At 43.6% G+C, this 142397-nt stretch overlaps 5 protein-coding genes, 2 non-coding genes and 2 pseudogenes across 10 annotated transcripts; 7 read left to right on the forward strand and 2 right to left on the reverse strand.

The window, feature by feature from the left end:
• Positions 1–2891: 2891 nt before the first annotated feature.
• Positions 2892–12448, forward strand: PRDX3 (peroxiredoxin 3). Its single transcript, XM_061190265.1, has 7 exons — positions 2892–2972; positions 4363–4498; positions 6360–6501; positions 7467–7602; positions 8436–8539; positions 10662–10827; positions 11469–12448. The coding sequence occupies exons 1-7, from the start codon at positions 2937–2939 to the stop codon at positions 11520–11522; spliced, it is 774 nt and encodes a 257-aa protein (XP_061046248.1). The 5' UTR covers positions 2892–2936; the 3' UTR covers positions 11523–12448.
• A 2283-nt stretch (positions 12449–14731) lies between these two features.
• SFXN4 (sideroflexin 4) lies at positions 14732–33476 on the forward strand. Of its 2 annotated transcripts, XM_061190137.1 has the most exons (14): positions 14732–14858; positions 16228–16293; positions 18161–18235; positions 19137–19163; positions 19247–19301; positions 19865–19890; positions 20816–20869; positions 20954–21010; positions 21143–21208; positions 21874–21952; positions 22931–23046; positions 30010–30095; positions 31858–31975; positions 33073–33476. In XM_061190137.1, exons 1-14 carry the CDS (start codon positions 14820–14822, stop codon positions 33148–33150), a joined length of 942 nt encoding a protein of 313 aa, XP_061046120.1. In that variant the 5' UTR covers positions 14732–14819; the 3' UTR covers positions 33151–33476. The 2 variants fall into 2 exon arrangements, with proteins under 2 accessions (XP_061046120.1, XP_061046034.1); XM_061190051.1 differs by lacking the exon at positions 14732–14858 and having other exon boundaries at positions 15977–16293.
• A 1931-nt stretch (positions 33477–35407) lies between these two features.
• DENND10 (DENN domain containing 10) lies at positions 35408–53763 on the reverse strand. Of its 2 annotated transcripts, XM_061189847.1 has the most exons (9): positions 53666–53763; positions 51396–51592; positions 49983–50062; positions 46886–47034; positions 45449–45560; positions 43735–43835; positions 40373–40480; positions 38388–38482; positions 35408–36925 (listed from the first exon to the last, which is right to left on the reverse strand). In XM_061189847.1, the coding sequence occupies exons 1-9, from the start codon at positions 53718–53720 to the stop codon at positions 36749–36751; spliced, it is 1074 nt and encodes a 357-aa protein (XP_061045830.1). In that variant the 5' UTR covers positions 53721–53763; the 3' UTR covers positions 35408–36748. The 2 variants fall into 2 exon arrangements, with proteins under 2 accessions (XP_061045830.1, XP_061045908.1); XM_061189925.1 differs by lacking the exons at positions 49983–50062; positions 53666–53763 and having other exon boundaries at positions 51396–51464.
• Positions 53764–61808: 8045 nt separating this feature from the next.
• On the forward strand, positions 61809–62517 carry LOC133090946 (10 kDa heat shock protein, mitochondrial-like; annotated as a pseudogene).
• Positions 62518–72326: 9809 nt separating this feature from the next.
• On the forward strand, positions 72327–103996 carry EIF3A (eukaryotic translation initiation factor 3 subunit A). 2 transcript variants are annotated; one of them, XM_061190393.1, is made up of 22 exons: positions 72327–72519; positions 78353–78543; positions 78702–78838; positions 79232–79395; positions 80733–80932; positions 82092–82300; positions 84125–84296; positions 87837–87941; positions 88308–88406; positions 89699–89815; positions 90070–90255; positions 90880–91227; positions 91669–91773; positions 91865–91978; positions 93178–93300; positions 93837–93990; positions 94559–94743; positions 97137–97225; positions 97779–98494; positions 100899–101124; positions 101838–102019; positions 102894–103996. In XM_061190393.1, exons 1-22 carry the CDS (start codon positions 72471–72473, stop codon positions 103121–103123), a joined length of 4101 nt encoding a protein of 1366 aa, XP_061046376.1. In that variant the 5' UTR covers positions 72327–72470; the 3' UTR covers positions 103124–103996. The 2 variants fall into 2 exon arrangements, with proteins under 2 accessions (XP_061046376.1, XP_061046461.1); XM_061190478.1 differs by lacking the exons at positions 100899–101124; positions 101838–102019; positions 102894–103996 and adding an exon at positions 99981–100062.
• Positions 88039–88164, forward strand: LOC133079308 (small nucleolar RNA SNORA19). The gene has a single exon (XR_009698152.1). It is a non-coding gene; the product is annotated as a small nucleolar RNA SNORA19 (small nucleolar RNA).
• On the forward strand, positions 89230–89359 carry LOC133079299 (small nucleolar RNA SNORA19). The gene has a single exon (XR_009698149.1). It is a non-coding gene; the product is annotated as a small nucleolar RNA SNORA19 (small nucleolar RNA).
• A 554-nt stretch (positions 103997–104550) lies between the features above and the next one.
• Positions 104551–105683, forward strand: LOC133093020 (voltage-dependent anion-selective channel protein 2-like; annotated as a pseudogene).
• Positions 105684–108887: 3204 nt separating this feature from the next.
• On the reverse strand, positions 108888–109808 carry NANOS1 (nanos C2HC-type zinc finger 1). Its single transcript, XM_061192764.1, has one exon. It carries the CDS (start codon positions 109806–109808, stop codon positions 108939–108941), a length of 870 nt encoding a protein of 289 aa, XP_061048747.1. The 3' UTR covers positions 108888–108938.
• Positions 109809–142397: the final 32589 nt, after the last annotated feature.

The raw sequence follows: 142397 nt of genomic DNA on the forward strand, positions 1-142397 counted from the left end.
CAGTGTTGAGACTGCATCTTCCCTGAACCCAGGGGCCGTCGTCAATGGGAAAAGAAGGGGAAAAAAATGAATGCTTTTTGCCGTGGAAAGAGGAAGAACACAGCAAAACCCAGAGTAATGTTTGCCATCTCTAATTGTAGCCCTAGTTACCAGAATATTAACTTGTGGTTCCAGGGAGGTATTTTCCTAATCATCATAAAAAGTAGCATATATCTTTTCATTTGCCTTTCCCTCGACTAGTTCCAAAAATTCTTCTCCCAAACTCAAAAGCGAGAATTTCAGTTATTTTCTACCCTTTTGGTAATGAGGACAAGTTCAGTTTGTCTTTTTCCTTCAGGGGAACAATCTGTGTCCTTGTTGTGACAGCTAGAGAAAACTGAATAAAGAGATGTCTTTTGCAGAATGAATGTGGAAAGAACGTTTTGGCCACCATGTCAGCCACTGCTTATTCATTCATTTGACAAATTTTTCTGAGCAGTTGCTATGAACCGGGCACTAGCCTAGCCATGGGGACCACAGAGCTGAGTAAGACATGAGCTCTACCCTCATGAAGTTCACAGTATGGTTAAGATCTAGAGAAGACTATAGAATATTCCAATGTGATGTGGCAAGAGCAATGAGAATGAGAAAAACGTGAGAAATGAGAATGAGAAAAGCTTTCTAGGGACCTGCAAGGTTTCTCTAACCCAGACCCATGGGGGAGGTAGTCAGGGAAGGCTTAGCAGAACAGTGCTCAAATACCAATACTAATTAAGATTATCTTTTCTTGGAATGAACAAGTGGAGGACTCTGCTTATCCTCCCAGGGGAAGTCCTTGGCTGTAGCCTGAGATTTAGCTGAAGGCCACTCACTTTGCAATTCTGAACAGGCTTGAAAGGCTCTAGTATGAAATTCCTTCTGGGCCTCTGGGCCTGAGATTCTAGGTTATTTCATTCCTTTTACAACAAGGGAGATAAGCTTTAGACAGAGATCAGCAGACCAATGTGTCCAATGAAGAGTTCTCAGTTCTAATTGTCCCCTCGCCAATGAATCCCTGTGTGACTTGAGGCAAGCTGTTGAACCACAGGCAATTGCTTCAGCTTTCTGTTTAGAAAAGAAGTGATAAGCAGTGAAACGTCCTCTCCAATGGCCAAAAGATCTGGGAATTGGGCTGCTGTCTTGGGCCTGTAAGCAGATAAGGTGGGGGGTCCCTGGAGAAAGAGAACCAGGCATGGCTTTCTTGACCTAAGAGAAGCCATTTTTGGCCTAAGCTATTTTGTGATCTAAGCCTGGCCACAGAACTTGCCCTTGAACAGGTCTCAGTAATTAATGATCTAAAGGGAACAGAAGAATGCAGAAACAAATTACTTTATCAGGCAAGAGAAGAAACTATAGCAAAGATAATACATCAGTTGTAAAGACTTCCAGATCTGTTTCAATGTTTAAGATTGGCCTGAAGCGTTCAACCACCAGATCAACTGGAACCTAAAGCTTGGACTTGGGGACTTCCCTGGTGGCGCAGTGGTTAAGGATCCACCTGCCAATGCAGGAGACACAGGTTTGATCCTTGGTCGGGGAAGATCCCACATGCTGCAGAGCAACTAAGGCCATGTGCCTCAACTACTGAGCCTGCGCTCTAGAGCCCGCGAGCCACAACTACTGAGCCCGTGTGCCACAACTACTGAAGCCCACATGCTTAGAGCCCATGCTCCGCAACAAGAGAAGCCACTGCAATGAGAAGCCTGTGCACCGCAATGAAGAGTAGCCCCTGCTCGCCTCAACTAGAGAAAAGCCCGCGTGCAGCAACGAAGACCCAACACAGCCAAAAATAAATATAAAAAATAAATTAATTAATAAATAAATTAAAAAAAAAAAAGCTTGGACTCTTTCTACCACCCAAGCCCCTTCATGAATATGCATGTACCCTTAGCTTAAAATTTCCCCAGTTTTCCTGTTTGAGGAGATACTGCTTTGGGAAAGATTCCTGGTGTTCTCCTTACTTGCTGCAAGTAATAAATCCTTCCTCCTCCGGATCTTTGCTTGGGTTGTGTCTTTTGGCTCCACACTCACCAAGAGGAGAACTTGGTTTTTCAGGTAACAGGCCTGGTGTTTGAAAAATACTCACTTAGAATCTACATTTTGTCACACTTACTGTAGGGCCGCTGTGTGTTTTTTATCATGTTTGATGAATTTGCTTCAAAGTACCATGCTCACCACTGAGAACTTGGCTTTACTAACCAACAGAAAACAAATTTTAGATATGTCCTAATTCTCCCAATTTTGGCAAAAGAAGCCAAAAAGCCCATGCATCATCCTAAAGGTTTTGAGGACAACACAAACCTTGATGTGTCTGACCCATTCATCTTACTAACGGACTAAAATTGCATTAATAATTTTTTTTTTTTTTGACCACGCCGTGCAGCGTGCTAGATGTTAGTTCTCCAACCAGGGATCACAACCTGCGCCCCTTGCATTGGGAGCTCAGAGTCTTAAACGCTGGACCTCCAGGGAATTCCCTGCATTAATAATTAATTCCATTTCATCCAGAAGCCACAAGGCTACACCTCTGGCTGAAATAGGAAAGGGATTCTTTTACAGAAACAGTAATCCACAGGTTCACAAAAAGTAGCAAATATGGAAATATCTATCTTCCCACCTGTATTAGAACTTTTTAGGTTGGGGCGACAAATAGAAATAAAGTGTCGCTTTCCCAAGCATGCAGCTACTGAGAAGCTTTAACAGGAATTAGCCCCGTATGAATCTGGGTCAAGGGACCCGACCACAGGGACGTTTACACGCGGAGGATCCCCAGAGGCTAGGAGGATGCAGCTCTTCCCTGCCGCGGCTCCGGCCGGGCCCCGCCTCCGCCTACCTAGACCCCGCCCCTGGTTCCGCCCCCTGTAGACCCCGCCTCCTCTGCTTCTCCGTCTGCCCCGTGGGTGCTGTGCACCCTGAAGATGGCGGCCGTGGCGGGAAGGTTGCTCCGGACTTCGGTGAGTGGCTGGCGGCGGGGCACAGGCGCGGAGACACTGTGGTGGCTCCGAGAACGTGCTTCCCAGTTGGGATCCCGCTCCCCTGCGGCCTTGGGGCCTTTCACCCTTCTTGGAGGATATCGGAGGGTGACGGACCAGAGGCCTCCTCCTCTACGGAAGGCTCCCTGCGCCTGCGCAGAGCCGCCCTTCCCCCACCCCCACCCCTCTTGTGGTCCCCTGCCCAAATCCCTTTCGCTCCAGGTCGTGGGTCCCCGGTCCCCTCTCCACCTAAGCATCTGGCTCTCGATGCAGGCGACCTGGCCCCTGGTCCCGGTTCTGTAACCGACTCTGTGACCTTGGACAAGTGACTTCTTTCCGAACCTCAGTTAACTTTCCTCACCTTAACATAGAAAGAATGATGTTTCCGTGAGCAGCCACTTAAATGCTGGATGAAAACCAAAATGCCAAAGTAACCAAAGTGCTTACGTGCAAAAGGCGCTTTTCTCCTCCCCGCCCAGGGCGGTCCCTGCCGTTTTCTCCAGGCAAAGCCTAGTACCCTCTTGCTACCCGCCCTCGCTTTCTCGTGGTGGGGTTCAGCGCAGGCTCTTTCTTCTTCCTGAGTCATGCTGGACTCTGAAATTGAGCAAACGTTTCCCTTGAGCCCTGTCCAAACTTTCCCAGAGGCTGAACTTTGCTCTACTTGTTTGCTTCTCTGTGGAGCTGGAAGGCCCTTGTCTTTTCTAGGGACAACCTTGACCGTAGTAGAGCATGCTCAGCAGATCTGCTGGTAAAGGGCTTAATACACAGGGCCTGGCCAAGTTGCCCGGTTTCTGAGTCCTCTGGGTTGCTCTTAAAAGCATGGAGTCTTTATGTTCTTATAATTCTCCTCTGCCTTGCAGTGTTTTTTTTTTTTTCCCATTCATTAATTTATATATATTTTTAAATAAAAATTATATATTTGAGGTGTGCATCATGATTTGATATACGTAATGAAATGATTAGTACAAACCAATTGACATATCTCTTCACATAGTTACTTTTTTGTGTGTGATGAGTACACCTGAAATCTACTCTTAACATATTGCTAGCTTCAATGCAGTATCATTAAGTATAGTCAATATGCTTGTACATTAGATTTCAAGACTTATCCTACATAACTGCAACTTTGTACCCTTTGACCAGCATCTCCCTTTCCTCCTCCCCAACCCCCTTTACAATCTTGAAGGATAAGGAAGCAGAAGGGAATTTTAAGAACATGGAGACTCAATCCATGCTCTTAGAGTTTGGAGTTTGGTATTTTTGTTCACAGGAATAAGGACAGCCGAGGCCACTACTGGCCTGATGCCCTCTTAGCAGGGATTCAGCCACCATTCTGGGAATACTTCCTAATTTAAAGTGTTTCTCTTTTTAGCTTGTCCGACACGTGAGTGCCATTCCTTGGGGCATTTCTGCCTCTACAGCCCTTAGGCCTGCTGCTTCTCGAAGAACGTGCTTGACAAATGCATTGTGGTCTGGTTCTGCTCAAGCAAAATTCGCCTTTAGCACCAGTAAGTGTTGTTATGCTTTGGTTTGAACCAGAAAATGGCAACATTTGTCATCTCTGAACAGGGGCTCTGAACCCTGGCGGTATATTAGACTCACGGGGGGAGCTTTTTTTTTTTTTTTTTTTTAATTTATTTTTATTTATTTATTTTTATTTTATGGCTGTGTTGGGTCTTCGTTTCTGTGCGAGGGCTTTCTCTAGTTGTGGCAAGTGGGGGCCGCTCTTCATCGCTGTGCGCAGGCCTCTCACTATCGTGGCCTCTCTTGTTGCGGAGCACAGGCTCCAGACGCGCAGGCTCAGTAATTGTGGCTCACGGGCCTAGTTGCTCCACGGCATGTGGGATCTTCCCAGACCAGGGCTCGAACCCGTGTCCCCTGCATTGGCAGGCAGATTCTCAACCACTGCGCCACCAGGGAAGCCCCTACCGGGGGAGCTTTTGCAAACATACCACTGCCCCAATCCCACCCCAAACAAAATGAGTCAATCTCTGGGGTGAGACCAGAACATCAGTATTTTTTAAAAGCTCACCAGGTGATTCTGATGTGCAGCCAAGGGTTGAGAATCACTGAGGCAATCTGCCCTTGTGTCACCTTTCCTTGTTGGTTCCAGAGGTTTTAATCCCCGGTGTTGAGGAACTTGGAAGGGGGGTGAGAACACTCAGAGGCCTCTGGGCCTGCTGTGTGTGAAGGGGTGTGAGCTGACTGGGGACTGACAGTGCAGCTCCTGTAAAGGCTTTTGGATTCAAACTTGTGGGCTGGCTCCACTTGGCCGTGTTAGGCCGGTCTAATGGACTGCTCCATGATCTGAGTGATGCACAGCTATTTCTTGAGATTTACACTCCATTCTCTAGAATATGAGGTTTGCTAAGTACAGCCTCAGATATTTGAAAATGCCTCCTTTAGATCTGTCGCATCTTTTAAAAAGAGTGTATTTAACATGTAATGGTTTGGGGGGATATACTTGAGCAAACCCTTTGTGGGTGAAATGTTCTAAAAAAGTTTACAGTTTTACTTCCTCGGAGCTTTAAGAAATTTCTGGTAGCGATTTGATGCCACAGGTTGAAAACTGTCCTTGTCACCTGTCCCAAACGCCCCTCCCAGCAGCTCCTCCTGTTTCTGAAGCCAGGCATCTTGACACTTGGCCTCCTTTGTCCCGCCTTCCCAGGTAGAAGCACGTCCTCTCCAATTCTGACACAGCTCTTACATCCTTTCCTTTCTTTCTGTTCCTTCTGCCGTACCCTTTCCCTCCACACCTCTCACTTAGATGCTTGCAGTCACCTCCTAACATCAGGCGCCCCCCTCCCTGCTCCTCTTACTCTCCCCTGCAGACTGATCTTCCTAAGAACAGCTGACGCATCATCCATCTCCTACGCGAAAGCCTCCAGTGATTCCTGTATCTCTTCTTTTAAGAACAGATTCATTGGCCTGATATATAAGGGCCCTTGCAGCATGGCCTTCACCAACCTTGCTTTGTCTCCCACACGTCTTCCCTCCATGCACACCTGCTCTCTAGATCAAGCTCTGCCACGGGCTGTTCCCCACACCTGCCCTGTTCTTTCTTTTGTGCCATTAGCCCTGGTCTTGGCAAAATCCGAACCATACTTAGAATCCACCTCCAGGCTCATGTTGTCCTTAATTCTATGTTCATTCCATCCCTGCTGTCTCCTGTCTTTTTAGTTTCCACAGCACTTTGAATATGTGTACAGTCTAGAACTATGAAAAGAGAAAAAATTACCTAAGATGTACAATTGAACTGAACTTTTAATTATACTATTAATTAATTACTGTGAGAGGATTAAATGAAATCAAATAAGTGCTTGGCTTAACAAATGAACTCTATATGTGTGTGTTATGTTTTGTTTTCAGGTTCCTCATGCCATGCCCCTGCCGTCACCCAGCATGCGCCCTATTTTAAGGGTACAGCTGTTGTCAATGGAGAGTTCAAAGAAATAAGCCTTGATGACTTTAAGGGGAAATATTTAGTGTTCTTCTTCTATCCTTTGGATTTGTAAGTGTATTTTCTGTGATGCTTTAATGTCATTCTGGGAGCAAGCAGAGATCCCTGCCTCCCCGCTGGCATTGCCTGTCTCTAGTTACTCTTGTCAAGGGGAGGGTTGCTGCTGACCCTTTATCACTGATGGCCTTGTTGATACAGTTTGCATCTGTAGCTAATTTACAAGTGATAAATATAGGGGGTGGAGTGGCATTCCTTTTAATGGGGCAGGGGTTTAATATGGCTCTGTTTTATGTATGTACTCTGGAGTAGTAGTTCCTATAAGCCAGTTTGTGAGGAATTTTTCACTGGTTCGGGGGAAAATGAGAAAAGTAAGGATAAAATGAAATTTCTCCTGAAGCTACTTTATTTAGATAAAATTTTGTCTTTATTCTTGGAATATGCCTCCCCTACCCCCATGTTTTTAATATGATTCTTAAATAGAAAGGTGATAAATCTTTTTTTTTTTTTTAAACTGGAGTATCATTGTGACCAGGAGTCCAGTGAGGATGGTTAACCATTTTGCCTTTCTCACCTTTAAGCAAATTGAACTAGTTTTTTTTTTTTAATTAATCATTTATTTATTTATTTTATTTTTGGCCGCGTTGGATCTTCATTGCTGCGTGCGGGCTTTCTCTGGTTGCGGCGAGCGGGCTTCTTACTGCGGTGGCTTCTCTTGTTGTGGAGCAGGGGCTCTAGGCTCGCGGGCTTCAGTAGTTGCAGCACGCAGACTCAGTAGTTGTGGCTCGTGGGCTCTAGAGCGCAGGCTCAGTAGTTGTGGCGCATGGGCTTAGTTGCTCTGTGGCGTGTGGGATCTTCCTGGCCCAGGGCTCGAACCCGTGTCCCCTGCGTTGGCAGGCGGATTCTTAACCACTGTGCCACCAGGGAAGTCCCTGAACTAGTTTTTAGACACCTATTGTTCAGATTTTAAACCCTTGTTTTTCAATTCTCTGATGAGAATTTCTACCCTTTTTCCCTAGCACCTTTGTGTGTCCTACAGAAATTATTGCTTTCAGTGACAAAGCCAATGAATTTCACGACGTGAACTGTGAAGTCGTTGCAGTGTCAGTGGATTCCCACTTCACCCACCTGGCCTGGATAAACACACCAAGGAAGGTATACACATCATTCACGCTGTGTCTGCACTTGATCTTAAAAACTCAAATGATCCCATTAAAGACCAACGTAGAAGTTGTTAAAGCATGACTAGTCTGAAATGGGCTATTTGTCAGGCCTAACCTACTGGCAAATTCTGTTAAACTCTACCCATATCTCCTTTAACATTGCATGTATTTATTCCCCACTACACTTGTATTTTCCAGAGTGCAAACAGTAACAGAGAACAGACTCTGCAGGGCAGGGGAGCAGCTGGGGTCCATTGCCTCCCCTCTCACCTGTACCCTGTAGATCCCCGGGACCCTGCGAGCCATGTGGGACAGTGATTACGTTTTCTGATTTCACTGCTCTGCACGATCAGTATTCTTGCCTAGAAACTTGCTTGGGAGAATCAAAATTTCTAGCTATGCTGCTGGACTATCAATATCAAATTATTCAAAGTATTCTTTTTTTTTAAACTGTTCCATTTTTATGCTTCAGAAATTAATCTTCAACCAAAAGGATACTGTAAGAATTAGAAAAAGAAAGGTCTGTACTATCAGCTGGGTTTAAATCCTGCCTCTGCCCCTTTCTAGCTGTGATCTGGAGCAAGTTACTTAACCTTTGTGTGTCTCAGTTTCCTCACCTGTACAGTGGTGGTGATGATAGTAGCTACTCCAGGATGCTTGGAGGAGGAAGTGAGACAACAGAAAGAGCTTAGAGCAGCGCTCGGCCCATTGTTGGTGCTCAGTTACTGCTGTCCGTTGCCACTGTCGGTCAGACATCGTGTTGCCTGGCTGAGGATGCTGTGGGAGCCACAGTATAACAACCAGCCCTGTTTGCATTTTTATTAGAATGGCGGTTTGGGCCACATGCACATCACACTCTTGTCAGATTTGACCAAACAGATTTCCCGAGACTACGGTGTGCTGTTAGAAGGTCCCGGCCTTGCACTACGGTAAGATCCGTTTCTTATGAACTTAAAATTGGTTTTCATGTTTAGCATCATCCTACTTCATAGGGGATTTATAGACACCTTGGTAGGGAATTTTTAGAACCCCAAATCCTTAATTTGTCTTTTAATAAGCACTGATGGATGCCTCCTGCAAGGGTTGGCAGTCTTTCAGAAATGGCTGAGACATGTGTGCCCCCTGCGTCACCCTGGGCCTGTTTCTGAAGAAGGATATCATGTCTTGATGGTCACACTGCTCCACTCTCCCTGCCTGTCTGGGAGCCACTCCTGGCGCTGAAGCCATCAGACTGTTTGGAGATGGGGGGGGGGGGGCAGCAAGGGTAGGAGTCAGTTTTCTGGAATGGTTAGGATCTTGTACAAGCACTGGAACCAGACCGGAGTTTGAATTTATTTAAACTCAGCTACTTAATAGCTGTATGACTTTGAGCAAGATATTTAACCTCTTTGAGTCCCATTTTTCCTGTAACTAAAATGAGAATGTACCTCCCAGGTTGGTTGTGAGGATTAAATAAGGTGAGGCAGCTACAGAGTTTTTGGCACAGGTTCTAGTACCTGTCCCAGCCTGTCAACCTTGCTGGGAGGGATGAGAATTTAGGCCTTAGAACTGGCGTCTTGATGGCTGCTGAATGAAGGAGGGATTGGGCAAAACTTTACCTCCAGGAAGGAAGCGAGAACCCCACTTTGATGTGCCTCACAGTTTTGCTGGGGGCTGGCTTGAACCCGCTCACCTGCCTGCTCTTGTAGCTGACGTCTGGCCTGCTTGGGTTACACCTGAAATTTTAGCTCCGGGAGCCACCTTGGAGCTTGGGCCTTTTTGACTCCAAGGGGATTACAGTCTTCCTTTAATAAACTAAAGCCTAGCTTTGACAGAGTTGGCAAGGGAAGGAGAAGAATGCTGGCATTTTCCTCCCAGGATCCCCTCCCCTGTAGAGTCGTGCTAATTTTGCAGTTACCTCCCTACTGGTTTCTCTATTAGGATTGACATAGGGAGAGGGGTCGAGTCTGACTTGTAAGATAAGGCTTTCTTTCTGGAGTCTGTGGGCCCTGATCATCCTAGCCCTGTGTCTGCATCTAAATGGTGGACTCCACCTTGGCTGCACCCTGCAGGAGCATGCACCAGGACCCCTTAGCCTCAAAGCCTAGACCCCCAAAGGCCAGGCCCAGGGAGGGAGAACCACCTTTTTATCTTCTGAGTTTTCTCTAACTTGCATTTTTCCTGAGTGATTAACACTTGGAATGCCACACCCTTTTAAAGATGGACTGTTAAAAACCTAGGAGTTTTATGACATCTGCATATGTCATAGTAACACCAACACTCATATGAAAGATGAGCACAGACCCCAGGGTGGGTCACCTCATTACATTGCTGCCAAGTGATGAAGAGTGATGGGCTTGGACAATCTGATAATAAAAATAATAACTATAAGTGACTGAAACACATCAAATATATTTAAATCGATGATTTGAAGAGTTCCAGGGAACCAATTCATTATTTTGAAAACTATTAATAATGGAATAGTACTAAGCACTCATTCTGTCTTTCCTGTACAAACTGTACCTCAGTGTAACCAAAATAAATAAAAGTGATGGGCTTGGTTTTTCCTTTAGATTTCTGCTCTGCATAGCCTCAAGGCCAGTAAATTTTCCCATGGGATTTTTTCCCCCCTCTACGCAAGAATTCACTCATTTCATAAGTACTTACTGAATACAGATAAAATACATCTCTGTCCCTTCCCAGTTGCCTATGGTTCCTTGCCAAGATTTGATGCAGCAGCCCAAAGAATGCTTACTACATCACTAATAAGAAGTCTTTGCTCTCTGTAGTTCAGTGACTTACAGATTCTGTAACATATGAGTCACATTTGTAAATGTGACCATACTGCCTGTTTTCCATGGTGGCCTTGTCCAGTCCTGTCTTTGTTAAAGCATCTGTCATCAATAAGAGATGATAAGCTGTTTGTACAGCAAGGAAAACCCCATTTTTAAGCATATGATAGAGTTTAATAAATGCTCTATCAAGGATAATTAAAGACAAAAAGGGGTAGAAGTTAGAGTCTTTCTAGCTCTGGTAATGTTGAAATACTGATGATGATAAATTCTGATGCAGAGGTCTCTTCATAATTGACCCCAACGGAGTCATCAAGCATTTGAGCGTCAATGATCTCCCAGTGGGCCGAAGCGTGGAAGAGACCCTCCGCTTGGTGAAGGCATTCCAGTTTGTAGAAACCCATGGAGAAGTCTGCCCAGCCAACTGGACACCAGATTCTCCTACAGTAGGTTTCTTTTCCAAAAGCAATGGGACCCCAGCAGAGGGTCCCAGGTCCTCACTGCCTCAAGGGCTGCTGGCCTGGAATATCCACGAAAGAAGCCCACCCTTGGGGCAAGGGTGTAGATAGTGTGCAAATGGGTAAAGCTGGTGCAGGTGAGGGTGGGACCAGGCACCAGGCAGGCTGTTAATGTAAGTTTCATCCAGGTATTTTAAAGGAAACAGACCAATCTTTAAAAAGTTAAAGAACTTTATTTAAATTATTTATTTATTTATTTATTTATTTATGGCTGTGTTGGGTCTTCGTTTCTGTGCGAGGGCTTTCTCTAGTTGCAGCAAGTGGGGGCCACTCTTCATCGCGGTGCGCGGGCCTCTCATTATCGCGGCCTCTCTTGTTGCGGAGCACAGGCTCCAGACGCGCAGGCTCAGTAGTTGTGGCTCACGGGCCTAGTTGCTCCGCGGCATGTGGGATCTTCCCAGACCAGGGCTCGAACCCGTGTCCCCTGCATTGGCAGGCAGATTCTCAACCACTGTGCCACCAGGGAAGCCCCAAAAAGTTAAAGAACTTTAGATTAAAAATTGAGGGCTTTCAACTCACTTTTGAGATCATAAAGTCACTTACCCAGTGAAATGTTTTTGTATTTTCAGATCAAGCCCCATCCGACTGCTTCCAAAGAATACTTTGAGAAGGTAAATCAGTAGACCATCCCATGTGCACCTGCAGCTTCCCACGCCAGAAAAGAACCACAGCTGGAACTCACTTTTAGCATTTCAAAGATTATTATTTATAGAAGGCAAGAAAACAATTATGCTTGTATTCGTAAATATTACTCTAAATGTTTTGTTTTTGTAACATTGGCCAAGGCTTTTAAAATGTGGTTAGTTACTAACGTAAGGAGTTCTTTATTGGCAGTGTATGGATGGATGGCTAGTTGCTATAGAATGTGCAGTTCCCCTATTTCTTGGATCATGTCTTCAAAGGGAAGAGGAAACAACTCTTCTTTATCAGCCTTACTTGAACCTTTGTGTACACCAGAGTAGTATGACAGGCATCAAAAGCTTCTGATCAAGGGTCCTGAAATTTTCTTCTTGAGTTTCTTTGTATTAAACTGAATTTTCTTTTAAGATTATGGTTTTAAGTTGTTAGCATCAATGGTCTAATTTAACACTTGCAGGACTTCCCTGGTGGTCCAGTGGTTAAGACTCTGTGCTTCCAGTGCAGGGTGCGCGGGTTCGATCCCTGGTCAGGGAACCAAGATCCCACATACCATGCAGTGCGGCCAGGAAAAAAAAAAAAAAACACTTGCAATGAATGTGTATGTGATTGAAGCAGATGTGAATCATGTTTTTTAAAAAACCACTGACAGTGGCCAAGTGACTTAACTGATCATGTATGTTCCCCAGTCCTGAGATTTATACTTTATATAGTTATTTTACTTATTTTGTTAGCTGACTTAGTGCCTACATACATTTCTAATATTGATTGAGCATAATTATAAAGGATAATTATTGAATCCAGGGATTGCATTTTGAATTTGAATCATTCATGCATTTGAATCATTGTAATTATTTTCTTTCCTGAAGTGTTCGATGTAAAAAATATAATAAAAAATAAACATTTAAAAATACTTGCATTTTTAACACCATTAATTTATTGGTTCAGCTTATGTTGTGGGACTCTAGTTTTCCTTCTCTGATTATATCAACAAACATTTATTGAACATTTAACTCAGTGGCTACAAAGATGAATAAGACGCTGGCTCCACTTCCAAGGAACTCAGTTTAGGGGGCAAAAGAAATATGGAAGCATTTATTAATTTTAATAAATCCTGGAGTTCCTACCATATGCTAGGTACTATTTTGGAGGCAAGAGAGTGAACAAAAAAGACACACCCCTTCCTTTATGCACTTAAATTCTAGAGGGAGTAAACATAATAAAAATACATAGGGGGACTTCCCTGGCGGTCCAGTGGTTAAGACTCCATGCTTCCACTGTAGAGGGCCCGGGTTCAGTCCCTGGTGGGGGAACTAAGATCCCACATGTCTTGTGGCATGGCCAAAAAAAAAAAAATACATAGGATGTTTGAAAGGACAATAAAGTGGAGCAAGGGACTAGAGCAGAGTGTTGCAGGTGTGTTCTAAAAGGGTTTCAGGGAGTCAGTCTTTCCAGGTCTGTTTTCTCATCTGTAAAATGACTGTAATTGTACCTGTCTTAGGGTTTTGATGATCAAATGAGATAAAACATGTAGGTGAGGGAATAAGGAGGATAAGAAGGTTCTAGGCAAAGGGCATGGCAGGTGCAAAGGCCCTGAGGCAAGGGTGGACTTGGGGTGGGTGAAGAATTGAAGGGCCATGTGACCAGAGCTGTGAAGGAGAAGCATGGTAATGAGCCCAGAGTGCTTTATGGGCAAGCTAAGGACTTTGGATTCTATTCTGAGACGGGAAATGTCAGGAATGTGTTTGAGAAGAGTTACATCAAATTGTTCTAAGAGGATCACTCTGGGTCCTTTGTTAAGGCTAGACAGTCCAGAGAGGGAAGCAGGTCAGGTGGGCTGGATCTGTGACATACTTGCAGGTAGAGCCAGCAGGATAATACAGGTGTGCTAAACTGTGGTACAATAGATACATTCCTGGGGCATAGAACACTGGGGAACAGTGAGGCGGGGGCACCTTACCCAGCTATGGGCATCAAGGAAGTCTTCCTGGAGGACGAGATGAAGTCTTGAAGGCTATGGAAAAGTGAGCCAAGTGAGCTGAGCAAAAGTGGGAGCTGAGAGGCCACATGGGCCTCTAATAAGCTGGTTTCATGTTCCCAGAGGGGAAGGCAAAGCAAGGGAGGGCAAAGGTCAGCTGCCTGTAAGTGGCCCAGACTAAGCCAGCACTGTTAGGGCTTTTACATGTTTTATCTCATTGGATCCACAACAAAAACAAAATAGGTACAATTACTGTCATCATTTTACAGATGAGAAGGTAGATTTGGAGATATTGATTTGACCAGGGTCACACAACCAAGTAATGGATGGTGCTGGGTCCCCAACCCAGGACTCCTGAGGAGCCCCCTGAACACCCTAAACATCCACACGTCTTCCACAAACACGCATAACCCCCACCCACCCCAGTGCTGGGGAACGGTGTGGAAGGCGGAAGGAAGGCACGTTTTTCTCTGCAAATGGTCCCTACCTGATCTGGTATCCAACAGAAGGAGCTGGATTTGCCCCGGCGCTGGGGAAAAACCCTTGGGCAGAGAGAGAGAGAGAGTGCACTGACATCAGGGCCAGCTTCACGGGCTGGCGGCAGGGCCCGACACTTAACTTAGAGGGGCCCCGGGGCTTGGTTTAATGCTCTGATGTCGACTTTTGAAAATTCGCAGTCTTTTTTAAATAAGGGGCGCCACGTTTTCATTTTTCACTGGGCCACGCAAATTATGTAGCGAGTCCTGACTACCCCTGATCCCATGTACGCTGGACTTTAGGTGCAATTGAAGGGATTTTCGAGGGTGATATCCAAAAGCCTGTGCTGGGCGGGGGTTGGACGCTGCAGGAGCGCAGGGCGAGGCTGTGGAAGGCGCCACACGCCACCTGATCCGGTCTTCGCGGTAGGTACCATAGGTACCTGGGGGTTCCATAGGTGACGCCTCTAGGCCTGGAGGCGACCAGGCTACCCGAAAGGGCGGAGCAAGGGTGGGAGGCCTTGACCTGTGGGAGAGGTGGGCTCACAGCAACAGCGGGCGCGCGGGGCCCGGGGCGCTGGCGCGTGGTAACACCGAGCAGCGGGCGTGCTGGGACTCGGGCGCCGGAACGGCGGGCGCGCGGCCCCGGGAGCGGGGATAGGGGACGCGCGCGCCCGGGGCGGGGCTCGCCGCCCGGCTCCTCCTCCGCGCCGGGTCAGGCGGCCTCGGCCTTTCCCGGCAGCTCCTCGTAGGTCTCAGGAAGAGGAGCAGCAGGAGGAAGAAGCGCGGGGGCCGGGCGGCTCCTAGGGTGCAGCGGCGCCGCAGCCCGCATGGAGCCCAACGTGCGTTTCTGGATCACCGAACGCCAAGTACGGCCCGGGCCTGGCGCGTCTGGGGACGGGGAGGGCGTGGGCCGCGCGGCGTGGAGTCGCAGCTGGCCGCAGTGACCTTGGGCAGGCCACGTGGTCGCAGCACCCGCCTTCCCATCTCAGACCCCGGGAGGGGACGAAGGAAACCCAAGCTTGCCGGATGCCGACGGCCATGGGAGTTACCGTGCGTGGCCTCTGCCCCAGGCCTCGCTAGCGAGGGTCGCACAGTATCCCCCTGCAGATCGCACGAACTGAGGAGTCACTCCCCACCACTCAGGGGTCTGCCTTCCGCTGCCTAAGCTGTTGCTGAGCATCAGGTTGGAGAGGAACAGGTCCTCCGAGGAGGCCCCAGCTTCCCCGAGTCTGTAGGCTCAGCCACCGGACAGTGAGACTCGGGGCTGCGGGAAGCCGCCATGGCCGGAAAGTAACCTGGGCCCCGTCTCAGAGTGCGGCTGGGCGGCGCTGTCCAGTAGGGACAGGATGGGAGCCGCATAGGTAATTCCAGATTTTCTAGTAGCCACATTAAAAAACGTGGCTTTTAAAATTTAAATTTTAATACTATATTGCATTTAGCCCAAAAGATATAAATATTAGCATTTCAACATGTAGTCGATATAGAAAATTATGAATGAGATATTTTACATCCTTTTCTGTAGGAAGTCTTCGAAATCCCGTGTATGTTTTTACACGTACAGCACACTCAATTTGGCCTGGCTACATGTGGCTAATTGGACAGCACAGTTCTAGAGTGTTCTCTTTCAGCCTTTACCTAAAGTAGAGCCTAGCCTGGTTCTCTTAGGTGGGGATGTTGAGGAAGGACAGGGTACTCCAGGTGTCCTGGCAGAGCCAGGCCTCAAAGCTGAAACCACTGCAAAATTTGGGGACTTTTGGGAGCAAACCGTGCCTGCTTTCTCCATATGTGAACTGCCTTTATTGAGCCTTCACTGGGGTGTCTTTATGTCTAACTCTTTATGACTAGAGTTAAGCCTTATAACCACCGCAGGAGGGTGAAGAAACAGATTCTGAGACCTTTCTACGTAGTGCTTCAAGGTCATATGTGGGGTGTCAACATAGGCCCATTTGACCCCAAAGTCTGGGCTTTTAACCCTCAAGAGCACTTTGATATTGGCGTGGTTAAGAGCACAGGCCATTGGGTCATTTCCTGGTTGGGTTTCCTTGAATCCATTCATGAGTCCTTGGAAGCCTCAGTTTCCTCACCTGTAAGATGGGGATGTTGTGAGGATTCCAGGAGATGCTGCAAGAGGAAGGCCCTATTAGGTTCTCAAAAATAATGTTAACTGTTACTATTACCGTGTATCTTGGTTTTTCTGCTGCCGTTAACCTCTCTGGTGCTCTTGCCCCTCTTAAGTCTTTTATTCAAAGATTTCTTCAGTGGACAGAATTATTGGATCCTACAAATTTGGTCGTTTCAATTGTAAGTATTTTCTTGTTTTCAGAGATAGTGAATTTCACATTTTATTCTGAAACGTGAAGACTGTGTCCCTTTTGAAAGCAGTTGAGATAACAGAATCCATATATATTATGTTTTTATTCCTTGCGAATAAGCTTGTTGGATTGGAAGGGTGGTACATAAAAGCAGACATCTATTTAACAGGTAGTAACAAAGGGGATCCAAACAAACCTCCCTGGTAATGGAGGACAGACTGGCAAAGCTAGTTGGCAGACCTTGACCTAGGGTTCTAAGGGCAAGGTATAGCAAGGAATTGGGGGAGGTTGTTTAGAGAAGGCAGGGAGGGAGGGAGGGCCAGGGAGGAAATGTCAGGAAGAGCGGACTGTAAGCGAAATGGGGGATGGGGAGCCAGGTGGGCCAGGTCACCCAGTTACTAGGGTTTTTTTTTTTTTTTCTGCCGCGCTGCGCAGCATGTGGGGTCTTAGTTCCCTGACCAGGGATCGAACCCGTGTCCCCTGCAGTGGAAGCACGGAGTCTTATCCACTGGACTGCCACGGAAGTCCTACTGGGGCTTTTATTTTAATTCAGGTGAACCAGGCACTTCTTGAAGGTCCTTGTGTGTCATTCAGACGAGGGGGGTTTGTACCTAGCCATGTGGTGAGTAACCAGAAGGGACCAGACTGTGAGCATTTCAGGGGATGGATGGCTCAGCGGTCCAAGTGAAAGATGAGAGTTTGAACCAGGTGTGGCTGAGGGATGAAGAGGAGGAGAGACCGTGTCACCAGCAATGACCCTCAGGGCCAGATCCACAGGGATGCTCCTGTCCTTGTGCTCAAGTGTTCCGTATAGTCTTGTTTATAATAGAGAAAAACAAGAAACAAGCTGAATGCCCATCAGTAGGGAAATAGAGAAATATAATGTAGTATATTCATGCAGTGGAATACCGATTAGCTGTTAAAAATGATGATCTGGTGATCAACCTATGATATGAAGTGGAAACATACGATATGTGTGATGTTAAATGGAAAAACATGGTATCCATGATGTCAAGAAAGCAAGATGCATATAGTACAGCATTTATGCAAATTACAACATAAAAAATCAAAAATACATATTTGTTTTATGGATACATGTATTCATGTATGTACAGACATAAACAATGGACTGGAAGTTTATACCTTGAATTCATAATAGTGGTTACCTCTGATAGAATGGGGAGGAAATTGAGACTGGGGGTGATGGATCTTTTGGGGGAAAAAATTAGAAACAAATATAACTGAATGTTCACAGTTGTTAATTCTGGGTGAGGGGATTGTGTGTAATCATTTTTAAAATTTCCTTATTTAATTTTTTTTCTCAGATTAAGTAAAAAAGAAGAGAGAAAATAAGACTAAACTGATTAGATGTGGGTATGAGAGAGAGAGAAGGGACTTCCAGGTTTCTGACCTGTGTAGCCAGGAGGATGGTGACAGTCGGAGAGGAACCAGTGGAGGGGATGGGGCAGGTGGCAGCAGCAGTGGGGTAAGCCGCTGGAGCTGTCTAAGAAGCAGGGTGGGGGACTTCCCTGGTGGTCCAGTGGTTAAGACTCGGAGCTTCCAATGCAGGGGGTGCGGGTTCAGTCCCTGGTTGGGGAACTAAGATCCCACGTGCCGCGAGGTGTGGCCAAAAAATAAATAAATAAAAATTTTTAAAAAAAAGAAGCAGCTGGGTGGTCTGAATCTGAATGACACACAGGACTATCTAATGGAAGGAAACTCAGGGGGTACAGAGCCTTAGCTACACGTTGCTTTAAAATTAAAATCAGGTGTGAGTGAACATGTGCTTCTTAAAACTGTGGATAAATCTGAACAATGTTGAGATCATTGCTTGATTTCCTTATCTCTGATTATAGGAAAAAATAGAAAAATCAAGGCAGCTATTGTTAACACATGAAGATGCATCCAGAAGTGACTTGGAGGACAAAAGGGTATGGCTCTTGTTCCCAGGTGTGCCTGGCTCAAGGCTGAGTGGAGTTGCCTTTAGGTGATTTTACTTGTATGGTGTGAAATCAGGTGGGATTTTGCCATTGTAAACACTGCCCAGTTGGGTTAGCTTTTTAAATGTAGGTAGGATTCCTTCTCGTAAACCAGATTAATATTAGTTACTAGTGTTAGGAGCTGGTATTAAGAAGAAAAGGCATAGGGTTCCTCCTGTGCAACAGATATTTGCAGTTGCAATATCTGTTGCGAGGATTCTCTGTAGCTGATTCCTGGAGCCCCATGGCAAATTCCAGAACGCAGGCAGGCCTCCGGAGTCAGAAGCTACTTCCTACTAGAGGCAGCGAGATTACAGTCCTGCCCAAAGACTCAAACCAAGTGTTTGTTATCTACCTTGCAGTGTACGGGGCTTTCCGGAGGCCGCAGACATCAGTCCCTCGAGGCAGCCTGCGGAAAGCTCACACATTTAACTTGGTTTTTCTAAGAACTTGTTGGGGCCTCTGAGCTCACAGCCTGGCTCTGTTACAAGTGACTTGGCTAATGGCATGGTCTGCACACAGGCCACTCTGCTCTGAGCCAGGGGAGGCTGGCTGCATTCGGGGACTCACCTGAGGGACGAGTTAGGTGTTGGCCTGCCCTAGGTTAGAGACTTGGGGCTTTTTAATGTTTTGGTCATTTTCATGTGGATCTTCTCTTTGCTTCCTGTCAGTTCATTCGTTTGATTCATTTGATTCACTTGTTTTGATTTGTTCGGTCCGTGTGGTAGAGAACAGTTTGCCCTCCAGTCTCTGAAAGGTGGAGCAAAGGTGGCACCAGAAATGAGACTGTAGAGGAGATATTCTGGCTGCTAAGCCACCTTTAAAAGCTATTGTTTGGTTTTTCTCTTTTTAGGTACAAGAAGCTTGGAAGAGAAGTCTCGTAAGTTTCAGCCCCGTCCTAATTTTTAGCCTAAGATAACAAAACCACACATCGGACTCACCTTTGTGTTTACCCTTCTGAAGTCAACAGTGCATCCTGACAATAGCAAGCTGATCCCTGGTCCTTTTCGACCTGCAGGTGAGTTGATTCTAATTTTCAGAGTGGTTTGTAACCTTTAGAAAACCTTGCCTCCCTCTAGTCAAGTGGTTGGTCCCCCTGGCAACCAGCCCCCTTCCTTAGGTGCTTTCCCAAGGTCACTGCATTGACATTATCTCAGGTGTGGTTGAAAGGGGCTTGTTATGAAGAATAAGAGACACTCCTTTCACCTTCATCGCCCTTCTCACTTAGGACATTTCAAGGGTTTTAGGCTATGTGCCAGGAACAGAGAGGAAGAGCAAGTATACATGTCTTATTATAAGTCACAGTGTCACAGATGTATTGAATTCATGTGGAAGGGTGAACAAGGACTTGGAACAAGTGACCACTTACCGTCAGCGAGCAGGAGCCTGGTCAGATCTAACTCTGCTGTGCTGATTTAAAGTTCTGCCGCATGCACAGCTATTATTTTTATTAGGAACAAAAAAGCATGTGTAAAAAGTACCCTTTGACGTCCGTGCCTTCATTCGGCCCGAGAAGAGGTTTTTGGGTGGCTGGTTTTCCACCCGCTCTGCTGTCACTGACCCTCTTGTCTTCTTTGCCAGCTCTCCTGCCTTTCACGGCGCCCATGGTGAGTAAGCTGCCGCTCACCGCTCTGAAGCTGGGGGTTTAGGAAGATGTCCACCCATCTCCTAAGCTCAGTGGCTGGTGTCCTCCAGCTCTGGACCTCTGTCCCGTGACTGCCTGATAGATGGTTAGGACCCTGCACCTCCGACCCTTGTCCACTCCCCACCCCACTCCCACGTATCCCCCCCAGGCACCAGGGCCTCTTGAGGGTCTACAGTGTCATAAGGTAATCCTTTCTTTGAACACCTAGCGTGTGCAAAGCACTACGGAGCAGATTGATGAGTTAAGATGTGCTCCCTGGCACAAGCCCATGTCACTGGCTGTCACCTTCTCTCCGCAAGCCCTCCCCTTCATTCAGGCCCTCCCCTGGAAACTGGAATCGCCCCCAGCGAGGCCGTCCACCTTGGCTGTCATGAGGTGCTCTCACCAAGTGACAGCACCCCTCTGCCCCTGTAGGTGCTGCTTCTTAGCTGCCCTGCTCAATTGCCTGGAGATGGGGACCACTGTGAGGCACCCAGGGGCTCTCAGTGCCCGTGGGTGCCCATCCAACATCACCTGTCCACTGCCCACTAGCCCCCTGCATCTCACCTTCCTCTGCTTTCCCTGCTCCTGGGGTCTCAGGTCTGCATCTCCCTGGGGAAGTTCTTTGCTCCACAAGCCCTCCCTACCCCCAGACACTCACAACTCTGCTTTCTTTTCTTTTTTGTTTATTTTTTTAATTGGAGTATAGTTGATTTACAATGTTTCAGGTTTACAGCAAAGCGATTCAGTTATACATATATATCTATTCTTTTTTCAGATTCTTTTCCATTGTAGGTTATTACAGGATATTGAATCTAGTTCCCTGTGCTACACAGTAGGTCCTTGTTGTTTATCTGTTTATTTTATAATATATATAGTAGTCTGTATCTGCTTTATTTTCTTTACAGGTATTTCTGTCAACGCTGCCAGTAAAAAGTCTAAAGTCCATGATTTTACCTCAGGTAGCAACTCTTTCTATTTCATAATTACTGAATTTTTTGTGCTTGAAACCAAAATGTGACATGTTAGCCTCTGTCTTCCTGCAGGTTTCCTTCTACACCTACAGTACAGTCTTCAACATTGTCAATGGAAATGCAAGTTATGTGAGTATTATGAGGCCCAGAGGGTATGCAATTTCATATTGCTTCTTTTGGTGATTTTGTGTGTTTGTTTTAATTATCTTTCCTGGGTAAAACTCTGGTATTTGCTAAATATGAACTTTTGTTTTTCCCTAGGATCGTCGCCCCCATGAGAGTATATTACTAGGAGCAGGAGTGATTGCTTCTTCTACCTTTTTTGGAGTATGTATTTTAAAAATCTGCCAAATCTTTTTTATTCCTCAGAATGAAAATTTTACCTTCTAATTTAATTTAGAAAGTGTGATTAAGACATAAAGAAGAAAATAAAAGTCATCTGTAATCCTATCACCCCAAAATTGTGTGATTATTTTCCACGTTTCTAGGCATGGACTCAGTACAGTTATCTTTAAAAACAAATTAATTCAGGGGACTTCCTTGGCGGTCCAGTGGTTAAGACTCTGTGCTTCCACTGCAGGAGCTGTGGGTTCGATTCCTGGTCAGGAAACTAAGATCCCACATGCAGCGTGGCATGGCCAAAGGAAAAAAAAAAAATTTATTCATGTTTATAAATATGTTACACAAATTGTGTATTGCTTTAGATGTCAGGACACTAATGGGAGAAAATTTAGATTTCAGAGTCCGGTAAGCCTGGGTTCACATCTTGGCTCAAATTCTTAATGGCTTAGTGACTCTGGACAAGTTCTTTAGCCTCTCTTAGGTCTCCAAGAGTTCCTCTGATGATCAGGGAGAACACGTCAGTGTTGTAGGAATTAAAACAAGAAATACACGGAGAGCACTTGCAGGGGTCTGACCTGTAACAGGAAGTAAGTTGACACTAGCTCTCTGCTGGTCCCATGCAGTAATGATTTTTCTCTCTTATTTTCTAGTTATTCCCTCGTTTGCTCCAAGTAAGATTTTCACTGAATAGCATTTTGAGCAGAAACGTCATTCCTGTCGTCATTCTCGGTAAGCAGGGAGCCTCCCTCCATCTTCAGGGATACCCAAGTCCCTGTGGCTGATGAGGGCCGCTGTTTGCATCTTGCCGGTGCCCCCAGGCCCAAATTAGGTCTTTGGTTTGAGAGGTGACACTTTTCTCTGTAGATACCCCTTTAGTTGTCCAAGGGTGAACACAAACCTGGAAACACAAATTACATTTGGAAGACTCTGTACAAGCCCTGTCCATGTATTATTTCATTTAATCTTGACAACAGCTTAGGGGTAGGTAATATTATTATTCCCATTTACAGATGAGGAGACTGAGTCAAGGGGAGGTTAGGGAACTTTTCTGGGGTTTCACAGGGAGAAAGTGGTGGTCTAGGGGATTCCAACCCAGTGGTCTGACTCCAAGGGAGTGACAGAGATATTAACCAACTGTTTTAAGTTCGCCAGCCTGCAAGTTCACTAGTTCATGCTCCACATTTGGGTTTGGGAATCATAGCAGCTTGAAGAGTTAGCAGAATTATGTCAGTGGTAAACTTTGGGAAATTATGTTACGGAAACTTGGTCAAACCAGCTTCGTAGGGACTTCCCCGGTGGTCCAGTGGTTAAGACTGCGCTTCCACTGCAGGGGGCACAGGTTCGATCCCTGGTCAGGGAACTAAGATCCCACCTTCCACGTGGCACAGCCAAAGAAACATAAAAAAAAAAACAAAAAAAAACAGCTTTAGCAAAGCAGGTAGGCGTATTTCAAGGACCCCAGGGTTTCTCCAGGAATCCTGTCAGGGGTGTCAGAACCTGGTGCTGGTTTGTGGTCAGGATCCAAGACTGAGAGCCCAGCAGTTCTGACCCTACCCCACAGCCCAGAGGAGAGCTTGGTTGGCCAAGTACCACCCGAGGATCAGGAAGTGCAACCATCAAAGAAACAGGCGTGACACTGGAAAAGATGTTGCATTATTGGACCGACACTTATCTCTCTGTTGTGTGTTTTCTTCTTTACATCCACAGCCCAACTCAGTGGACTGAATGTGGTTGCATCGAGAAGTTTGGAGCCCCTGCGAGGGATTGAGGTCATGGACAAGGAAGGCAGTGTCATAGGCTATTCCAGAAAAGCTGGGACAAAGGTAGGGGGACGCACGAGATGGAGCTGTAAGCTGCTTGCCTTTTGGGCAAAGAATTGAATTGCCTGTTTGAGAGCTGGTAACAAATTCATGTCTCCCTTCAACCTTTTCTTATCTGTCTTTTCTTATGATGCTGAGAGAGAGAGTTTACATTTTGTACCCTGATGTTTATTTTTTAAATTAAAAAAATTTTTTAATCTGTTCTCTTCAGTAAGATCTTTTTCTTTTTATAAATTTATTTATTTTATTTATTTTTTATTTTTGGCTGCATTGGGTCTTCGTTGCTGCGCGCGGACTTTCTCTAGTTGTGGTGAGCGGGGGCTGCTCTTCTCTGTGGTGCGCAGGCTTCTCATTGCGGTGGCTTCTCTTGTTGTGGAGCACGGGCTCTATGTGCGTGGGCTTCAGTAGCTGTGGCACGAGGGCTCAGTAGTTGTGGCTCGCAGGCTCTAGAGCTCAGGCTCAGTAGTTGTGGCGTACAGGCTTAGTTGCTCCGCGGCATGTGGGATCTTCCCGGACCAGGGCTCAAACCCGTGTCCCCTGCATTGGCAGGCGGATTCTTAACCACTGCGCCACCAGGGAAGCCCCACCCTGATGTTTAAAAGGTGATGCATTAGTCTGGGTTCTCCAGAGAAACAGAACCAATAGGATATCTGCCTATCTATCACTTATCTATATATATAGTAAGACATTTATTTTAAATAATTGGCTTGTGCAGTTTTTGCACTGGGAATGTGTAGGGCAGGCCTGAAAGCTGGAAAGTCAGGAGCTGATGCTGCGGTCTTGAGGCAGAATTTCTTCTTTGGGAAACCTCAGATTTTGCTCTGAAGGCTTTCCAACTGATTGGATGAGGTCCATCCACCCTATGGAGGGTAATCAATCTCCTTTACCTAAAGTCAACTGATTGTAGATGTTAATCACATCTACAAAACACCCCCACAGCAACACCTCGGTTGTGTTTGATTAAATACCTGGGAACTACATCCCAGCCAAACTGACCCCTAAGATGGGTCACAGATGGACGTCCGCCAAACGTTTGGCCCCTGTCTGAAGGTGAGATCTTGTCCTCCAAGCTCAGCATCTGCCCTCCCAGCCTGCTCTGTACTCGGGAAAGTCAGTGGACACTGTCTCTGGGTTTAAGAGAAGCCCTCCGTGTCCACCTCCCCGTGGATTTTCTTAGAGTCTTCATCTTTAAGGACCAGTCTGCTGTCAAGAATGGCCTGAGGAAATCCAATGCTCTGACCTAAAACTCCTCTAAAAGACCTCCATTTCTAAGACTTCTTATTGTTAAATAGTTTATTCTTTTGCTCAGTCCAACACAGTAGCTTCTGTCTGCATTCAGCTCAAAGAACCTGCAGTAGTCTATGGTTTCATTTTGGGTATAGACTTAAAAAAAAAAAATACCTTTCAGGAAGTGAGATCTTTTTTGATCTCTGTGAAGTGACTTTAGCTAAAGAACTGCAACATGAGGCAGTTGCTCACAAAGCAAAGAGAGTAGCTGGGCTTCTCACAGTGTCTGCATTCAAGGGGGCTCCCTGAGCCAGCTTGACCTCCTTCTGCCCAGAATGCTGGTGGGAGAGGCGGTCAGATAAGATGGCCTCTCAGTCGATCGGTAAATACATCATTATTTGGCTCATGAAACATGTTACTCTAAATCCTGTCACCGATTTACAAAGCTGAATTGTAAACCACTGGATACGTGCTACAGTATTCCCACCAGCCCATCTAATAGCAGGTCTGGAAATAGTGGCCGCCTTTCTAAATGAATTACAACAGGGACATCATAATTGCAAGTAACAGGAGAGAAACTGCTGCCAGAAATAAAATACCTTGTTTTGGAAATGAAGGTTCTATGTTTAAGAATCCACCCTAAAGGGTCCACCAGAGGGCAGACAGCAGAAGCAAGAAGAACTACAGTTCTGCAGCCTGTGGAAGGAAAACCACATTCACAGAAAGACAAAATGAAAAGGCAGAGGACTTGGTACCAGATGAAGGAGCAACATAAAACCAAAGAAAAACAACTAAATGAAGTGGAGATAGGCAACCTTCCAGAAAATGAATTCAGAATAATGATAATGAAGATGATCCAGGACCTCAGAAAAAGAATGGAGGCAAAGATCGAGAAGATGCAAGAAATGTTTAACAGAGACCTAGAAGAATTAAAGAACAAACACCTAGAAGAATTAGAGAACAAACAAGCAGAGATGAACAATACAATTACTGAAATGAAAAATACACTAGAAGGAATCAATAGCAGAATAACTGAGGCAGAAGAACGGATAAGTGACCTGGAAGACAGAATGGTGGAATTCACTGCTGCGGAACAGAATAAAGAAAAAAGAATGAAAAGAAATGAAGACACCCTAAGAGACCTCTGGGACAACATTAAATGCAACAACATTCGCATCATAGGGGTCCCAGAAGGAGAACAGAGAGAGAGAGGACCCGAGAAAATATTTGAAGAGATTATAGTTGAAAACTTCCCTAACATGGCAAAGGAAATAGCCACCCAAGTCCAGGAAGTGCAGAGTCCCATAAAGGATAAACCCAAGGAGAAACACGCCGAGACACATAGTAATCAAATTGGCAAAAATTAAAGACAAAGAAAAATTATTGAAAGCAGCAATGGAAAAACAACAAACATACAAGGGAACTCCCATAAGGTTAACAGCTGATTTCTCAGCAGAAACTCTACAAGCCAGAAAGGAGTGGCATGATATACTTAAAGTGATGAAAGGGAAGAACCTACAATCAAGATTACTGTAACCAGCAAGGATCTCATTCAGATTCAATGGAGACATCAAAAGCTTTACAGACAAGCAAAAGCTAAGAGAATTCAGCACCAACAAACCAGCTCTACAACAAATGCTAAAGGAACTTCTCTAAGTGGGAAACACAAGAGAAGAAAAGGACCTACAAAAACAAACCCAAAACAATTAAGAATATGGTCATAGGAACATACATATCGATAATTACCTTAAACGTGAATGGATTAAATGCTCCAACCAAAAGACACAGGCTTGCTGAATGGATACAAAAACAAGACCCATCTATATGCTGTCTACAAGAGACCCACTTCAGACCTAGGGACACATACAGACTGAAAGTGAGGGGATGGAAAAAGATATTCCATGCAAATGGAAATCAAAAGAAAGCTGGAGTAGCAGTACTCATATAAGATAAAATAGACTTTAAAATAAAGAATGTTACAAGAGACAAGGAAGGACACTACATAATGATCAAGGGATCAATCCAAGAAGAAGATATAACAATTATATATGCACCCAACATAGGAGCACCTCAATACATAAGGCAACTGCTAACAGCTATAAAAGAGGAAATCGACAGTAACACAATAATAGTGGGGGACTTTAACACCTCACTTACACCAATGGACAGATCATTCAGACAGAAAATTAATGAGGAAACACAAGCTTTAAATGACACAATAGACCAGATAGATTTAATTGATATTTATAGGACATTCCATCCAAAAACAGCAGATTACATTTTCTTCTCAAGTGCACATGGAACATTCTCCAGGATAGATCACATCTTGGGTCACAAATCAAGCCTAGGTAAATTTAAGAAAATTGAAATTATATCAAGCATCTTTTCCGGCCACAATGCTATGAGATTAGAAATCAGTTACAGGCTACAAACAACAAATGCTGGAGAGGGTGTGGAGAAAAGGGAACCCTCTTGCACTGTTGGTGGGAATGTAAATTGATACAGCCACTATGGAGAACAGTATGGAGGTTCCTTAAAAAACTAAAAATAAAATTACCATATGATCCAGCAATCCCACTATTGGGCATATACCCAGAGAAAACCATAATTCAAAAAGACACATGCACCCCAGTGTTCATTGCAGCACTGTTTACAATAGCCAGGACATGGAAGCAACCTAAATGCCCATCAAGAGACAAATGGATAAAGAAGATGTGGTACATATATGCAATGGAATATTACTCAGCCATAAAAAGGAATGAAATTGGGTCATTTGTAGAGACGTGGATGGACTTGGAGACAGTCATACAGAGTAAGCCAGAAAGAGAAAAACAAATATTGTATGTTAACACATATATGTGGAATCTAGAAAAATGGTACAGATGAACCGGTTTGCAGGGCAGAAATAGAGACACAGATGTAGAGCACAAACGTATGGACACCAAGGGGGAAAGTGGTGGTGGTGGGATGAATTGGGAGATTGGGATTGACATGTATACACTAATATGTATAAAATAGATAACTAATAAGAACCTGCTATATAAAAAAATAAATAAAATAAAATTCAAAACAAAAAAAGAATCACCCTAAAGAGACATCTTTAAACAGCTTTATTGAGGAGGAATTTACATAGTATAAAATTCATTGTAAGAGTACAGTTTCATGAATTTTAGTAAATTCAAACAGTTGTGCAACCATCACCACAGTCCAATTTTAGAACATTTTCATCACCCTAAAAATTTTTCATGTGCCCATGTACAGTCACTCCCCCTCCCACCCCCAACCCCAGGAAAACACTGATCTGCTTTAAATTTTATTTATTTATTTATTTTTGGCCGCGTTGGGTCTTCGTTGCTGCACGCGGGCTTTCTCTAGTTGCGGCGAGCGGGGGCTACTCTTTGTTGCAGTGCGTGGGCTTCTCATTGCAGTGGCTTCTCTTGTTGCGGAGCACGGGCTCTAGGCACGCGGGCTTCAGTAGTTGTGGCTCACGGGCTCAGTAGTTGTGGCTCACAGGCTCTAGAGTGCAGGCTCAGTAGTTGTGGCTCACGGGCTTTAGAGTGCAGGCTCAGTAGTTGTGGCGCACGGGCTTAGTTGCTCCATGGCATGTGGGATCTTCCCAGGCCAGGGCTCGAACCTGTGTCCCCTGCATTGGCAGGCGGATTCTTAACCACTGTGCCACCAGGGAAGTCCCCTGATCTGATTTCTATTGTCATAGTTTTACCTTTTCTAGAAGTTTCATACAAGTGAATCATACAATATTTTTGTGTCTGGATTCTTTGCCTTTTGAGGTCCGTCCAACTTTTAAGGCATCAGTAGTGTGTGGCTTTTTATTGCTGAGCCGTGTTCCATTGTATGGCTGTACCACGTTTTGCTTGTCCACTCCCCAGGCAATAGGTATTTGGATTGTGTCCAGTTTTTGGCTATTACATGTGATGCCGCTCTGACCATTTATGTACGACTCTTCGTGTGGATGTATGTTTGCATTTCTCTTCAACTCAAATTTAAGTGCAGGGCATGGGTATTGTTGTGAACTGTTCACAGAGCTGGAGAGAAGAGTGACAGCAAATGTTTAATCCACAAGTTGTTCCTCAGCACCTCCTCCCTGCTGGGCGCTGTGCTGGGCTCTGGAGACCCACACCCTCACCAGTCAGCATCCCTCCTCTCCAGGGGCTGGGGGCGGGGAGGCAGCTTCGGGCCCTGCTACCCACTTATGTAGCCCAGCTCATTGAGACAAACTTCCTTTTTTGCATGAAGGCCAATTTAGGGTAAAAGAAAGGCTTGATGGTCTGCTCTTTTTTAAATGTTTATCTTTCTCTTAAGAATAAAGTGTCTGCGACCGTGCGTAAGCATTCTTTTATCACTTCCCTGTCACCGAAAGTTTTATTTTCTTTGGCTAAAATTTCCGAAACTGTGTAACCAGCAATATCTGATTGTAATAGGGCACCTTTGATCAGATTTCAGGAGCCTAGTCTGTGCTGTTTTCCTTGGCCTGGCCTTCTCAGCTACTCAGTTGCAAGCTGTCACGCGTCTTGCAGTGTCTCCTCATGACCGGTGTCTGGTTTGGAATGTCTTCTCTTCCACACGAGACAGATGGAGTGAGGCTGGCCTCGCCTCACTGACGTCGAAACACAGCATGCTCAGCAGCCACTTTTCTCCTCCTGGAGTCGAACAACTTTATCTTGTATTCCTGAAAGTTTATTTTAAAAGCCACCCTTCTTTACGCCCTCTGTCCTCGTGGGGGAAGGACATTCCCGCAGAGGATCGGATGAGCTGAGCATTAATTAGTGTCCTAAGCAGAGAACAGGCGCGCTGGGTACAGCAGAGGAGCCCAGACAGCGGGCTGTAGCCCCAGGGTCACAGGGTCATGGGGTCATGGGAGGACAGAAGTGCACAGAACAGAGTTCAGGGGAGGGGACGGTGGGGAGAGTGCCTATCCATCTTGCGCTGAGCGGTGTTGTGTGTGGAGCTGTGTCTTATCCAGGGCTTGGGTTCTGAAGTTCACACGCAGGTGTCATCTATAGTCAAAAATTTCCCTTGAAAGTCTCTGACATTGCTCTTGAGTACGCATGATTTTGTGCATACAACCCATACAGTCAATCATATGTTTAAATGTTCAATAGAGAGAGTAACGTATATTCTAGAAAAGATGACAACATGGTAGGAAATATACCTACGTGTTTACACAAAATAAAATTTTATAGCACGTTGTTAATTACACAAGCAAAAGATGGGTGCATACAGGAAGACATATTCATGTTACATGTGGGTGTGATGCCACACCAGTGCACTCGGAGCCGGGCTTCCTCCACTGGAAGAGGTGGGAATAACTGGGGGGGCCTGTTCGGGAGAGGAAGGCCAGTGGCAGAGTCCTGGTCTGGAAGGGTCCTCAGTGGCAAGTCCAGCACTTCCATTAAACGGACTGCCACCTGCTTCTAAGTAGGGATTTGCCTGTAAGCTGCCTTTGCTTGTGCTTGGTATTTTAGTTGGGGTGGTTGGTGGGAGTGATGGAGACCACTGTGGAGTCAGGGAGGTAAATCCCGTCTCCGGTTCCTCTGGCACCAACCCCAGGCATCCTCTGTATGTGTACACGTCAGGCGCTGCCTTCACCTCTTTGCACGTGCATTGTTTTTCTAAGAGAGAAGGGAGAGCTGCTGTTTGCCGGCCTCTGTCATGAGTTGCGAGATGCCTGGAAACTGTCTCACTCCACGTGCTGAGCTGCTTGCTTTCCATTTCCACTAGGCCATTAAAGACACAGCAACATCCAGAGTTGTGCTGTTTGGGACCTCAGCTTTTATCCCTGAAGTCTTCTCATACTTTTTTAAAAGGTAAGAGGTACGCTCATCTCCCTGGGTAGGAATAAACATTTTAACAATCAAAATTGTATAAAACTTGTCAAATACTGAACCTGGTTGGAGGGGTGGGAATAAGTTGCTTCAGGAATCTTCCTTCTAAACACGCTTCATCACAGTTAAGACAGTAGGATTGATTTAGGGCAGATGTGCAAATCCCGATGTGCACATTCCAACAAACCTGGAATCTCGCCCAGGCCCTGTCCTCAGTTACGTCTCCTCCTTGGGCATGTCCCGGCACCTGCTGAGGCTCGATTCCTCGCTTCTAGAATGATGAGTGTGGATGATTTGCGGGTTCTCCCAGCTCTGATATGCTATGAATATTGCTCAAGCCTCTTTTTCCCCCTTCATTCCAAGCATGTGTTAAATTAGCTTAAGTGGCCCAGAATCGGTAGACCGCCATCCCTTTTGAGAAGCGAGACATGGCCTGTTAGGAGGAGAGCCTGGGATCAGCCAGTATGAGAGGCCCCACTTGCAGTGAGTAGCTTAGGGCAGAAGGGAGATGGGTTGGTTTAGATATTGGGTACGGTTGGGGTACGTTGCCTGTGGCAGCTGATCAGAAGCTCTGGTGCGGGACGGTCCTCTCTTCTCCTTCGTGGGTGTTGTCTTCCTTCTCTCCCACCACACACTGGCTTCTTCATGTTGAGGGACGTGACTGAAGCCACCTCCCGGCTCATATCCTCGCAGTGTCCTGATGAGAGAGAAAAACACAGCAAACCCTGGGGGTTTGGGGGCAGGGAATGTCTTCCACTCAGTTCACAAACTCCCAAGGAAGGATTCTATTGGCCCAAGAGGGGTCACCTGCCTGGTGCTGAACCAGTCTGCTCTGTCCAGGTGGTGAGCTAGGAAGTCCCTGCTAGGACCACACGAGGAACACATTTCAGAAAGTAGCAGTGTCCTGGGCAGAGCCAACTGTTACTTCCCGTGGTCGATCCAGCTAGGTGGGTGTGGGGACTTCTGTTGGGTCAGGGTCTTCCTGAACCTCTCTGGCTGGCCTCAGAGTGGGGGCTTCTGGAAAAGCTGGGGTCCTGCGGTTCGTCCCCTGAGGCCTGCACAATGGCACCCGCTGCCTGGTGAGGAGAGATGGTCCTCATTTCCCAGTGGGCCTTGGGTGCCTGGAAGGACCTCATGTCATCCCACAGCCATGATGGTGTCCAAGCTGGAGTGACCACCGTGGCTCTTCCGACTCAACCCTTTCATTTTGCATCTGAAAAAACTCAAGGCTCAGAAGGGGAAAGTGACTTGCCCAAGAGCACACAGTCTGTCAGTGGCCGAGCCCCAGCAGGACCCCAGGACCCCAGGTCTCTGACTCCCAGGCTGGGCTTCTTGCACCTTCTTCCCACACTCTCAAAGGTCATGGTCAGAATGTCACATCCGTGTCAGTGTAGCCCAGGGGAGAGCACAGGCTCTAGAATCTGACCTCTCACTTTTAAGAATTTGGAGATTTTTGACAAGGGACTTACACGGTCTGTGGCTGCAGCCTCTTGTTCGTGTGAAGGGGATGATGATAACACAAACCTCGTAGGGTCATGGGAGGATCTAATGAGCAAATGCGTGTGAAGTGCTTGACCCGGGCCTGACGTGTAGTGAGCGCTCTGTGGGTGCAGCTGCTAGTATCGCCTGTTTGTGGGGCAAGTGGGAACCAAGTCCGGGCCTGCAGCTGCTGGCGAGACAATTGGACACCATTCGAGCAGAGGGCCGGCCTCTAAAAAAAGCCCTGGTACCTTGTCTCTTACAGGACCCAGTTTTTCCTGCAGTGTCCATGGTCACTGTGGACCCTAAAGCTTTCTTGTACTATCCTTGTCATGGGACTGATGGTGCCAGTTTCTTTTAGTGTATTCCCACAGATTGGACGGGTAAGTGTCCCCCTTCAACTTCCTCTAAAAATCTTTGTATAACTCTTTCTTCCCCTCGTTATCAGAGTGAAATAAATTATTCTCCGAAAAAAATCTGCGAAATTTACAAAAGTATACAACAAAGTAACATTATTTATGCATAATCCCATCTCCCAGGTCACTTGTACAGTTTTGGATTCTGTTTTTCTTAACTGTATATCTGAAGCATTTTTCTGGGACGTTAAAAAGAAACCTTTGAGATATTTGAAATACTTCATAATATACTATAGAGACACCCCACCCAATGGAACTTCCCGCAGTGATGGAAATGTTTTATATCTTTGTTGTCCAACGTGTGTAGCCGCTATCACACGCGGCTGTTGAGCACTTGAAACGTGGCTAGTGTGACTGAAGAACTGAATTTTAATCTAGTTTAATTTAATCTTACGTGCTCACATGCAGCTAGTGGCTGCTGTTCTATAGACCAAGGTGTATTATGACCTGTGGTGCGTCGGACTGCCTGCACTCAGATTCCCAGCTCTTCCATGACCCTGGTCGATCTGCTTAAACGCTCTGAGGCTTAGTTTCTATTAAAGACAGATGATGATCATAGTACCTCTGCAAAGGCTTGCTGCTGGTATCAAGGACATTATTGATGTAGTAGATATCGATTTCTAGCATTTCTTGGCTGAACATTTCAAATGCTTGTTGCTGTCACCCCCCTGTCCCCAAACCCCACCAAGCAAGTCTTGGCATTTGCTGGACTTTTAAAATACCTTGTTGGTCCAAGGTGGGCATGACGTAGCTGAATGGTGGTCCTGTCCTGCCTAGGGTGGTTTGCAGAGAGAGCCCAAGGCTAAGAGGGATTCTGCCAGGCCCCTGCCCAGGGCACCTCCTTGGACATTACATGGGCCACAGCATTTGTTTATATTTGAAATTTTCCATAAGAAAGTTTTTAAGAAGTTAGGTTAATGTTTTTTTGTTATAGATTAGACATCACTGAAAAGGTTATGTGAAATAGATGCTTTCTGAAATTGTGTTGTTTTTTTTTTAAACTTGGCTTCTAAGGCAAGAAAACGTCTTAATGTGAATATTAAGAATTTAACTTTGTGTTTTAGATACAGTGCAGTGAGCTTGAAAAGGAAATTCAATCTGCAACAGAAGAAACAGAACTCTTCTATAACAGAGGGGTGTAGGGGTGAGTTTTAGGTGAATTTGTTTGGTACCTGCATGAAAACCTTCCTCCAAGGTTTCAGTTTGGACAACCCTGCCAGAAGTGTCCTGGAACCCCCAGAGGTGTCTGCACCAACAGGATGGCTTCCGATTACGCATGCCAAGACTGTTTTGAGGCTGATCGTGCCTAGGGTTAAACAAGCTTGGGTGGAAGGAGAGAAACGGGGGCTGTCCTGTCTAACCCACCACACGGGGTTGCTGAGGGGATGCATGTGTGATATAAGATTCAGTTTTCTATTCGTCAGCCTGTGAAAGGATACTGTGAACTAATAAACTTTTCTAAAGTTGAGTATTGGAAGACAAAGGAGAAAGGTCCACCAATGCCCATGTGCCCAAGGCACAGGCATTAAACTGATGGCCCATCTCGAGGTGTATACGTGGGGAGCCAGTGAAGGCCTCCAACCCCCAAAGCAATCCTGTTTCCCTTCTCAGCTTACTCCTGTTTGACAGCTGCTTAAAATCTTTGCCAGCTGCTGCCCAGCTCCTCCTTTCTCCTCACTGGCAGGTGACCCTGTCTCCTCCTCCACTGTGAAAACCAAGGCTATTGGCCTCCTGGCACCAAACCTGCTGACCTCCCTCCATACACGCCCAGCCTCCCCTCCGTGCAAAGTCAGCTGTGCCCTGGGCTTGAGCCCGACCCTTCCTGTTTCTTCAGGGCCTTTGCTCCGCAGCCTCCACTGCCCCTCTGGCTCCAGCCTCCCCCCTCTGTTCCTTCTCAGTAGCATTTCAACTGCTTGAGTCACCTGCCTCATGAAAAAAGCAAAACCCCCCCTTTGTAGCCAGACTTTTTCAAAGAGTTTTCTACCCTCACTGTTTCCACCCCGCCCTCCACTGCTGAGACTGCTGTCATCCGTGCCCCCCCAGATGCTGGTCATACTGCCACTGCCCCCTGTGCAGGCCTGTCGTGGGGCTTGCTCTCCCCTGCCCAACAGGCCCACGTCCAGCGGCCCCCTGCGCTTTGCCATCTGGATGTCCACTTGAGACCATCTTTTCCTCCCAACCTCAGGAAATGGCACCACCGCGTACCAGTTTCGTCAGGCAGGATCACTGGCCTCAGCCTTACTCCCCCATCGCCCTACCCCATTCAGCACCATTGCGCTGAGTCTGTTAAGTCTCTAGAACTCACCCCTCCGCGTCCACTGCCCAGCCCAACAGCATATCCCCTGCTGGTGTCGCTCGTCAGTCCATCTCCAGCCAGCTCTTCTAAACCACACCTGCTTAAAAGCCTTAAATGGCTTCCCAGTACATCAGGATCAAGTCCAAATTCCTCGCCGTGGCAGGCAGGAGCCTTTACCTTATTCATCTCTTGCCACTCCCTCTCCTCACTCTGGACTGACATCCAGTTCCTCAGATGTGCTGTGGTCTCTCTTCTCTGGCCTTCCCACCAGCTGTTACCTCTGTTCTGAGCTAACTCCTCCCTGTGCTTCAGGTCTGACTTGGACGTCAATCACTCTTCTCCAGGAAGCCTTCCAGGATTCACAGTACTGAACTAGCTGCCCTTCCATTGTGCTCCCATAGCGCTCGTATCATGCCTAGCACTTGCCACACCGCAAGCAATCCCGTTTGCTGAACCTATGTGCCCACAGACTGTGCACCTTGACAGCAGGAACTGTTGTCTTGGGCATCAAGGAAGCCCCAGGATACGCAGTCCACGGTGTAGAGTAGGTACCCAAACATATGCGTACTGGATGGAGGGCTGTTTCCAACACACCCTGCCCCAGGTCATCTAAGAATGCACCTGTGGCTTTCCGTTTTTCCCTAGGCCACAATGATGGTTATCTCCAAATTGGGTAAAAGATGGTTCACAACAGCCTAAAAGGACAAAATCAGTTAACGTGATCTATCAGTCAGCTCCATGTAGCCACAGGCTTATACTAAACAAACTTAACAAAATGTGCAACGGCTCCAAGTGGAGGTTCAGCCACTGACTGACAGATACATGAGTAGTAATGTGAGAGCCTCTTTTCAGAGAAGGCACATGGACCTTACAGTCAGCTCCAGGAAGTGGGGGGTGGAGGAGGGCCGGGCAGAGAGAAGGGCTGAGCCAGTGGTGGAAGGAGCCAGACTGCCTCACTTTCAAATCGGTCTTTGGATAATTGGTTTGAAGTTGACAAAAAAGGGTTTTTTCTTTGTTTGGGGTGGGGAGAATTAGAGAAAGAGGGCACAATTTTTCATATGCCTAAAACTGTTGAGTATCAAAATATTTCATTTTATTTCTGTATCATAAATTTGTCATTTTAACAACTTTGACCATTAGCTAATAGAGTAATACAAAAAAACGAGGGCAAAAAAGATGTTAGTATTCATTCTCATAAAGTGCAGATTTAATTTTCAATTGTTTGCCTCAGTAAACATCATCTCATTTCAAATCCTCCCCTGCCCCCACCCAAGGAGGGGCTATTTTTAAAATTTTTTCCTTAACAAATGTCTAACACCAGGAATAAATGAAAGATCCAATAAAGACAAGCTTTTTTGCAAACATTTTTCTGGGTAAGATTTCTAAGGGCAACAGTACTGAGTGAAAAATAACCTTTCATAATTAATATGAATACATATAAGAAGAAGAACATAATTTAGACCCCATGCTTATTTTGCAATTTTTAGGTCTCCAATTATGAAAAAGTTACCTAACTAAACAAAGAACGGTTACCTTCATATGTGGCCACATTATTTTTACTGATGTTGTTTGAAGACATTCTCTGGTTTTGGCCTTTACAAGAAGTTAATTCTCACACTCTCTCACCAATTACATAAGGCTGCTGTTTCAGCCATAGAGATGACATTTATATTCCAAATGGGCTTTCTTCTTTTACTCTACTACATAAGGACTGGCATCTTTTTCAAAAGAATATTGCTAGCAACTGGGTTAATTAAAGAGTACTAATGGCTTAAGTTTGCCAAATGCTTACCTCTGCAACAGTATAAATATGGATTATTAAGTTGTCTACTCAAGTATAAAATCTATGCAGAACCCTCATACTATAGGCAAAATGTTCAAAGGCTAAGGGAAAAAAATTTCTTTTACAAGAAACTGCAACTGCAGGGTCTTTTGAATGATCTTCTAGATGGTTCTGCAGAAAACTTAGTAGTTTGGCTCAGAAAGTAGAGTTCCTCATGAGGAACTAAAGTTCTTCCTAGAAGAATACAAAGCAAAATTTCAGGCAGCTTTCTGAAAATAAACCATTAGTTTGTGGTTACACACTGAGACAAACTGGAACTTATAATAACGAAGCCTTTTGGATTTGCTGTGATTTGCAGGAGAACTTGACAGAGCTGTTCTGCTCTTACTCCAGGACATCAGGCTGTTTTATAATGTTATATATATAGGTGGTTACAGCACTTTGTAAACATTGAGAGTAGGCATGAAATTAATCAGATAGGAGGAAATCGGAAGTGTTTTCATATGTGTTTCAGTGCTTTTTCAGGTCAAATTGCAATGCTTTCAAATAAATCATTAAAAATATAACATTTTCTTTGTTATTTCCAGTATTTTACACAGTTAATGGATAATCATGGTGCTAGGGCTTTAGATCAGTTATCAGTGATACATTCTGTCCCACATCAGATTTTCAGCATTTGTTCCGCGGCTGCTAGATGGTAGAGGAAGTTTTCTGTTGCTGGTGGAAATCGTCTTTGCTTTAGTGCCTCATAATTGAGCACTCGCTTTTCTCCATCATCCGAAACTTCTGAAAATGGAGCCAGGTTGGTGAAGATTTCTTTTGTTTTTAGGGAAATATCCTTTAATAGAACAGGAAAATACACAATATTGTTAGTATCAAAAAATTTGAGTTCTCCAGAATTCTTCCTGCTATTCTTAAGTTTATCAGACTTTTATAAATTATAAAAAATGAAACATTTAAAACAACAAAAAACACATGTCATGGTTAATTTTGAGCAGCGGTGACGGTGGGGTCGGTGGGGGTGGTTTAACCATTTTTAAAGTGTGCAACTCAGTGGCGTTTTAAGTGCATTCACAGTATTGTGCAACCGTCGCCACTATCCATTCCCAGAACTTCTTCATCATCCCAAACCAAAACTCCGTACCCATTAAAAAGTAACTCCCCACTGGCCTCTCCCCAGCCCTTGGCCATCACCACTGTGCTTTCTGACTCTATGAATTTGTCTATTCTAGGTACTGCATATGAATGGAATCACGATATTTGTCCTTTTGTGACTGGCTTATTTCACTTAACATGTTTTCAAGGTTCATACATGTGGTAGCATGTCAGAACGTCATTCTAAGGCTGAGTAATATTCCACCACATGTATATACTACATTTTGTTCATCCATTCATCCGCTGATGGACATCTGGGTTGTCTTCACCTTCTGGCCATTGTGAATAATGCTGCTGTGGGACATGGGTGCACAAATATCTATTTGAGTTCCTGCTTGCAGTTTTTGATATATACCCAGAAGTAGAATTACCAAATCTATGTTAATGCTACGTGTAACTTTTTGAGGAACTGCTATTGTCTTTAGAACAAATCTCTCCCCAAAGTCCCCTCCTGCCTGGGATGAGTGACCCAGCACCTGCCGCAAGGGCTTTATTCCCCTTCACTGACTGACATTCCCCTCGGGTGGCTGAGGATTCAGCAGAGCTCGCATTAAAGTCATGTCTTTCTCCTGGTTTGCTGACATCATTAACTTATTCAAATATTTTGAACCCGTACAACGTGGCAGGCACTCTCATCATACATTACACTGAGTCATCTGTGTATCACTTTTAGTCCATGAAAAACACAGTAATACAAAACTCAAATTTACACATTTCACCAACATTGTTTTCCCTCTAATGTTGACAGGGCAATGGGTGGGCAATGACCATCTGTCCGGTAAGTCAGTCTCAGTGTTTGGGTTCTCAGGACAAAACCTGCCCACTCCTCCCGGCCACAGCACTGAAGAGAAAGGACAGTGCTGCTGGCGGGTCCCCGCCAAACCCTATGGCCCCTCTCACCACTTGGCAATCACATCTTTCACTATAAACGCTTGGCTTTGGCACCAACGCCCTCTGTCCGTCTCTCCCTGGAGCCTGGTAACTGATTGGCTCATCTTCGCCAGGGCCATCCTGCAGACCTCATCTCAGCAGCTGCCCACCGGCCTCTCCAGTCACTTCACTCTGTGCCCGTGAACAGCAGATAACCAGCCGCTGCCCAGCGATGCCGTTTCGAGACTCAGTCAGTGGGAAGATTAAGGCATTACCTGTATAACCTGACTGTCTGATTTCTCTGGATCTTCTGCCGACTGGACAATTAACTGACCGATTTCTTTATGTAGTTTGCCCATTGTCATGGCCTCTGGTGAGATCAAGAAGAATATGTTGTGTGAATATTTAGATGTTTACACAATGAAAAGTAATCATCTATCTGAAAACTTGAACGATCACACAGAGGGAATTTTCAAAAAGCAACTGACAACCCCCCCATTTCCATCTTATTACTACACACAAATATGGTGACACAATAGGAGGTAAGGCATGATCATGATTTATATACTTCATGTCCAAAATAAAAATACACCACCACCAAACCAAAATTCTGATAAGAATTTTTATTTTTCTTTCTAGACAAAACCTAATGAAATCTGACTGCCTATAGGTTGTGACTGTAAGCCAACAGCCTGACTTTCCTGTCCAGGTCTTCACAGTTGAGAATTCACGTTTATCTTTCTGGCAGGGATGTTGTGAAAGCAGCACTTCCTGTCAGTTCTGCAGAAGCAGCTCAACATTCACTGTAAAGTCCCTTAGAAACGAGCTAAGGCAACAACCCAAGTTACATTAATTATATACACTGCTATTTTCTGCAGCCAGAAGGTTAACAGAAATTTCTGTTGATACTCTGAGGGACAAACTCCACTGGAATGAGCCGTTTTATAGACTCAGAGCAGCAGAGGGCAGCAGGGAGTTGCCACGCCTTCCGGTCCCAACGCTTCAGCAGTTTCAGTGGCCCTGGCCACAGCTCGTTTTCTATCACTCTGGCTTTACAAAAGGCAATATCCCCTAAAGACCTGATACTATATTTTGAATTTTCCACCATGAATATTTATTATATTTGTAATTTCAAAGCGAAAACAAGTTCTGGTTCTATTAATTTGAGGTTGCTAGATAAAACCTCACATAATCAGAACCTAGCTAACAAAAGTCCCTAATTGGCTGGCATTCAGCTGCTCCCACTTTTAGGAGAAAGATAAATGACACTACAAAAGCTGTTATCTGTAATTCCTCTCTAAAACCAATACCTCATAGTGTCCTAGGCTCAAAACGTATTTAACCCAATCTTTTCTACTTTATGCAGCTGTAATTTAGGATAATTTACAGTTGCCAGAGATGACCCTATGACACTAGAACACCCTTTCTTGGTCATTGGCCCCAATAATACTCTCATTCCCTGGTGCTTACTGAGACATCCTTCAAAAAGATTTTCCACACGGGAGTCATATTCAACCCTCGTGTAGTGACAAATGTCTGCCCACTCTTTGATACTCCTTCCTTATAAGGTGGAGTCTAATTCTTCTCCCTTAATGACTTGCTTTAACAAATAGAATATGGAGGAAGTGATCATGTATGACTTCCTAGACTAGGTCACAGAAGGCACTGTGGTCCCCCCCTCTCTTGAATTACTCACTGTTGGGGAGACCAGCAGATGCGTGGTGAGAACACTCAAGCTGCGCTATGGAAAGGCCCATGTGGTGAGGCCTCCTGTCAACAGCCATGTGAGTTAGCTTGGAAATGGATTCTCTAGCCCCAGTTGAGCCTTCATTTGACTGCAGCCCTGGCAATATCTTGATTAAAACCTCATGAGAGACCCTGAATCAGAACCTCCTAGCTAAGTCACTCATAAATTCCTGCCCACCAAAACTGTGAGGTAAGTATTTGCTATTTTAAATCACTAAGTTTGGAAGTAATCTCTTATGCAGCAACAGATAACAAATACACCTTGTTTGAATATGAAAGTGAAGAAACAAGATAAACAGACCATTTATCTTATTAACATATACCATACAGCGTAAGCACTCAGATGTATCCCTAAAAGGGTTAGGTCTATTAAAATGAATGCTGTGTTCTAGAAACAGAAAAATCCCTCCAGCACAACAGGTGAAGCAGGCCTTCAAAAGGGAGAATCAGCCTAAAAAATACAACTGCTTGGCTTACATCTTGTGTCAACAACAGAACAGAACAGAGAACTAACCTTTTGCAAGCGGGGCAATGGTAATCTCACTATCTGCCAGATTCACAAACACATCATACAGGTCTGATCTATTGCTCACCTCCAAGTCTACAAATCCAGCGACGTAACCTGCATTACAGAGAGGACCAATGTTACTAGAGTAGGAAGAAATCACATTGTGAACATACCAAAAAAGGAGTGAGTCTAAAAGCTCATCAGCTGCTTTTCTTCTCTGCTTTATTTATCCAGGGCATTTTAGCTATATCCCGTGGCATTTATTAAGATGACATTTTTGCCAATTGCCTGAAGAAACTCAAGCAACTCAAAATGTTCCAAAACTAGGTTTCAGTGTCAAGGAGGAAGGCTGAAGCAAAGCATATGCTTTTCAGTCACTGCTATTTGGGTCAAGAATGACAGGGGAGGCAGCCGGCAGCAAGGATTCTCTTGACCACTGTCCCCCCTAGGTCTCTGTCAACAGGAAAGTCATAGCCAAACACTCGGGTTCCTCAGGGATAGCATGGTGGAAACAGCAATGTCTTCACCAATTTCAGATCTGATACAATAAATGCTAAAGGAATCAGTGCAACTCAAGAATTAGCAGACTTTTGGAATTGGTGTTAAGACAATGGTTCCCAGACTTTGGATTTCACAGAGCAGTACGATTAAAAAAAAAAAAAAATTTTTTTTTTTTTTTGAGGACCAATTTTACTTCACCAAGTGACAACATTTAACAAACAACAGTAGTGGACTTTCCTGGTGGCTCAGTGGTTAAGACTCTACCTGCCAACGCAGGGAACACAGGTTCAAGCCCTAGTCCAGGAAAATCCCACATGCCGCGGAGCAACTAAGCCCGTGAGCCACAACTACTAAGCCCGCATGCCACAACTACTGAAGCCAGCACGCCTAGAGCCTGTGCTCTGCAACAAGATAAGCCACCGCAATGAGAAGCCCGCACACCGCAACGAAGAGTAGCCCCCGCTCGCTGCGACTAGAGAAAGCCCGCACGCAGCAACGAAGACCCAACGCAGCCAAAAATAAATAATAAATAAATAAATAAATTTATATATTAAAAAAAAAACAGCAGCAGCAACAAAATCAAAAACCTGGGGTCTTCCCTGGTGGCGCAATGGTTAGGAATCCGCCTGCCAATGCAGGGGACACGGGTTCGAGCCCCGGTCTGGGAAGATCCCACATGCCGCGGAGTGGCTAGGCCCGTGAGCCACAACTACTGAGCCTGCGCGTCTGGAGCCTGTGCTCCGCAACGGGAGAGGCCGCGATAGTGAGAGGCCCGCGCACCGCGATGAAGAGCGGCCCCCGTTCGCCGCATCTGGAGAAAGCCCTTGCACAGAAACGAAGACCCAACACAGCCAAAAATAAATAAATAAATAAATAAATTTTTAAAAAACCTGGAGCTCAAGATGGCGGCGGTGGGCCGTGTGCAGAGAGACTGCGCCCCGCACTGCCACCTGGAGCGTGAGCTCTGCAGGCAACTCGCGACAGCTCTGCTGTCCCACCCACAAAACAAGATCCCTGTATAACAGCCCCGACCACGGTTGGCGGGGGAGAGCGTGGATGCACCAGCTGCGACTTCTCCCTTCTTTGATCAAAGGGTGAAGCTTTCCTTTGCTTCCGAAACAAAAACTCATTCTATTGGCTTGAATGACACTGGGCAGAAGGACCCTTGCTGGGGACGGACTCCAGAGGCGGGGAGGAAGCTGAAAATGGCCGAAGCCAATTTGGATCTTCACAGAAGATATCTGTAGTCTCCTGCAGTTAGAGGTGGTGACCGGGCTGCTCCTCCCTTGATTTGCAACTGTTCGAATCTGGCCTTTGGAACTCAGGTTAGGTCATGGAGGCTGGAGTCTTGTCTACAAAAAATGGGGGACAAAAAGGCCTCTGTGCCTGGGAGGCCCATAGGGCCCCGCTCAGTTTCAATTTCTTCTTGCCAATTGGATCATAAAGTCATTGAGGAAAAGCGTCTTGTCTTATATAATGCGGCAACTTGCCAAGACCTCAGCATATACTAGGTGCTTAACAAATGTTTATTGCATGATGACTCGCTTCCTTGACTAATACACACCATAATTCTTCCATCATTTGGGAAATAAAGGGGCTGTAATATTGTGATATAATAAGAAATGTATATTTGGTTATCCAGGCTCCTGGCCAGAGCTCCTACAACACATGTAATTTCCTAAGTGATAAGAGTTAAAGGAGCACCTTTTGTTATAATACCTGGATTTTGTCCCCAGTTCCTGAAATAGTTCCAGAGTGTTAAAGGGTAAAGGAGGGTCTTTTATTATTTATAACAAGCCCCCTTTCAACCACACCAGAGTTTATGTTAATGAAGTGACAAAAAAAGCCCCTAAGAATGGGGGGGTGCTGGTGCTTCCCTGGTGGTGCCATGGTTAAGGATCCGCCTGCCAATGCAGGGGACACGGGTTCTATCCCTGGTCTGGGAAGATCCCACATGCCGCGGAGCAACTAAGCCTGTGCGCCACAATTACTGAGCCTGCGCCTAGAGCCCGTGCTCCGCAACAAGCGAAGCCACCGCAGTGAGAAGCCCGCGCACCACAACGAAGAGCAGCCCCTGCTCGCCGCAACCAGAGAAAGCCCGTGCGCAGCAACAAAGACCCAACGCAGCCATAAATCAATCAATCAATCAATCAATGAAATGAAGTGAAATGATACTGCAGATTCCTGGAGAGGGGACACTATTCTATAAGTGTTCCTGAGCCAAGTTGCTATCCAAATGGAAAAAAATGGAACCAGATCCCAAACCCACACCCTACAAAAAATAGTAATTCCAGGTAGATTAAAGACTTAAATGGGGATGAAAAAACTTTAAAAATTTTTAGTAGAATATATAGGAGAATACCTTTCTACTGTTGGGATAGAACTTTTCTTAAACAAAATATAAAAAATAAAATCATAAAAGCCTAAAAAATCCCAACACATTAAAATTAAGATTTCTAGGGACTTCCCTGGTGGTCCAGTGGTTAAGAATCCGCCTTCCAATGCAGGGGATGTGGGTTCGATCCCTGGTCGGGTAACGAAGATCCCATAAGCCATGAGGCACGGCCAAAAAAAAAAACAAGAGGGTAACTTTTATGTGATGTGTATTTTACCACAATTTTTTTTTTTGTACTTTATAATTTTTATTGGAGTATAGTTCATTTAGAATGTTGTGTTGGTTTCAGGTGCACCATTTTTTTTTTTTAATTAAAAAAACTTTTTAAGGGAAAAAACTGGTTGCATTTACCCAAAAAAATAAATGATCAGTATGCCCCTTAGGAATGCACTTAAAAAAAAAAAAAAAATCCCCCAAAACAAACAACCCTGGTAAAGCTGAGCTTCTCATCCCCTGGGAGCCTGCTGTCTACCTGGGCACATCTGCAGGGCTTCCAGCTCATCGGCGTCCAGGTGCACGTAGGAGTGAAGTATGGTCCAGTCCTGTCGATGCCACACCAGGGCAGGCAGAGTCCTGGAGTCAAGGTGAGAACACAGATGGCTGCCAGCCCACACCTGAGACTCAGCCCATCCTCTTCCCTCTTCTTCTGGGGGAGGAAACTGGCTACCAGATGCAGAGGGAGAACAAACCCTAAACATGCCAACACCTCCTCCAGGCTTCAAAGTAAAGTAATGCAATATTTTAAACACCGACTGTTGGGTCAGATTGGCTACAAAAAGCTCAAGGTAAAGTTTCAAAAGATCTCCATGGTGGCAAGGAAGGATGCTTCTAAAGTGTTCCTCCCAATGCCCGCTCTGCAGACTGCCATGGAGGGAGTCTGAGGGTAAAATCCAAAGTGGGCCCTGCAAGCAAGAAATTTTTTTGAAGTCTCGCATTTCATATTTAAAATTCCAGCCAAACTTGCAAACTACTTTGTGTTTGTTTTTATACAAAAGTAAGTTTTCTTAAAGAAACTTCCAATAAAACAGCTACTTCATTCAGGAAGAAGTATGTGCCGAATTTATCTGTGGTTTTGTGAACCCCCTGGTGGCCTGCTACATATCTCAGAAGCGGTGGACACTCCAGTTTCAGAAGCATAAATGGAGAGGAAAAGGGTAATTGGGTGGAAAAATACAGGGTTTGGGAGTCAGAGCCGGGTAAAAACTCTGGTCCTGTTACCTAAGATCTAAGGCAATCACAGTCATAATAACAATGATCGTCTCTAGAGTGCACACTATGGACACGGTACATGCCGAGCACGTTACACAAATTATTTCCAATCCTGAAACCAAGCTTACGAGGCAGGTATTATCATCTTCATTTTACAGGTAAAGAAACTGAGGCGTAGAAACATTACGTACACTTTATGTGGTCACAAGGCTAAGAAGTTGCCTCCCAGGACTTTAACCCAGGTCCTTCTGACTAGCAAGTTTTTCTTCTTCTCAATATCTAACCCTTAGCCTCCATCTTCTCATCTATAAACAGGGCAGTAACACTTCCTCCCAGGGTTCTTGTCATGAGTAAATTTAATAATTTAAGGTGACTTATACAATGCCTGGCATACAGTAAACAGCATAAATACTAGCTCCCCTGCTTTTATAGAAGAATCTAAGAACAAGTTAGATTTGGCAAAGAAAACAAAACAAACTATATTTATTATATAAATAATACAGTCTGTAATAAAATTGAATGGAAGAAACTACTTACCTAAAACAGGGGTCAGGCAACTATGGCCCATGGGTCGGCTGCCCATCTTTGCACATAAGATTTTACTGGAACATAGCCGAGTTCATTCATTTACGTACGTACTGTCCATGGCTGCTTTTATACAACCTGTGGCAGTTAAGTAGTCGGGACAGAGAGCGTATGGCTATAAGCCTAAGATATTTACTCTCTGACAAGGGAAAGTTTGCAAACTCCCCGCTCCAAAATATTCATATTTCAAAATTTAAAGAAGAATCTGTTCAAATTCAGTAACCTTGAACCACTAAATCTAAACTTAAACATTACACCAAAATGGTATTTCACCCCCAACCTAACGCAGCCTGTTTATACCAGTGTGCAAAGGAACAGGGCACACAATGACACAGAGGGCCCCAAAGTGGCTGCCAACAAAGTTTACACCTTTTAATGATAAGAGACCATACCTGGTAAACTCCTGGACAGCTTCTATTTTGGGGTGATAGACGACAATTCTTTTCTTTAGCATCAGTGCTGTGTGTAAGATAACAGTTTCCATTCCAAACTGAGATACAATGTCTTAAAACAAAAAAAATTATGTTACTGCTTAAACATTATATAAGGAAATCAAGTTTTTATTGGAAATTATTCTTGTATGAATGCGAAATTATTTTCAAAACAGAGAATAAATTTAGGTAAATGTTATAAGTACAGAAGCACCTTATTTGGTGGATGGGCATATCAATCCATACATCTGCTCCCCAGGATGGGCGTTACAGTAGCTACACCTGCTCCCGCAAGGGACAGTATGCTGGACGCACAGATGAAGCCAGACTCACAAGAAAGTGGAATTATATGAAGGGAACCACCATCCTCGGTGTCGTGCAAACTTAAATTTTAAAAAATGTTCACTGACCCCCCCCAAACCCACATACACATCATTGAATAAGTCCTTGTGAGACAGTTGGACAAACACCTAACACCTCAACAGGGATGCTTAGAAACCATACAAAACAGTAGGTCAAGAGTGAAGACAGGGCTTCCCTGGTGGCGCAGTGGATAAGAATCTGCCTGCCAATTCAGGGGACACAGGTTCGATCCCTGATCTGGGAAGATCCCACATGCCGCGGAGCAGCTAAGCCTGTGCGCCACAACTACTGAGCCTATGCTCTAGAGCCCACGAGCCACAACTACTGAAACCCGCATGCCTAGAGCCCATGCTCCGCAACAAGAGAAGCCACTGCAACGAGAAGCCTGCGCACCGCAACCAAGAGTAGCCCCCGCTCGCCGCAACTAGAGAAAATCCCACACGCAGCAATGAAGATCCAACACAGTAAAAAAAAAAAAAAAAAAGTGAAGACAGGTGCTGTGGGAGGATGAGAACGAAGGCCAGCATCGCCCTTGGAGTTCCCCTCTCTTCCCTTTTAAGGACCCGATGTCTCGGTTTAGCCCTAGGCTGGACTTTCCAGCGAGGAGAGAGTGATGGGGAGTTAGAATGGGAACTCTGGGGCAGGGGCTTGAGCTCCCCAGGTGGAACAGGTCACTGCTAAGATCTAAGGAAAGGAAAATGATGGAAGTCAGTGGAGACCTTGACCCGTGAACTTTAGCTCACTGGTGAAACAACATTTCTGTATTAACAGCTGGAATCATATGGAAAGAAACACCACAAAAGTCTGCTTTCCTGACAGAGTTCTAACCACATAAGGAAATGTAGAAGTTGAACTACCCTCCTGCATAGGAAACAAATACCATGTAGATGAAAATATATGGAAAGATGAAATAACAGAGTCTAATGACAGATTGTCCTTGGCTTGGGGATTTTGTTGTTGCTGGGATGGACTCATCTGGGATGGGTTTTTGTTTCTTTTTTGCTTCTTCTTTTTATTTATTTATTTATTTTTTACCTTTGATGGAGCCTGCAAGGTATGCCTTTCGGGCATCAAAATCCTTGCTAAGGAAAGAGCCATTTTCTTCACTCTGGCACATCCCCTTTGTGAGAACCGCGATGTAACTCTCCATCATCTTAACTGGGCTCCCATGTTTCAGGTACATTCTGTGAGAAAGGACAAAAAGCAAGCGTGCTACTAGTTAGCATGAACCACCTGGAGAAACGCACCAAGGCCAGGCACGGGTACATTCTAAAGAATCTAAGCCAACTTGCTAATACACCTCTGAATGCCTGAATCTTTTCATGATGTGGTTACTTCTATAAATTTAATTAGAAAATGTACTAGAAAAACAAAACAACCACTTGAACAACCTTCAACAGTTCTGTGAAGTCCGCTCTCTTGTTACATCTGGGGAGGCCTGCTGTGGTCCACTTAGGCAGGAGAATGAACTGTGGACTTTCTGAGGCCCTGCTGTTCTCAAGGATATTGTATCCTTAGCTCTTTTTATGTCTTACATTCACAACTGTTTTTGTTAGTCATAATAACTGTTTTATTGCTGGATATCCTCTGACAAGAAAGGAGTTTTATGCATTGTTCACAAAGGAAGCAGTAATTAGGTGTAGAACCTATATTTATTATCAGAGTTCTCAGAGGTAGCTGTATTTACATAATTAAGAAATCAAACTCCTTCAAGTTTCCGGTGATAAATGCACACTAGACACATTCATCAAGTTAAAACTTCCAGAAAATGCTGACAGGAAACTGGCTACATTTATAGCTCACATGTGAAATCAGCCCCTTCCCCTGAAATATCTTCCTGTAAGTAAGTAAATGTAAATTTTTCTGGAGAAGCAGGACTGGGTCTACTTGGGCATTTTAGTAGCTGAAGGGATAGAAAATTGGGACGAAAATAAAATAATTGTTTAAGAAAGATCACTTGAAAACTATATTTACTGTAGACTAAGTGAAAAAAGCATGTGATTTAACTGCTTACTACATTTTGTCAATCATCAGTGTTTTTAAATTATTTCAATGCATAAACTGGGGAAAAAAGGCAAAGAACAATGACTATGGTAAACTATCATATATATAGAACAGTCAACCCCATATACATGCTTATATATGAAGAAAATATCTCCAGTAAGATATAGAGAAGGGAAGCCCAGGAGCTGCCTTGGGGTGGGGAGTCGGTAGGTAGAATTAGAGATGGGGAATAGGGGAAGGAAGGGACTTAGGTTTCACTGTATACTCTTCGGTATTATTTGCATTTCTTTTTACGATGTGCTTACATAACCACCACCAAAACAAAGCAGGAAACCAAAAAACACCATTAAAATTATTAAATTTTTTTAAATAAAATAAAATTTATTTAAAAAATTTTTTAATTTAAAATTATAGAAAGGGGTCATGGCTCTGGACCCAGATCCCACAGGGGGAATGAACCCCTCCATGCGGGCTTCCATGGCCACGGTGAGCAGCGTGCTGTGGACGGCACCTCTCACCAGAAATGGGAGGGAGCACTTTACCACCATCAAAAAGTGTGTGTCTAACTAATACAACATTGTAAATCAACTATACCTCAATAAAAGTGAAATAGAAAATAAAGGGAAAGTGAAAAATAAAGTGCTTGTCTCTGTGTGTGTGAACAGGCACATGTGCACACGGGGAGAGTGAGTGTGTGTGCACACGAGCACGTGAGCGTGGACAGGCGCTAGGGCAAGCACTCAAGTGCGGTAAGGGGTGGGGGCAGAGCAGGTGGTTGGCAATAGCATGAGCCCTCATTTCTCTTGTAACTGCGACGACAGAGAAGAGAATCCAGAATGTGACAATGCCACAGCACTGCACAAGCGGAGAAACCCTCTGGGCTTCCTCCTGGGCAGGAAGTGGGGTCTAAAGCAACCTCGCCTTCTGGGCCCCAGAACATTTCCCAGTGAATTCAGTTGAGTAACCTAACCCTGACTCAGTCAAATGAAATGGGAGTCCAACGGTTGCTCAAAAACACCTTTGCAGTGTTTTTAGTTCACGGCTTCTGGATAGAGCCCCTTCTAACAATAATAATGTCCCTTTGTGTCAGTGCCGCATTTGCAGAAAACTGTTTATATTCCACAGTGAGCCGTACACCTGGAATTTATCTCACTGAAAGCAAGAAGCCTTATCTTATCACAGCTGACTGCAAAAACACTAAAACTTCATTTTGTCAAAATATAACCTAACCGAAACACTTAGGTGATGAGATTGTATTCTTGCGCTGTGCACACGTGCATGCGTGCATGTGCACGTGGTCATACAGAAATGGCAAAAAGGCAATCATTTATCAGGCTTATAGTGAGAAAAACAGAAACAACTCCCCTTATCCACCCCCCCCCAAAAAAACCTACTTATTGGGCATAAACTTGAGGGCTGAGAGTAATACATAACACTGAGAATTATAATTCTATCTAGTAACAATATTAGGAAAAAACCAAAACCCCAAACCCTGAAAAAGCCTTGATTAAAGAAAAAGCCAATATCCCTAACATATAAGACGGATTTCATTAATTCCACCAGATATACTTATCAAGGCAAAAAAGCAGACTGTATATTTTAGTTAAATTTTTTCAACACCTGGGATGAAACTGAAGGAGTCTATCCTTCAGTTTAACGATTAACCAAAAAATCAGTTTCTCAGCTCCTCAGCATTCCAGCTAAGAAATATTTTCCTGTGCTTTAGCATAATTCAAAATGCCCACTGACTTTCCCCAAATGACTCCCACACACAGACCCTGACACAAATGAACCAGCTTACCACTTCCATCCTAAGGAAAGTTCCAGATTGGAAATGAGTAGGAGTAGCAGACCAAAAGTGGCAAGTGACTCAAAGTACCCAGAAATTACAATAGTTGTGCAAACTGCCTCTTCTCCTCCCCTCTACCATTTTCCCTAATAAGAGCAGTACCATGGAAGCAGAAGACAAAGTTCCTCTTTATAAAACAGTGTCCGAAGGGCCAGTAAAGATTAATCTGGGGAAACAGAAGGCTGAAATATGCTTCCTCAGTGTAGAAATCTGCTGTATTACTATTGAGTAAGATCTTCATTTTTGTATATTAGCATTTAATACAGTTTTCATACAGACCTACACAATATCCTAGTGAAGGCGGCATATTTCTCTGGATTAAAATCTTTGGCGGTCAGAACAATAGAAAAATGAGTCACCTGTCCAAAACAAACAAAAAAAAGTACACTCTTTAAAGACACTTTAATAGGATTAATCTTTATTACTATATCCTAACAAGCCTCTTGTATAAGACATACCAGCATTAAAAAGAAAAGACCAAAATGTACCAAGTCCTCACTTGCCTCTTTATACTTTTATGTATATATACACACATAAAAAAAATTATATATACATATATATTTAATTTTTTAGAGTTAGAGTTTTTTCCTCAAAAACATAAAAATATTTCAAAAATATCAGAAATGTGACTTTTTATTTAAGCCCCCCACCCTCATCAAAGCAGAACTAAGAATGCTATATCAGACCTACCACATAGTGACTGTTTTTCACTAATGCAATAGAAGGATGGAAAACAACAAAAATACGTTTCAGTAAAATTCATACAGTAAAAATCATACAGTTCCCAAAATAGTCAATTCTCTGTAAAATGCTATATAGGCTAAAGGGCATTGTTATAATAACCTTCATTTACTTATATGCCTCTATTATTATACATATAAATTTCTGATAATCATATACCTATTATTCCCATTGATGAGTATCTTTCTGCAATTTACATTTTCTAATTATTAATCTCTGTTTTATCTTAAACCTCTTACAGTTTCTAAATTGTTGCCTTCCTGTTATTTTAAACGTAATTCCTTACATTTAAACTGGACATGCTTCATACTGTCTGGTGATTGACTATAAAATCAGCCCTGAAATTGTAAAAGAAGTCCCCACCCAGAAACCGACCAGGAGCTCAGCCACTTCTTTCCAAAATTCTTTCCTCTGAAAAAGCCACTGGTTGTGTGGGACTAGGAAAGTCCACAACGACCACATACTTACTGGTTTTTAGTCTGTCACCTTGATGGTGTTCATATGAAATGACACACACACACAAAGTCTACAGAACACATGAATTTCCTTAATTATCCTTTCTATTCTTAACATATCCTTATCATCCATAAACAAATGAAAAGGTTTTCTTAACTAGGATAATTATTCCTTTAAAATAGTTTTTAATTATGGAAAAATACTTCTTCCCACTTTTAATCAGAATCCAGGCTTTGAAAATACTTCTACATTTCTACTCCATCCAAGTATAACCTGGGAAAGCCTTCGCTATACCAACCACAGGTCAGTCAAATAATATATACCAATAAATATAATGAATGAGAGTGAAATGTGAAAGAGAACATTCCCAATTAAAGTCATATATTTAATATTTTTCCAAACCGTATTGTGAATGATGAAGTCTAAAGTTAAGGGTTACTGGAATCTTACATCACTTAAAATATTTTTTGTTTTTTGACCCTCATACAGTCATACCTTTTTCAAAACGGAAGAATCTGGAACTTCAACTGTTGTGATATAAAACCATGTTCTTCTGTACTGACCAAAGACAAAGGGATGGAGAAGTTTGTTTTCCTCTGTAAGGCAGCATTTTCTCAGCAGTAGGTTCCTTAAAGTAGCTGTCGTGGAAGGATAACACCACACCCACAGAACTTCTCCATTTGTGTCCTTTTCTACGGTGGAAAGATGGTCACTGTGAGAATGTCAAACAGCAGCAAGGAAGTGAATTGATTGGTTACTCAGAAGCACTTCGTGGAATCAGTTTTAACACCCCATTTTACAAAGCAACCCACAGCACGTGAGATCCCCCCCAATTCTCACCTACCTCTCCTGGTTACATTAGCTAGCTCTCCTGATCTTGAATTTTAGGCCACCTGAGTAAAAAGCTTTTCTAACAAATCATGAATGAAAATGTAGCCTTAGAGGTTTGCTAGGGGTCTTCCCTATCTCCTCCCACACTTTACCTTTTAATCTAGTTGGAAGGATCTTTAATAAATACATAGAATGGATGGGTTTGTTGAAAACTGGAAATTAAGAAAATGGTGAAATCTCTGTCATATGCTATGTACTGATAGTATGTATTCTATATTTAAAATTTTAATAATAATGGTTAAACAGTCATATATGTAGTTTCACCATCAAAGTCAACACTTCAGTAACAAAATAGGAACAATTTGCTAATAATAACTCCAGGCAAAAATAGACTAAACTTTAGAGAAACAGTAACTGAACATACAGCAGTAAAAATCCAGTTTTTGATCTATAGACTTAAAAACAAACCCTTTTATTATGGAAAATAGCAAGCATAAAAAAAGTAGAGAGAATGATAAATGAGCCTCCATCACGCAGCTTCAGCAGTTATCAACACCTGGCACTCCTTGGTTCACAAGGGGAAGGAGCGCCCCTTCCCCTCCCTTATTTTTAAGCAAATCCCTTTTAAATTCATGTCGACATGAAAAATTAAAAAAAACTGAATTGAAAATACGATAAGCCATCTTTTTTTTTGCTTTTACCAGATAAAGTCAGAGTTTAATTCAGCCTCAATTCCGAGGTACCTTCAAGAAGGACTAAGATGCCTGAGGTACCTAGGTTTTGCTTTGAAACAGTTTTTAAAAATCACATTAGAGATGAGCACAGGAAGCCGTTCCCAGGTAAACGCACTCCTTTAAGACAGTGAAAATAATCAGCAACATTTCGCCGCATTTCCGCCAGTTTTGCTAGATCCAAGCAATGTGCTTGTGTACTAGGGTTTAGGGGTATATAAAAACCTCAGAAGAATACTTTTTCAAAGGACAATGGCACTCAGGGAACCGACAGAAGTTCATTCAAGCAACCCCGTGCTCACTGTCGCTGTCGGATGAATGGTTGCTTCAAAAACCCTGCACAAGGTTCCGGCACACACTCCAGACTGCCCAAAGATCCCGATGCACTTCCCTATCCATTAATTCCTCAAAACGAACTGGAATTCCACCCACTGTGATTAGGTAGACACCTGTGTTATATGCACGACCTCTGTCTTAGGATGCAGTTCTCCACTGGTATGAGTTGGGGTTTTGGGGCTAGACTGCAAGGGTCCCCCATCCTGGGTCTGCCACTTCCTAATGTGCGTTCTTGCACAAATGACACCCTGGGCCTCCACCTGCTGCGTAAAGTGGGCATCAAACATTACCCAGATCCCCTGGAGCCGAGGTGAGAGTCAAACGGGAAATAATCCATGCATAACGTGCAGCACCCCGGGCTGGGAGTTGGCCACCGCGTCTGGAATCGCTCGATCACATGATCGGGGCCAGCCGGGCGCCGGGCTGGCAGTCACGCGTGGCTCTCCCTCGTTCGCAGGGACCCCGGCCCTGCAGCCTCACAAACGCGCGGCCTGCAAGCTCCTCTCTGCATGACCGGCGACTCGCCTACGCGGCTCGGTCACCCTCCACGTCCGGGCTCCTGTGCAGCCCGGGGCGTCCAGGAGGAGCTCCCTCCCAGAGCCTAGGAGGCCTCCAGGGTACCCGGCCCCGCCTCCCGGCCCGGCAGGCCCCACACAAGGCCGCGGGCGCACGGGCCCAGGGCGGCAGGCCGGGCCCCTGCGCCGAGGAGGCCGGGCCCCGCAGCCCCTAGCCCAGGCCCAACATGGAGGGGGCCGCGCCCTCCCCACCGCGGGCGGTGCCAGGGACCGCGGGAGGAGGGGCCGTCCCGGCCCCAGGCGGAGACAGAACTGGGTGCGGGCCTGCGGGGCAGGGCGCCTTCCTCCTCACCGATCAGCCCGACTCCGAGCATCAGCAGAGGGTCCGCAGCCTCAGGTGCAGCCATCTTCCGCCGCCGCCGCCGCCGCCGCCGCAGAGCGCCGCTCCCAGCTCTCTGCTCATAAGCTCCGCCTCTCCTCGGGGCCCGCCCGCCCGCAGGCCCCCGCCCCGCAGGCTCCCGCCCCGCCTCCCTCTCTCCAGGCCCCGCCCCCGCCCTGGAGGCCCCCGCCTCCGCCCCGCTCTGCCGGGTGTCTGCCCCTCCATTCACCTTCACCCCAGGCTCCTCACCCTCAGAGATCTCCCTCATTTCTCTACTCCAGATCTTCATTCCGCCCCGTCCTCAGCCCACTCCAATCTTCGCTCTTCTCTTCAGGCTTTCCTCATTCTACCTCTGCCCTCCAGTCTGGCTCAAAAGAGGCGTCCTGAGGATGAAGGAATGGACTCCATTCATTCAGTCCCTTATTCATCCAGCCATCCAAAACAAAAAAAATAATTGAGGATTTAAAATGGCTTTAGGACTTCCCTGGTGGTGCAGTGGTTAAGAGTCCGCCTGCCAATGCAGGGGACATGGGTTCCAGTCCTGATCCAGGAAGATCCCACATGCCGCGGAGCAACTAAGCCCGTGCGCCACAACTACTGAGCCTGCGCTCTGGAGGCCACGAGCCACAACTACTGAGTCCGCATGCCACAACTACTGAAGCCCGCGCGCCTAAAGCCCATGCTTTGCAACAAGAGAAGCCACCGCAATGAGAAGCCCGCGCACCGCAACGAAGAGTAGCCGCCGCTCGCCGCAACTACAGAAAGCCCGTGCGCAGCAACGAAGACCCAACGCAGCCATAAATAAATTAATTTTAAAAATAAAAATGAAATGGCTTTAGAAATATAGTATTGACCAAGACAGAGCATTCCAATGGGGAACTCACTAAAACAGCCCAGAGGGATAAGCCTATTCAATAAAACAGTGCCGTTTGTTAGAGAGTGGATAGGGGTGCGCTGATCTGAAATGGGTGTTAAGAAGGCATCCCTCAGGAAGGGATATTTGAACCAAGATCTGAATGATGGGAAGGAACCAGACAGTTTGGGTGGCTGCAGGATCTTTTCTTCTGGATTCTCTGTGCCTCCAAACCCAAATCACACAAAACTAATCAGGGAAAGATCTTTGGAGTCTGTAGGAATACAATCCCACCCTCATCTCATTCGATCTTTAAAAAAAAATTTTTTTTTTAATGTGACATATTTCATACACACATACCAATCTAAGAAAAACATATGGTTACCACCCAGCTTAAGAAATAAAGTATTACAAGGACGTCCCTGGCAGTCCAGTAGTTAAGACCCCGTGCTTCCACTTCAGGGGCAGCAGGTTGGATCCCAGGGAACTAAGATCCCACATGCCTCGAGGAGCGGCCAAAAATAATAATAATAAAGTAAAAAGAAATAAAGTATTACAAATGTAGTTGAAGCACTCTCCTTCTCTTCCCTAATCTCTTAAACTTCCCTATCCTACAGAGGTAACCACTCTTCTAAATTTGTTAATTGTTGTTTTCCTGTATGTTTTTAAACTTTGGTATATGTGTATGTATCACTCAACAAAATATTATACTCCTTCTAAAACGTTATACCATTGGAACAATAGTTAACATTTATTGGGTGGCAGGCATTGTTCTCCATGCTTTACTTGTATTACTTTCATAAATCCTCACAGTACCCCTGCCTGTAAGTCCTATTATGATCTCCAATTTACAGGTGAGAAAGCTGAAAGGAGATGCAACTTGCTCAGGATAACAAGTGGCAGTGCCAGGATGTGACACCAGGCCGTGGGATTCTAGCCACACACCGGGTCACTGTGCTACACAGCCTCCCATGCTATGGCGTGGTGTTTGTATTCGTTTGTAAAGTGCTTTTCTCTTTTCTTTCTTTTTTTTTTTGCTCAGCGTTATGATTTATCCAAGTTAATATTTATAGCTCTGGTTCAGTAATTTTAACTGTTGAGTGATATTTTGCATGTGAAAATATGATTATTTCCATTGTCTGTTGATGGACATTAAGTTTGTTTCCTGTTTTTTACCGTATCATTACAGTGCTGCTATATTTTAAACACGTCTCCTCATTCTACCTGCTCTTTACCTTGAGAAATTCTTCATCATCAAGTCTCAAGTATGATTTCTTCCCTAAACCCAGGCAAAACTACATTGTCTCTCTTCCAAAGCCTAATAGCATTCGGCCGTAGAGCTAGGATTGGTGTATGTTTAGGTGTGTATATGGGGCTTCTGTTTCTCCCATTAGACTGAACTCCTGGAGGGCGTGCACTTCTGGATTCCTTGTGCTCACTATTGTAGTAAATAGTTGTTAACGTTTCTAGTTCCCACAGAAAATATGCAAGTATTGGGGGCTGAGGAGTGAGATGCAGAGTCGGAATCAGTTTGTAAGCCAAGCAGACGTTTGCACTTATGTTTCATTGGCCTTTGAAATGTCTAGTGGGGTTCTACAGAAAAAGTGTTTACAAGGAAAACAGATCCTCTTGCGGATTCCCTTTAACAGCCTCAACAATACACCAGCCTGCATCAATCTGCACCTTAAGCACCTGCTTTTAGTGAAGGCCACTGCCACCCAATCAACTAGGATAACTATATAAAATCACATATAGCAGCTACTGATATGAGCTGAAATAACCCATTGTTATATAGTATGGTCCTAACCCCCATTACCTTGGAATGTGACTTATTTGGAGATAGGGCCTTTAAAGAAGTGATTAAGTTAAAATGAGGCTGTTAGTGTGGGTTCTAATCGAATCTGACCTGTGTCTTTTTTTTTTTTCAAGTTATTTTCTTTTTAAATTTATTTATTTATTTTATTTTTTATTTTTGGCTGTGTTGGGTCTTCGTTTCTGTGCGAGGGCTTTCTCTAGTTGCGGCGAGCGGGGGCCACTCTTCATCGCGGTGCGCAGGCCTCTCACTATCGCAGCCTCTCTTGCTGCGGAGCACAGGCTCCAGACGCGCAGGCTCAGTAGTTGTGGCTCACGGGCCCAGTTGCTCCGCGGCATGTGGGATCTTCCCAGATCAGGGCTTGAACCCGTGTCCCCTGCATTGGCAGGCAGATTCTCAACCACTGCACCACCAGGGAAGCCCCTGACCTGTGTCCTTTTAAGAGGAAATTTGGACACACAAGAAGATACCGGGGATGAGCTCACACAGAGAAAAAGCCACACGAGGACCAGAGAGGCTGCTGTGCAAGCCAAGGAGAGAGGCCTCAGGAGAAACCAAACCTGCTGACACCTTTTTCCTGGACTTCTAGCCTCCAGAATGGTGAAAAATTAAATTTCTGTTGTTTAAGCCACCCAGTCTGTGGTATTCTGTTATGGCAGCCCTAGCAAACTAATATAGCTACTCTTAGGCAATTAGTTTTAGATGCATATGGAGTGCTCTGCTGGATGTTATATTTCTGTGGGGCTTTCCCCCTGTTCTCTTATAACAGAGAAGCTTGAGAAAATTACCTTTGAGTCATTATCTCTGCAGTAAAGGGGTGGGGCCATTGAGTTCACCTAGATAGTCTTCCTTGGATGGGCAATTGTTCCCTCATCTGGGATTAAGACATATAGTCACCTGTGTTTGGGAGTTTAAGAGGAAATGTGCCAGACACCTGAAGGGATCCCAACACCTCCAAGGAGAGAAAGTAACACAGGGTCTGTGTGCATGGAGTGATGGACCCTGAAACCAGCCCTACATAACCTGCTGTTCCTGAGGCAACTGGTTCCCCTGAGGAGCCAGAGCAAGAGTTCCTCAGAGATTCAGGGTCCCCCACAAAAATCAGCACAAGGATCCATGCCCTGAGGAACATCACAGAGTCCAGTACCATAGTGGATGCTGCAGGCTTAGTCTTTCAACAGTGATCTGTGGGGCTGTGAGAACCACAGTCACACGTGGAATGCCCAGAACTACTTCACAAACTCCCTGGATTTGTTTGCTGGGCATCTGGGACAATTGGAAAGAAACCCTTAATAAGGCAGCTGGATGCTCTAGAATTTCATACGAAAGATAAAAGCAACATGAACATAATTGTTTATAGAGTTTGCGGTAGTTCATACTGATTTAACTAGGAAATACCATTTTGTTTAATATGGGTTTTATGTATTTAAAGAAAAAATGTTAATGAAGCCTTTTAAAAAGGCAGTTTGGCAGTATCTATCAAAATGGAAAAGTGCATACCCAGCAATTTACTTTTAGGACATACTACACATGGACACAAATATGCATGTGCAAGGATCTTCATACAGTGCTACTAGTAATAGTGAAAATGTGAGAAGAAGAACTGCAATCCTGCAGCCTGTGGAACAAAAACCACATTCACAGAAAGACAGACAAGATGAAAAGGCACAGGGCTATGTACCAGATGAAGGAACAAGACAAAAGCCCAGAAAAACAGCTAAATGAACTGGAGATAGGAAACCTTCCAGAAAAAGAATTCAGAATAATAATAGTGAAGATGATCCAGGACCTCGGCAAAAGAATGGAGGCAAAGATCGAGAAGATGCAAGAAATGTTTAACAAAGATCTAGAAGAATTAAAGAACAAACAAACAGAGATGAACAACACAATAACTGAAATGAAAACTACACTAGAAGGAATCAACAGCAGAATCACTGAGGCAGAAGAACGGATAAGTGACCTGGAACACAGAATGGTGGAATTCACTGCTGCGGAACAGAATAAAGAAAAAAGAATGAAAAGAAATGAAGACAGCCTAAGAGACCTCTGGGACAACATTAAATGCAACAACATTCGCATGATAGGGGTCCCAGAAGGAGAAGAGAGAGAGAAAGGACTCGAGAAAATATTTGAAGAGATTATAGTTGAAAACTTCCCTAACATGGGAAAGGAAATAGCCACCCAAGTCCACGAAGCACAGAGATTCCCATACAGGATAAACCCAAGGAGAAACACGCCGAGACACATAGTAATCAAATTGGCAAAAATTAAAGACAAAGAAAAATTATTGAAAGCAGCAAGGGAAAAATGACAAATAACATACAAGGGAACTCCCATAAGGTTAACAGCTGGTTTCTCAGCAGAAACTCTACAAGCCAGAAGGGAGTGGCATGATATACTTAAAGTGATGAAAGGGAAGAACCTACAACCAAGATTACTCTACCCGGCAAGGATCTCATTTAGATTCGATGGAGAAATCAAAAGCTTTACAGACAAACAAAAGCTAAGAAAATTCAACACCACCAAACCAGCTCTACAACAAATGCTAAAGGAACTTCTCTAAGTGGGAAACACTAGAGAAGAAAAGGACCTACAAAAACAAACCCAAAACAATTAAGAATATGGTAATAGGAACATACATATCGATAATTACCTTAAACGTGAATGGATTAAATGCTCCAACCAAAAGACACCGGCTGGCTGAATGGATACAAAAACAAGACCCATATATATGCTGTCTACAAGAGACCCACTTCAGACCTAGGGACACATTCAGACTGAAAGTGAAGGGATGGAAAAAGATATTCCATGCAAATGGAAATCAAAAGAAAGCTGGAGTAGCAATACTCATATAAGATAAAATAGACTTTAAAATAAAGAATGTTACAAGAGACAAGGAAGGACACTACATAATGATCGAGGGATCAATCCAAGAAGAAGATATAACAATTATAAATATATATGCACCCAACATGGGAGCACCTCAATACATAAGATAACTGCTAACAGCTATAAAAGAGGAAATCAACAATAACAGTGGGGGACTTTAACACCTCACTTACACCAATGGACAGATCATCCAAAATGAAAATAAATAAGGACACAGAAGCTTTAAATGACACAATAGACCAGATAGATTTAATTGATATTTATAGGACATTCCATCCAAAAACAGCAGATTACACTTTCTTCTCAAGTGCACATGGAACATTCTCCAGGATAGATCACATCTTGGGTCACAAATCAAGCCTAGGTAAATTTAAGAAAATTGAAATCATATCAAGCATCTTTTCCGGCCACAATGCTATGAGATTAGAAATCAGTTACAGGCTACAAACAGCAAATGCTGGAGACGGTGTGGAGAAAAGGGAACCCTCTTGCACTGTTGGTGGGAATGTAAATTGATACAGCCACTATGGAGAATGGTATGGAGGTTCCTTAAAAAAGTAAAAATAGAATAACCATATGACCCAGCAATCCCACTACTAGGCATATACCCAGAGAAAACCGTAATTCAAAAAGACATATGCACCCCAGTGTTCATTGCAGCATTATTTACAATAGCCAGGACATGGAAGCAACCTAAATGCCCATTGACAGACGAATGGATAAAGAAGATGTGGTACATATATAGAATGGAATATTACTCAGCCATAAAAAGGAATGAAACTGGGTCATTTGTAGAGACGTGGATGGATCCAGAGACTGTCATACAGGGTGAAGTAAGTCAGAAAGAGAAAAACAAATATCGCATATTAACGCATATATCTGGAACCTAGAAAAATGGTACAGATGAACTGGTTTGCAGGGCAGAAATTGAGACGCAGATGTAGAGAACAAACATATGGACACCAAGGGGGGAAAGCAGCAGCGGGTGGTGGTGGTGGTGTGATGAACTGGGCGATTGGGATTGACATGTATACACTGATGTGTATAAAATCAATGACTAATAAGAACCTGCTGTATAAAAAAATAAAGTAAAATTCAAAAAAAATGTTAAGTAGAAACTAACACACCATTGTAAAGCAATTATACTCCAATAAAGATGTTTAAAAAAATGTTAAAAAGATAAAATAAATCTTCTGTAAAAAAAAAGAAAATGTGAAAATTAGCCAATATTAATGAAGAAACAAAAAACAATCGTACGTTCCGTATTACAGAATGCTATGAAGCTATGAAGGAGAGTGAGGTAGACATATTTGTACTAACTCATTATAATCCCATCTATGTGTAAAACTCCAAGCTGCTATGTGTATATGTGTATGTATATATGTTATAGGATGGGAGGGATGCATACCCAGCTGCTGACAGTGGTTTCCTCAGAGGAAGAGCAAGGGGGGAGGGTGTGAAGGAAGGTTTGGGGCTGTGTACCCCAAACACTGTGGACTGTATAATAAAAATACAAATATATGGAAATGTATAGTACAGAAATGTATACAAATACAAATATTTATAAATGTGTATATTTAGTGCATAAAGGCATTAAATATACTATCTATAAGGTCCCTAACTGTAAAAATATAGAACAATATTGAAAAGTATTCAAATGTTAGTAACAGTGGTTTTCTTTAGATAGATGACTTCAGCAATTTTTTTCTCCTATTACTTTTATTTCACAATTTAAAAAATGCTGTATTTCTTTGCATCCAATAGTCCAAATTTTTAAATCTCTGAAATTGGGATGCATCCTATAATTATAATCGGGAGTGTTTTTTTCTTTCTTAATGGTACATAAAATGATGTGTTTAATCACTAATGGCATTTCTAGATTTGAAGAAACATGGTAGACAGAAAAAATAAGAAAATATGTTAAATTCATAGACCCCAGATATTCTGTCTTTTCCACTTCACTAAGGTCATTTGCTGAATCTTAAAAGAGACACATTTAGCCCAAAATACGTTATAATTTTATGTGGTATTTGGGCTTGGGTAATCATTTTCCATTAAATTAGCAAGAATGTAGAATCAGTAAGACTTGATTTCCTTTGCTCAGTGCGCTAGCATCTGCAAAACAGACTGTGACATGGGATAAAGGCTGGGGAGAGGGTACAGACATCAGCACAGCAGAGTTCTTGCCTGTGACCACCTTACAACAGGTGGAAAACAGAAAAGAGTAGAGGGAATGCATGACCAGATCTACTGTTTCTGGGATTTCAGACCTAGAGATCCACACTTGCGGAAAGAGAAAAAGGCGAGAAGTCTCAGAGGTGGAACAGGATGAGAGCCTCCGAGTCATTGCCTCTCCTTGCCCTGCTTGGGTGGCTCTGCTGGGTGTGGGGACCTAAGGTGGGCACTCTAAGTACTTCCTCTAAGAGTAAGTTAGGGAAAGCCCCCTGTGGCCAAGGCCCATCGGTGTCACCTTAGTCTCTGGCACATTCTGGAGGCATTCAGAAAATAAATGAGGAGGAAGATGATGACCAACAGGTACTAAAACAAAGGATTTGAGGGAGATGGTGGTGGGTACTGGGAGGGAAGGATAAAGAAGGCTGCGGCCAGGCTCGGATGGAGTGGGACAGAGGGTAGGGTTGGAGAGGTTATCTCTGGGAATGTGGGAGGATGACTGGAACTGACGCCTTCCTCCCTCCCCTTTCACCCCCAAGCGCTGTCAGACCTGCCAGACAGGTTCTCCAGCGTTAAGGGGGAGAAGTAGAGGGTGGAGAGAGGGGCGGCACCCCAACCTTTGGCAATAAGATTGACTGCTGAGTGTGGAACAGACAAACTTGAGCTCTAATTCCAGCTCTGCCCCTCCTAGCTGTTAAACCAGTCTTCTCTGGGCTTGTTTTCTCAGTGATCAAATGCAGCTAACCATATCTTCCTCTGTGCCTGTCCTAATAAGGGTTGGACCAAGAAAAATCTTTATGCTAATGTTATAGATAAGAGTAGCCTTGTGGAGAGTATGAACTAAACTACGGTGGCCGGTGTCAGGGCAGGACAGGCATTTAGAAAGTTTTTCCCCCTCTTTGACCGAGTATTAGTTGAAAAGAGTGCAGCGGAAACTGTAACCAAAAGAGGCATTATGCTTCTAGAAAAATCTCAAGGAAAAGTATTGCAAACAACAGTAGTAGTTACCGGACTGGGCTCTAAGGCACCAAAGCAGTTCTAGACAAGGATTATTTCTTACTTAGAGATGGTGACGTTCTTGGAAAGTATGTAGACTGAAATAAATCACTACTGAAATGGCATCACGTGAAGCTGCCCATTCCACTGAGGTATTTCATCATGTAAATAATTTCCATGTCTCTCTTTTATAATAAACTAATGATATCCCCCCAAAAGAATAGCCTGTGTAGGGCATCCCCAAGACCACCCCCAGATTCAATGATTTGTTCAGGGGATTCACAGGATTCAGCATATAGCTGTATTCATGGCTATAATTTATTACAGCTGGAGGATACAAAGCCAAATAGCAAAGGGGAAAGGCACAGGGGCTGATGTTCAGGGCAAAGTAGGCCCAAGCTTCCAAGAGTCCTCTCCTAGTGGAGTCACACAGGATGCACTTGATTCCTCCAGCGACAAGTTGTGACAGCACATGTGAAATATTGTTGACCAGGGAAGCTCATTAGAGACTCAAGGTTTTTATTGAAGGTGCCGGTCACGTAGGCAACTTCTGCCCAGCACGTTTCAAAATTCCAGCCTCTCACAAGGAAACAGGTGTTCAGCATGAACCCCACTGTGTGTACGAATAGGTTAGGCATAGTTGGTTACTCTTATCAATTCTGGGAATGGTGGGAGTGATCCCGAAATCCAAGTTCCCGACACCAGCCAAGGGCCTACCTTCCTGGCAGGCTTTTCTAAGGGTGACAGTCTCTGGCCCGCTACGTCTGGTTTGTGCAACCTGCTCCTTGCTCCCCAGGAAAAGATAAAGAAGTTGTTGGCACTGATGTGGATTTGGAAAATGCCCAAACTCTCTGGGTATGTGGATAAGGGACCCAATATTTTCCACAGATGTTCCAATGCCCAGGCTCTTGTGAGCCAAGTGTGGCTCTTCTTTTCATCTGTTTCCATAACTGGATTTAATCAGAGATTAGGCATGTAGTCAGCCAAGAGCTTCTTTGGGGTGGCAGCTCTTTTAAGGGATTCCGGGCCTGCCAGGGGACTGGAAAGTCACTTCTGGAAGGGGATTCAGTCAACTGCCCTGACACTCTGTCTTGATGGTTAACTGGCTTCCAGGCTATTCGAGACTTCCAGAACATTCCCAAGAGGAAGTCATCCTTCTTGTGTTCTCCAACATTTCAGGATGCTAATATTGGAAACTGAGTAGATCCTAGGCCCCAGGAAGCCCAGCTTTGGAGCTGTGTTGCATTAAAAGAAACATTTCAGTAAGGAAAATGCAATTAAAATTAATTCTGATCCTTATTTGCATTTTTCAAAGAGCATTAAAGATGACAGAATTCATTACCTACAGTAATATGTCTTAAAATTCCTTTCCTCTCATATTCTTAAACATTTTATTGTATTATTTTTAATTTTAAAATGTGGTACTGAAATCTGGGATAAATGTTTTGTTTTAGAACAGTTTTCGATTTACAGAAAAGTTGCAATGATAATACTGAGAGTTACCATATACTCCCCACCCGGTTTCTTCTATTATTAACATCTTACATCAGTGTAGTACATTTGTGGGACTTTTCTAGTGGTCCAGTGGCTAAGGCTCCATGCTCCCAATGCAGGGGGCCCGGGTTTGATCCCTGGTCAGGGAACTAGATCCTACATGCTGCAACTAAAAAGATCCCACATGCCGCAACTAAGACCCGGTGCAAGCCAAATGAATAAATAAATATTAAAAAAAAAAAAGTATAGTACATTTGTCACAACTATTGAGCCAATGTTGATACATTAGTAACTGAAGTTTATATTTTATCCAGATTTCCTTAATTTTTACCTAATGAGTTTTTCTGTTTCAGGTTTCTACTTAGGATGTTTCCTTAGGGTCCTCTTGGCTGTGACAGTTTCTCAGACTTTCCTTGTTTTTGATCACTTTGACAGTTTTGAGGAGTAGTGGCCAGGTATTTTATAAACTGTCCTTCAGTTAGGAGTTGTCTGATGTTTTTCTCACGATAAGACTAGGTTTTGCATTTAGCGGGAGGAAGACCACAGTGGTCAAGTGCAGTTCTCATCTCATCATATGACACCTTGATCACCTGGCTGAGGTTGTGTTTGTTGGGTTTCTCTCCTGGAAAGTCACTCTCTCTCTCCTTTTTCTATACTGTTCTTTTTGGGTAGAAGTCACTATGCACAGCTGACACCTAAGGAGTGGAGGCTTATGCTCCACTCTCTTGAGGGCAAAGTATCTATATAAATTATGTGGAATTCTTCTCCACGGGAAATTTCTCTATTTGCTCACATTTATTTATTCAATCATGTATTTATGTCGGCACAGACTCCCTTGTATTTTTGTAAACTCTCTCTCTCATTCATCTGGCACAGGTTCTCATATCTCTCTCCACTCTCCTTAGAAGTAACTCTTTCCCTTACCTTCGATCTTCTCTCCTCTTTCCTTTTTTCCCCCCATTAGCCTTTTTTCCCACCCCTCTATTATCCCTCTGTCTCTCATCTCAGCCCCTTCCTACTTGAATCTCCTACCCACCTTCTCCAGCTGTCCTCCTCATTGATTACTTCCTGTCCCGAATATAGGATGTGGAAAACAGGGGGAAGGAAAGGGGGAAACGCTCATTAGTCATCATCAGAATAGTTTAGCAGTTGAGGGGGCAGAAAGAGGCTGTGAATATTTCAAGCACTGATTATTTTATCCGTCTTGCATATACGTGGAAATGACTTCTAGAGAGCTTGTGTCAGGGATGGTGCTAAGAACGATACACATAGTATCTCACTCAACCTCACAACAACCTCATAATGCTTATTCCACGGTTGATAAAGCTGAGGCTCAGAGAGATTACTTGCCCAATGTCAAGTAAAATGGCAAAGCTGTGGTTTGAAGCCACAACTAACTCCAAAACTGGCATGCTCATAGGAATAAGTGAGATCTATTTATAATCCTAGTTCCCTAGGAAATGTAACATGCCCCTAGTTCTAAAAACACCAGTGTGGAGTACGGTAACTTGTTCATAGCCTCAGAGAGTCTCAAAGCTCTCATGAGGCTTTCGCTAGACCTGTCTGAATTTTTATAGTTACACCTTACACAGTCTTGCCCTTTTCCTCCATTGAGCTGTACCCTGGTTTTCACTTCCTGCAAAGCGAAGACTCCATAGTGTTTCATTCTTTTTTCTCTGTGAGTTAATATGGAGAAAACTGTTAAGGTCTCTGTATTAGTTTTCTCTTGCTATGTAACAGGTTACCACAGACAGTGGCTTAAAACAACACCCATTTATTAGCTCCCAGTTCTGTAGATTTGTGTGGCTGGGTCTCTGTTCAGGGTCTTGCCAGGCTGCATTCCTTTCCGGAGGCTCTGGGGAAGAGTCTGTTTCCAAGCTCATCCAAGTTGTTGGTAGAATTCAGTTCCTTGCAGTTGTAGGACTGAGGCCTCCATTCACTGGTTGGCTTTTGGCTGGGGGACTGCTCTCGGCTCCTAGAGGCTGCCCGCAGTTTTTCGCTCTGTGGCTCCCTCCATATACTTTCTCATGCTTTGAATCTCTTACTTCCTCTGCCTCTGACCTCTACACCCAGATTTAAAGGGCTCATGTGATTGGTTAGGCCCACCCAGATGATGTCCCCCTCCCTTTTTTGGGGGGGGACGTGGGATCTTAGTTCCTCAACCAGGTGGAGCCTTAACCACTGGACCACCAGGGAAGCCCCAATCTCCCCTTCTTAAAGTCAGCTGTGACATATAACTAACCTACTCACAGAAGTAATACACCATCACATTTACAGTCCCAGACATTAAACAGGATGTGTACAACACGGAGAAGGAGTCTTGGAGGACATCTTAGAAGTCTGCCTACCACAGTCTCCATTCCTTCATTTATTCACACGTCTCATACTTATGGAATGCCTGCCCTGTGCTGGGCATAGTTCCAGGAGGTGGAGATACAGCGGTGAACAAGATGAACTTGGCCTCTTAAAGCTTACCATCTAGTATGTTAAGGCAGACAGTAACCAAGGAAACAGAGAAAACTCCCAGTTAGTGCTGACTGCTCCTCTGAGAATTAAAACAGGCTGGTCTTTAGATTAGATTGGGTGGTCAGGAAAGGGTTCTCTGAGGAGGGACTATTTTAGCTACTCCCTGAGAAGAGAGCACAATGAAAAGGTCCATGTGAAGATAGTCTAACATCCACAAACCTAGGATGAAAGCCCACACGTTCTAGGGTTCCCTCTAATCATGTTTAACACATTTCACAGAGACGCCTCGTTTCAAACCACACCCCAAACCACTCTGCACAGTGCCTTTTACTCATTCTGCTTCCTTGGCTGTAGTTGGTTTGTGTAGCTTTGGGCATAATCTCCTCAATTCCCAAGCAGGAGCTGGGCTTCATGGTGTGCCAACAATGGCATGTGTGAGCACGTATGCCAATTCCCACAAACAAGCCCCTCTTTCTTCTTCCCCTCAGCCTTCTTCTAGAGGCAAGCAGAATATTAATTGAAGACTCCTGAGTGTAAGATGCATTTTTCCCAATAAATAACAGTATATTGCCAGGACATGTTTCTGCTAAAGAATATACTCAACTGAATTTGTATTCCAAGTTCCTGCTTTAAATGTGCAGAACCCAAAGGCTCAGTGAGAACTGTCTGGCACAAGCACAGTGTAGCCCACGTCTGCCTTTGGTGCACCACCGCCTAAAAGCTTTCCAACCCCGGTTAGACACTTTCATGGTTAGGAATTCAAGGCTGTGAGGTTTAGGACCTAGTTTGTTATCGTGCAGCTGGAACCACCAAGGTGCTTGGGTGTGACCATGAGCCAGGCACTGTCCAGACGCAAAGATTAATGGTCCCAATCATTATCTTCAAAGGACTTCCAGGGTCATAGAGGAGACCAACATGCAGATGGGCAATTATAATATAGGAGGCTTGCTTTAACCAATTGTCATTTCTTCGACGAAGATTTATTGAGTGCTTACTCTGTGCAGGGCACTCTTACTGGTGCTGCAGATATAGCATTTGAACAAAACAGACAAATCCCTGCCCTCATCAAGCTTATATTCTAGAGGAGTAGACAATAAAGAAAGAAACTCATAAAATATATCAGGGATCAAATGATGATAAAGAAATCAATGCTATGGAGGAAAATAAAGAAGAGAAGCACGCTAGGAAGTACCGTATGGGAAGACATTATTATTACTTTAAAGAGGTGAGGGAAGACAGCACTGAAAAGGTGACACTGGCGTGGCATGGGAGGGACAGGGAAAGGAAGGGATCGTGTAGGGCCTTGTAGGCCATTATAAGGACTGACATTCACAGGGTGATCTGGGGGCCACAAGAGGGTCGTCATTAGGGGACTGACATGATCACCTCACTTTTGTGTTAAAAGGATCCCCCTCCTTGCTAAGTGGAGAAAAATGAGAAGGGAGCCAGGTGAAAAGAGAAAGACAAGCTAGCAGGTTATTATACACTCCAGATGAGAAATGATGGTGACTTGGATCAGAGTGATAGCTGTGGAGGTAGCACATGTGGGATTTGTTGATGGGTTGACTGGATGTGGGGATATGACAGAAAAAGTGGAGTCGAGGATGTCTCCAACACTTTTGTGGCTTAAGCAACCGGAAGAAAAGGGTTGCAATGGTTCACTGGGGGACGATGGCAGGAGGCACAGGTTGGAGCCAGAAGAGACCCGGAGTCTGGTTTGGGACAGGCTGGGTGTACGCCGTGTGTCAAACATTTAATGGATGTGAGACGGGCTTTCAGGGGAGAGATCAAGTGCTGATGATACAATTTTGTAACTTATAAGCACAGATGTGATTTCTAAAGCTATGAGCTAGCATGTCGGGTACGTTTGCCATAAGCAAGCATTTCCACTGCATAACTAATTGGCCGTAAGAAAATTTTGTTATGAAGGATATAATAACTGGTTGACAGTTCTTGGTTTGACAGTTTGGTTTCAACTGGTTGAAATGTATTAGCATTTCTTCCAGTTAGTGACATTATGGATGTCTTTATCGAGCTGACAGATGAGGTCCCTCTTTTACTTTTCGTTATTTTATCTTTTAGGGCAAAATTGCCTAAGGCCAATTTGTTATGCGGCAAAAAATATTTGGAGCCAAAATGCTTGCGGCAAAGATGCCTATGGCAAAGATGCATACTGCGAAAGTACCTAGAAGCCTGAGCTAGAACCAAGAGATGAAGATAGTTAGAGGAGGGAAGAGGTCCAGGAGCTGAGCCCTGGGACTTTTCAACCTTAGAGGTCAGAGAGATAAGGAGCAGACAGAGAGGTAGGAAGAAAATCAGGAAAGGGTGATCCTGGAAGCCAAATGAAGACAGTGTTTCAGGGAGGATGCAGTGATCATATCTGTGTGTGAGAGGAGATGGAATCCAACATATTGGTAGGTAGGGGCTGGCTCTAGATGGGATAGTGGATGGTGAGTAACAGGAGGGAAGGCAGAGGGTCTGAGCACAGATGAAGATGGGTGGTAGATGGCAGAGTGCCAAAGTTCTCTAATTTTTCCACTGTTTTGGCCATTGGCTGAGAGTAGAGAAAGGACGTACTGGAGAATTAGAGAGAGGAAAAAGTATGAACTAGTCATCCGGGAGAGTGGGAGTGTGGCCCAGAGAAGTGGAGTAGGATGGCTGAACAGCAACACAGTGCTTGTTGAGGCTTGTGATTGTGAACTTAAAGTGAGACTTGTCGACATGGCTGTGCATTCTTCTCCAGTCACATTAGGCTATAGGCAAGGAGTGGGTGGAGGGTTGGATTGGCCAGGGTTTGGGGTAGAATAAAGGGAGAACTGAGCAAGAAAATAACTAAATGATGGAGTCCAAGTTGCGTCTGGAGGAAACAGAGGACAAGAGGGATGAGAGCAGTGAAAAGGAAGCACAATTGATGAATGGATTGCAGGTCCCAGTCAGGCAGCAGGGTTGTTCAAGTTGGGATCTGATAGAATTAACCATAGGCGGTGGTGGCCAGAAAATAAGATGCTTGAAATCAAGATTTGGGAACTGAGATAGTTAGTGTGACAAGGTCTGGGTTAGGGGTCAGCAAACTATGGCCTGTGGGTTAAATTTGGCCTGCTGCCTGTTTTTATACAGCCTTGAGCTAAGAATGCTTTCTCACATTTTAAAATATATTAAAAAAAAAAAAAAGACTATCATCCTTTTAGCAAGAACGGTTGCCCCAATAATTGAAGACATTGCTTCCTGGTCTGCAAAGCCTACATTAATTACTACTTGGCCCTTTATAGAAAAAGTGTGTTGACTCTTGGTCTAGACTCTAGGGTATCACCATGTGTGAGTGGCTGAGCTCAGGTAGAGGGCACATAGTGAAGGCCAGGTGGCCAGGATCATTTACTGATACATGGGTATAGAGCCCACAAATCATTACGATGGTGGTGTTGGAGAGAGTGACAGGGAGCCAGAACTAAGAGCCAAGGAATGAGGGAATGTGACCTGGGTTCTGAAGATGCCTGTCGAGGACTGCAGTGTGGAGGAATCACATGTGGCCTAGACTGATGGCATGAATGTCAAAACTCAGAATTTAAGGGAGGAGAGAGAAAGAGAGAGAGCGCGCTCTGGAAGTAGCTAGTGGGAAGAGCTAGTCGGTCACTGGTCACCTCCAGGCACCAGTGGTTTGATGGAGGAACACAGCCACCCCTTGACGAGGTTGCAGGGGCAGCAGAGTGTTCAGGGCTGGCCCCAGTGATGGAGTTAACGGTGGCCTGAACAAAGAGCACAGGCAAAGGGGAAGTTGGGTTGGGCCCCCGCTGGCAGGAAAGGCTTTGCAGAGGAAGCCTTTGGGCTGAAGCTTGAAGTACTAGCAGGAGTTAGTCAGGTAACGGTGGTGGTGGGGGGGAGGGATATATATGTGCAGGAAAGCATGGTATCTTTGAGCACTGACCTCAGAAAATCATGAGTGAACTTCGGCACAACTGGAGGTTCATAATCAGTGCCATTAGGAACTTTGGGTGAAGAACATTCTTGTTTCTTCTTTCCTATTTGCATGCTGAGGCTTAGGGATATCGAGCACTCCGTGTAGATGGGGAGATGCTCTATGAATGAAGTGTGACACACATTGGCCTTTAAACTTGTTACCTCCCCATGTGTAAGGTAGGAAAATGTATTATATAAATATTTATGTAAGGATTTATTCATTTCTCTCTCCAGCATTTTTTGAGAGCATCTTGTCTGCCTGATGCCGTGCCAGGCATTGGGGATACAGTGGTGAACAACACAAATATGGTCCTTCCCTCTCTGAACTTACAGTCCGCAAGTAATTACACTGAAGTATGGTCAGTGCTAAGACAGGATGTTACTGGCGCTCAATGCCTTGGCACCTAATCTTATCTGGGGGCCAGGGAAGAATCCTGGCAGAAGTGACATGTATAGGTGATTGTTGCCAGAGCAAGGAATGGGCAGTGGTGAATTTCCAAGTGAAGTGATGGCATGCGCTGGGTTGGAGGTAGGAAAGGGCTGTTTCGGGCACTGAAAAGACGCTGAGTGTGCTGAGAGATGGGCCTAGAGAGACGATGCGGGCCTGGACTGGAGTGGTGTCTCCGTTTCCACGTGGCTTCTTTTTTTTTTTTTTGGCCTTGTGGGATCTTAGTTCCCTGACCGGGGATTGAACCCGGGCCCTGGGTGGTGAAAGCACGGAGTCCTAACCACTGTACTGCCAGGGAATTCCCTCCACGGAGCTTCCGATGAGTGTTCAAATCTTCCTCTCTCTAGACTGCAAAGTCTGAGAAGGCAGGAACCAAATCTATCCTGTTCAGCTGCTGTGTACCTACCTATCGGGGTGCTTATCTCCTCAGCCTGGCACATAGTAATGGTTTGTTGATAATATGACGTAGTTTGTTCAATGAATGTATAAATGTGAACCTTGGTTTACCCCTGAAATTTATTATGTTCGTCAGTATAAATACCTTCATTACAGCATTTTTGTACACAAAACAATGAATGTGAAAGCATTTCAGTAAACTGTAAAACGTGATACTTGTTTTAATACTGTAAGACATTATGTTGCAAATATGTATAATGTAGTACTTCAGTTGTGCCCTTAACAACTGTTTTTTTGAGAATCATATTTATTCCACTCAAGTCAGAAAAGCCCTCCAGAACACTGTATTAGAGAAATTATCCAGTCATATATAGTACAAAAGTAGCTTGATTAGGGAAAAAACCTTTATCACCCTGATTACTTCCTTTTGCCACCTCCTGAGTGGCTTTTAGTATGCTTAGGTTGCTTGTTTTCTACTAAGTGAGCATTAATCAACAGGAAGTAATTATGCTTTCCTCCAGGCCCAGAAAAGATCCTATCTTGACCCTCATTGTGTACTCATCTATCTCTGAGGGCCCAGGTAATCTCTGTGTCCCCAATTTTAAAATTTTACCTAGATATGAAATAAGCTTGCTTATTTGTTTAAGTTACTTATTACAACCCTCCTCCCCATACTAGTCCGTGCTGTGACAGGTCACTACTATCTCCAGTGGTGAGCATCGCTGGCCCTAATGATATCTGCTCAAAGCACTTGTGTTAAGTGAATAAATTCAGCATTTTAACTCAGTCAAGCCAGGACATTCTCTAGGCGGATGGGACCTGATAGTAAATTTGTATGACTCCGCACAAGTCATGTTAAAAGAAGAATCTGTGCCTTCTCGCCAGACAGAAGCTCTGAGCCAAATCTCACCTTTCCCACCCAGATTGTCGCTCAAGAGTGAGGTGCCGGAGAACCAGCTCCCTAACATTTCCCCGCGGAGTCCCCAGGTGCAGCCAGAGAGCTAGGAAGCCTTCGGCCGGCGCCACGTCAGCCGGCAGGCGTGCGCCCAATGCGCCTGCGCGCGAGGAGGGGCGGTGCGTGGGCGAAGGCCCGCCCCTACATCCGGGGCCTAGGCGGCGGCGGCGACGCCGCCGCGCGGGGGTCACGTGGTTCTTTCCTTTCCGTCTCTGGCCGGCTGGGCGCGGGCTACTGCTGGCGAGGAGCGTGGAGCCTCGCGCTGCTTCCCCTTCGTCTCCTCTCCCGGCCCGGGCCCCTAAGGAGTTCGCTGACGCCGGGTGAGCTGAGCCTGCCGCCAAGATGCCGGCCTATTTCCAGAGGCCGGAAAATGCCCTCAAACGCGCCAACGGTGAGTAGGGGATCAGGGCGCGCCGGACTGGGGCGGCCCGAGGCCTCGGAAGTCGAGGCGCCCGGGCCAGCTTCTCGCTGCTCCGCCGCCCAGCTGCGGCTGCACAGGAGGCCGATGCGGCCTCCCCGCCGCCGACTCAGGCCGTGGTTGGGCATGGTGTCCCTTCTTGCTCCAACCGACTGGGGGGTGGGAGGCGCGGAGCAGGGAACCGTCGCTTGGGGGTCCGTCCCTCCCGCCGCCGCCGCCGGGTGAGTCTCGGGGCCGCGGCTCCCGAGACAGGCCTACCCGGGCCCGAGCTTCTGCCGCCCGCCCGCACGCCTGCGCTTGGTCCTCCAGACCACGGGGCTTTCAGCTTCGGCCCCGCGCCCCCGGTCGCCATCTGGGAGTGCCGGGGAGGAGGAAACATGGCTCCCTCCTGGGGACAATGCACGCGAGAACCTCGGCTCCACCTCCCGCCGGGCCGGGAGCCGTGCAGTCCCACCTCCGACCCTCCCGCAGACAGCTCGGCACCCCCCGAATCCAGCCCCGCGCTTTGCGGGGTCAGGGTCCACTTACCCTCTCCTCTGACCACTATCTCCGCTTCGGGGACTGTGACCCATTTAACCCGTTTCCTATTTTTTTCTGGCATTGATTATTGGCAGCTTAGAAGCCTACTCCGAATCACAGGAAGTTGGAACAGAGTTAATACTGTAAGAGGGACTTCAAGTTCTCTCTCAAAGATAACGAAAGTGAGGCCTAGGGAGTCTGGTTTGCTCAAGGTCACTCTGGGAGTTAGTTGTTGAGCTAGGAGTCTAAAACCAAGGTCTCTTAAGTTCCAGATCAGTCGATTTTTTTCACCACGGCGCTGCTACTTGCGATTTTTATTTCCATACGTGTACTTACGGGAAAACTTGTGCTTGTCCCGGTCCATTCAAGAGGCATTTATTACGTTGGCATTATGGGGGTGCAAATGTATTATACGTGCCTCTGGTCTTTAAACACTTTCTTATTTAGGGTTTGTAAGTGTTAAGGGCGTCCATTGCTCTTAGTTTCACCCTTCTTCCATTCAAACAAGTTTTGGATCTTATCCATGTTGTAGGTGGATGTGCCGTGTCTGTTAAGCTTTTATGCTTGTGAAGCTTATTTTGTTAGTTTGTTTGAAAATCCTCTTAGGAAAAGGTCAATTTCAGTCAGTGCATACGATTGATACTACTGATAATCTGTCAGGGCCAGAGGTCTGTTTGTCCCATGCTTGTTATTTTAACTAGAAGTAAGAATGTCGGGGAGAAGTAACAGTCTGTGAAATAGGATAGTGCCACATTCTGTGGAATAGAGTAATTGTTTTAAAAACAATTGAAACTACAACTTTGATCTAATCAACACCCATTCTAATTCTCTATCTAATAGTTAGAACAGGCAAGAAGTTTACAGATGTTGATTAATTTATAGGAAAGAAAATAGATTGAGATGGAAATTTAACCCTACAAAATGAGCTAGCAAAGTTAGGGAAAACATTTTTTTTTTTGATGTTTTGATACTTAGAGAATTATTTTGTGGTATACCAAATGACTTGGGTGAAATTACTGCTGTAATTGCTTCTGCAGATCTGTTTTACAGTCCTTTGAATGCTTGACCAACAGACATTTTTTCCCCATGTTAATTGGCTGAAGCACTGTAATCTCAATGGCCTAAATATTACACATTTGATGTGTTCAGGCCTTGTTTCCTTTGCTCCTCCCTTCTGAATCATTTTATGAACTTAATATGTCAGTAATTTTTTAAAATTAGAAGGGATATATGTAACAAATCTTAAATCTTTTCTCACAATTTCTAAGTTGAAATAGATTTGATTCATGGAGGGCAATATGGGGAAAATGTCAGAAATTAAAGTAGGCAAGATGAGAAAGGGACACTGAGATGGAGGTGGGAACTTGAATTTTGTTAGTGTAGTTTTTCAAAAAGGCCCCTTTAAGCTGTAGGATGAGTGCTTGTATGGTAGGGATGCCTTACCTTTCAAGTAGTAATTTCTGTACCTTTGATCTTGTGAACGAGAGATCCCATCTTAGTGTCAGAGAGCAGAATGTGGATGACAAATGACACTGCTTATAAAACTTTAAATAGGATGATCAAAGCACATTTTATTTTAATGGAAATAATCTCATTTATCTATAACATTGGTAATCTCAATCACATTTGGACCTCATCCATTACATTATCCTAATAAAACATGAATAAATTTAAGTGTAGAATAGTTTATCAGAGCAATATTTTTGGAAACAATTGGAAAACAATCATCCAGGAAAATGAGAACTTGGCCCAGCAGTTACAGGCAAGAAATTCATTCCCCAGAATCATTTGGAAAAAGCCATTTTCCAGTTTATATTGTTAAGTAGTGCCAAACCAGTTGCTTCTGACCCTGTAACAGCTTTTTAACTTACACTCTACAACCAATGACTTAAAAATGAAGTTGTTAATGAACCCACAAATTGTGTAACATTATAGCTTATCTACTTGGTCCGGTGCACAAATAAACTAGTAAAATTGAAGGGTTGACCTAAAGTTTTTCTTTATAGGTAGACACATAGTTTCATTCATTGTGTCTTTAAGGTAAACTCAGAATGCCCACCCTCCTAGTAATAGTTGGTAGTTCCACATTTTAATTTTTATTTCAAAAATATCAATCTGGAAATGAACATTTCTGTAAATTTTGCAGTAGAGGTTTTAGTGTGTGATAGTTTTTACCAGCCTCAAAAACTTTTTTTCCCCCTAATTAGATGATTCAGAGGATCATCTAAACTATATCCTCAGATATCAGTTAGGATAAAGACAGGAACTCACCATCATGGATCATCATGAGAAACTTCTTCCCATTTCAGTGTTTTCTTTTAAAAACATCCTTGCCTGGTATCCATGTTTTCCTTTTTTTCTTGGTGGTGGTGATGGTCCTATGAAAAATGATTTTTTTAATGCATTTGCTTTAACTTTTATGAAACTGTTGTTTCAGAGTTTGAAAGTATTGAATTTGGAATCCTAAATTTTGATTGGCTGTTGAGGAAATGAAAAGTACTTTTAGTTGTATCACTGAACAAGACTTTCTGTTTTTTTAAAAATGACATTAAGATACCACACGAATTTAAAAATAAGATATTGGGAAAGTGAATTATTTTTTGACAGTTTAATATTTTGTCACCACATCATGCTGGTGACTCTTTTTGTGCCTATTCTGTATTGCATTGACGGTGTTTATATATGGTAGTATGGGATTTAAATCCTCAACATAAGTTTGGGAATTGGATATAATAGGTTATAATAGGTCATTTTGGTGTGCTGCTCTGATACTCTTAATGTAAAGGATAAATTTAAAAACATTTACTCCCCAATTTTTGGCTGATAGAAACTGTTTATGTCAGTTTTGAAAAGCATTTAAAGTACTGTTGGATTTTAAAATAATCTTCTGTGCATGCTCCAGGAAGAAGATGGGTAGGTCCTCCCCTTAAAATAGAAAAGGCTTATTTCAACAGAGTATCTAGTTGTATTACATCTTTGTTTAATTTTGTAGGATTTATTTGGGGGGAGGTAATAAAATTGACTCAACTGAAAATGGCCTTTCTGTCATATTGGCAGGTTTGATATTGAGACTATTGAAGTATTGAAGAGGGGTTTATATTCATTTGCCTGTGAGGAATATGATTTGATATAATATGGGATGATGTAGGATATTGTGTTAAAGATACTAAGTTCAGTATGTTTTGTGATTTATCCTGTGCAAGCTTTTTAATATACTAGAGTTGGAATATTGTTTGTAGTTTTCCTGGAGGAAGGAATGTTTAGAAACAGCATTCCTGAAAGATGTGATAACTGGAAGAAGAAATAACAGTTACTCACTAAATCTGTAGATCTAGTAAATCCTCCAAATAAGAGACATTTTTACCTGTGTTTGCCTAGCACAGTTAATGTTATAATGTTATACATTGTTAGGTTAACACTTAAAAGAATTTTTTGTCAAGGAATTTTTTTCCTTAGGACGAAAGTAAACAATGATTTTAAAAAACAAATGTTTTAAGTTTTTTATAGTGTAAACTAGTGTTTAGTTCTGCCAAATTATTTTTCAAATGTTCAGTGGAGAGATTTTTTTGTGTGTGAAATTTGCCAGTTACTGAGTTTTAAGTTGAACATAACCAGAAAAGTACCACCCCCTAGTCTATTAAGTGTACAAAAGAAAATAAGGTGAGAAAAAATATGATAAATTTTAACCTTGGTCAGAAATAATGTGATAAAGGAGACTTTGCTTTTGATTGAGTTTCAAAACGAGCAACATACCTAAGATTGGAACTGATTTTGAAATATTGCCATGTACATGCCTTCAGGTTTAGGTGGTGAGTTTTAAAAGAGTATACATTTCTTTGCTCTATGTTCTAAATTTTTTTTCCAATTAAAAAATAAACTTTTAATTTTAGAAATTTGAGATTTACAGAATTATCATATAGTACAGAGGGTTCTCATGTACACCACCCACAGATTCTCCTATTATTGAATATCTTACATCTGTGTGGTATATTTTTCACAATTAATGAATCAATGATGTTACATTGTTATTAAGGAAAGTCCATACTTTATTCATATTTCCTCAGCTTTTCCTAATGTCCCTTTTGTATTCCAGGATCCCATCTAGGATACCACATTACATTTAGTTGTCTCCTTAGGCTCCTCTTGGTTGTGACAGTTTCTTAGATTTGTTGATGGCCTTGACGGTTTTGAGCAGTATTGGTCAGGTAGTTTCTCCCTCAGCTGGGATTTGTCTCAATATGTTTCTCATGTTTAGACTGGGATAAATAAGTGGAGCGATATTCTGTGCTCATGGATTGGAAGAGTAAATACTGTTGTCAGTTTTTCGAAACTTGTTATATAGATTAAATAAGATCCCAGTGAGCTAGCTTTTTTTTTTAAACTAACTTATTTTATTTATTTGGCTGAGTCTTAGTTGCGGCATGTGGGATCTTTCCTTGTGGCACGTGGACTTCTCTCTCATTGTGGTGCGTGGGCTCCAGAGCATGCAGGCTCAGTAGTTGCAGCGCTTGGGTGTAGTTGCCCCGTGGCATGTGGGATCTTAGTTCCCGGACCAGGGATCGAACCCACGTCCCCTGCATTGGAAGGCAGATTCTTAACCACTGGGCCACGAGGGAATTCCCCAATGAGCTGTTTTTAAGGTATCTACAAGCTAATTCTGAAGTTTATGTGCAAAGGCAAAAGGTGTTGTATAGCCAACACAATACTGAAGAACAAAGTTGGAGTACTCACCCTTCTTGATTTGAAGACTTTTCTGTATGGCTACAGTAATCAAGACAGTGAGGTATTGGCAAAAAACTAGACAGATAGATCAATAGAGAACGATCTCTATAGAGCCCAGAAATAGACCCACACAGTCAATAGATCGTAAAGGAACAAAGTCAATCTAATTTGTTTTTTCTGCCTCAAGTCTTAACATAAACTAACAAAAATTTCATCAGCCAGATCATTGTGACCGAAGTTATACTTGATTTTTCTGCATGTACAAGGGGGAGATTGTTTTCCCTCATGACTTGAATTTCTGGAACTTTAAAATAACTTAGAAAGATATAATTGGTACAGAGGAATTGAGTGAAATCTAGTTTTACCTGTAGGTCATATTTGAGATAGTATTTTTCATTGTTTTGCCTTGGATAATTTTGGCATAGCTTTAGAAGTCAAAAATAAATTTGACCTCAAAAGAGATGGTAATAGGTTCAGAAATTAAAACAGCCAAATTAAAAAGCAAGATTTAGGCATTTATATAGTGTACATAACTGATTTTAATTCTCCTGAGTTACTTTTCCAGAATTTCTTGAAGTTGGCAAAAAGCAGCCTGCTTTGGACGTTCTTTACGATGTTATGAAAAGTAAGAAACATAGAACATGGCAAAAGATACACGAGCCAATTATGTTGAAATACTTGGAACTTTGTGTGGATCTTCGCAAGAGCCACTTGGCTAAAGAAGGCTTATATCAGTATAAGAACATTTGTCAACAGGTATGAACAGCTGGGTTTTTATGTTTTACTAAGTGCTTTTAGTAATTTTCAGAGGAGTTTGCCTCTGAAAGTTATTATGTTTTATATCATAAAGTTTGCTTTTAAAATATTTTATGGTTTGTTGGGGAAAGTTTTATTTATTTATTTATTTTGTCTAGGTGAACATCAAATCTCTAGAGGATGTTGTTAGGGCATACTTGAAATTGGCAGAGGAGAAAACTGAAGCTGCTAAAGAAGAATCCCAGCAGATGGTCTTAGACATAGAAGATCTGGATAATATTCAAACTCCTGAGAGGTGTGTGGGTTAAATTGCTAAGTAAATTTTTCTCATTGTTTTTCTTTACATGTGTCTCCATCATACCCATTTGAAGTAGATGTTTGCTAGAAAGAATGCTTATCTTTGAAATTTTAAATGTATGGTAACCTCAAGAAGTCATGTACTATTTAAAGTTCATAAAGGTGGAAAATTACAACCATCAGATAGGAGGGTGTATACTAATTTAAATGGCTGTAATACAGATTGGGAATTCAAATACTTTGACACTGATAGCTTTACAGTGTGTCCAGAGTTGTAGTAAGAATTTAAACTATTTTATAATGATCAATTTTGGTTTTGGTTTTATAATCATATGGCAAAGTAGGAAACCATGTCTAAAATTGTTTTCAATGTTTTTAAATATTTTTGTAGTGTTCTCCTAAGTGCTGTAAGTGGTGAAGACACTCAGGATCGTACTGACAGATTACTTTTAACTCCATGGGTTAAATTCCTGTGGGAATCATACAGACAGTGTTTGGACCTTCTTCGAAACAATTCTAGAGTAGAGCGTCTCTACCATGATATTGCCCAACAAGGTAAAACAAGAACTGATTTCAAAGTTGACTTAAGGATAGGTTTTGCAAAAGATTAACTGTTAAAGTTAACCTCCTTTTCTCTGTAGTACTTATTTTACGTAGTTTTTATTGTTGTAGATGATTAGCATTAATTTGAATATTACATAAATGATTATAAGAAATTTGTTTCATTAGTCAAGGTAATTCTCTATATTCCACTGATGTCTGAAACACCTTTTAAAGTCATTTTGGAATTTTCCAAGTGACTGAAAAGATAAACTTAACTTTTTGATTGCTTTCTGGCAAACTTGAGTTCTACTTTTGACGCTACAACATATTCTTTGGCAAGCTACTTAACCATGTACTGGGTTTCTAAAGTCTTTTTAAGGTCCAGAAGACTTACATGATTCTATGAAAAACTATATATTTTTCCTTTCTTAAACAGTGTTACTGAATATAGAACTAAACCTTCTTGATGACTCAGGATTATCATAAAAAGTATCTAGTAGTTAATACTGCATGCACTTTTAATCTGAAGAACTGTGTTAAGTCTGTTTTCCTAATCTTGTCTTTTTGCCTTACTGTCAGTGCAGCCTTTTAACTGTAAGTGACTTGAGAGTGGCTCTTGGCTTTTTCTTACTTTGGCCTTAGGCACAAGCAGGTGTTGCCATTCTTTTTAATATGGGGCTGATTGGCTGATCTGTTTCGTTATGCTTACATGGCTAGCATATGTGAATTTTCATTTAACACAAATAAGCTAGGGCTTTTTGATAACAGTTGAGATAAATATTAACTTGTAGTTAAACTGCATCCTTTGAAATAGAAATACTCTTTTTTAAGGGAAGGACAAAAGTTATTTTAGTATTGCATTTTTGACCGTAGAAAATGACTATGTATTTTAATGATGGAGCAAGTACTTCATTTACACATCTGTGTACACAGTTGAAATTAGGTTACCACACACCCCCAATTTGTATTATTTAGTTTTACTTAGTGCAAAAGCTTGTTTTCTAGTAACTTAGATAGGAAAGTTCATTGTATTTCAGACCAGAATTTTTTTGCTCTTTTAGGGTTTGAAGTGTTTGAAAGGTGAGTCCCTCCTAGACCTAAATTTGAATCGCTTCCTTTTGTAAACTCTCCCAGAACCATATTTTAGTCCTAGACCAGGACTGATGACTATGTCCAAAAGGTGGTCAGGGCACATGAAGTGAGTTATGACTCTGATCACTTCTAAAGACTGATGGTGAGTTTGGTAAATCTTGTTAAAATAACTGACCTTAGTATATGAAATAAAACCTATTCAAATACCTAAGTTGATGGTGGAAAGTAGCTAATATATTTTACAATTATTCTTATAGCTTTCAAATTCTGCCTCCAATATACCCGTAAGGCTGAATTCCGTAAGCTGTGTGACAATTTGAGAATGCACTTGTCTCAGATTCAACGCCACCATAACCAAAGTACAGCAATCAATCTTAATAATCCAGAGAGCCAGTCCATGCATTTGGAAACCAGGCTTGTTCAGTTGGACAGTGCTATCAGCATGGAATTGTGGCAGGTATGTTGTGAACTGTTAGCTTTTCTTTGTAGTAGTAATAGCCCATACTACCTTTTTTTTTCTTTAATGAGTATCTGCATCTTGATAATCTGTTGGTTAATTTCAATAGATAGGTGACAAATTTAAGGTTGTCTAATGGAGCAGGAAGAGTTCTGGACAGGAAGTCTCAGATATTTTGGTTCTTGATGCCTGCTGTCAATTCTGAGCCAAATCATGTAATCTTTTTCAGACCTCAGTGCTCAGAGTGTGGCTTAATGCTTGGAGAATATGCATTTACAAAATTTTTTAAAGAATAGTTTTCATGGTAGTTTTGTGTCTGTTTACTCTGATTAAAAAAAAGTCTAAGTTCATCTTTCCATCTTATTTTTGTAGTAATTTTATTGTATTTTATAAAAGTATTGGTGGCAACCGGTTAGAAATGACAAAGATGAACTTGTCCTTTAACACAGAGAGCTACAGAAACACTGCACTAGATTATCTCCTAGATATCTCAGTGCTGCCCTGACTTAGTAAGCAATGCACAGTGAATATCCTACATTGGCGATCCCAGTGGTGTTGGGAATCTTGTTCTCATCATGGCCTTTTTACTCTAAGAATTCTGCAAAGACATTTTCACATGAATTGTTTTTATATATTTGATTCCCCCACCAAATCTAATTGAAATTGCGGAGGAAGAAACTAAAAATTGGTAGTTTTTCAGCCAAGTGGAAATGTGATTTCCCGCTCTCTCCCCATATTTTCCTTTTCTGTAGGGTACACCCTTGGAATACTGTCTGATGAACTAAAGAGGAAAAAAAGTTCAATAGAAGACAAGTAAACACGCTTAGTATAGAAAAAATAGATAAGTAAAAGGGAGAAAATATCCTTTCAGATTTAAAAAAAAATATATTCCCTCAAGCGGTATGATAATATGTATATTTTTTTTAAAAGTTTGGGCAATCTACTTTAAGCAGTTTAAGGATTTAGTGTTTTTGTAATTGTGATGTTTTTCTGAAACATATCAGATATTGAATTATAGACGAATAAAAAGAACCACACATGAAGGCTTTTTATTTGCCATTTTTATTCTTGTGTTCTGTATTTTAAGTTTCATAAAGAGATTTGAATTAGATTTGTTTGTTGAGAATGCAATGACTGTAATTTGTACCACTAATTTTAGGAAGCATTCAAAGCTGTGGAAGATATTCATGGGCTATTCTCCTTGTCTAAAAAACCGCCCAAACCTCAGTTGATGGCAAATTATTATAACAAAGTCTCAACTGTATTTTGGAAATCTGGAAATGCTCTTTTTCATGCATCTACACTCCATCGTCTTTACCATTTATCTAGAGAAATGAGAAAGAATCTTACACAAGAAGAGATGCAAAGGTAAGAGTCTTATTGTCAGATAGTATTGAAATTATGAAAGAAATAACTTCTAAATGGCATGATAGTGTTTGATGAGGGTTTCTCAGCTTCTGCACTGTTGACATTTGGGGCTGGTTCATTCTTTGTTGTGGAGGGGACTGTGCATTCAGGATCTTCAGCAGCATCCCTGGTTTACCCACTGGGTGCCAGTAGCAGTCCTTCCAGTTGTAGCTACCAAAAATATCTCGACGTGGTTCTTCTTGCGCAGTATTCTTGGTCTTCAGTAGCTATCTTTTATCTGATAATCAACTCTCCAATTGAGGAAATGGAATATTAGGAAAGTCGGTGTTAAGGTATGAGCTTTCTATCCACGTACGGGTATTTAGAATCTAGGAACTAATTAGACAAAAAAAATGAGTACTTCTATCAAGTAACTTTTTCCCAACTATAAAACATTAACTGTATAGAGTATTTGGTGTGTGTATTTTTATGTAGATAGATAGTCTATAACCTAACACTCTAAAGACTATTTTATTTTTTTAACATTACATGTATACTTTTCTTTCAGTCATGTTTGGTTTTTATTGCACATTTCAGTTGGGCTTAGGCAACTCACATACCATATCTTATTGGTAGACCATGTTATTTTGGCCTCTAGTAGAAATATATACACCAGATTGTTTTTCTTTTAGCTTTTAAAGCAATACATGGAACCAAATAAATGAATTTTTCTAGTATGTATTTTTAAAAAAAAAACTCTTGAGGATAGTGTTCATTGTGTCATTCACTATCCTGTACGTAATCCGTGTCTGTTTGGGATAAGAAAAGACCTGATTTTCCTTTGTTGTTTCTGTACTCTCCCATTAGAAAATACTATAAGAGTACTGTCATAATCATTAAGCTGTTTTGCTCTATGTACGTTATTTTCCTTAATTCTCACAAGAGCCTTGTGACTCAGAAAATGAAGTATTTTGCCTAAGGTTCCAGTTTTGGGAATCGTGAAGCTGAGAGTCCAACTCTTTTTTTAAAGGAACTCCTTTATTTATTTATTTATTTTTGGCTGTGTTGGGTGTTCGTTTCTGTGCGAGGGCTCTCCCTAGTTGCGGCAAGCGGGGGCCACTCTTTGTCGCGGTGCGTGGGCCTGTCACTATCGCGGCCTCTCTTGTTGCGGAGCACAAGCTCCAGACGCGCAGGCTCAGTAGTTGTGGCTCACAGGCCTAGTTGCTCCGCGGCATGTGGGATCTTCCCAGACCAGGGCTTGAACCCGTGTCCCCTGCATTGGCAGGCAGATTCTCAACCACTGCACCACCAGGGAAGCCCTGAGATTCCAACTCTTGACTCCTGTGCTCCAGAGCCCACAACCCTTAGTGTCCTACGGTGCTCTGAATTCAACCTGACTTTCCTTTTGTGTTTTAAGGAAGCTTTAGCTTTTGACCCCCACCTTCCATAATTATGTTCACTTATGGTCCTTGTAATTTTTTCCTCTTTCTTATTGTCATTTTTCCCTTAGTTTTAAAAGCTGCCTTAAATGTTTTTATAAGGAAGTATGGGGTACATACAAATGTGTCTGTTCTGCCGTTTTACCCACAGTCTTTCTCTATAGCTAGAAGACATTGACGGTAGTAAGTGGGTGAATGAAGTTCTGCTTCTCCAAGTGTTCATTTTAGCATAGTCCATTTCTCTTTTAATTAATCCCATGCTTTGATGAATACTTATGAGTACAGTTCACCATGGTGGTGTACACATTCTGTCACTGGCATATTTTACTAGAGGATTAAAGAGAAGTGTCTTTCTGCTTATCAAGTAACATTTACACATTTAACAGATTGTAACTTTGTTCTCCAGAATGTCTACTAGAGTCCTTTTGGCCACTCTTTCCATCCCCATTACCCCTGAGCGTACTGATATTGCTCGACTTCTGGATATGGACGGCATTATAGTTGAAAAACAGCGTCGCCTTGCAACACTGCTAGGCCTGCAAGCCCCACCAACGCGAATTGGCCTTATTAACGATATGGTTGGTATAAGTTTTAGCATTCTTATGGCTTTGAACAGAAAGCTATATGGTCAGGTTTTATAATTTATGATTATTAAATGCTGGGAATTCTGATGCATGGACAAGTTTGAGAACCACTGGTGTAAGTCAACACTGTGTTCAGTTGAGGTGTTTTGTCTTGAGTGAGCTGGGGTTAAATTTGATGTAGCAGACAAGACTTGGACTAGCTTCGAGGAATAATATGGGCCACTTGGTAAGCGAAGTGATGATGGGCAAGAATGTTCAGGGGCTATAGAAAAAAACCAAGCTGATAGGTGTTAGAAATACGATGATGAGGCTAGGAAAGAATGTGAGTTAGATTAGGCCCAATTCTGGACAGTTAAAATGTTTCCAACTTTTTTTTCTTTTAAACTTTCATTGTATGTTACTAAGGCAGTGGTTCTTAATCAGGGCTATGCACTGAAATTGTGTGAAGTACTTTTTTAAATGCAGATTTCTAGGTTTCACCCACTGCATTCACTAAATCAGTTTCAGAATATGGAGCCTAAGATTTTGTATCTTCACAATGTTTTACATTGGAATCTTTAATTCAGTGGAAATTTATCACATGAGTGTCTGTTACATGCCAGGCAAGTGATACTTAAATGGAATTTGTGCTCTTAGAGGAGTTTAGATTTTAGAGATTCTGATTCACAGTAATATTCTGACTTAGTAGTTATTGTGGTACACCTCCGGCAAATTACTTTGGGACAAGAGAAAAAAGAGGGACAGGTATTAGAGAATAGGCCTTACTTTACTGGCAGTCAATTAATCTAGATAAAAATTAACACATTTTCTATATGGCAACAGTTTTCTCTTGTAACATAGTTCTCTGTATAGTAGCAAGGCAAATTCCCTTTGTGGTCAACTTTCATAAAAAACTTAATATCTAAAACAGTATTTCTCTGTCTTTGTATGCCTCCATGTTTTATTTTGCTTCCACTTGCAAAAATCAGCTTTGTGTTTTGGAAAGTTTTTATGGGACTGAATTAAATTATAAAACAACAGCATTGTGATTAGGAAGAGGTCTTACTAGCAAATATGTATTTAAAAAATTTTTTAAATACTGAAAAACTGGAAGTATAATCCATATCTCTTGAGCCCATGTCTGTACATAGCACACCTTGATGTTAAAGATACTTATTCAGGGGTGAGTGTTGGTGGGATCAGGGTCAGTAGCCAAGACATCCAGATCTGGGTCCTCATTGTACCCATAGACAAATGTTTAAGTTTGTAAGAAAGGTACTGGTTGGTGCCAGATGAATAGCTAACTGTCAAGAGGCATTTTATAAAACTTGAGTTCACTATATGTACAAGGTCGAGACCTGAGTTTTGGGCTTATATAACTAAATTCATAATCACCAAGAGAATGATTCTGGTATCTCAGGAACAGACTCAAATTAATCAATTCATAAGAGATTGTTAGGTCAGAAAGCCAATTATTAATTTGAGAGAGAAATGTACTTTAATAGATTATGGTAGCCTATCTAGCACATTCCCTATTTGGAGGGGGTGCTAAATGGAAAATCTAGGATAATTATTTATTTATTTATTTAAAATCGAATTGTAGTTGGTTTACAGTGTTGTGTTAATTTTTGCTGTACAGCAAAGTGATTCAGTTATACATATATGTACATTTTTAAAGTATTCTTTTCCATTATGGCCTATCTCAGGATACTGAATATAGTTCCCTGTGCTGTACAGTAGGACCTTGTTTATTCTGTATGGAAGAGTTTGCATCTGCTAACCCCAAACTCCCAGTCTGTCTCCGCACCCCGCACCCCCGGCAGCTGCCAGTCTGTGCTCTGTGGGTCTGTTTTTGTTTCACAGATAGGTTCATTTGTGTCATATTTTAGATTCCACATATAAGTGATATCATATGGTATTTGTCTTTCTCTTTTTGAATTCACTTAGTATGATAATCTCTAGTTGCATCCATGTTGCTGCAAACGGCATTTTTTTTTTATGGCTGAGTAGTATTCCATTGTGTGTGTGTGTGTGTGTGTGTGTGTGTGTGTGTGTGTGTGTATTTATATCACGTCTTCTTTGTCCATTCATCTGTTGATGGACATTTAGGTTGTTTCCGTGTCCTGGCTATTGTGGATAGTGCTGCTGTGAACATAGGGGTGATGTATCGTTTTTAATTATAGTTTTGCCCAGATATATGCCCAGGAGTGTGATTGATGGGTCATATGGTAATTCTAATTTTAGTTTTCGGAGGAACCTCCATACTGTTCTCCATAGTGGCTGCCCCAATTTACAGTCCCACCAGCAGTGTAGGAGGGTTCCCTTTTCTCCACACCTTCTCCAGGATTGATTTGTAGACTTTTTGATGATGGCTATAGAATAATTTCTTGATAGGAATGAAATCAGGGCTGGGGGAATTTTATTTGAATGCTTGTATCACATCTTATTCCTATAAACACACAAGGGCACTTAAAAGGGAAGTATTCAAATGTTGTGGGACATCAGTCATGCACCCATTTTGCACTGGAGTTAAACCTAGAGTGCTCGAGAGTGTGGACATCCTCCTGTCTTGGAGATGGGATCTGCCAACAGTTGCCTCAGTTTAGAACCTAGTCTGTAGGAGTACGTGCTCCTGTGCTTTGGGGTCTTGGTTTGTTGCTGCAGTTTTTCTCTCTTTGGGTTAGCAGTTTCCAACAAGTAAAGGATAAAGGTCACATGCACTGCATGTAGTTAGAGCACAGGTAAGATAGGATTTGGTTATGGGCAGTTTTGGAGTTTATAAAATTATACCACTTTTTTGTCTCCTTTGTGAGGGCGGTTTATGCAAGCAGCATCTTTATTGTGAAAGGAAGTTGAGTTCTATTCAAATATAAACTTAAAATGTATTAAACTGTAACATTTTTTTAAAGTACAAATCATAAATGTAATTGCATAAATTCTCAAAAGATTTTTCCAGTCAACACTCTCCCATTTCCCCCAAGAATAACCACTGTCCTGATTTGTAACACCACAGATTAATTTTGCCTGCTTGTATATTTTATGTGAAATTCTTTTCCTCACCATCTGGGAGATTTATTCATGTATTGAATGTAGCTGTGCTTTCTTTGACCGTTTCTGTATATTATGTGAACCTATCCCTTTTTGTCCTGAGTTTTTTTGAGTTTGTGGCTATCAGGAGTGACGCTGCTGTAATAACTTTTGTGTGATGAAGTTGTTTGTAAACTGGTATTTTACTTGTTATTGATAATAAATTAGTTGATGTTGGCCACACAAATTGTCTTTGTAAATATTTTGATTGTGTTGATGAGTTTTTATTTCCCTTGTAAATTCTTGTGGGGTTTCACTGTAGAGAGCTGCATAATTTGGGGCAGGAGACTCAGCGTAGTGGTCCTGGATTTCTTTTTCATAAATTTCAAGGAGGTGAGGTTGAGGCTAGATAATCTTAGAGTCATTTCCCAGATTTCCAATCTTACATTTTTCTTTAATTTATAATCATTTCAGAATCCCAGTTGAAAACACCTTCAGCATTTAAACCTTTTGTTTTGCTTACTGTAGGTCAGATTCAATGTGCTACAATATGTTGTCCCAGAAGTAAAAGACCTTTACAATTGGCTGGAAGTCGAATTTAACCCACTAAAACTCTGTGAGAGAGTCACAAAGGTAAGCTTTGGTTACATTACCACGTAGCCAGCCCTGTTGCAGGCTTAGGTTGTATTTTTATTTAAGAGAGAAGTGTTGTCCTGTGTGTTTGAATTTGGTGCACATTTCTTTTTTTTTTTTTATGTCAAGAGAAAAGATATTTCTGATGTGCTAAGTAAACCTTTGGAGGTAAATTAGCAGCACGACTAATTTAGCCATTGCTGTCAGTCACCTTCAGACAATAGTCAATAGCTGCACGTTACCTTTTGTATTTCTTTGCATTGTGTGGTGGTTTTGTATATTAAGAAAATTGAAAAAGTATCTCAGGTGTTTTAGTATTTGTCGTGTAGAAAATATAACTCTTTTTCAATTTAATGGATTTTATAGGTTTTAAATTGGATTAGGGAGCAACCTGAAAAGGAGCCAGAGTTACAACAGTATGTCCCACAGCTGCAAAACAACACCATACTCCGGCTTCTCCAGCAGGTAAAGATGAAAAAAATGAATGTTTTATGGAAGAACTGTAATTTCTCCCTTGATTGTTTTGATCACAAAACTAAAAAATGTAGGAATAGCCTAGAAAATGAAAGCCTCCCCAAATTCTACCCTCCACCAAAGTTAGTTTTACTATTTTATCTGTTTGATGTGAAAAACAATTATGTAATTCATAACTGCTTTTGTCTTTTTTTGTTGACCACTGTCTTCGTACATTTTTCCTTGTTAGCCGTGTATGTCTTATTCCTTTTAATACCTACGTAGTTTTTCATTGTCTAAAGGTACCATGATTTATTTATTCAGAGTCTATTGATGGAAATTTTTTAGTTTTTTCGCTATCATAGAATGTTGCAGTAGTGAGCATCTTCTATACTTGTATCTTTGCATTCTTCTGTGACTTCCTGTAGCTAAGAAGTGGAATTAGTCATAGTCTACACGTTTAAAGCTTTACTAGATCCTCAAAGATCAGATTCATGGGCCCTCCCACCAGTAGTGAACAAGAAATAGAAAGCCTTTTTTCCTGCTAACACTAAGTATTATCGGTCTTTTTTTTTTTTGGCTGCACTGCGTGGCCTGTGGGATCTTAGTTCCCCAACCAGGGATAGAACCCGTACTCATTGTGTTGGAAGCACAGAGTCTAAACCACTGGACTGCCAGGGAAGTCCCAGTATTGTCAGTCTTTTAACATATTTTAGTCCACCTTTGTACTTAAGTTTGAATATTATGGTTTATAATATGGCTTAAATGATCCTGTTTTGTCTTCCATTTGTTTCATTTGGGGGGGGGCTTTTACTATATGTTCACTTTCGTATTTGTGCACATTGCATTGACCTGCTTTCTCTCCTATATGTGAGCAGTGTTATTTCTTATGTGCTATACAACTAATTGAAGGTTAATTAGCAGTATAACTAAGTAGTAATACTGCCAGTCTCCTTCAGACAAATAAACAATTTTATTAAGTGTTCAGATGAATTAGGTAAGTAGCAGGTCTCTAGCTACAAATACGTGATCATTTAGGTTTTTTTTTTTTTTTTTTTTTTTTTTTATGAAACTAGGATATGAAAGGATTATGTGATGGTTCAAAATATAACATAATCCTTTGAAATAGCCTTGGATTGTAATTCCAGCTCCAGCAGTGTACTGTTAACATACTCTTGAGCTTCAGTTTTCTTTTCTTTGAAAAATAGGCTAAATTTCTACTTTCCATGGTTGTCATGAGACTCCACATAAAAATTGCTGAATAAGTGATAGCTATTATTACTAACCTTGTGTTTTTTATGCAGGTGGCACAAATTTATCAGAGCATTGAGTTTTCTCGTTTGACTTCTCTGGTTCCTTTTGTTGATGCTTTCCAACTGGAACGGGCCATAGTAGATGCAGCCAGGCACTGCGACCTTCAGGTAGGTGCTGCGAGGGGACTCTGAGGTTGGAGGCCTTTGAGGACGAAAAACACATACTCTTTGTTTCTCAGCTTTTGGTACAGTGGCACTGTTGTAAAGCTTTATTCAATGAATCTTCTAGCTTTTATATTTGACATTCTTTAGTTAATTTTTTTTCTCAAATGCATTTGAAATTTTAATCAAGTTATTCATTTGTAGAATGACTATATTTGCATGTAGATTTAACTGTTGATAATACCATTTAATTTTCAAAGGTTCGTATTGACCACACATCTCGGACCCTTAGTTTTGGATCTGATTTGAATTATGCTACTCGAGAAGATGCTCCAATTGGTCCTCATCTGCAGAGCATGCCTTCAGAACAGATCAGAAATCAGCTGACAGCCATGTCCTCAGTACTTGCGAAAGCCCTTGAAGTCATTAAGCCAGCTCATATACTGGTATGTATCTTTGGGAGAAATGGACTACAGAATTTTTGAGGGGCCCTTATGTCTTTCACAAAAAGGTTTGAGATGATGTCTGAGAGAAGGGATTTATTATATATTTCCTATTGATATTTAGTTGTATTTGATAGTTTTGGTATTTTATCAAATATCTTTATCAGATATACAGATCTTTGAGCTTCCTTCCATGGGATAAAATGATACACTACTCGGGTAATGTGATAAAAGGAGTACTGTTAAACCGTACAATAACAGACCACATGTGATGACCCTCCAAATAGGGAGTACTATGATTGGGCTTTTCCTTTCTGCTTCAGTTGTTTCTTGTTTGTGAGCTCTGTTAGTATTCCGCCTTGGCTTGGACACTTTAAAGTAGATTTGGTTCAGGGAAAAGTCAACCTAGCAGATAAACGTTCTTCAGCTATGTCATTATTGTTAAAGACTTCAAATAGGAGTAGCGCCATAGTATTTGGTACTGGGAACCAGTAGCTTGAATAATGTTATCTTCTGTTATTAACTGCAGATACATGTAAGGATAATATATTAGGATTATGTAATATTTTTGATGTCTGATACCATGGTATGTCACTTAAATTTATTTTAATGCATTCGTTTTTGAAGCAAGAGAAAGAAGAACAGCATCAGTTGGCTGTTACTGCATACCTTAAAAATTCACGGAAAGAGCATCAGCGTATCCTGGCTCGCCGTCAGACAATTGAGGAAAGGAAAGAGCGGCTTGAGAGTCTGAATATTCAGCGTGAGAAAGAAGAGCTGGAGCAGAGGGAAGCTGAACTCCAGAAAGTACGGAAGGCTGAAGAAGAGAGGCTGCGACAGGAGGCAAAGGAGAGAGAGAAGGAGCGTATCTTACAGGAACATGAACAAATCAAGAAGAAAACTGTTCGTGAGCGTTTGGAGCAGATCAAGAAGACAGAACTGGGTGCCAAAGCGTTCAAAGATATTGACATTGAAGTATGTAGCATACTATGCATTAAAAACTTCAGTTTTATTCGGGTCTCTTAGAAGCACAGTTCTTTACCATTTATTGGTTTATTTTGGGTTATTTGGTTATTTCACTCATTTTGATACAGCTAGTTCATTAATCTCTGAAGTAAGCATTTGTTTTTAGTGATGCTACAGTTTTTAGCCATTGTTGAAATGGAGTTTGGATACGGTAGAATGGAGGAATAAGAAATAGATGTTAAGATTACATTGTTTTTCCCTACAATCAAGTGGAAATAAGGCTATTTTAAAACATTTTTATATTGCCTGAATTTACCCATTGCAAGCATTTGCCCATTATAAAGAAAGTAATTTAGCATACATTTCTAGAAAGAAATGGTGCTCCATATTGACCGCTATGCACTTCTTTTATACTCTTATTAATTATGGTGCGTTTGTATTACTTTTTAGGACCTTGAAGAATTGGATCCCGATTTCATCATGGCTAAACAGGTTGAACAACTGGAGAAAGAAAAGAAGGAACTTCAGGAACGCTTAAAGAATCAAGAAAAAAAGGTAGATGAAAGAACTGGTGAACTTTAACATGCCAAGTTTAAAAGAATTTTTTTTTTTTTTTTTAAACAACACTTGTTTTCATGACATTCAGATTGACTACTTTGAAAGAGCTAAACGTTTGGAAGAAATCCCTTTGATAAAGAGTGCTTATGAAGAACAGAGAATTAAAGACATGGATCTGTGGGAACAACAAGAAGAAGAAAGAGTAAGGTTTTCATTTAATTATAATATTTTCAGACTGTAAGCTATAATTAAGTCCTCTGCCAGTAATGGGAACAGAGTTTCAAATTGATTTTTGTATTCTTTTGCCAGATATGGTGCTTTAATGGCTGCATGCTAACAGATTGGTAGACAGACAGAAATATAACTCACATGCCATATAACTCACATGCCACATAATACAATTCACATGCCACGTATTTCACCAATTTAAAGTGTGCAATTGATGGTTTTAGTGTATTTACAGAATTGTGCAACCTAATTTTAGAACATACCCCAAAAGAAACTTCATACCCATTAGCAGTCACTCCGTTTTCTCTCCACTCCCTCAGCAGCCACTAATCTCCTTTCTGTCTCTAGACTTGCCTGTTTTGGATATTTCTTATAGGTGGAGTCATACAGTCCGGTTTTTTGTGACTAAACAGCTCGTTCTATAGTTTTGTTAGTCTGTATTGTATGTATTTACCTAACGATACAAAAGCAACATTTGCAAATGCTTGTAGCGGCCACATTTGTAGTAAAAATGAGTGACCTCATTCTGGTTAAAAAAATAACCACAGGCAGGAGACAACACACAGCTATGGAGGCTGCCCCTTCTTGGTTCCATTGGATTGTTGTCATTCTGGGCCTAGTGTTGCCAGTTTTTCCAGTTTTTTTAGAAGTTGTAATTTGTGTGGTAATTCTTTAAATGTATGAAATTAGAAAAAGAGAAGTGTTACAGACCAGCTAAAATGCTTAAGAGGATTTGCTCCATGTGCCCTGAAACCTTTTATTGTTTCACTTGGAGCACAAAGGAAAAGCTTTCCTATATGAATAATTCATCCTGCCTTAACCTCCAGTTGTTTTTAAGGAAGAAAATGGCGTTAAATAATAAAGCCATAGTGCCTATTATACCGTGAGGTATTTGTTATTTTGTTTTACCATATACATTTTAGTTTTTCCTCTATAAATGTTGTGGTACCATGGGGTTAAAACCGTTTCTTACAGATGCTCCAAGTCGTCTTTATCCATCTTCTGTCCCTGATTGTCTTCCTAGGGATGTGTTACCCTTCCATTTTTATGGCAGAATGGAAGGGGCAAAGGAACTTCTTGTAATTCTTCAAGAATATCTGTCAGGAATTTGGGATAAATTAGTAAGCAGATAATGAATACTTTGAAATTTAACTTTGTATCATGTATTTGCAGATTACTACAATGCAGCTAGAACGGGAAAAGGCTCTTGAACATAAGAACCGAATGTCACGGATGCTTGAAGACAGAGATTTATTTGTAACGCGGCTCAAGGCAGCACGACAGTCTGTTTATGAGGTGACAGTCTGTTTACTGGTTTCAGGGAAACATCTATTTATGAGCTTTTGGGTTTTACCTTAAGGATTCTTCTTTAACCTGGTGGTACATTCTGTCTAGAGCTAACATTTATAATCGTCATTCAAATAATATTTTAATAGAGGTATCTTGAAATTATTTCATAGGCCAAGTAACCATCACTTATGAACAGATTTTTCTGAAGGTGAAAGTGGACTGCATAAAATTTGCTTTTGATACAAGCTTTTGTTTATTCTTTGATTCAGAAAGGAAAAAACTAGATCAAAGTGTCCAGCTCTTAGTTTCTGACTTAATCATTTGATTTATTGTATAAAAATAAACCCACTGGGTATAGATAATACTGTCAGTTCAAAATTTTAAAAATTTGACATGCGAGAACTTCAGTCACTTGGAAATTTGGTTTGCTTTCTGTGGTTCCACGAAACTTGCAATGTTTTTGTAAACTTAAAACTTACTGCCAGTTTGTAGCCCTTCAAAATTTGATTGTTTTTTATTTTTTGGTAACCATTCAATTACAGGAAAAACTTAAACAGTTTGAAGAGCGATTAGCAGAAGAAAGGCATAATCGTTTGGAAGAACGTAAAAGACAACGTAAAGAAGAACGAAGAATAACCTACTATAGAGAAAAGGAAGAAGAAGAGCAGAGGAGGGCGGAAGAAAAAATGCTAAAAGGTAACTATATAGACAGACTGGAGGTGTATGGTAAGCTTGGTGATAGGTCCAGTTTATACAGTCTTACTTAGAAAATAGAGGAATGTGGAACCAAGATGATTGGCTTCTTAACTGCAACTAACTAGTTCTCAGGTTCTGACAACCCAGCTTGTAGTTTTCTGCAATTTGTTATCTGTGAGGGTGTTAGGTCCTCTGCCAGCTTATTTCCACGTTTTTGGTGTTCTTTTGAAAATTCTGCCTTTTTATTTTTTATCACTGTAGTCTACATAGTGTTAACATTTATTGAGCAACACATGCCAGATGAAGTCTCTCAGATTATCCTTTATCTGGCATCCCAGATGCTCAGGAGTTGGGGGAGGGATTCTTCTTTAGTTGTGTTGAGTGGCGTAATACTTGTTTTCTTGAATATTTCTGATATTCAAGTTTAGCTGATTGTAAACTCTTGTAAAATTCTTAAAAAGAATTTCCTTCTACATTATGCTGCCTCTTTAATACCAGAGAAGTAGACCTAGCAGTAGGGGAAGCGTGCAGGTAGGAGGCACACTTTATAACCTGATACGTTGTACAGAGCGGGAAGAGAGAGAGCGTGCTGAACGGGCGAAACGTGAGGAGGAGCTTCGAGAATATCAGGAGCGGGTAAAGAAATTAGAAGAGGTTGAAAGGAAAAAACGTCAAAGGGAGTTGGAAATTGAAGAAAGGGAACGTCGTAGAGAGGAGGAGAGAAGACTTGGTGATGATCCACTTTCTAGAAAGGTAAGTATAGACATCACTCTGTTTTTATGTGATGTGTGTTTATCAGCCAGGTCTCTTGCATGATGCATTGGTCAATGCACATGTCAGTGTCTGGGCTTGGTGTTTTAAATCACATTATTCACATTTCTTTTTAAGTCTGGTATTGCTTTGTCTTCCCAAAGACAGAAGGTTCCTAGAGGCAGTGGGGAGGGGATTAGAGTTGTCTTAGCAAAGTTTGGATTTTATAATAGGCTTCAGTTTAGAATACTTAATTCAGTAAGAACTAATCCCATGAAACTAAGTATTTGACAAAAAGTAACATAGTCATATGGAAGAGGGACTGTTTTGGTTCCTTGAAAGGAGTTACTGTGAATTAGGAGGCTGTTGTGAGGGTACTCAAAGATGAATCTGGGGGACCAGCAGTATTCAACATCCCTTTAGGAGCTTGGTAGAAATGCAGAATCTCAGGCCCAGTGCCAAATCTTCTGATTCAGAGTATGCATTTTAACAAGAGTACCAGGTGATTCAAATGCTGGTCTAACTGTTTATTTTTAATATGCATTCATGTCCAAAACTGACCTGTGTTTCTCACTTTATCTTGTGTAAAGGGGGTCTCTCTTTAATCCCCTCTTCTGGTGGTGGCATTGTTACCTACTTAACCACAGTGTTTTGAACCCCTCCCTCTCCTTTCTGTCCCTATGCTCCTGCCTTAATTCAGATTGTTTCTTTTGCCCATATTACTTACTGGTCTTACTATTTTCCCTGATCGTAATCTTCCCCAGCTTCAGATCTTCCTCTATACAGTGGCCTGCTTGGTTTTTCATAATGCATATTTGATTGTTAGCCCTGCTCTTGGTTTCAAACCTTCCTTTGAGTGGTACTCATTGCTTAGAGCCAAAGGTAAAAAACATGCCTTAGCAGTCAGGGCCTTTTATGTTTATTGCTTTTTTCATTAGCTTCATCTATCACCATATTCTTCTTAGTCACCTATACTTTAGCTATTCTGAGCTCGTTTTATGCTTTATCGTGTCTGTGCCATCTGCCTGCATGCTCTTTGTTTTTCCTGGGATGTGTCCATGCTGCCCTTTAAATAAAATACTGCTTATTTTTTAAGGTTAGAGGTGAGTAGCTGGAGGTATCTGTGCCACACCTGTATCAAATGCTTAATTTTACTGGAGGACCTGCTACTAGTTATCTATGTAGCCTTCAATTTGTTTTATAATATATAGATAGATTTTTAGTTTTGTTACTCTTGTTGCTAATTTTTATATTATGAGTATTCTTTTTCTGTTGGGCACAAAATGCTGTGTGTATGTGTGAAATCAGAGGTACAGTGTTTGATTTGCTACATCCTGTTAATTTGCTTCATCTTCTGAAGTAGATGAGGTAAATCACCCGTGGTTATGGGTTTCTAATTCTTTTCGTTAGTTTTTGAAATTCTGTGTTCATCCTTTTTTTGGTTGTTTCTGTTTGTGGGCCCCCCTCTTCCCTTTCAGTTGGAGAGTCTTTAGTTATCTGTTAATGTTTAACATGGTAACTAGTATATGCGGCTTTATTCCTGACATTTGGTTTGATGTTTTTTTATTTGCTTCCATGTCCCTGCCACTCACCCCTTCCTTTCTTTAAGCCAAACTTCAGAAGTTTTCTCAGCTCATTTGTTGTGCTTTTCTCTATTCTTTTAGTGATTACCATCTATTCTTTTCAAAGTCTAAGCTTTCAGTCTGTAAATTTTGAGAACTCTTCCCTCTCTTCAGAACAAAACAAAATTTTGAGCACACCTTAAGTTTTATTGCCTCCAGTGCTTTAAAACAGTGCTAATCTCTCTATTTAGAAATCATTTAACAGTTTCACAACCTTGTTGGCAACATGATTTAGTTTAAAATATGTTTACACTGTATATCACCTTTTCCCCTTTGCAGGTAAGTTTTTTTGTTTTGTATAGTGTATATTTTATCAAGTATTTTTGTGTATGTCTCAAAAGAGGTTTTGTTTTTCTCTCTCAGTTGAATAATGGTTCATTGGTTTGGCCAGTTCAAAGTCATCCTCCAGAAGATTAGAGACCTGTGTTCACTGTCCTAGTACATAATGGGAGGAGGGTTCTTGATAATAGTCTTGGTCTTGTTACTTTTGTAGATACTTTGCTTTATTCCTTGGAAGCTCTGAGCATATGGTCTGTTATTCACCCGTTTCGGCATGTGTGCCCTATCAGGATTCAATTTACTTAGAGCAGAAAACTTAGGGAAATTTTTTATCCTTTTCTTCTGGCCTTTCACAGTCCATCTCTTTTAATGTTTCACTTACTCTTTTCATCTCTTTGTCCTTTTGTTACTGGCTCTTTGAGATTCCTGTTCAGTTTATATGTTGATCAGTAGTGTTGCTAATGTAGTGCCTCTCATTAACTTTGCTCAATGTAGGACTCTCGTTGGGGAGATAGAGATTCAGAAGGCACATGGAGAAAAGTACCTGAAATAGATTCTGAGTGGAGAAGAGGCCCACCAGAGAAGTAAGTAGAGTTAAGGAAAATAGTACCAACAAATCATAGATCCTGTTAATATCGTATCAGTGTTTTTCTCATTTGGTTTATTTTGTAGGGGTGGGGAAAAGGGAGTCATGAAGAATTGTACGCATGTCTATTACTGAAATGTTTGCTTCAGTGCTGCTGTAATTACTGACTTATAAATATCTTGGGAAATATGTGCTTCAGTTTTTTTTGTTTTTTTTTAAATTCCCTAAACTAATAGTATTGAGGTTAGAGTGAGAATGAACAGTTGCATAACATTTTTCTCATCGTTTTGAAAGCTTGTAGTAATAGATTTAGAAATTGCTAAGGTATTCCTCATAAAGTGCAGATACCTTTTAAAGGTACTTGTCTGCTTATTGGTTTAATTGTTGATGTAAGATTTTGTGTTGTTTTTTAGTGGAACATACTCTTTTAGGAGTAGGATTAATGAATTTAGACTGAAGTGATTTTTAGAAGTGAGTAACATCACTCCCAAAAAGATCACCTGCTTTTAAGAAAATTTACTCTTAAAGATGTTTGGCTTGTTACTCTGTAGGGAGTGGAGACGTGGAGAAGGGCGGGATGAAGAGAGGCCTCAAAGAAGAGATGAAGATCGACCAAGGCGTTCGGGGGATGATGAAGAGAGAGAGTCCTCTCTTAGACCAGACGATGATCGGGTTCCCCGGCGTGGCATGGATGACGACAGAGGCCCAAGACGTGGTCCTGATGAAGATAGGTTCTCTCGCCGAGGGACAGACGATGACCGGCCTTCTTGGCGTAATGCAGATGACGACAGGCCTCCCAGACGAATTGGCGATGAAGACAGGGGTGTCTGGCGTCAGGCGGATGATGACAGACCACCTAGACGAGGACTGGATGAGGACAGAGGAAGCTGGCGAACAGCTGATGAGGACAGAGGACCTAGGCGTGGGATGGATGAGGACCGGGGTCTGCGCCGAGGAGGTGCGGATGAGGAGAGGTCATCCTGGCGGAACGCTGACGACGATCGTCCCAGGCGGGGCATGGATGATGACCGGGGTCCCAGGCGTGGGTTGGATGACGATCGAGGACCTTGGCGGAATACCGACGATGATAGATTTTCCAGGCGCAGTGCAGATGATGACAGATTTTCCAGGCGCGGTGCAGATGATGACAGGGGGCCTTGGAGAAACACGGATGATGATCGGATCTCAAGACGGGCTGATGATGATCGGATTCCTAGAAGGGGTGATGACTCAAGACCTGGTCCCTGGAGACCGTTTGTCAAACCAGGTAAAATTCTGGTATTCAAGAAACCAGATTGGATGCTTTATAGATGTAATCTGCTTGATGTGTTTGCAAATACAACGTGAAATTCTACACCAGCTAATCTCCACTGTTCTGTAGAGAATAGCAAGTTATTTCAAACAAGGAGCTCAGATCTCAGGTGACAAATTACAGTTTGATTGTTAAGTAAGAAGTGTTCTTTTCAACTGAAAAAAGTGAAATTTTAACAGATTTATGACAGAGGTTGGGCTGTATTACTACTATTTTTAGATAAACTGGTCTTTTATCTTTCCTTGAATATTTCTGCAGTGACTTTTATGTCAAAAGCTTGCCTCTGAGATCTTTCACACCAAAACAAATAGCTTCACCCCCTTTTCTGCTTTAGTGATATATGCACTTTGTTTTCCTTCTTCCTTGTTGACTGCTTCTTTGAGGTCCCTTCCTTCTGTACCTGTCCCTAAGTATCGGTGTTCTTCAGGTTCTGTCCTGGACTAGCCTCCTCATATAAATAATGAAAAACAAAATATACTTAACTAAACATTTGTCTGTACTCTTGCCAACCATGGGATTATGTTCATGAGAGGAGCCCATTTCTTTACTTTGTCAGTCTTAAGCCTGCTCATCCTTTCATACTTTTTATTATTCTTGAGTAATGTATACAGGTCTGTGACTTCTGTTACTGTCTTCTCCAGATGACTTCTCCCCTTACCTTCAGACCTGTGTTTCCAACTTTATATCGCACCTGTAAGTGTTACTGACACTTCCAACTCAACCCATCAAAACTAAACCCCCCCTTCTCCAGTACACGTACACACACACACACACACACTTCAGGGGCACCACTGTCCATCTAATTGTATAAGATGGGAGTTCTTTGCTGTTTCATCCTTTTTCTTACATCTTTTCGGTAACCATTGTAATTTGTTCTAAATGCAAATTTGAGCAGCTTCCTGCCCTTTATCCTTAGTGGTTTCTGTGGCATACTTGTGTTTCTTCTCACTTCATTCCACTGTGAAGCTTTGTGACTTTGGGAAAGCCACCTAACTTTTCTGTGCCTTGTGTAAAATGGGGATAACAGTATAGTAGATTCTCATTAATTCGTGATAGTTATGTAATATAAAGTCAGTGAATACTGAACCATTGCTCTTAAGGGAAGTACCAGGTTAGGTTTCTGTGAGCCCTCTGGTCAGTTTTTCAACCAGTCAACACATAACCTTGTTTTATTTTTCTGTTTAAAGACACTTTATTTAATGTATATTATTGATTCATTAGCATTGAACTTATGGCCAACAGCACTGTAACTCATTCCTGAAAGAAGCTTATCTAACACATGTATTTTTTCCCTAAGACATATCCATTGCCTTCTTGTGCTTGGGACTGCTGGGGCGTAGGGCTGGTGGCGCACTTAAAAACTGAAATCGCCAACAAAAAGCACAAAAATGTGAAAATGTGGCACTAACTAGATCACCAAAAGGCTACTTGTTTAAAGTAGGAGAACTGCAGCAAGAAGACGGCATTGTCTTGTTTGACCTCAGCTGACAACAGGCCCGTCAGGCGACTCAAATATTTCGTCACTCTGTACGTGTCTGCGAGCGACTTGTAAAAGTGCTAGAGTATTAATTTGGGGATTACAGATTTTAGCAAGTAGCAAATTAGCAAGTATGGAATAATCTACTTAGCTCAGTGCTATGGGTAGGATTGAATGAGCTAATACAGGCAGAGGCTTTAGACTAGTTCTGTGGCACACAGTAATATAAATGTTAGTGACTAATAATTATTAGCCTTGCAGCTGTAATACATTTTCATTGAAATCTCTGCTTCCTTTGGTTTCTTTTTGTGTGTGCGTGTGTATGTGTGTGTACATGTATATATTGTTTCTAGATTTGGACATCCCATGGCTAAGTGTGAGATATTGAGCAGGGCCAAAGGATTTATCCTTATTTCAGGGCTTTTTACGGGTGGTAAATGGTGGGGGGCATGAATGTGAAAGGAAAGAGTCTTTAGTTAGAAAGGTTTTGAAAATGTTGCAAGGTATAAATGAACTAGTAATTGGGGTTCTGCCTCTCAGAGATCTAGATCCTACCCCTCACCCTTTGAGTTTTCTGCTTAAATGAGTTGTCTTTACCATCAGAACAGATTTTTATACCTGAAATCTCTGCATATGGAACATTTAACCTAGGCTATAAAAGTTCCTATGTGTTATATGTTAGAAAAGCAATAATAGGTAGTCATAAATAGGAGTTGGTGGTTCCATGAAATGAGGTAAATGAATTTAGTTGGTTTTTTTAAAATGAGGTAGAGTGTCTTAAATTAATTAGCATTTGTAATGGTGATGGATTAACATCAAGATTCATGGCTGCCAATCTGTTTCTTGAGTGGAAAATTTTTTTTTTCTTTTTTAAAAACATAGGTGGATGGAGAGAGAAAGAAAAAGCCAGAGAAGAGAGTTGGGGTCCACCTCGAGAATCGAGACCATCAGAAGACCGTGAATGGGATAGGGAAAAAGAGAGAGACCGAGATAATCAAGATCGCGATGAGAACGACAGGGACCCGGAGAGAGAAAGAGACAGAGAGAGGGAGAGGGAGAGGGACAGAGAGAGAGATGGGGATCGCGAGGACCGCTTCAGACGGCCGAGGTTTGATATTCTAATTAAAAGAAGTGTCTGTGGCATTACACTTAGGATTCTTTTCATGCTCTCTTATGCATTCCCAACTGTTTTCGAAAAATGGTGCTCATCCCCTTCACTCCCCCCAATTTATCTAGTAGAATCATAGTGTAGATTTAAAAAAATTTAGAGGTCATGTTAATTGAACCAGTTCCCTCTCTACAGAGTGAGGACATGGAGGCTGGAGCTGTGTGGCTGGCTGTGGGCTGTGTAGCTCTATGGCAGTGGAACCAGTCGAGGTTCTTCACTGCCAATTGCTTTTCCCTTGTGGTTGAGGTCAGTTTATTGCCTTTAAATTATTAAAAGCCTCTTTACTTTTATTAGTAGTAAGAATTCTAGCTTACTTCCTCTGGTCAAAGTGGCTTTGTACTAATCTAGACCGGTACAGTTCAGTACAGTTTCCTGCAAGGATGAAAATGTCCTGTATATGTAATGTTCATATGGTAACCAGCAGTCACATTTGACTGTTGCGCATTTGGAATGAGTAATGACTACTGTGTTGGACAGTGCAGAGCCAGGTGTTCTCATTTGACCTCCATGCCTGAGGCATCAGTTTGAGGTCAAGTCACGAGTTTAAACTTTATTCCTGTTATTATTTGCTAACTTGGCTATGATATATTCACTTAAAATTAACCCGTAGAGTCTAATGACAGAACTTACCGTGTCATTTTGAATGGCTACAGGGATGAAGCTGGCTGGAGAAGAGGACCAGCTGAAGAATCTTCAAGCTGGAGAGATGCAAGTCGTCGTGACGATAGGGATCGGGATGACCGCCGTCGTGAGAGAGATGAGCGCCGTGATCTAAGAGAAAGACGAGATGACAGAGACCGAAGAGGACCTCCTCTCAGACCAGAGCGTGAGGAAGGTAGAGATGTTCTTTCTGTATGGCCGCTGAACACTGGAGAGCCATAATAATATATGAGGGAATTCGGGGTTTTGCTATGTCTTAAATTTGTATGAACACCAAAAACAAGATGGACAAGTAGATCTTTTATTTCATTTAGAGTTCAAGGTTCTCACAAACTTACTCACTGGTTGCTTTGTGAAGTTTAGCTCATCTTTAAATTCAAAGTATAGTAGTAGACTAATTCAGTGGTGTAGTAAGCAATACCTATATTGATTTTACAAAGAGAGTTTATTTTATGTAAAGAAGGAAAAAAGTAAGGTCCTGGTAGATAAGCACAAAGTGTCAAACATTCTTTCTCTGGAATTGTAACAATGGAAGCTTTAGTGAAAAGTGCTTTGTTTAAAATGACCTTAGCACTTAAGTAGTTGCCTCACAAGCTTTTATTATTTGGTTTGTTACAACCAGATTGTAAGGGTATTTCTTCTTTGATAGCCGTAATGAAATACATTGTTTCATTTATTTGCTGTTAAATCTTCTTCAACAGGAGCCAAAAATCCTTTAAAAAATTTTTATTCAGCCAGATTTTTGTCACCTTATCCTAAATTTAAAAAAAAATTAGGACACTTCCCAGGCCAGTGATTTCCTCTTGCTTGCAAACTTATATTTCTAAGTCTGTATGTTGTTTTAAAGGTTTTTCAGAAATTGTATCAAAATGATTAAAGTGTATTTAGCTTTTATTGTTTTTTTTTTTTTTAATGAAGATTCTCTATCACTATCTTCAGTACAGGATTTCCGAGTAATTTGAGGCATTCCTTTTGCTTCAGCTCTGTTTAGTCTGAGCTAATAGCGTACAGTACAAATTTATTCTCTCTCCTTTTTTTTAAATTAAAAGTAAGTTCTTGGAGACGTGCTGATGACAGGAAAGATGACCGGGCCGAAGAGCGGGATGCCCCTCGTCGTGTTCCTCCTGCAGCTCTTTCAAGAGATCGAGAAAGAGATCGAGACCGAGACAGAGAAGGTGAAAAAGAGAAGACCTCATGGAGAGCTGAGAAAGATAGGGAATCTCTTCGTCGCACTAAAAATGAGACTGATGAAGATGGATGGACCACAGTACGACGTTAAGTCTCAAGATAATGTACTCAAACTCATGTCTTTACATAGGTTTGATCACATTCAAGGAATTATTATACTTGTGCTTCAACCAATCTAAATTGGACTCTTTAATGTCTCACCATAACACAAAAAGCATGAACTTGTATTAATTCTATGTAATAGGTTGATCATGCACCGTATCCACAGAAGGTTGGAAAACCATGCCATTTTTTGGAATTTGAGGTGTTGCATTGTTTCATCAATCATTTGTTTACAAAAAAGAAAAACTAAAAAATAAATTTAAAATGGGAATTCTTCAGGTATTCAGTAACACCTGTATCTTGGTATAGAACTGATCTTTTTTCTTTTGATTTCGAAATACCTGATAATAATTTGGAATGAAGTAAGATTCTGTTATAGAAAATGTATTTGAAGACGCTAAAGCAGAGAGCTGAAACAATTCTCACACCACTAGCGGTTGAGACATACCTCTAGGTATTTTGAGGTATTTACTATTTACTAAATTTAGAAAGTTTTTAGGTTTACTGTAAGTGCAGTAAACATTACACACACCGGATACAGAGGAATTTTCGGTAGATTTTACTTGAGAGAAGGTGAGTATAAACCAATTTGCAGTCATTATTGTAATGACAAGAATACTGCTAAAGTGTGAATCCAAAACAGATACAGCTTTTAAATTTTAAAGCATTTGGTAAACTGTTGCTGAGTTTTTTCTGTTGCCAATAGCAAACCGCTTTTCCATTTATGGAGAATTCATGCCTTTCAAGCATTTTAAATATGACAATATTTATAAATGTGTGGTTTGGAGGAATTGTTTAAATTGTTTTTCCTAATTTCCTTTCTCTTCAGGATAGATTCTTTCACCAAGTAATTTGTAGTAATGACTGTGTTGACTTCAATTTTGGAGTGTTGTAGCTATGTTAAAGATTAACTATTTGGTCTTATTGAAGCCAACACAGAACTTGCTGCTGTGTTTTTTCTTCAATGATAAATAAAATACTTAGAGAATTTGTTTTAGTGTTGATCTGTGGTTACAGTCAAAGTGTTTTGTTTATAATGCTGAGCTTGCGTATTCAGTTGGGGTTTTTTTCACTTGAGTTTTTACCAGTGCTGTTAAATTTCTCACTGTTCGGTATCAAAAGAAAATAACCTAAATATAACAGAAAGCAAATGTGGCTAGGATGTTTCCACTAAAACGTCCTCGTCTGTTCCATGATGATGAACCCCTTAGTTTCTTTGTAAAGCTATCGTCTCTGTGAGTACGGTGTGTGTGCAGTGTACATCTTGGGTTTTCCCCTGAAATTAGAAAAATCATAATTGGTTTCACAGAATGTTAGTTGCAAATTTATAGTGGCTGTAGGCACTTACATTCTTCCTGGTGTGAGAATTTCTGTTGGTATAGTCCTAAGGCCAGAAGAGGGAGTATTGATGCTTTTTTAAAACTTAATCAGATGCAGCCTCTCCTTTTCGATGTTAACAATGATAGAAACCACTTTAGAGCTGCAGCCAGACCCCGAGCGAGCTGAGCGGACTCAGCTGCTAGCGGGGCGGCAGCGGCGCCTCCCCCTCCCCCCCAGAAGACCACCGGCTCACCTCTCCCCTTGGCCTCGCCATAGCGACCTATGGACAGAACTGCCCGCAGCCAATGTGTATTCCTCCATCATATGCTGACCTTGGCAAAGCTGCCAGAGATATTTTCAACCAAGGATTTGGTTTTGGGTTGGGGAAACTGGATGTGAAAACAAAGTCATGCAGTGGCGTGGAATTCTCAACATCTGGTTCATCCAACGCAGACACTGGTAAAGTTACCGGGACCTTGGAGACCAAATATAAATGGTGTGAGTGTGGTCTGACTTTCACAGAAAAGTGCAACACTGATAATACTCTGAAATCGCTCTTGAAGACCAGATTTGTCAAGGTTTGAAACTGACATTTGATACCACCTTTTCACCAAACACAGGAAAGAAAAGTGGTAAAATCAAGTCTTCTTACAAGAGGGAATGTATAAACCTTGGTTGTGGTGTTGACTTTGATTTTGCTGGACCTGCAATCCACGGTTCAGCAGTCTTTGGTTATGAGGGCTGGCTTGCTGGGTACCAGATGACCTTTGATAGTGCCAAGTCAAAGCTGACAAGGAATAACCTTGCAGTGGGCTACAGGACTGGGGACTTCCAGCTACACACTAAGGTCAATGATGGGCCAGAATTTGGAGGATCAGTTTATCAAAAAGTATGTGAAGATCTTGATACTTCAGTAAACCTTGCTTGGACATCAGGAACCAACTGCACTCGCTTTGGCATTGCAGCTAAATATCGTTTGGATCTCACTGCCTCCACTTCTGCAAAAGTCAACAACTCTAGTTTAGTTGGAATGGGCTACACTCAAAGACTCTGAGGCCTGGTGTGAAGCTTAAACTGTCTGCTCTGGTAGATGGGAAGAGCATTAATGCTGGGGGCCACAACCTTGGGCTTGCCCTGGAGCTGGAGGCTTTAATCCAGCTGAAAGAAACCTCTGGGAATGGATATCAGAAGACATGGCCTTAATATATTTCCAGTGTGACCAGCAGGCTTCCCCCGCCTCCACCCAGGAAGGTGATCAAAACAAAGGATGATCTAAAGAGCTGTGTTTTAAATACTTAGGCAGTTACTTTTTACCTGGTTTCTAGTTGAATTGCTTATCTAGTTACCAATGCTGCAGTCCTGCAGTCACCTATACATTATTTAAATGTATTTAACTGTTAAATGCACTACCCACCAATAATGAAATAGACCTTTATGAAAACTGTGGAAAAAAACACTTTAAAAAACATTTTTCTTAATATCTGGATTTCAAACAAGTGAAAGTCTTAAAAGGTCCTCTTTTGTGAGGAGAGGGTCTTTCCTTTTGTACCAAGTGAAAAAACTTGGGGCAGTAACCTGCTCTGTCTTAAGTTATAGAACAGGACTGTACCTGGGCCATCACAGATAGGCTGCAGCAGACGATTCATTTACGCTGATTTGTTTAGATGAGTTACAGATGCGTGTCTGATAGTTACGTTTCCAGGCTAGTCTGCAAACCACCCTTCCTGCCCAGACCCTTTTCCAGACGTCCTGTTCTCCCAAGTCCTTTGTCCTGGGTATTGGAATCAGAGCACAGGATATAAAGGCAGAAGAGTCTGCAGCTGCTTGTGATCCTGCTCTCCGGTTTCCACTCTCAAGGCCTCACAACGTCACCCCCTCCCCCAGTGCTTATTCACAGGTGTCAAAGGAAAGCTGAACGACCAGCCTACTCACTGTCTTCCATGTTGCCAGTGGTTTCTGCATTTTTAGATGGGGATATTATTGCTGTCAATATGGATGGATCTGAGGGCAGAGACAGCGGCCCAAAAAAGACTCGACATCCTAGTAGTGATCCATAGTGGCTACCAGGAGGAGGTTGGCACCTATATGGTGTGGCATGATTTGGCTGTAGACTGATTCATGATTTCGTAAGTCTAATTGAAATATACAGGAAATTAATGGAATGTTCATACTGTAGCTAAGAACAGATTAGAAAATTAGGACTAACACTGAAACTTTCTTTGAAGTACATGTGTATTTGTGGTATAATTTTAAAATATAAAGCAGTCTGTGCCTGCACAGTTGGTGAAGCTCTTTTGAGGATTCCATACTTTTTTTTTTTTTTGGCCAAATATGCAGTCTGTTCTTATGAAAACAAGTAATTTCGTCACACTATTGTGGATACCTTTTAACACTTCAAAAAATTGGGTTTCTTTTACCCTAAATTTAGCTTTTCAAGTGTCTAAAACATGTTTCAGATTGAGAGTTGCTTTTAAATGTATTAGCGTGGTTAGTAAACTTTTCATAAGAGATCTCTACAAAACTACTGATATTCCCTGTTCATGCTTAAAATACTGGGAGTTAAAGTTAGCTGGAGAACAGGCAAATTTGGGGGGCTGATATGGTTAAGTCACCTTCTTAACCATATCTTCTGGTCTGGAGAATGCACCCCTCAGTTAATAATGACTCTTGAAAAGGTACAATTAGAGCAGTGGCAAGAGGTAACAGGAATTCATGTTGACCTGAAAACTCCTTAAAAAGCAAGTCTAATTTAAACTGGTATGTCTTCTAGCAAAACTGAAGAAAATAAGTTAATTTCATGGTTTTATTAAGCTACTTGAGTTCAGGCCGAGTCAAGTGGATTATTTTTTCCTGACCAAGAAATCGTCCCGTCCATCCCCCGCCCATGCACCTTCCTTTGACCAATAAACGCTCATAGCTATCCCCAGTGTTATGTACGGCAGCTTCAAATGATGTTCAAATCAGGCAAATTTGCTGCAGAGAAAGTTAGTTGTTTACCATGAAAGCAGTCTAATTTTTAATAACCTAGCTAAGCTCTCCTGGAACCTCTATAGACTAAATCTCTGGCTGGTATTTTCAGATAGTGATTTTATACATTTCAGATGACTTCATCTTAATTCATTTCCATTTTTGCCTTCTATGTCTGTCCTGATGGTAGATATGGTGTGGTACTCACTACAGTGGATTTGAAAATGAGGGTGGGAGGTTAAAGTAGGAGTCAAGCACCTTTGCTAAGGATTAGATTTAATCTCATTTATGGATAACTGGTGGGATTCCAGAAAGAGAAGGGTAATCTTCCAGTGAGAATGGGAACATGAGAGGCTGTGTTCCTTGTCTCCCGCCCCCCCCCCCCCCCAATAGTTCCTTTAATTAGTGCTTATACCAGTTTGAGGACTGCCTGTGATGCCTAAAGCCAACATAGCCCAGAGTGGAACCTTCCTGAACCCAGGTTATTACACTGACTTTCCAGAGCTCAAAAGATTCCATCTTACATTTAGTTCGAGAGGCAACAGCTGGAATGAGCTTTCCACTATTTAGGAACCCTGGAATTGAGCAATTCAGACAGTGAATTAATAGTGCTCCCTTTTGATCTGAAAGATGACAAATGTTTTGAAAAACTGGAATGGGGTGGGGGGCATAGACAAAAGGCCAAGTACCAGAGTTAAAGGCAAGACTAATGAATTAACATACTGTTACTGTATAAATGCACAAGTTTTTTTAAACAGCACCATTTTCAAGTGTATACACAACATTATAACTTGGCACGACTTTTAAAGGTGGAAAACGCTAGTTGCTCGTCCAGTAATAAAAGATCTGGTACATAAAAGGATAAGGAGCTGTATTCTACCTGCTACATCCAGCTAGGACAGAAACAAGCCACAAGGAGGGAACACCCACCCAAACTAATACTGGAAAGTTTACTAAGCCTTCACTTAATGATGCTACCAGGCAGGGGGGCTTGCTTCGCCTGGAATTATAACTGATTAAGGACAACAGAAATATTACTTGTTTGAAACAATAAAAGTCATTTTGCTGACATTCCATAAAATCGCCAGTTCAGTTAAGAGGCTTTTAAAAAAATATTCTAGACCTAGTAAAGTGCCTCCATTCATAAAATTAAACATCCAAGATTAGACTGAGACAATTTCATACTGATGCGCATCTAAAATAGGTCGACGTATAAATAAACAGCGCCTCTAAGTTGCCACATTTCAGTTAGCGGAATACCCAGCCTTCACCGTCTGGATGTGCACAAACTAGAGATAAATCAAGACTTTAGCGTCTACTCTCAACCGCTCTTCGACAGTAAAGTACTCAGTACTGTCGGCTTCCTTTGAGAAAAACAAGACGACATCCCAAGTTAAGCCAACTGCTGAGCTCCATGCTCCCCAGCAGCAAGGGAGAGTGCGCAGACCAAATACGAGAGTGGGCAGGCGGCGACCCTGGTGGCGTCAGGTGGCAACAGCAGACCGGAGCCCGGGTCCTCAACGCAGCTTCTTGCCGGGCAGGCCGTCCCTGGCGCTGCGCGGCGGCGGGCGGGCGGCGGGCGGCGGCGGCACTTTGGAGAGCGGGCAGTACTTGATGGTGTGTGCGTTGTCGCCGCTGGCGCCGCACAGGGGGCACGTGTAGCGGCGCAGCACGGGGCACAGCACTCGCCCGTCGGGTCCCTTCAGGATGTGGGTGGTGTAGAGCGCCACCGCCTCCTTGTTGTTCCGGCAGAACACGCACACCTGCAGCTCGGGCTTGAGCAGCCGGGCGGCGGCCGCCCCGGAGGCGGCGTGCAGCCTGGGCTCAGCCGCCCACGCCGCGGCCCGCTCCTCGCGCGGCGCCACTTCGGCGGTGGCAGCAGCGGCGGGCGCGCAGCCCAGCAGCACGGCGGCGGCGCGACCAGCGAACGGGCTCAGCTCGGCGAAACGCTCCTCCAGCAGCCCGGCCTCGGCGGGGTCCGCGCACAGCTCCAGCGTGCGCAGCTCCAGCGCGCCCCCCAGGTAGCGGCCCCGGGATCCCAGCTCGTCGCTGTCGTCGTCGTCGTCGTCGTAGTCGGGCGGCCCCAGCGTGGGCCCCAGTGTCCCGGGCCCGGCCCCAGCGTGGGGGGAGCAGCACGACGAGGAAGAAGAGGAGGGCGGGGAGCCGTCGCCGCCGCCGTCCCCGCCGCGGGCGCAGCCGAAGCGCGGCTCGCCGTCCACCGCCTTGGTGATGAGCGTGGCGAGCCCCAGGTAGTCGTTCCACGAGCTGAAGGGCTGCGGGTGCACCGGGCGCTGGGAGCTCACGTAGCGGGCGCTGGGCACGAGCGCCATGGGCGGGGGGGCACGGCCGCGGCGGGGCGAGCGGGGCGCCCAGGGGAAAGCCTCCATGGGCGGGCTGCGGGCCGCGCGCGCCGCCTCCCCGCCGCCGGCGCGGGCCGGACGGAAGGGACGCGCCGAGCCTGCCCGCTGGCCTGCCTCGGGGTGGGGCCGCCTCGCCGCCTTTTATCCGGCCCCGCTCCTCCCCGCCCCCGGCTTCGTCGCCTCGGCCCTGCCCCCTGCCCTCCCCCGCCCCGGCCACCTCGCCCACCTCGCCCGTGCCCCGGACCGAGGCAGAGCGGAGGCGGACGCGCGGGGGGCGGGCGGGCAGGCAGGCAGTGAGCGCGCTCCGCTCTGGCCCGCGCGGCTCCCGCGCCCCACGCGCTGCGCCAGCCTCGCCAGCTGCGGGGCGGCTTTCATTCTGGGAGTGGGCGGGCGAGGCGCCGCCTCGGGCCGCTGCGCTAATTGGCTGCCGACCTGAGCCCCCTGCGCCACGGGCGCCGCTCCGGACGCTGATTGGTGAATCGGGGGAGGGGGCGTGCCCTACCGCGTTGCTGGTAGGGGAGGGGAAAGTAGGGGAGAGGAGTACGGGAGGGGCGGCTGCTGGGGCCCGCCTTCGCCTGAGCCTTGTTCGCTGGGTTTGGAACCGGTGACCAGGCCTGGATCTCCCTCGGCCTGGTGGTGAGACCCACTTCCCAGACCTTAGTGCCTTGGGCTAGCCTTCTGCCTTCTGAGAAACCCCTTCTTTCCTCTCTCCTTCTCACCAGCATCGGCAGGAAAAGACGTGGGGAGGCAAGACTTGGCGCGACCTAAGGATGCAGTTTTTAAGTCAGAGCAGCCCAGCAATCAAGTAACTTTCGTTTGCACAGCGTTTTGGAGAGCTTTCAACTGGGTGAAATCCTCGCAGAAACCTCAGAGAGGTTCAGAGAGGTTTTGGTTCTTGCCTAGTAAGTAGTGGAAGGACGCAGGACTTTCCCACAGCACGACGCACCTCCCAACAGGTGTTCCGAGACTAGGTGGCCATTCGCTGGTGACAGGTGGGGATGCGGGCTGGGCCAGATAACCTTCCGGCCTTAGGACAGTGATTGGGGTGTGTGTGTGTGTGTGTGTGTGTGTGTGTGTGTGTGTAGCTCCCCACGCTCCCTGCCTCACCCCCAACCCCGGGTCAGGGGGCTGTATTAAAATCTGAGGTGTATGTGCAATTTGAATAACACAGTGTATTCAGCGTCACAGTTGAATACTTTGAAATGAATAAAAAAATTTTTCTAAAAAATTGGAAAATAAATCAGAAGACTTGATTAGGTGGCTGCAAGGTGGTTATGTCCTTCCCAGGAGAAGCGGCAATACATTTTTTAAAAAGATGGAAAGTAGGAAAGGTATTAGCTACTGGGAGGATTCTTGTAGGGTACTGTGGGACAGGGAAAGCGCCTCCTCTGGTGGCTGAGCTGGCAGGCAGGGTTGGCTTCATGGGGCAGGGCAGGGTTTTCCTTCCTCTCTCTGGAGGAGCTGTGGCTATTGAAACAAGGACTGGGAGGCTGGTGTTGCGGCCGTCATTAGCGGTCATTAGGCTATGCTTATGGGTCTGGCTGCGCCCAGCAGGTTTAGAATAGCCCAGGAGGGGATGCCCAGAACCTAGCGCTGGCACAGGTTAACATTAGAATGAATGAGTGAGTCAGAATGTTAGCAGTGGAAGGGATCTTTGGGATCATTCACTCCGATCTTACTTTACAGATGAAGAAAATGAGACCCAGAGAAGAGAAGGGCTCCTTTAAGGTCACACGGTGAATTTGTCACAGCCAGAACTAGGACTCAGGCCTCTTCATGACTGGCATGGTGGCCTTCCCACTATATCGTGGAACCTGAAGGTATTTCAGACTTTGTGCATGCATCAGCAGAAATCTAGTGTAGCACACAGGGAAAACTGGAAGGAGAGAAGTGAGATGGGGCCTTGTGCCTTTGGTGTGGGCCCCTGCCCTCAGGAGCAATCCAGAGGCCATGTAGCAGGCATGGGGAAGGCCTTGAGGTGGTAACGTGATGCCTGTTCTGGCGACCTGTCTGCATGTGGGGTGGAAGATATGTTTTTCAGTCTCTTCCTCACCTACTACTCCCTAACAGTTAAGTCCCCAAACCAGGCAGTGATATTCTGCACTTGCCAACCCAGTTCCTTTTCCAAGTTTGTGTTGGCACTCAAGTTAAAAAGCTATTCCTTTATTTCCTCCCGTCTCCCACCAAAAATAAATAAAAGGGCCCAGATGGCGTGGGGCTCCTGCAGAAGTGTGGCGGGTTTGCTGACACTGAACTCCGAGCTCTTACCACAAGAACGCTGGCCCCCAGAGTGGTATGAAGAATATTATTCTATAAATGGAAAATTCCTGCAGCCTGCATACTTTCAAGGTATGCAGGCTTTTCAAGTTCTGAAGACTGGAGCTACCATTCTGAGAAAAACTTCTGCAAGGAAAGTTTAAAACCGCCAGCTGCTGGGCCCACCCCCTTGGTCAGGCCAAAGAGAGGATGGCAAATAAGCGAGGCCTTCTTTCCTCCCTCACATGATTTTTTAGCCCTTGTGGTTTTGCAAGGGGAATAAACACTTTTAAGTGAACATGAATGGAAACAAATGCCTTGATTCGGAGCTACAGCCTGGGTGGGTGGGTTGTGGTGATTGTGAGATAGATGCCCTGGAGAGAAGTGAAAGGATGCTCATGTGTCCTGGGGGCCTGGCTCCGTGCTCTTTCCCTAGGCTGCTCACCTTGTCTGCTGTTGGCCTTGCCCACAGTAGGTGTTTTGCCCTGAAAGAATGTCTGGAAGTGGAGGCCAAGTTCATAAAGGCTTTTTTTTTTGGCGGGTGACACCCTGGGCCTCAGTACACTGTCAGTGACCGCAGAAAGGCTGGAGTGGCTGCCTGGTCCAGCTCTAGGGTAAATCAGCAGTTACTTTTGTCACCAAGCACAGGCCTCAGATGAGCTCTCCAGCTCTCTTTGAGGCAGTGGAACTGACTTCTGAGATGTTCTTAGATACTCCGATAGATGAAGTCTGACTGCCTTTTTGTTCCCTTTCCAGAAGTCTGGAATGAAACGGAAAGAGTCAGACTGTGACAATGTCTTCGAGGGATACCTTCAGATTGATGGAAGCAGGAAGACAGATCAGGATGGGCCTCATCTCAGAGGTTAGACAGCGTTGCTCAGTTTCTTCTGGAACGGGGCCTGTGTGGCACAAGTCGGGCAGGGCAGGGGTGGGTGGTGGGGAAGGATGCTTGGCCTCTGAGTTTCCACCTCTCCACGTGGCCCCCAGCCGCCATCCTGGGCCATTTCCTTTGCTGGCAGCAGAACTGAACCATGAGAGGCAACACACAGACCTCAGGCGTCTTGAGGCTCTTCAGAAACATGAGGTCAGCCCTAGGGAATGAGGCAGCTTGGCGGGTGTCCAGGCAGCTACAGAGACGCTGTTTGTCAGTCTCTGGGTTCCCGCTGACCCGCCTGCCAAGCTCTCGCGAGGGGCAGGAAGTGCTTTGGCTCCCCCCGCCCTGGGGCCTGGGTATGTCAGGGGCTCACTTCTGTAACGGTGTTGACTTTGTGCATGTCATGCCTCTGGCCGAGCTCAGAGGGTCCCGGGGACGGGGCTTCTGCCCTTTGGGGCTTAGAGGCGGCTGTAGTGGGTTGAGAAGCCACGTGGTGAAGTGGCGGGAGCTTGCTGGGCCAGTGGCTGGGTTTTTATCTTGGTCCTTCTGCAAAGTCGCCTGTGGCCTTGGACGCAGGACTTTACCACTCTTGGGCTCCAGCTCCTTCCTCGATCAGCGAGGGGGCTAATCATGTAAAGTGACAGCCACTTTCTCCTTCTTGCTTTCTTAATTGTGTACTGGCACAGTCTGTCCCTCGCCCTATGTGGGTGAGCTGTGATGGGTGTGAGCCAGCAGAAACAGCCTATTTTCCCTGATTTTACTAGGAGAGGGCTGGTGAGCCAGGTCCGGTCCCTGAAATATAAGGGGATGTCTGTTAGGTGGGCTCTGAGAGGGAGTTTGCTCCCTTCTTTAAAAAGAAAAGAAAAAAAAAAAAGACCAGGAACCTCACCTTCTTCTGGTCACTGGCAGGTTGTGGAGCTGAGGCAGCCCAGAGGTGACAAAAGTCTTAAGGGACAAAAAGCTGGCACACTGGTGATGGCTGCCTGGAAAAGCTATATTAAAAAAAAAAAAGGAAGGCTTGGTGACATTTCTGTTGAAGTCTTGTGATTTGTTACACAAGATAATTTAACATCTTTATTGTTTCAGCCACTACAAGTCAGGTATTCTTTTACTTGCAGCTGAATTCACTCTAATTGAGACGTAGTAACATGAAAAAAATGCATTTGGGAATTCTATCAAAAAGGTGGGATACAACATTCTGGCCAGATGGAAGTGACAACCATGTCAGAATTGTGTGTGTGTATAAACGGGGGCAGGAAGAAAATCCAGAGAACTGAGAACAGGGGCTTTGGGGTGGCTCTTCTCTTACCCACCCTGCCTTGCACTGAAGTCTCCCAGCTGATATTAGTAATGGTAACACCACGACCATCAGACCAGGTGCTTTATAGCATCGTCTTGGTACCACTTACACAGCTGCTGCACGAGGCCGGTGCCATGATTGCCGTCGTGTTATCCATGAGGGGAGGCTGTAGAGCTCACATTTAAACCTGTGTCCCTCTCCAAAGCTGGGCTGTGCCTACTTGGATGCACCTGGTCATCCTCTGGCCATGGGGCTTCTGGGGCTCGCCTCGGGGAGGACGGCTAGGAGCACAGGCAGTGGGGGCAGAAGGAGATGGTACAAGGAGCCGCCTGGGGCCAAACTGGGCCCATCCAGCGTGTCAGAAATTGTTCCCAAAGAAAACCAATTCCACTCAGAAGCGGTGTGGATTTTTCTATTTATCTAGTAATGGGTACTTTAGTATAACGAGTAATCAGTTCTCTTTGTAACACACCCTCCCTCCTCCTAGCCATGTGGTTTGCTTTTAGAAATATGTATCGTCCCAATTTTGTTTAAAGCAAGATATGCCTGGAAGCTGACAGCCTGAAGGGCAGATGTCCCTGGGCTGATGGTGCTGATAATAATAGAAATAACAACAGCTCGCACGTCCAGAGCCTTTACAGGCACCAGCATGAGCTCATAGTTTCTTAAATCCTTCCGGCAGTGCTACAATCATACCCTTTTCACAGAAAGGAAAATGAGGTTTTCGGAGGCTAAAAAAGTGTACCCAGCATCTCCCCGGTAGGTAGTGCGTGGGCTTTCTCCAAGGCCTGTGCTGGGAGCTACCAGATTTCCTCAACCAGCTCCTGGCCCATAGACATTCAGTTAGCATTCACTACTTGCTGTCTCCCTACCTCCTCACCTTCTTTCTGACTGGGACTATCAGGCTTCTCATGCTCATCCTCAACCCCTGCTGTCTGCAAGGGGAAGGGAGTAAAAGCTGGGGCCCCTAGTGGAGGAGTTAGACATGAAATGGTAAACTATGAGGTCAAGGTTGTTTTCCAGTGGGCCTGAGGGCTGAGGTGGGGGAAGATGAGGTCAGTGAAGGGGATGAGACCAGACTGCCTAGCAGGGCTGCTGTGTATGGTTCCGCAGGTTGTGCACTGTGCAAGGGCTTCGCATCTAAGGGGGTGTCTTGTACTTCATAGACGTGGTAATACATGTATGAGTGAATCTCTGATAGTTTTCTGGCAAATCGGGAGTAAAGTGTCTTTTTCTAATGGAATGGTATATTATGACAATATTCTGACAGATGGAAGAAGATGTCTTGTGGAAGAAGTACCTTTTCCTAATTTTCCCAAAGCTTTGACTCTGGCCAGAAGAGTGAAATGCTAAGATTTTTTTTTTTTTTTTCTTAACATCTTTATTGGAGTATAATTGCCTTACAATGTTGTGTTAGTTTCTGCTGTATAATAAGATTCTTGAAAGCAGGCCTTCAGTTTGCCATTAACTACGTGCCCATGGGCCTTTCTAAAGCTTCAGGTGAAAGTGTCTTTCTCATTGAGCTGATCAGGCGGGTGCTGGGCACAGCTCTGCCCTAGTAGTTACTGGTGGACCAGGGACTCCATTGGGATTAACATTTTTAAGATTGCTCAAGTCATTTTAGACATCTTCTCTCGGTCTTACCTGACTTTCCCAGCTGTCCCGAGTTCCCTAGGGTTTCTTGTGCCCTGACAGTGCCTGTCCTGGGGCTTCTATGGCTTAGGGACCAGAAGGCAGGGTGGTGGCCCAGGCTGGTACAGATTGAGTAGCCTTAAGCAAGTCATTGCCCTTCTCTGGGCCTCAGTTTTCTCTCATTTAAAATAATTAGGTGGCCTAAGTGATTTCTTGGCCCTTTCCAGCTCTCAGGTTTATTTGTTCACCAGCAGGGCCTTGGGCTGAGTGTGAATAAGACGGGCATACTTCTGAGCTCATGGAGCTTATACTCTGATGGGGGTGGACAGACAAGCAAACAGATGATGATACTTTGGTGGGAGACATATTAGTTTCCTTTTGCTGCTGCAACAAATTATCACCAACATAGTGGCTCAAAACAGTACAAACTTATCTTACCATTCTGGAGGTCAGAAGTCTGAAATGGGTCTCACTGGGCTAAAATCAAGGTGTCAGCAGGACTGCATTCTTTTCCAGAGGCTCTAGGGGAGAATCTGTTTCCTTGCCTTTTCCAGTTTCTCGAGCCTGCCTGCATTCCTTTGGCTGTGGCCCCCTTCCTTCTTCAAAGGATTTTTTCTTCTGCTTCCCTCTTCTACTTTTCAGGATGCTTGTGATTACATTGGGCCCACCTGGATAATCCAGGGTAATCTCCCTATTTTAATGCTCTCTAATTAGCAATCTTAATTTCACCTGGAACCTTAATTCCTTTTTGCCATGGAAAGTAACATAGTCTTCAGGGTCCGGGAATTAAGATGTGGGCATCTTTTGGGGCCATTATTCTGCTTCCCACAGGAAGAGTACAGAGGACTGTGGGACCCCTTGGCAAGGGGCATCCAACCAACACACAGGGGACCCATGTGTCATGGGTCCCAAGACCTTTGCATATCCAGAGGTCAGCTGGGCTGGTGAATTGAGGTTTCCTTTGCCAGTTGGGACCTGACCCAATACAGGGGACTCTATAGGGTGAGGAAGCCCTACGCAGTGTATGTGTGTGTCCCTCAGGCAGATGGAAGGTAATTGCCTAGGGTCTGAGTTGCAAGAAGGGATGGTGAGCAAAGGAAGTAGTATATGTGTGGGGTACTCTAAAACATAATAATGATGGCGATGATGTTATTTAATTTGTGGTTAAAACAAACAAACAGCCAAGTACAACAAAAATACCAAGCAACAACAGCGTGTGCGTCACGGGGGAGTGACTGGAGTAGAGTGCTCTAAAATCCTTGTATTGTTCAGGAGGAGGGTAACGATACCAACTCTAAGATTTTTAACTTATGGAAAATTTTAAGCATTACAAAAGTAAAGGTCATAGTGTAAAGAATCCTAACCCACTTTTCCCTTAATACAGGACGACTCTTATTTTATCTAGCCCCCCACACCTGTTTTTCACTCCAGCTCCCACACTGTGGATCATTTTGAAGCCGTGAACATTGATATTAATTTTGATAGGTTAAGTATGTATGTTAAAATATGTAGGGGCACCGCTTGTAAAAAAAAAAGAAAAGGAAAATAGAGGGTATAACTTCCAATATAGTGGATGTAAAGAAGTGGAGTGAAGAAAAAATAAATATTACAAAAGAAAGCATGATCGAGGGAAAAGTCATGAAAACGGTAGAAGAAATTAGAAGTACACAATAAGATGTTTGAAATAAACCCAAACATGAGATTACTTATAATAAATGTAAATGGACTAAAGAGTGCTGTTAAAGTACAACATTTCAGACTGGATTTAAATAAAACAGTTATACATCCTCTATAAGAAAAACGTGTAAAACATAAGGATGCAGAAAGTTTAAAGGTAAAAGGATGAAAGAAGATGTGCCAGTAGACGCTAACAGAGGAAAGCTGACATAGGTATACCAGCAGCAGACGAAACAGGCTTTATGGCAAAAAGCTTTACTAGAGGTTAAAGAGTGGTTATGTAACGTAAAAGCCTCAATGGCTTTTACCAGGCTTCCTGGCTTTTACCAGGAAGATATAACAATTCTAAACTAGTATATACCTAATCGTTTCGCCTCAAAGTATGTGAATGAAAAAACCGATAGAGCTGCAAGGAGAAACAGGCCAATCCACCATCTTCGTGGGAGATGTTACAACTCTCTTGTAGGTAAAACAGGCAGAACATTAATAAGGATATAGAATATCTGAATAACAACTAATAATTGTATATAAATACAGCTTTAAGGGGAATTCCCTGGCAGTCCAGTGGTTAGGACTCCGCACTTTCAGTGCTGAGGACTGGGGTTCAGTCCCTGATTGGGGAACTAAGATCCCACAAGCCACGCAGCACGGCCAAAAAAAAAAAGAATAAACAAGATTATAATCAAGGAAATGCAAATTACAACCAAATGAGGTACACCACCAGACAGGCAAAATCAAACATTCTGTCGATATCAAATGTTGACAAAAATGTGGTGGAACTGGAACTCTAAAGGGAGTGAAATTGCTACAATCTATTTGGAACATAATTTGTGAATATCTAATAGTAAAGTTGAAGCCACACATAACCTATGATTGAGCAGTCAGCCAGATACAAACGCTTGAGAAATCTTCCTCAGGTGCACCAGGAAACGTGATTCAGAATGTTCATACGCTACCTACCAACTAAAGTAGATGTAATAGAAGAGACTGGCAAAACCCAATGGTTCTGCTACTTGGATGTGGAGAAACTGGAACTCTCATACACTCTGATAGGACTGCAAAATGACACAACCACTTTGGAAAACAGTTTTATTGTTTTTTAAACAAGTTAAACATGGGGCTTCCCTGGTGGCGCAGTGGTTAAGAATCTGCCTGCCAATGCAGGGGACACAGGTTCGAGCCCTGGTCCAGGAAGATCCCACATGCTGCGGAACAACTAAGCCCGTGAGCCACAACTACTGAGCCTGCGCGTCTGGAGCCTGTGCTCCACAACAAGAGAAGACACCGCAATAGAAGCCTGCGAACCGCAACAAAGAGTAGCCCCCGCTCACTGCAACTAGAGAAAACCCACACGCAGCACTGAAGACCCAACACAGCCAAAAATAAATGAAAAATAAAATAAATAAATTTATTAAAAGAAAAAAAAGTTAAACATAAAGTTGCCATATGACCCAGCCATTCTACTCTTAGGTTATCTACCCAAGAGAAATGAAAACATAGGTCCACACAAAGACTTGTACACAAGTACTCTTAGCAGCATTATTCATATTAGCCCAAACCTGGAAATAATCCAAATATTCGCCAACTGATAAATGGATAAACAAGTATGGTGTGTCCATAGAATGAAATACTACTCAGCAATAAAAAGAACAAGCTACTGATACATGCAACAAGATGAATGAACCTCAAAAACATTATGCTAGGGCTTCCCTGGTGGCACAGTGGTTAAGAATCCGCCTGCCAATGCAGGGGACATGGGTTCGAGCCCTGGTCTAGGAAGATCCCACAAGCCACGGAACAACTAAGCCCGTGCGCCACAACTACTGAGCCCGAGTGCCACAACTACTGAAGCCCGCGCGCCTAGAGCCTGTGCTCTGCAACAAGAGAAGCCACCCAATGAGCAGCCCATGCACCGCAATGAAGAGTAGCCCCCGTTCGCTGCAACTAGAGAAAGCCCGCACGCAGCAACAAAGACCCAACACAGCCAAAATTTTAAAAATAAATAAATAAATAAATTTTAAAAAATTATGCTAAGTGAAAGAAGACAGGCATGAAAGACTATATGTTGTACGATTCCACTTGTGTGAAACTTCTAGAAAAGGCAACACTATAGAGACAAAGTTGTCAGCGGTTGCCCGGGGCTATGGGTGGGTGGGTGAGTGGGTGGGATTGACCACAAATGGGTATGAGGGACCTTCTGGAGTGATGGAAGTGTTCTAAACCTGGATTGTGGTTATGGTTGCACAAATGTATATATTTATAGTCCACTACAATGGGTAAATTTTATAGTAATATAAATTATAACCCAATAAAGTTGTTCAAAAATGTTCACTGAAGCCTTATTTCTAATTGCCCCAAATTGGAAACACATCCAAGTGTTCATCACTGGTAGAATGAATAAATTGTGGTATGTTCATTCAATGGAACACATTGAGCAATATTGGTGAGTTCATTATAGCTACATGAAAAAACATGGTATCAGGAACATAATGTCGAAAGAAAAAATACAGTGGCAAAACAATACATATGCTGTTTCAATTTAGATACAACTAAAAAGCATGCAAAACTGAACAAAATGTTTTCTAAAGGTACAAACATATATGGTCCTACCATAGAGAAGAACAAGGGAGTGACCACAGAATTTGAGACAGTCCTCCTGTGAGGGGTCTGGGGATGGCATGGGACTGGGGAGGGAAATCGAAAGTTGATGGCAAAGTAGGCAGTTTATACATAGTTGATTCTTACTGTTATTCTTTATATCTTACCTTTGTTTTTGAGATAGTCTTTTGACTCTACTCAATATTTAATACGATTTTTTTTTTTTTTTGCAAAATGTTAATCATTTGAAGTACTTGGTCCTTTAACTATTATTAGTAGACATTGCTGATGACACCCTTCAGAGCTGACCAGACACTGCAGCTAAGAATTACTGCTCCAGGCTCTAATCCATTGCCTGTTTTTTTTTTTTTTTTCCGTTTTTTCCCCATTGTCTCTTTGATGATTGGGTTTCTCCACACAGGCAGACACCAGTCACCACTTAGGGTGGGTTCGAAGAGTTTCCATCCTTTCTTCCTCTTCTTCTTTTTTTTTTTTAGGAGAAAAACAGAAGTTTAGTGGCACATGTACCTCTTGTACACATGGAAGATACCCAGGCAAGCTGAGTACCTCCTCCATCCTTCCTTCTGGTGGTGGCAGGGCACGCATAGGGAGGTAGAGCACAGGGAGCCCCAGGCTGGGATCCTTACTTCTTTGTGAGGTTGAACGTGGTTTAGGGGGATGAGGAAGTCTGGGAAAACCGTCAGCATTCACTCTGACGATAAGCACCGGGGAATCTCAGAGTGAAATGAGAGAAATTGAACATGGGTCTGTTTGTGGAGAGGGGATGCTTCTTGGGTTCCTGCTGGACCACAGTAAGGATGCTTATAATTTAGTGTGTGTCACATTCGGGCTTGCTTTTGGCTATACTTGAATATTTCCTGGGATTGTTATTTGACTCTGTGTACACCTTTAAAAAGTTGCAGGGAACTTTGCCCTCATGGTCATAATGAAGTTATGCATTAAAGAGTTACATTTAGGACTTCCCTGGTGGCTCAGTGGTTGGGAATCTGCCTGCCAATGCAGGGGACACGGGTTTGAGCCCTGGTCCGGGAAGATCCCACATGCCATGGAGCAGCTAAGCCCATGTGCCACAACTACTGAGCCCATGCTCCACAACTACTGAAGCCCGCGAGCCTAGAGCCCGTGCTCCGCAACAAGAGAAGCCACCGCAATGAAGAGTAGACCCGACTTGCTGCAACTAGAGAAAGCCCATGCGCAGCAACGAAGACTCAATGCAGCCACACACACACACACAAAAAGAGTTAAATTTAAGAAATTAAACTACATGCACACACAACATAGAAGAAAATGCATGTAAACATTTACCCCATCTCTGAACTGGGAAGGTCTTTCTAAGCATTTAGGTGATGGATAAGATCCCAGAGAAAAAGCAATAGATCTGACAACATGAAAAAAAAATGTATAAAACACGAATAACAGCAAATGCCAGAAGGCAGCAACAAGCAACTATTTATGGCAAATGTTCCCCCCAAACAAATACGTATGGCAAATATTTTCCAATATATATTTTCCAAAATATATTTGTGATATATATGAGAACACTATTTTTAATGTTCATATTGATATATATAAAATAAAACTGATTAGAAAATTATTAACAAATAGAAATATAGGAAAAAATCACGAACAAATGATTCATAGTTGACATAAAAATGATTTGTAAATATATGAGAAAAAGGCTCAGTTCCACAGATAACCAAGGAAAGGCAAATTAAAACAGGAGACTATTTTTATCTATCAACTGATTTTTAAAAATCCTTCAGGTTTTCAAGAATTTGAAATGGATTCTTTCCTGTCCTTATCATTTTGGAGAGCCATTTGGCAGTATCTGTTAAGAGCCTCAAAATGTTCATACCCATTGGATTGATGATTTGACTTCTAGGAATCTATTCTAAGGAAATAACCCAAGATGCAGTGGGAAATTCAAGCAAAAATGTTTATTGCAGGGTTGTTTGTAATAGTACAGAATGAAAAACAACTTAATGGCCAAATAAAAGGGAGCAGTTAAATAATGGTGCATTTGTGTGATGAACTATTATAAAGTCAATGAAAGTTGGGTTTTCTATTAATTTTTAATGACTTAGGAGAATGCTCATGATGTAATTTGTAACCATAGTATAATTCCAGAATATTAACAGTGATTCTCCCTGGGCTGTGGGGTCATGGAAGATTCCCTGCCCCTCCCTTTTTCTAGTGTAATGTCAAGAGCTACGCTTTGGAGTCAAACAGACCTTCCATCTCAAAGCCAGCACTTCACGTCTCTTTGACACTGAGTCTCCTGCCTCCCCTTCCACTTTTAAGGACCCTTGTGATTACACTGGGCCCACCTGGATAATAATAGGCTACTCTCCCTATTTTAAGGTCAGCTGATCAGCAACCTTATGTCCATCTCCAGCTTTAATTCTCCTTTGCCACGTATGGTACCATATTCACAGGTCTTGGTGGCCATTATTCTGCATACCACACTAGCTGTGTGACCTTGGGCACGTGATTCTCTCAAGCCTCAATTTCTTCATCTATAACAGGGTTTCTGAACTTCAGCACTATTGACATTTTGGAATGGATAATTCTTTGTGGTGGGGGCCACCCTGGACATTGTAGGATGTTCAGCAGCATCCTTGGCTTCTATCCATTAGATGCCAGTAGCAACCACCCCCCTCCCTATAATGTGACAACCAAAAACATCTCCAGACTTTGCCATATGTCTCTTGGGGGCAAAATCGCCCCTGGTTGAAAACTGATCTATAAAATGGGTATAGGGCTTCCCTGGTGGCGCAGTGGTTAAGAATCCTCCTGCCAATGCAGGGGACACAGGCTCGAGCCCTGGTCCGGGAAGATCCCACATGCCGTGGAGCAACTAAGCCCGTGCGCCACAACTGCTGAGCCTGTGCTCTAGAGCCCACGAGCCACAACTACTGAAGCCCACGCGCCTAGAGCCCGTGCTCCACAACAAGAGAAGCCGCCGCAATGAGAACCCCACGCACCGCAGTGAAGAGTGGCCTCCGCTCTCCGCAACTAGAGAAGAGCCCACGCTCGGCAATGAAGACCCAACGCAGCCAAAAATAAAATAAATAGTAAAATAAATAAATTAAAAATAAAATAAAATAAAATGAGTATAGTTCTTACCTTGTGGTGTAGTTGCGAGGATCAGACAAGATGGTATGTGCATAAGGTTTAGCATAGTGGCTGGTGCCTAGCGAGGTTCCCCACGACCCAAGAAGTGGTTATCTGTGTTTTACTTTTCTGAATGCACTTTCCTGTTATGGTAATTAAAACAAAACTTACTAGAAAGAAACTCTTAGCAGTTGGGCAGTAGGCTTGAAAATTAAATACCCCTAGAGGCAAAGGTATCTTTTCAATGAAAACATTACAGATAAATTTCAATTATTCAAATTGCGGGTACATTCCAATTATGAAAAATTCAAACAGTATACATGAGGCTAATATTTTCTTTCCTTTTCCCAACCCCACCCTCTATCATTTTCTTCCCAGAGGTGACCCCTGCATATAACTGCCATGAGGACAGGGACTTCGTTCGTACTGTTCATCATTTTACCTCCAGTGAAGTAGTGCCAGGCACACAGTAGATATTCAGTTCAGGCTTGTTGAATGAATGAATGAATGAGTTTAGTGTGTATTATTCCAGTACTTTGAAAAAAATTGCTACATAAATCTTAGTGGTGGTTATTATTATATCCCAGTTCAACAGTTTATTAGCCGTATGATGAAATTACGTAACCTTACAGAACCTTAATAATTACATTGGCCAAAAGGGGTTAGTACAACTACTACGTGGGGTTGTTGTGAGATAGCCCAGGTCTTTGGTCATATATTTATAGGGACACATGTGCACACACACACACACACACACACACACACACTGTCTTTTAAATTTAGTGTATCTGAGATCCTATGTATTTTTCTGCAATTTGCTTTTTTTTTTTAATAAATTTATTTATGTATTTATTTTTGGCTGTGTTGGGTCTTCGTTGCTGTGCATGGGCTTTCTCTAGATGTGGCGAGCGGGGGCTACTCTTCGTTGCGGTGCACGAACTTCTTATTGTGGTGGCTTCTCTTGTTGCGGAGCACAGGCTCTAGGCGCGCGGGCTTCAGTAGTTGTGGCTCGTGGGCTCTAGAGCGCAGGCTCAGTAGCTGTGGCGCATGGGCTTAGTTGCTCCGCGGCATGTGCGATCTTCCCGGACCAGGGCTCGAACCCGTGTCCCCTGCATTGGCAGGCGGATTCTTAACCACTGCACCACCAGAGAAGGCCTGCAATTTGCTTTTTTCATTTAATACGTCTTAGGAGCTTTCCAGGTCAGTATATATAGCGCCGCCTCATTCTTTTTAGCTGCTCTAAAGATGAACCATGGTTTATTTAAGGGATGGTGTCAGACTCCCCACCCTCCTCCTCCCTGTGTCTGGCAGGTGAACACATATCTCTTGCTGAATCACTGACTGGGGAAAGTGCTCCCCAAGCTGGAGAAGCCTGTTGATGTTTTAGTTTTCATCAACTGTGCAAATCTTTGAGTCTTTTTGGTTTGAATGCGTCAGAGTCTGGTCTGGAAATCTACCCGAGATTATTGTTAGTGTGTTTGGCCAGGGGATCAGCTGCCCTCTGGAAACGCTCTCTCAGGGCCAGTCTGCACGTGCTGCCTCCAGAAGGTGGTCACAAGCTCTTGAAGATACACCTGGGCCTGGGGTGGAAGCTGATGGGAACTTGAGTCCCTGAATCTGAAAGCAGGACTGGGGGTCTCCTGAGACTGGCCACGGCCAACATGTAAGGGACCCCAGGGGATTGATTCCTGGATCCTTTTCTGGTCCTGCTCAGACTGTCTCCATGATGGTGGTTGCACGCTGATAGGACACTTACACTCTGGCCTCAGCCTCTGCCCAGCGCTCCCTCGGCTCCAAACAAGCTGTGAATGTTCACACCTTTGCACAAGCTGTTTCTTCTGCCAGGGATACCCTTCCTTTTTCCTTTTTTGCATTCAAGGCTCAGCTCGAATGGCCCCTCTTGGGCAAAGCTTGCCCCGCTTCCCATCGGGGACGAGTTGGTCACTCTCTTCTCTGAGTGCCCAGAAGCTCTGTACCTGCTACATCCTGGTCACAAGGTAGGACTAACCGCTGCTACCTGTCTGCTCCTCTCACCTGGTGGGGGCTTCTGGAGGCAAGGATCCCCGTTGCCCATCCTAGTGTCTGGCACATCATGGGACTTTGCAAATGTCCACTGGATGAGGGAAGCTCTGTGACAGCAGGATGAAGGTGCTGGGAACAGGCAGGTGAGCAGAAATGAGTGCTCCATGGAGGAGCTGGGAAATTGTGAGGTTAGGAGCCACGGGCTTTTCTCAGGATGACTTCCTGTCGTCAGAGTGGTCCTTTCAGGCTGGAACAAGACACTTAGAGCATCAGAGACCTGAGTTCAACTCAGATGAAATCTTGTCTAATTTGTAAAAAAAAAAATACTAAAGGCAGATGGCAGTTGTGTCCGTGATATTGATTTTACCTGTATCTGAAAAACAAAGCACCTTGAAGCACCTTGCATGTTGGAAGTCACGTCATCTGAGCATAGTGATGGTCACTTTTCTAGGGGTCTGACCCCCCAAACCTCAGCCATCCAGGATGAGGCCGAGAAGTGGGAAGTGAGTGGAAGGGCTTGGGTGATTATCTCAGAGAGTTCTATGAAAGCATTTTTGCTGCGCAGAGAAGAGTCAGCTGCTCTCTGGGAACCTATTAACTCTTACTTTACATACATTTGTAACAGGCTCCTTTATCTGGTTTCTCAGCTCAGACTATAAGGTGGTGGTGATGGGATGGGTGGTACCTGTTGAAAGCAATGAAAAGCAGTAGCTGAAAACCGGACAGTGAGAGAGGGGACCAGCGAACTGTCAAACAGCTGATGTGTGGGACTTCCCTGGTGGCACAGTGGTTAAGAATCCGCCTGCCAGTGCAGGGGACACGGGTTCGAGCCTTGGTCCGGGAAGATCCCACATGCCGCGGAGCAACTAAGCCTGTGTGCCACAACTACTGAGCCTGCGCTCTGGAGCCTGGGAGCCACAACTACTGAGCCCACATGCCACAACTACTGAAGCCCGCACACCTAGAGCCCGTGCTCCGCAACAAGAGAAGCCACTGCAATGAGAAGCCCGCGCACCACAACGAAGAGTAGCCCCCGCTCACCGCAACTAGAGAAAGCCCGCGCGCAGCTACGAAGACCCAACGCAGCCAAAAATAAATAAATAAGTAAATAAATAAATTTATTAAAAAAAAAACTTATAAAAAAAAAGCTGATGTGGACACAAATAGAACAGAGCCACCTTGTGCTGGACCATCTAGCACCTGGACAAATAGCCCAACTTGCATCCAGTCACCTCTATAGATATTACCGTATGATGGCAGGATATAATTATTTGGTAATGTTAATTCTGAATTATTAGAAAAATATTAAATTCCAATTACTCTGTTTAAGAAGGCAGGAAACGTATAGTACAGTTTAGAAAATGATTAGCACATAGTTTGATGTTTGTAGTATCTATCATGTAGACACATATATTTACTTATATGATTTGTCCCCTCTCTCAGAACCACCAGGTAAATAATAACTGTGGTTAATGTGTCCAGCTATGAACTCTACCCTGTTACCTCATTTACTCTCCAACAACCCGTGGGGGGGGTAAGTATTATGGGTAATCCCATTTTATAGATGTGGACGGTGAGACTCAGAGAGGGAATGCAATGCATCCAGTGTCACACAGCCAACAAAAGCTGGAAGGGACTTTGATCCCAGGTTAATAGACTCCAAAGCCGGCGCTCTTAATCCTTAGGCCCTGACTCTGCTGTGAATTTCCTCTCTTGCCTCAGCAGACTGCAGCCCTGCTGGGTGTGTCTCCTGCTGTCCTTTAATCACTCCACTTCCCCTGGCTCCCAGGGAAAGGTTCAGGGTGATGGAGTTGCCTCCCAGGAGGCTGGATGCATCGTCAGGGCCCCTGGTGTCCACTGCTGTGACGTTTGCTAATGAATAGCTCCCTTCCTGGAGCCAAAGGAAATTCACTGTCTGGCCACAGGAAAAGCACACCGTGTGTCCCCTGACAGCACAAAGATGAATGTTGACTGTCTGGACATGCTCGGGGTGTACCCATGGCCTTTGGCTTCACTGACCACACCTGTTTCTGGGCCACAGGTAAAGTCTAGGGCCATCCCTCTGCCAAGTGACGGGGTTTGGCTGGAGGGTGGGAGGGAGGCAGGGTCCAGGGTCCTGGCCAGGAAGCCACAGCAGCTGCCCTGCGGGCTGCTGTGAGGTTATGTGAGCCCCAGAATCTCCTGGCGGAGACCAAGGTAGGATGGCACCACCTCCCCCTGGCTGCTGCCTGCAACCGGAGGCCAGAGCTCCCTGCCTGCCCCCATGTTGAACACAAGTGTCACCTTCAGAAGGGAACTCACCACGCAGCAGCGTCACCTGCTGGGAAGGGTCCTGCGTGAGCCGGATCTGGGGCGGCTTTCTGACCCACCAGCATCTCGCAAGTGGTTTCCTTCCTCTGGACCTCAGATTCCTCCCCATTAAATAAGAAGACAGGCAATGGCATGGAACATTGTTCATACCTGTCACTGTTAAACAGGGTCTCAAAACTGTACAAACTCCCCCCTGTTATCTTGTTAAATGAGACATTTGGTAGGTATATTTTCCCCTATATATTTTGTGTGAAAAATATAGAAATATGTAAGAAAATATATGTACAAGTATATATATATATGATTGCTAAGAGTGATCATCTGGGAATTCCCTGGCCACCCAGTGGTTAGGATTCCATGCTCTCACTGCCAAGGGCATGGGTTCAAGCCCTGGTCAGGGAACTAAGATTCCACAAGCCGCACGGTGCGGCCAAAAAAGAAAAAAAAGAGTGGTCGTCTCCAGGCAGTGGAATTAAGGGTGCATAGTTCTATACTTATTTTTTTTAAATACAAAAAATTCAAACCCAGGATGTTAGATTCCAAATTCTGTGCTCCTGGTTCATTGATGCTGCTGCCTCTGCTATTAAAGCCCAACAGTGGCTGTCTTCCTTGTCCCTGGAGGCTACAGCCAGCTCATTACAGGGACCAGGTCCACCTGCCAGAAAGGTCTTGGTAGCCACACCTGCCCATTCTACCTCCTTCTGCCCCTCTGGGTTCCCTGTGTTGCACACCTGAGCATGCTTTCATCTGGGATTTGGTGGTGCCAAAGTCTGTTTTCAAAACAGCGCAAGTGGAAGTCTGGGTCCTATATGTTTTTTCACCTCTTACTACTGCACCCATTGCTCCCACCCCTAGATTCAGACATCATGATGGTCCTGGAGAGGTGGAAATTAGATTAGAGTGAGATAGGTGAGTGGAGTTCTGAGGGGTCTTCTCTGCTTTCCTGTCTTAGCTTGGGCAGCTATAACAGGATACCATAGACTGGGTGGGTTATAGACAATAAAATTTATTTCTCATGGTTCTGGAGGCTGGAAGTCCAAGATCAAGGCGCCAGCAGATTTGCTGTCTGGTAGGGGACTTCTTCCTGGTTCTTAGATGGCTGTCTTCTCACTGTGTCCTCATATAGCCTCTTTTATAAGGGCACTAATCCTGTTCACAAGGACTGCACCCTCATCACCTAATCACCTCCCAAAGGCCCTACCTCCATATACCTTCACGTTAGGCATTAGGTTTCAACATATGAATCTGGGGGAGGTGGGGAACAAACATTCAGTTTATAGCCCTCTCCCTCTCAGCCATTGTCTAGGGTCACTCCTGTCCCATACCTGTTCCCTCTGCCCTTCTCACTCTCCCCTAGTAAATCTCGCCTAGCCATCAGAGCCAGCTCATATGCTGCTCTTCAGTGACGCCTTTGGCAGTAGATCAGGGAAGTGAGTGCCATCTGCCCAACATGCTTTCCCACACTCCATCTTTGGGTTCCTCTGAGGAACTCCCTTAGGCCATGTAGGCCTGGTAGGGCTGTCAATCACAGGGGTCAGCATGTGACACAGGCTGGCCAATCAGAGGATCCAACCCCCTGGCCATAGAGATTGGTTCAGTGGTGGGCATGTGACCAAAACAGGACCAATCAGACTCTTCCCTGAGATTGATGTGAGAATGTTGCAGGAGAGAAGTGCTGTTTTCACTGACACTGTTTACTTGGGATGCTGTGAGTCTGCAGCTGCTGGTGGCTATCTTGTCTACATAGGAAGAGCACCTCTGTGCAGAAGAAAGCCATATACAGACAGAGCCCAGATGACATAATTGCTTCAGCCTCTGGATCCAGCTGTACCTGAAGCTGATACTCCTAAACTTCCCAGTGAGCCGGTAAATCTCCTTTTTGTTCAAGCTGGTTTGATATGGGGTTCTGCTCCTTGACTCTGAAGGAGACCTGATCAGTACAACTGCCTGACACCCCGTCCCGCCATGCATCTCCTTGAAGTTAGTCACTCTTATTTGTACTTCTGTGCTACATTGTCACTGCTTGCTACTGTCCTGCTCCTCAGCAGGACCTCCCTGCTCCTCTTCCGGCCCACAGCTCTGAGACCATAGGTGGTGGTCAGTGAAGGGGGATTGAGTGAACCAGAGAGGGATGAGTGCGGGTACCACCTTGAGACCCCTTCTGCAGCTACTAATGCTTCTACTCAGGGACAGGCTGGCTGGGTCTGAACTTACCTCACAAGGAGACTTTTAAAGAAAACAAAGAGATCTAGCCCTAGCTGCCAACATTCCTACTTCCGGAGTGAGGCTGGGCTTGGGCAGTTCCTTGAAGATTCGGTTCAGGCCAAGAGAACAGACAGTACTGTTGCTCAGGGGATGAGAGAGTCTGAAGCCATAGCACCGGCACCTGCCAGGGACAGAGCTGACATTAGGGTTCATCTCAGCCCCTTGGAGGGCGGCCAGGAGCTGGCCAGAAGGTCAGAGGCAGGGTCCCTTGAGGGAGTGGGGGCCACGGTCCAGACAGGGGTCCACTTGAAATGGGTGGAAAGCTGACTTCCTGCCAGGAATCTTAACCATGCACAGCTTCAACTCCCAGGGAAAAGTTCAGATTTATTTAGTGTCCCAGTGCCATGCCCCGGGACATGGGCACTGTTTTCAGTGTGCCTGTGAGAATAAAACTGATGATGGGCTTTTTAGAAAATGGAATCTAATAATCAACATGTTTCCAGGTCTGCAACTTGTAGAAAGCCTGGCGGACAGTTGAAGAAATGTTTTCTTATAATAAATTAGAAAGTGTTTTACTTTTCCTTCAGCTTATTTCTCATAATAAATTCAATTGTGCTGTGGTGGGGCAGGATTCTTTTAAATAATTCTTCCCTAAAACATAACATCTGCTGGTCTCAGATTGCCAGAGAGGATCCTTGATAAGTTTGAAATTGATGAAGATAGAATATTCATTTTACAATTGGCCCATATTTTATTTTGATTTGTGGAAGTCGCCTTCTCCTCCTTACTTACGTTGGCTCTCAAGTAAATACCATGATTGTGGCTTAGGTATTCAGTAAGTCCACGGATCGTTGTTTTAGTAGAAGCATGGACAACAGGGAAGGCAAAGCCATATTTATTTAAATTAAAAAAATTTTTATTCCAGTATAGTTGATTGGCAATGTTGTCTTAATTTTTGCTGTACAGCAAAGTGACTCAGTTATACATGTATGTTCATTCTTTTTCATATTCTTTTCCATTATGGTTTATCACAGCGATATTGAATATAGTTCCTTGTGCTATACAGTAGGATCTTGTTATTTATCCATCCTATATATACTAGTTTGCATCAGCTAACTCCAAACTCCCAGTCCATCCCTCCCCAACCCCTCCTCCCCCTTGGCACCACAGGTCTGTTCTCTATGTCTGTAGTCTGTTTCTGTTTCATAGATATGTTCATTTGTGTCACATTTTAGATTCCACCATAATCATATGGTATTTGTTTTTCTCTTTCTGACTTACTTCACTTAGTATGATAATCTCTAGGTCCATCCATGTTGCTGCAAATGGCATTATTTCATTCTTTTTTATGGCTGAGTAATAGTCCATTGTATGTATGTACCACATCTTCTTTACCCGTCACCTGTCGATGGAGGCAAATCCATATTTAGAGATTCAATTCCAATGAGAAAAAAGTGCTGCCCCTCCTGTGATGGAAGTGATTCAATGTAATCAATTTGCCATCAGATCACTGTCTGGTCCTCTTAGGAGGTGGTGATGTGTCTGTAGCCTTGAGGAGGGGATGTCTATTGCTGAGCCATGGTGTCATGGCCACTTTGGTGTAGGTTCAGAGCCAATGCCCAGTAACTCCTAAAAAGTATAGATATTTCTCCTATCCAGTGCACAGGAACATGGTCACCTGCTATGTTGGAGGAGCAGAGTTCTTTCTCAAGGGACTGCAGCAGATCGTGTTTTCCAAACATGGCTGTGTTGAATATGGTCCATCTCACATGCTCTTTTTATGGTATGATGTTGAGACTCCTCCACTGAGTGGTAGGGTCTGTGATCTCTTCCCTTGAATATGGTCTGGTCTTAGTTCTAAAACACAGAACATGGCTGTGATCGTTCATATTACGTGTTAATTTGAGTGGGCTAAGGGGTGCCCAGAGAGCTGGTAAAACATTATTTCTGGGTGTGTCTGTGAGGGTGTCTCTGGAAGAGATTAGCATTTGAATTGGTGACCTGAGCAAAGCAGATGGCCCTCCCCAGTTTAGGTGGGCATCATCCAATCTGTTGAGGGCATGAATAGAACAAAAAGGCTGAGGAAGGGTGAATTCATTCTGCTTGAGCTGAGATGTCCATCTTCTCTTGCCCTCAGACAACAGTGTTCCTGGTTCTTGGACTTTCAGACTCATATCTGGACTTACACCGTGAGCTCCCCCCTCCTAACCCCCCACCCCAGCCCCCATTCTCAGGCCTTTGGACTGAGGCTGAATTATACCACCAGCTTTCGTGGTTCTCCAGCTTGTGGATGGCAGATTATGGGACTTCTTGGCCTCCATAACTGTGTGATACAATTCCTATAATAAATCTCCTTTTATATCTATCTATCTATATCCTATTGGTTCTGTTTCTCTGGAGAACCCTGACTAATACAATGGCAGTAATGGTGCTACTTGGCATCTGAGCCTAGACTATAACAAACGATCCAGTTTCTGTCTGGTGTTCTCTCTCTCTCTCTCCCACCATGTGTCTTGGGAATCCTAAGCCAACATACAAGAAGTCTGGCTACTCTGAAGCTGCCATCCTGGAGAGAGCACACATGGAGGCCAAACAAAGATAGAGAGAGGCGGCTGGGGGGCTCCAGCTGTTCCAATCTCAGGTTTGAGTCCTCTAAGCTTTAACGCCAGACGTCTGGATGAGTCTTCGGATGATTCCAGCCCCCAGCCTTTGAGTTGTCCCAGATGACACCAAGTAGACTAGAGATCAGTTGTTCTTACTGAGCCCCACACAAAATGCAGACTTATGAGCAGAATACATGATGTTGTCGTAAGCACTAAGTTCTGGGATGGCTTGTTAAGCAGCATTATTTATAGGGTCTAGGTCTGTGGACTGGCTCAGCTATGGGAATGAGTTGAAGGGCTGTGACTCTTTTGTGCTCCTTCAAGGGAAACCTTTGCTCGCCTGATCTAGAACGTCTCTGTTTATACAAATCAAGTAAGTTGCAGGGTGCCCATCTCTTTCACCATCTCTAGGGTCACCATGATCTTTAGCCAATACCAAAGATCTCTGCTTGTCAGACCAGGAACACTTGGTTCTGTTGCTTATTACAGAAATCATGCCAACCTCATCTCTGGCAATTAAGTACCATCACTTGGCTTCTGCTTCTCTAGGATTTCATCTTCTCTATTGAACTGAGGAAACCCAGTTTGATGCCACTATCATTCCTGGTCTATAGAGAATATCCACTGTAGAGACCTTCAAAGATGCCATGCAATCCCCACCAAAATATTTCTCAAAGCCTTGGTGAAGGGAGTGTCCTCTGGATCCTCCCAGGGGTCATGGTCATCCTCCCAGGGGTGAGTGAGCAAGTCCTACACAGCAGGTCCACGCTGGTATTCCAACCTCCCAAGCCTTTGACACCTTCCTCTACAGTATCCCAAGGAAGTTTTGGTACCTCAACCTCATTCAACATACACATATTTGGGTCTAGGATTCAGTCAACCAAGCAAGTCGATGAAAAACTGAAGCCCTGTGCCTATGACACTTTTCAGTGTAAAATCTGAATTTAAATATATGGTAGAGGACTTTCCAAGTTGAGGTATTAATGTAAAATATAGTCCCTCTGGGATACTTTGTGGAAGCAAATATAAGACTTTTAATAGACATTCTTTCATAATTCAGGGTCCATGGGACCACTGAAGATAAACTCAGAATCCAAAATCACAAATGACGTGAAGAATCATTCTGGGGAAGAGACAGCGAACAGGATTCATATTTTAAGAACCTGAGAAAATGTGAGCATACTAAAGAAAGAAAAAAAAATGAAAAGAAGCAATAAGGATAGAATAGAATATAATAATAAGAGAAAAAGAAGATTTGGAAAAGAGCTACATTGAACAGTACAGAAGTGAAAAGAAGCCATTGAAATAAAGATACTCAGTGGATAGGTTATTATCTCAAATGCAATACAAAATGATAAAGAGAAGGAAAGAGAGGTTGGGAGACATGGAAGATAGAATGAGAAAGTCCGACATACATCTAATAGGCCTTCCAGGATGTATAATGCAGGGAGAATAAGAGAGAAGTAACATTCACAGGGATAACGGCTGAGCATTTTCTAGTATTGATGAAAGCTAAGAATCTTCATATTATGAGACTGACATGCTGCCTACTGCACTAAGGTAGGAATCCTGCCTAGGTTGGAATCTTCATGTTGAAAATGGACAAGGAGTCCTGTGAAGGTAAAACAAGGAACTCTACTCTTATATACAATGAGTAAAATTGTAGACAACCAGAACAAAGAGAAATCTTTAAAGTAACCAGACTTAATTACCTACAAAAGAATTAATCACCTACTTAAAAACCTACAAAAGATCGGGCTGACAGCAGATTTAGTAACAATAGAAACCAGAAGACAATGGAGCTTTATAATAAAGATGCCACTGTAAATAATTGTCAGTCAAAAATTCTGTAGCCAACTAAGAGTGAGCGCAAAAAAAAAAACCAAAAAAGAGAGAGACATATTCAGACAAAGGAAGTCTGAGACTCTTAACACTCATAGACCCTTGCTGAAAGGATTATTACAGGATGTACAGTTGTCCTGTGGTATCTGTGGAGTACTGGTTCCAGGAATCCCTCATGGATACCAGAATCTGCAGATGCTCATATAAAATGGTGTCATACAATGAATACAGTTGGACCTCTGTATCTGTGGATTACATTAAGGAGTTTAAGCCCAGAAGGGAAAGGTAGGATGTAGGAAGTAATTGTAAGACAATAACTTGATAGTTACATACATAAGTCTAAATAAGGCCTTGATTGTATAAAAACCAGTAATTAAATAGTAACCAGTTTTGGGGGTTCAGAAACAGGTGGAACTAAAGTACTAGATCACAACAACCTGAAGAAACAGTGGTGAGATTGGAGGCAAAGTGTTCTAAGGTCTTTGTGTCATTGAGGTGAAGGATACTGATGTGGCTTAACTTGAAACCTTGTTAAGTATTCATAGTAAAATATGATAGAAACTAGCTACAATAGTAAAATAACAGGTATGCCTTTGAAATCAGTAGAAAAGGAATCTAAAAAAAAAAAATGTGAGGGACTTCCCTGGTGGCGCAGTGGATAAGAATCTGCCTGCCAATGCAGGGGACACAGGTTCGATCTCTGGTCTGGGAAGATCCCACGTGCCGCGGAGCAACTAAGCCCATGCGCCATAACTACTGAGCCTGCGTGCCACAACTACTGAAGACTGCGCACCTAGATCCCGTGCTCCGCAACAAGAGAAGCCACTGCAAGGAGGAGCCCACGCACCGCGAGGAAAAGCAGCCCCCACTCGCCGCAACTAGAGAAAGCCCGCGTGCAGCAATGAAAACCCAACATAGCCAAAAATAAATTTAAAGAATTAAATCTTTAAAAAAATGTGATTAATCCAATAGAAAGCAGGAAAGGAGAAAAAAGAAGCAAAGAAAAAGCGGAGTAAATAGAAAACACAAAATAGGATGACAGTAGGAAATCTTGAGTATTTTAGTCACCACAACACAGGTAAATGGATTGCACTTGACATCTCAAAGAAATTCTCCAACTGGATTAAAATGTAAAACAACAACTACTTGAATCCAGCATCTATCAGTGGCGCATCCAAAACATGAGGAGACTTGAAGGGTCGAAAGAGGTGGAAAAAGACACATCCGACAACTACTAACCCAAAGAAAGCCAGCGTAGCAATGTTATTATCAGACAAAATTAATGAAAAAGAGGGCCTTACACCTCATGCAAAAGGAACAATTCACCAGGAAGATATACTTGGATGAGTATCCCCTACCAACATTATTTCAAATATATATGGAAAGTAGACAGAATTATGAGAAGAAATGGAAACCTTTACCGTCTTGGAGATTTTAACACAGCTTTCTGGAAAATGAGAGCTCTGGTAGACAAAACAATTAGTAATGATATAGAAGTTTAGAATAACATCTTTATCAATCTTGATTGGATGAATACATAGAGAACCCTGTATTTATCATTTAAATACATATTTTCATGCAAATATGGAACATTTACAAAAATTGATCACGTACTAACCCAAAGTAAATCTCAACAAATACCAAAGAACTACCATCACACAGACCACATTCTCAAGCCACAATCAAGAAAATTACAAATCAATAGTGAAAAGTTAGCCAAAAAAGGAGAAAGATTATTCTCAGGATTTCCAACCACACTCACAACATCATGACATCGGGCATGGGAGCTGGGCTGATAGTTACCGCTGTGGGCTGATACCCTCTGTTATTATCAGGCAAACCATCCCTCCCCGGGCTGGTGTGTGGGTCCAAGGACAAAGAGTGCATTGTCGGCGTAACTGAGCAGGCGCATTAGCTGGTGTGTTAGTCTTTGAGGCTGACCCTCAAAGAGCAGCAGCAACTGAGTCAAGGGACAGACTGGAGATGACACCTCAGGGGTCTTATCTTTGGCTTTCTCCCTGGTTGCCCACTGGCTCCGGATTCATGTCTGGATGAAAAACCCACCTTCAGGCTGGAAGCAGCCTCTACCCTGAGTGCTATGGGGGTGGCTCTATTTTTACCTCTGTTTGTCTGTGGTCTAGACACTGTCAGTCCTTGAGAATGGGGTGGGGTATTGTTGAATGAGCATCTCACTCCATATGTTGGCTTTAGGGTGGCTTTGGGTTTGGTCCAAAGCTGGGCCCCCAGGTGGAGGAGAAGGTGAGGCAATGTGTCGGATGGAGAATGGTCTAAGAGTCAGGCAGCCTGAGTTCTGGTCTCAGCCCTCTCACTAAGCAGCTCCATAACCTTAAGCATGTCACTGCTGCCTTGAACTCCAGTATGTATCATTTTTAAGGTACTCAGTCAACCAGAAGGAAGTTAGGAATCTGGGAGTTTTATCCAGGACTCTTGGTTGCAGGTGACAGAAGCCCATCTCAGACTGGCTCAAACAAAATGGGGCTTGATTGGCTGATGAACCTGGGACACTGTCTTCAGATATGGCTGGATCCAGAGCTTCAAACAAGAGCATCAGGACTTCGCCTTTCTCTGCATTGCTTAGCACCACTGTCCCCTGAGCTGGCTTCAACCTCAGGCACATGCTTCCTGTTCACAGCAGAAATGGCCAGCTGCAGATCCAACCTTCCATCCAATCAGCTTTAGAGCCCCAGTGGGAAGATAATACCTCTTTTGCGACGGTTTCAGCACAGATCCCAGGACTGAATCTCATTGGTCTGACTTAGGTCATGTGCCCATCCCTGAACCAATCACTGTGGCCAGACAATTGGACATCCTGGTGGACCGGAGCCTGGACATGGGCTCACTGCTGGAGCTGAGGGGTAGTGACTTCCCAAGACTTCCAGGATTTCAGGGAAGCAGCAGGCAGCCCAGAGGTAGGCAGGTGTGCTGCTCCCCTCCCCTCCACACCATGGTTACTGGGCAGCTGGGCTGGGATGCAGACATGAATTTGGATCTTAAATTGCTTACACTCTAGGGAAGGCAGATAAGTACACAATGAACCGTAATACCAGCCAGACCGTTTCAGTGACTATAATTGCAGCCCACACAAAGTGCTGCCAGAGCTCAAAGGAGGGGTGCCTGGTGGCTTGGGAGAGCTTCTCAGAGGAGGTGATATCGATTTGTTCTGCATCTCTCCCTTATCTTTACTTTCTTCTTACACTGTGGGCAGCCGAGACCTCTGGTGACTCAGGGCCAACCCTGGTACAGGACACAAGCCTCTCCGCCACCTGAGGGAATTGGCTTCAGCATCACAAATCTGGTTATCGGGAACCGAGTGGCTTCTAAGCATTCCTTGAGGACCCTGGCTTCGCATGTCTGAATATGGAAATTTAATAACCTTACTTAATATAACCCCCCCCATCTCTGTCTGTACCATTCCAGAGAGAAAATTAATCTTGGTGTTTGCAATTTTACAGACATTAGGGAACTGGTGCAAAAAATACTGGTTCCTGAGTTCACGGGTCTGAGGTGACAGAAGAGCCTGCTTGGGTTGTTGATAGAAACACAGAATGTGAGAGATGGAAGGCCTGAGGGGTGATTCAGGCCAGGGGTACTTCATGTGGAGTCTGTGAAGTCTCCTAATTTGAAGACAGAATTGTACGTGTGTGTGTGTGTGTGTGTGTGTGTGTGTGTGTGTGTCTGTAGTGTGTTCCCTAGGGAAAGGGTTCACAGCTCTCATCAGATTCACAAAGGGATCTGTGACCACCAAAAACTAAGAGCTCCCAATTGGGGCTCAGACTCTCATTTGGCGATGGAGGAAAACAGAGCCCTGGGGAGAAAATATTTCTGAGAGCCCCTCGGGTCAGTGTCCGAGTTGGTGTTGAAGCTCAGATGTCCAGATCCTGGCCTGGGGGTGGAGGAGCTTCCTCCAAACCAGGGATTCCCAAGCTGACTGGGCATCAGAGCCTCCAGGAGGGTTGTCAAGCACCCAGTGTCCTGGGCTGGCTCCAGGCCCCCTGAGTAGAGGACGGCTGAGCCCCAAGAAGCTGCGTGCTTAGCAGACTCCCACGTGGGTCTCCTGCAGCCTGCCCAGACCTGGCGCTGCGACAAGGGTCTGGTCCACAGCTTGGGAAGAACAAGCCTCAGATGGGCTGAGGATCAAGGGGCCGCCTTTGATGGGGAGTGGGTAGCTGGGTGGGTCTGGAGTTTCCAAAACCACCCTCAGGTTTGGAGATTCACGAGAGGGACTCATAGGATGTGGCATATAGTCGTACTCGCTTTTTTTTTTTTTTAATGTATCTTTATTGGAGTATAATTGCTTTACAATGTTGTGTTAGTTTCTGCTGTACAAGAAAGTGAATCAGCTATATGTATACATATATCCCATATCCCCTGCCTCTTGAGCCTCCCTCCCACCCTCCCTATCCCACCCCTCTAGGTGGACACAAAGCACCGAGCTGATCTCCCTGTGCTATGCAGCAGCTTCCCACTAGCTATCTATTTTACATTTGGTAGTGTATACATGTCAGTGCTACTCTCTCACTTCGTCCCAGCTTCCCCTTCCCCCGCATGTCCTCAAGTCCGTTCTCTACGACTGCGTCTTTATTCCCGCCCTGCCACTAGGTTCATCAGTACCGTTTTTTAGATTCCATATATATGCGTTAGTGTACGGTATTTGTTTTTCTCTTTCTGACTTGCTTCACTCTGTATGACAGACTCTAGATCCATTGACCTCACTACAAATAACTCAATTTCGTTCCTTTTTGTCATACTCGTGGCTGAGATCTATTACAGCAAAAACATACAGAGGAGAGCAGCAAAAGGAGTCTCTCCCAGCGGAGTCGCACAGGACACGCTTCGCTCCTCCAGCCTCAGATCGTGAGTGCTGTCTACTAGGGGCACTTGTCTGAACCTAGGAGTCCAGGGTTTTTATTAGGGGTCAGTTATGTGGGCACCCTCTGCCTAGCACGCACCCAAATTCCAAACCTCCAGGAGGAAAGCAGGTGTTCAGCCGACACCACACAGTCTGTACAAACGTCATGTTCATTCCCTAATTATAAGCTGCTAAGCCCCTCTTCTCAAGGAGTCGTGGGAACAGCCAAGGCTTTTGTGAGCGTGGCAGTCTCCTGCACAGTGGGGACACCAGCCGACTTGACCTTGATGAGGCACTGTGTCATCGGTGCTCTGGGAGAAGCACCAAAGGGTGACCAGTTGCATCAGCAACCTGTGTCCACGGCAGACAGGTGGTCACAGCCGCTGTATATTGTGCAGTGTTCCTGTGACCTCACCAACCTGGATCCTCTGCTTCTGTGTGTCACCAGCCCCCACCTAAAGTCCCCAGGGAGCCCTCTGTTTGTCGGATCCAGGATCAGGATCGGGCATGTTTTGCTTCTGCAGTTGGGGTTAGTCTCTGTGTCTGGTCAAGGCTCCCAGATGGGCGTATCTGCTTGCTCGGGCTGTCATAACAGCTATCACAGGCTGCGTGGCTTAGACAATAGAAAAGAATTTCCTCAGTTCTGGAGGCTGGAAGTTCAAGATCAACGTGTAGGCAGGGATGGATTCTTCTGAGGCCTCTCTCCTTGGCTTGTAGATGGCTGTCTTCCCTGTGTGTCTGTGTCCTACTTTCTTCTTATAAGGACACCAGTCAGGTTGGATTAGGACCCACCCTAATTACATTAATCATCTCTTTAAAGACCTTCAAATGCAGTCATATTCTGAGGTACTAAGGGGTAGGATTTCAAAATATGAGTTTTGGGTGGACACAATTCAGCCCACAAAGCTGTAGGGAATTCCCCAAATACAGGCAGGAGGTTTGGAAGCTGGGTATCTCTTCCCAAAGGACAGTGCTGGGATTTTAATGTCTGGGGACTTCTGTGGTCATGAGCTCTTTCCCTCGGTAATGTAAATGTCTTCTCGCTCACTGGAGCTTTTCTATAACCAGCCCTGGTTTACAGAAGGAGAAAATGCAAACTAGTTTCTGTGCAATGAAAACAAACCCATCATCTAGCCACAGCTGGTCATGAGATTCTGAGCCTGCAAGTCTGTTCTCTGGAGCTGGGTCGGGTCTCAGCCATGGGGAGACTGTGGGAGAAGTCAGTGCCGCTCTAGCCACCAAACTCATTGGCTGGTCCCACGTGTTCCAGGCGCCCTGGGCTCTGACCTGCAGGTAAATGAAGCAGGAGATGGGCAACTTTCCCAGCCTCCACACAGTGTCATTTCTTTCTTGGTTTCTTGAAGAAAGTACCCTGTTTCTGTACATGAAGATTCTTGGGGTGAGTTGACAGCTGCAGAGGCATTTTGGGAGCAGTGTCTGGGCTGCCACATGGCCTGAGCCTAGGCCAGGGACCTCTGAGAGCCTGTGGCTGAAGAGAGAGAGACGCCACCAGGGTGAACACAGGCCTTCCCCTGGTTCCTCCCAGACTTTGATTCTGCTGGGTCAGAGGTCCCACACTGCCTGCTGTGACTGACGGACCCTCACCTTCTGGGTAAAGGCAGGACACCTTGGTGTGGCCCTGCAAAGAGGCAGCAGCTTCAGCTACATTGGGAGATAAGAGGTTCATGAGGTCCCAGGGGAGGCCTGCCTGGCCCTGTGTCCTCGAAGTTACATAGTGATGATAGCTTGAGCATCTACCCTCCCCACCTTGCCAGGCTAGGTGTCTCCCCTTTACCCGGGGCCCCCGGTCAGCTCAACTGTGCCATGTGGACGTCTCTCTTCCAGAGTGCAACACTGCTGTAGGGGAGGAAAAAACTTTTCCTCTACCCTCTTAGGTTCTGTCTCTGAGGCCTGCAAACTAAACTGACAAATGACATATGAACAAGAGAGAAGTCATACAAATATTATTTGATGTTTATATTTTAATTTTTTTGTGCATGCATGGAGGTCTTTGTAGAAAAAAAGATGAAGACCCAAAGAAACAGTTAGACCTGGGGACTTATATACCATTTTATATAAATTGTGTAGAAGATAAACTGTAGGGAGATAATTTTATGTAAATTGTAGGGAGAAATTATGTAACAAGACAAAGGAAAAGGGGTTAGGGCTTCTAGGGGCAGTAAATTCTGAGAATGAATATATATGGGGGAAATATATATATAATATGTATATATTATATATATATATGAGACAAATGGAAGATGAGGGTTATTTTGGTAAGGTTTGTTTGTGCAGAACCATCTCAGTGCTGACTTTCTGTTTCCAGTGATAAGGCTTGATCACCTAGTACGGGAGAGAGGAGGGGGAACACCTTCACAAACGGAAACCTCTGTGCTGCTTTTAGGCAGGATGGGGGAAGGGCAGAGAGTTCTTTCTGTGTTTGCTGCTTAATTGCCTGCAGCTCAAACTACTCTTATGCCAAAGTGGCAAATTTGGGGGTGGCATATTCTAATCCCCTTCACTGCCCACCCCCTCCCACCCCAGGTCCATGTATGTGCCCACACTTATGACTTTAAACGAGGTAATCATGCTCCCAAAGAGCCTCCTGGAAGCTGGGATCCAACGGGCTGCCTGAGAGAAGGTGACAGTGCAGTGAGGCAGCAGAGGGGCCTCCCGGGCACCAGGCCTGGGAGCTGGGCTTTGCTGTTCACTTGCTGAGAAGCCTCATTTTCCTTTTACTGAACCGCTGCCTTATCCGTAAGGTAGGGGTTGCTCCCCACTGGGCTGGTGTGGGGATAAAGCGAGAGTGTGGGTGAAGGCATTCTGTAAACCGTGGGGTGTGTGGGGCGCAGCGGCCTCTCAGCCTTTCCTCCTAGTTGCCGACCTCTCCGGGAAGTTCTGTTCTGTCACTCCGCTGCCAGGGACAAGCTAGGATGGGGACAGCAGGGAAGCAAACAGCTGGATTCACTCCAGCCAGAGCTGCTGGCCAGGGCTGGACGCACTGTCTGAAGGGCGCCCCCTGGTGTCCATCAGCGCAGATCAGTGGGTCCTGATCGGGAATGGCCTAGTGATGGTTCCCCCTTCCCTGAGGTTATAACCTTCTCTTTCCCAGATGGGCTCCAAACTGAAATGTGAAGTGGGGCTGTATCTGCTGAACAAGCTCTAGTGCCCCACCCTCCCGCTCTCCCTGCGTGCTGGGATAGACTCTGCGCAGGAGTCAATGGGGAAGTAACACCCACTGCTTGTTCTGAAGTCCAGGAAGCTCACACTTTCTGCGTCCTGCTCATGAAAT

The sequence above is a fragment of the Eubalaena glacialis genome, chromosome 1 (assembly GCF_028564815.1).
Source record: "Eubalaena glacialis isolate mEubGla1 chromosome 1, mEubGla1.1.hap2.+ XY, whole genome shotgun sequence".
Classification (NCBI taxonomy): domain Eukaryota; kingdom Metazoa; phylum Chordata; class Mammalia; order Artiodactyla; family Balaenidae; genus Eubalaena; species Eubalaena glacialis.

Bases quoted from the DNA above. Each gene is read 5' to 3' on its own strand.
- PRDX3 (XM_061190265.1), top strand. From the start codon at position 2,937: ATGGCGGCCGTGGCGGGAAGGTTGCTCCGGACTTCG. The intron at 7,603-8,435 runs GTATACACATCA...CATTTTTATTAG, and splicing joins GGATAAACACACCAAGGAAG to AATGGCGGTTTGGGCCACAT. The intron at 10,828-11,468 runs GTAGGTTTCTTT...TTGTATTTTCAG, and splicing joins GGACACCAGATTCTCCTACA to ATCAAGCCCCATCCGACTGC.
- SFXN4 (XM_061190051.1), top strand. From the start codon at position 16,111: ATGCTGCAAGAGGAAGGCCCTATTAGGTTCTCAAAAATAATGTTAACT. The intron at 21,011-21,142 runs GTGAGTATTATG...GTTTTTCCCTAG, and splicing joins TCAATGGAAATGCAAGTTAT to GATCGTCGCCCCCATGAGAG. The intron at 31,976-33,072 runs GTAAGTGTCCCC...TTTGTGTTTTAG, and splicing joins TATTCCCACAGATTGGACGG to ATACAGTGCAGTGAGCTTGA.
- DENND10 (XM_061189847.1), bottom strand. From the start codon at position 53,720: ATGGCTGCACCTGAGGCTGCGGACCCTCTGCTGATGCTCGGAGTCGGG. The intron at 51,593-53,665 runs GTGAGGAGGAAG...TTTCCACCGTAG, and splicing joins GCTCGGAGTCGGGCTGATCG to AAAAGGACACAAATGGAGAA. The intron at 47,035-49,982 runs GTCTGTATGAAA...CCTTTCTCACAG, and splicing joins TTCACTAGGATATTGTGTAG to AATGTACCTGAAACATGGGA.
- EIF3A (XM_061190393.1), top strand. From the start codon at position 72,471: ATGCCGGCCTATTTCCAGAGGCCGGAAAATGCCCTCAAACGCGCCAAC. The intron at 89,816-90,069 runs GTAGGTGCTGCG...TAATTTTCAAAG, and splicing joins CCAGGCACTGCGACCTTCAG to GTTCGTATTGACCACACATC. The intron at 93,301-93,836 runs GTGACAGTCTGT...ATTCAATTACAG, and splicing joins CACGACAGTCTGTTTATGAG to GAAAAACTTAAACAGTTTGA.
- NANOS1 (XM_061192764.1), bottom strand. From the start codon at position 109,808: ATGGAGGCTTTCCCCTGGGCGCCCCGCTCGCCCCGCCGCGGCCGTGCC.